The sequence below is a fragment of the Neovison vison genome, chromosome X (assembly GCF_020171115.1).
Source record: "Neovison vison isolate M4711 chromosome X, ASM_NN_V1, whole genome shotgun sequence".
Lineage (NCBI taxonomy): Eukaryota > Metazoa > Chordata > Mammalia > Carnivora > Mustelidae > Neogale > Neogale vison.
Genome location: NC_058105.1, coordinates 63,423,825 through 63,568,003, shown reverse-complemented (window position 1 = coordinate 63,568,003; position 144,179 = coordinate 63,423,825).

Genomic DNA, 144,179 nt, shown 5'->3' with positions numbered 1-144,179 from the left:
ATATAATAGTAATTCTCTATTCTGCCTATCACATAACATCCTTCCCTTTCTCTTCATCTAGGTCCCTCGTGCACTTGCCAAAAATGAGAGCTTTCTCTCTTCTTTGTCACAACTTTCCAATAGCAGCCCGAGATCAACTGCACTCTCAGAGGAGAATATGGGCTAAATTCAAATGTCAACAGAAGTGGGGCAGATTACTTTTTTAAAATTTTTTCAATTTATTTATTTTCAGAAAAACAGTATTCATTATTTTTTCACCACACCCAGTGCTCCATGCAATCCGTGCCCTCTATAATACCCACCACCTGGTACCCCAACCTCCCACACCCCCGCCACTTCAAACCCTTCAGATTGTTTTTCAGAGTCCATAGTCTCTCATGATTCCTTTTATCTGTTAAGCTTATATATATTCTAAAAGTCATTGGCCTAACCAAACAGAAAAAAAATGCATAGAGATGGAGAAGATAAAGAAAACAAAGTCCAGAGATGTTGGTGACTTGGTCAGACTACACAGTCACTACTGGGGATAGCTGAAGAGGGGAAATATCTGGACTCAGCATTCTTTGAACTACATAAGATTGACTTCTCTTGATGAAGACACTCAGGAATGGCAAAAAATAAGCCCAAGATTGTCACATACTATATTAAGCCAAGTCTACATAGATGCAATGGAAACAGATAATGAATATTGCCATTCTGAATCACAATAGAAAGCTGGAATAGGACATGAGTCTTTATTGTTTTGCAGAATATGTGGTAAAGAAATGTATGAACATAGTTTCTGGCAAAGTGAAATAACAAAACAATAAATTGCTTAATTACAGCTCAGTCTCGAGTCTGTTCAATACGATGACAATGGGTGGTCATTGTGTTAAAGTCCATGTCAACCGCTTTTGTTTCTCAAGGCAGCAACAGCCGTGGGGTTGTTTCTACCTATTTTACCATGGTTTTGTACATAAGCAACTCAATATTAAAATAAGCTGGTGAAAATCAAACATTTTTAGAGACCATGATAACTATTTGAGGTAGTGGTAATAGTATGCTCTAAGATATTTTTGTCACACTGTTCAATTTATTTCTGTTAGCCTTTAAGTTTTATTATATGGAAGTTATTCAGCAAAAACAGAGTGGTCCCATTAGTTTGTAGGAGATATATATCTGGTATTTTAAAAGCATGGTATCTGTTCAAACTCTCAGTCAGTCTCCACCCATGTGGAATTTCATCAAAAATGGCCACAACTTATGAGGCATTTTATTAATTTTAAGAGAGGTTATTTTACCAGCATGCTGCTAAATACATTACCTAGACATAATGACATATATTCTAGTTTGACTTGACGTTATCTGTCAATTAAAAATTAAAGTTAAATATTACTCATTAAGATAACTTATCAATCAAGACTTCTCCTCACTGGGTTTGTCTCTTTTTAAATACTCAGTATTGTTCATCATGGATTAATTCCCATAAACATGACTTGTATGTTGCAGCCTCTTCAAAAAATAGACCACTTATGTTAAGTAAAAGATAAATGATAATATAAAAAAATCACAAATTTAAAAAAAATATTGATCAACTTAAATGATAATGACATTTTGACAGAAACAGTATTATTTAGTAGTTATTAAAAAACTTGTCATTTGTCATTCGGCCAAATTTTAATCATCTATGAAATTGAAGCTATTGCACTAAATTAGATCATATCTAAAGTGATTTCCGATTATAGCATGATGTGATACTAAAAAATAAGTAGGTAAATTCAATCTTATACAAGATTGCATTTATTTTCTTAATACTAGTTAATAAGCCAAATTTGCCATGATTCTTTCTTTATGATTTAAATATAATATAGCACAGCTTTCCTCGCTGATCAGCAGTTTACACCTTGATACAGGACAGGATAAAATGTAATATATATTCCTAATACTGTTGAGCTTTTCCTCTTTAACTACTGTTAAAGGCTGTCATAAGAAATTACTATTCTCGAGTCAAACAACAATAACCATCCTTTGTATTTCCATATGACTTCAACTTTTCTTTTTTTTTTTTTTTCCCAATTTATTTATTTTCAGAAAAACAGTATTCATTATTTTTTCACCACACCCAGTGCTCCATGCAATCCGTGCCCTCTATAATACCCACCACCTGGTACCCTGACCTCCCACCCCCCCGCCACTTCAAACCCCTCAGACTGTTTTTCAGAGTCCATAGTCTCTCATGGTTCACCTCCCCTTCCAATTTACCCAAATTCCCTACTACTCTCTAACGCCCCTTGTCCTCCATGCTATTGGTTATGCTCCACAAATGAGTGAAACCATATGATAATTGACTCTCTCTGCTTGACTGATTTCACTCAGCATAATCTCTTCCAGTCCCGTCCATGTTGCTACAAAAGTTGGATATTCGTCCTTTCTGATGGAGGCATAATACTCCATAGTGTATATGGACCACATCTTCCTTATCCATTCATCCGTTGAAGGGCATCTTGGTTCTTTCCATAGTTTGGCGACTGTGGCCATTGCTGCTATAAACATTGGGGTACAGATGGCCCTTCTTTTCACGACATCTGTATCTTTGGGGTAAATACCCAGGAGTGCAATTGCAGGGTCGTAGGGAAGCTCTATTTTTAATTTCTTGAGGAATCTCCACACTGTTCTCCAAAGAGGCTGACTTCAACTTTTCAAAGGACCTTTATTTACCTATATGTTATCCTCACAACAATCAATCTTTAAGAAAGACTGATAATATTATCTCCATTTGTCAGATGTATGAATTGAAGCATAGAGAGAAGTTTAATGACCTTTCTCCAGCCATGTAGTTAATGAGAGAAACAAGTCTGGAGCCCAGCCTTGTTTATTTCCATCCTTTTGTACTTTTCACTGTATTATTAGCCAGCTGTGACCATTGATAATTCTGTTGCTGATAACTAAGCCAGTCAGGATAGGCTATGTTATGCTGCCCAGCAACTACCCCCAAATCCCAGTGGTTCATAATATGTTTACTTCTCACTCATGCTACATATCTAACATGGATCTTAAGAGAGCTTTGCTTCTTATTTGGTTCATTCATTGACCAAACTGGTGGAAGCTCTACCATATTGTAATGATATTTTCTAGAAAACATGGCCTGATCAATAGATCAACAGGGCAGAGAAGCAGAAGAGCATGAAAAATTCATCTCTACCTTTTTAGGTTTTTATCCAGAAGTTATATATATTACATTCACTCACAGTTCATAGGACAGAACATTTAATACAACACAACTTCAGCTTCACCTAACTACAATGGGAGTGGGAAATGTGGAACTGTACATAGGTATTTGGTAAAGAGTAAATGTCTCTGCCATGATAGCTAATAGTTACTGAGTCCTACATGAGTTCAACATACCAGGCACTGTGTTAAGCATGTTGCATCACTCTCTCATTTAATTCCCATTTAGTCTTGTACTCTAAATATAACCATTATACTGATGAAAGAACAGAGTTTGAGAATGATAATCTGTACAACGTTTCATAGACAGTAAATAACAGAGCCAAGATTCAAATACAGCTTGTTCAGACCCAACTGCAAGTTAATTTATTCAAGCCCAAATCTGTTTCATATGTCTTTCCTTTAACCATCTTGAGATCTTTTAAGGTGAAGTATAGTTTTTACCTACTTTACACTTCACTTTTATTTTCACTTTTATTTTCATTCTAAATATATAACATATGAGGAATGAGGTAAAATAGATGAATGATAAAGAGATCCATTTTGTTGTGTTTTTCAACCTTTCCTAAAATAGTACAATTTTTCTTTCTTTTTTATTAAAGATTTTATTTATTTGAGAGAAAGAGAGTGAGTGAGAGAGAGAGAGCACAAGAAAGGGGAGGGGCAGAGTGAGAAGACTCTCCACTGAGCAGGGAGTCCTTTTTTGTTTTTTGTTTTTGTTTTTGTTTTTGTTTTTGCAGGGAGTCCTTTGATGTGGGACTCAATCCCAGGACTTGGGGTTATGGCCTGAGCTGAAGGCAGATGCTTAACTATCTGAGCCACCCAGGAGCCCCAGTACATTTTTTTTTTCCTACAAGAGGCTGTAAAAACAAGCCAACAAGGCTATTTAATTGCTTGTACCTGCATATTGTTGCCCCAATACATACCAGTCATCCCTCTTTTTGACTATTCATTAAATATAAAACAATGCCTATTATCTGCCTTGTATCTTCCATAGAAAGGGCCCAATGATACTCTTAATAATGTAGAATATGCCTTTTAAAAGACACTTCCGGGGTACCTGAGTGGCTCAGTGGGTTAAAGCCTCTGCCTTAGGCTCAGGTCATGAACACAGGGTCTTGGGATTGAGTCCCACATCTGGCATTCTGCTTAGTGGGGACCCTGCTTCCCCCTCTCCCTCTGCCTGCCTTTCTGCCTACTTGTGATCTCTGTCTGTCAAATAAATACATTAATAAAATATTTATTAAAATACACTTCCTTTTGTAGATATTTACAATGAAAGTTACTAAATTATACTTGGAATTAAAAAAGAGGTCAACTCAGATATATATAAAATGATAATTTTCCACAAAAATAATTAAAATGAGAGTTTTTAGATAGTCCTCTTGTTCCAAAACTCAGTTATCCAGAAATTCACATAATCTTTCTATAAAATTCCAGACAAATTTGTGAATTGAAATTTAACAAACTTATGAGGGTCTAGCTAATGTGGAAAATATTGACTTAATAGATACGTTTTATTAAATAGTTTGATTAGTGTCTCATAGACTCATATAATTTGGAAACTGAAAGTGACCTTCCTCATTTTGCCAGTGAAGAAATAGGAGTCTGAGAGGTGTTATTTATTTACAACCAGGCAAATAGTTAGAAGCAACACAAATGTAAGAGTCTAGGCCTCCTCTGACTCTCAGTCTCAGATAATTTAAAATAATAGCCACAGTTATAAAATCTTGCTTCTGGAAAATTAAAATCACTCTTTTTATTGAATTATAGTTGACATACACTGTTATATTAGTTTTAGGTGTACAACATAGTGATTTGACAACTCTAGATGTTATGCTATGCTCACCACAAATGTAGTTACCATCTGTCACCATATGACACTATTATAATACTATTAACTATATCCCCTATACTGTACTTCTCATCCCTGTAAGTTATTAATTATGTAACTGGAAGTCTGTATCTCCTAATCCTCTTTACCCATTTTTCCCATCCCCATCTCCCCTACAACCATTAGTTTGTTCTCTATTTATGGGTCTGTTTCTTATTCACTCTTAGAATATCATAAATGTTTATATTAAGCAAGATAACTCATTTCTATAAAGTTATTTAAAACTTTTACCTTAGAAAATTACAGTAAAATTTTGTCATTGGTTACTAGGAAATACCTGAAGATTTTTCAAAATCAGTTTAGAAAGACAACAGGTACAGAAACTAAAATATCTGCTTATTAATTGGTAACGTATGTGTTTACTGGGGCTATCATAGCGATTTTTAAGTATATCTGTATCATGGACTTATATAATAAAGTTTTGTAATTAAAAATATAAATTATTTTGATTTGTTGTTATTTGGTATAGTTGACATAAAATGTTACATTCTTTTCAGGTGTACAACACAGTAATTCAACTTTATATGTTATGCTGTGCTCACTACCAATGTAGCTAATATCTGTTATGATACAATACTATTACAATATCACTATAAATTCTACAAATGAGCAATTTAACATTTTTTTAAAAATCTGAGTATGATTGACATGCAATGTTACAGTAGTTTCAGGTGTACAACATAGTGATTGAACAAGTTCATATGATATTCCATGCTCACCACAGCTATCATATGTCACTATACAATGCTATCACAATATCATTGACTATATTCCCTATGCTGTGCCTTTTATTTTTGTGACTTATTCTGTAAGTGGAAACCTGTGTCCCCCACTCCCTTTCACCCATTTTGCACATCACCCACCCCTTTCCCTCTGCCAATCATCAGCTTTTTCTTTGTATTCACAGGTGAAATTCTGCTTTTTATTATCTGTTTTCATTTCATTTGCAGCAATATGCATGGGATTTTCATTTCATTTGCAACAATATTATGCTGAGTGAAATAAATCAGACTGAAAAAGCAAATATCACATAATTCCACTCATATGTGGAATAAAACATTTTATAAGGTTTTAAAACACAATACTATTTTGTTTTTGTTTAAAATCTTTTACCAGGTAAACTCAAAGTACTTTCTTCACTTGGAAGGACAAAAAAAGTAATTTTTTGCAAAGCCAGAAAGAAATGCTGTGTGGAGTACTAAAAAAAAAAAAGAAAAAAAAATCACACATTTAAGATGTGTCACTTTGTTATAACAGAGCAGTAGATTAACTGAATTATTGTCCTAGTTGTATGAATTGGGGGAAACAGGAAGTAATCAATTCAATACTTTTTTCATTTATCAAATAGGAATAAAAATATCTGCCCTCAAAACACCACAGGTTTGTTGTGTGGAATACATAATTTAATGTTTCTGAAAGCTCTTGGGAAAATGAAAATTAATTTATAAATTTAAACTTCAATATTTTGTGTTAGTATACACAAACTAATATTCCCTTCATGTGCATCAGTATACTTATATCAATATTTACTCTAGTCCATAGATTGTTATTTTGATCACTTTCACAGAGGACAGACAAAGGCCAAGAAGTTTGATTATTTGTGTTAATACGAATAACAAAATTTAAGAGTCACTACACTTTGGGTGCCATTCATGTGCCTATGTGCCAGGCACCACAACATATATGTATATGTATATATATACATATGCATATATATATGTATATAAAGACCATGAAGCTTGAATAAACTGCTCAAGGTCACACAGCTGGTGAGTAGCAGAACCAGAATTTAATATCCAAGTTTGTCAGACTCAAAAATTCTTTCTTTTATTTTGTGTTCTCTTTCAGAGATAGCCACCTAACCCTCATAGTCATCTGCTGGGAAACACTTTTTTTTTTTTTTTTCCTTTTTTTAATTTTTTTTTCCAATTTATTTATTTTTAGAAAAACAGTATTCATTATTTTTTCACCACACCCAGTGCTCCATGCAATCCGTGCCCTCTATAATACCCACCAACTGGTACCCTAACCTCCCACCCCCCCCGCCACTTCAAACCCCTCAGATTGTTTATCAGAGTCCATAGTCTCTCGTGGTTCACCTCCCCATCCAATTTACCCCAACTCCCTTCTCCTCTCTAATACCCCTTGTCCTCCATGCTATTTGTTATGCTCCACAAATAAGTGAAACCATATGACAATTGACTCTCTCTGCTTGACTTATTTCACTCAGCATAATCTCTTCCAGTCCCGTCCATGTTGCTACAAAAGTTGGGTATTCATCCTTTCTGATGGAGGCATAACAGGAAACAGCATGTGTTGGAGAGGATGTGGAGAAAGGGGAACCCTCTTACACTGTTGGTGGGAATGCAAGTTGGTGCAGCCTCTTTGGAGAACTGTGTGGAGATTCCTCAAGAAATTAAAAATAGAGCTTCCCTATGACCCTGCAATTGCACTCCTGGGTATTTACCCCAAAGACACAGATGTCGTGAAAAGAAGGGCCATCTGTACCCCAATGTTTATAGCAGCAATGGCCACGGTCGCCAAACTATGGAAAGAACCAAGATGCCCTTCAACGGACGAATGGATAAGGAAGATGTGGTCCATATACACTATGGAGTATTATGCCTCCATCAGAAGGGAAACACTTTCTTTTGTCATGTTTCCAGACACCAAAGTTGTACAGAATAGCAGTTTCCTTTTTCTTCTTATAACTGACTTGCATTGCCTAACAAAATAAATTATTCCATTCTGACATCTGATCTATTGATTTTTGACTCTCTGCTGAAAATCTTTTTTATAACTTGTGCCTTCTGAAAGACTGAAATGTTTCTGATTGGATTTATCACATTCCAGAAACGTGGAGACTTTCTTAATTTAAAGTGTTTACAAGGATAGACTTTTCTCCTGGATTTGATTATATTATTGACAGCAGTTGATATCCTCATGCATAGGAATGTATTTACTTATAGGCACATAAGTAATTCATTTGTAAAATTGAATTATATAACTAGGAGATTGTGTGTTTTGATTATGTAACAGTCCTTCTAAACCCGACTTATAATTGATAAAAGCCAGATGGAAAGTGGAAATAGTCCATTTCATGACTCTTTAAATGTTTAAATTTGTTAACTCTTGAACTTCACATTTTTTGAAAGTTCAGTGGTAGGGTGGAAATAATTTGTTGGTGAGTTTTTAATGTGCAAAATGGCCAGTAAGTGCTTATAACATTCTGTATCAGGGCGAAGAATAATCCTTCTATTCCTCTGCGACTTCTGGGAAATATTGTTTGTCACCTGACTAAAATAGAATTAGTTCATTTTGAAACCCAGAGTAATTATATGACTCCAACAACAAAGCACTTGTTTTATCTTTCACCAAATGTGCAAGAGAAAAGGTGAAGTAGTTTCAGGTTTAGCAAAGTTTATGTCTGGTATAAGATTTGAAAGTTAGTCCATTCCACAACCAGAAGAGTCTATAGCTTATAAGTCCAAAGTGCAGTGAAATCTGATACAAAATTGAACACTCACTTAAGAACTGGTGTAATTATTTAAGAAGAACATTGATAATGGATTTTCGTTAAATTCATTTCTTGCTCCCTTTTATTTTTTGTATTTCTATTAAAATTATTTATTTTTCATATTTTTTGTCTGCTAGTCTCTCTTAGGTGAGAAAGAACTGATTCTTAGTATATCCAAAGTATCTGTAGTATTAAATATAATTATTTAAATGTTAGTTAATATCATAAGCAGTCTTACAGGTTATAACTTAATCCTTGCAGCAACATTCTGAGGTAGGCGCTATTGTTATTGACTCTCATTTTTCAGACTGAGGAAGCCAAAACTTGGAGAGTTTTCACAACTTTTCTATGATCACAAAACTAGGAAACAGTGGAACAAGATTTAAACCCAGACAATCTGACTACAGAGTCCATGCTATTAACCACTACCCTATATTGTTTCTTTATTTATTAAGAAACTAATCAAGCATGATGGTATAATAAGAACCATACAAAGAAAACAGGCCATACTTTTTTTTATTCTTAACAATAGCACCACCTTTCCTGCACCTTCTCTAGTACAAAATGAGAGTCATCATTCACTCACTCATTCCTCACATGGAATAACTTGTCAAGATCCACAAATTCTACATCTACAATTACTATGTTCATTACCTCTGCTACCATACTAGTTCAAGCTTTAATATTGTATCACCTCTAGACTATTACTTCTTCTTTCTGTGTCTAATTATCTCCTGGAGATATTTTATATATCATTACCAGAGATATATTCTTAGTGTAGTTATAAATTATGACACCATTTATAAACATTCTCATTATTTTCAATAATTAAGTCCTAAATATTCAGTTTGACATTCAGAGTGTTCAATAATCTGGACTCAGTGTTCCTTTCCATGCTCATTTCTTAACTTCTATACACATGCCTTATGTTCCAAGCTAAAGAAACTACTTCCAATTACCTAAGCACAGCATTTTTTTCTCTCTCCATGCTTTTGTTTAATATTGTCCCCTCTATCTACAGTTATCTTCCTTGTCATTTTTGCCTGTTGATATTCTACTCGATATTTAAAAGCCCATATTAAATTGTACTTCACCTATGATTTTATTCTCAGTCCCCAAATACACAATATTTACTTCCTTTGGGTGAATTGCTAATCAGATTGTTTTGTACCTTCCCTTGGCTCAAGGGAAGGTGTGATATGATACAGTTATTTCTGCCCTTGGTTTACTTTCCTTTTTAGATGGTATTCTTGAGGTCAAGAGATATGCCTATTTTATCTTCATATTCCCACAGACCTAATTAAATTCATGGGACTTAGTACATACATAATACTTACTGAGTGCATAGAGATGTCCCCAAAATCTCCTAATGATTTTTCATCTCTGAAACAAAATGATAATAATGGAATATTCTAAACTGGTACAGAATGCAGCAATGTAAGCTTAAAATGTGAGTATTTCTGAAAGTAGATCTTCAGGAAGTGAAAAATAAAATAGTATCTCAGTATACAACAATTCAAATGAGGAATAATCCTTCTATTCCTCTGGGACTTCTGGGAAATATTGTTTGTCACCTGACTAAAGTAGAATTAGTTCATTTTGAAACCCAGAGTAATTATATGACTCCAACAACAAAGCACTTGTTTTATCTTTCACCAATTGTGCAAGAGAAAAGGTGAAGTAGTTTCAGCTTTAGCAAAGTTTATGTCTGGTATAAGATTTGAAAGTTAGTCCATTCCACAACCGGAAGAGTCTATATCTTATAAGTCCAAAGTGCAGTGAAATCTGATACAAAATTGAACACTCACTTAAGAACTGGTCTAATTATTTAGAAAGAACATTGATATGACAATCAATAGACTTGTGTACTATACTTGGTTTATTACCAACTAGGTGCCTGGGATTGAGTCTCCTTATCTTCTAATGAACTAGGTGGTTAGACTAAACACATTTCTTTCTTAAATTAATCTTTTTGAGTCAAATTTTTTGTATTAATGCCTATCAGGAAGATGACAGACAGAAGCAATTATTGCTGGGAGGGGCATTTAAAATATTTGTAACAAGGGGGACCTGTATGGCTCAGACATTTAACCATTCAACTCTTGATTTAGGCTCAGATCATGATATCAGGGCATGAGATCAGGCCCCACTTGGGGCTCTGCACTGGGCATGGAGCCTGCTTCTAATTCTCTTTCTCCCTCTCCCTCTGTCCCTCCCTACCCCCACTCAAGCTCACTCTCTCTCACTCTGTCTCAAAAAAAATTAAAACTATTTATAATAATAGTTACTAATACTATGTGCCATGTATTTTCATAAGTGTTTTATGAAAAATACATTTACATAAGAGATCCTTACATACATTCCATGAGGTAATTGTTACAATCATCCTCATTTTACAGATCAGGAAACTGAAGTTCAGACAGGTTATGTGACTTGCCAGAAGTGCCACAGATAGTAAGTTTGGCAGAACTGAAATTTGACCCATGGAATTTGACTCCAGTCTGTGGTCTTAACCACAACTTTATACTGTTTCTTCTGCTATTCTTCTACTCTTTCTATATATTCTAAACACTCAAACATTTTCTCTCTTACTAATTTGTACTCAATTATCAACTCAGTATCTCTGGACATAATGTTTATTCTTCCTGGAATGATTTTCTCCTAAAGTTTTGACCATCTAACTCTACTTATTTTTCAGGTCTAAGCATATATATCACTTTTACAGAAAGGTCTTTTATCATATCTGTTTTGATTAGACATGCCTTTCATACAAATACAGTCAAAAGATTATTTAATTCCTTTCTAGCATATCTCACTCACGCTTATGATACAAATTATTATAATTAATTCTATATGTACATGTGCATATATGTATATGTTTATTTTCAGTCTCCTATTCCAGAATTTCAGCTTAATGAGCCTAAGAACTTTGATTTCATTACAACTATATCCATTGTGCATAAACTGGTTCCAGGTACAAAATAGGTGCTCATAACACTTGTTGAATAAATCAATAGATATAAAAATGCATGCTTGTAGACACTACATTTGTATGTAGAGAAAAAAATCACTACTTTTTTTGTTTGAGGAAAATATTTCTTGTAGTAATAATTATCTGGGTTCACAGACAGAACAGGCATATAGAAAGAGAAAGAGGGAAAGTGCAATTCTGGCCAGATAACATTACTAAAAACATTCCCCACATCTTCTACATTGGATTCAATACTTATACAAGGAAATTTCACTCCATTTTGTCTTGAAGGATTTTTAGCCCCCAGAGAGTTGTAACTGCTTGCTAAGAACAAGGTCTTTGAGGAAAGAGGTATAGGATGGATACATGACAGTGAGGCAGAAGAAGAAAATAGATGAGAGAAGAGCAAAAATGAAAATAATCATCCCAAAGGCAAACAGAACCATCCTCTGAAAAGCTACAGACATGGCACTTTTTATACTCCCCTTATTAGAGTAAATCCCACGATTTCCCATATAGCAGTTCCCAAAAAAGCAAACAACATAATTGTCTATAGCAAAAATGTAATCTCAAGGTAATAGCACCATTAGTTTGAATTTAATCATAAAATTGGTATGAAGTGAATAGTTATAATTATTTATAACACATTTAAGGTAGAAATTTTATCATTTGTTCTCATATTTATAATTATTTAAGAGTAAACTTCCTATTATATTTTCAGCAACTTTAAGTTTTTCTAAATGTCAGAATATGTATTTTTTTAAAGATTTTATTTATTTATTTGACAGGGAGAAAGAGGGGGAGCACAAGTAGGCAGAGAGGCAGGCAGAGAGAAGGGTGAAACAGGCTCCCTGCTGAGCACAGAGTCAGTGCAGTGATCAATCCCAAGACCCTGATATCATGACCCAAGCCAAAGGCAAAGGCTTAACCCACTGAGCCACCCAGGCACCTTCAGAATGTTTATAAGTGGGAAAGAATTAGAGTTGTTTTCCAAAGAAGTTCTTCTGAGGGTAAGTTACTGAATACAGTGACAAAAATAGATAACTGAATTACAGTAAAGTGGTCAAACATTTAATGATGTTGAAGAAAGCAGACATTGAAATCTGGCACACCTTTTAAATAACCTAAGGAAAATCTTCCTAAAATGATCCAATATTTAATTTTGACATGAGATGTCAAAATGTTTAATTAAAAAGCTATAAAAATGAAAAGGGAGATATCATGACTAACACCAAGGAAATAGAAAGAATCATTAGAAATTATTACCAGTAGTTATATGCCAATAATTTAAGCAACCTAGATGAAATGGATGCACTCCTGGAAACCTATAAACTTTCAAAACTGAATCAGGAAGAAATTAACAACCTGAATAGACGGATATCTAGTAACGAGATTGAAGCAGTGATCAAAAACGTCCCAAGAAACAAGAGCCCGGGACCTGACAGATTCTCTGGGGAATGCTACCAAACTTTCAAAGAAAAAATAATGCCTATTATCCTGAAGCTGTTAGAAAAAATTGAAGCAGCAGGAATACTTCCAGACTCTTTTTAGAAAGCCATCATTACCTTGATCCTTAAACCAGGCAAAAACACCACCAAAAAGGAGAATTTCAGACTAATATCACGGATGAATATGGATGTTAAGATTGACAACAATGTTCATAGCAGCAATGGCCCCAGTTGCCAAACTGTGGGAAGAACCAAGATGCCCTTCAATGGATGAATGGATAAAGAAGATGTGATCCATATATGCTATGGAGTACTATGCCTCCATCAGAAAGGATGAATACCCAACTTTCATATCAACATGGATGGGACTGGAAGAGATCATGCTAAGTGAGATAAATCAAGCAGAGAGAGTTAATTATCATATGGTTTTGTTTATTTGTGGAGCATAAGGAATAACACGGAGGACATAGGGAGATGGAGAGGAGAAGGGAGTTGGGAGAAATTGGAGGGGGAGATGAACCATGAGAGACTGTGGACTCTGAGGAGCTAACTGAGGGTTTTGGAGGGGAGGGCATTGGGAGGTTGGGTGAGCCTGGTGTTGGGTATTGTGGAGGGCACGTATTGCATAGAACACTGGGTGTGGTGCATAAAAAATGAATTATGGAACACTGAAAAGAAATTAAAAACTAAATAAAAATTTAGAAAAGCTTTATAGAAGTTATAGAGTGTTCTACAATTTATAAAGTGTTTTGATATACATGGACTAGTTTAATTTAATCTAAAAGGTCATTGGGTGCCACGAGCACCAAGAATATTCAACTTATATTTTCGTTTACTGATCTTCTTAATGACAACCATTTAGGGAAAGCATACTTGCAAAGTCCTCTGTTCAAAAGAAAAATATGGATTTTTAAAAATTATACACATATCTTATTAATGTCTCAAAGGAAATGGGGCAGTTTAATAGATGTGTGGGGAAAGCAGATACTTTTACACTGTGGAATTGTTAAGGAAAATGTAAATTCAAGCAAAATAGCCAAATTAAAAGAGGCACTGAAATAAATATCAAATCAGAGGGCATATCCAAAAGCAGAAGAGACTAAATTGATTAGATAATACGGAATTTATAAAAATTGAATGGAAGGTCCCAGCATAAACAGAATAAAAACAGAAAGGGAGACAAACTATGAGAGAGTCTTAACTATAACGAATAAACTGAGGGTTGCTGGAGGGTAGGTGTTTGGGGAAATGGGATAATTGGGTGGTGGGCATTGAGAAGGGCACTTGATGTAATGAGCACTAGATATTACACGCAGCTGATGAATCACTAAATTCTGCCCTTGAAAATAATAATACACTGTATGTTAATTAAGTTGAGATTAAATACTTTTTAAAAGCCAATACCAAGAAATGTCACAAACTCCAGAAAAATACATCCTAAGGGAAATATTCATATTGCATTAATTTATGAAAAGTTTTTTCAAATAAATATGAAATATTGAAAAATTTCAGGAAAATGGACAAACCAATGGAGGGGAAACTCGCAGAACAAAAGACAAGGTAGCTAATAAACATACAAAAATGCTCTTTCACTTATAAATAAATTACAATTTAAAACAGCTAAAGAAAAATATCCAATGTTTGTGAGGTTGTTAGGAAATGAGCTGCTTGAGTCACCCAAGGCCTTTATCCATTTTGCTCCCACAATGTTTGCTTTACTTGTGTTCTTTCAAAGTGATCTTTGTTTGCTATGACATAATTGAGGAAACAAAGAAGGTAAATATACAAATATGTAATTTTCCAACAAATTTTCCCATACTCCCTGAAAAACAGTTTCTGAAAACGTAGAACTAAAAAGGATATCTCTGGTACTATTCAAGTTTGTTCAATCCATGATAAGAATGTTATAGTGTGATCCCTGGAATGGGATCCCTTGGAATCACACTTACAGTGGCACAGTTTTTATTTTTTTAGATGGCCACAGTTAGAATACATCAAAAAGTGGAAAGTGGGGGCACCTGGGTGGCTCAGTGGGTTAAGCCGCTGCCTTCGGCTCAGGTCATGATCCCGAGGTCCTGGGATCGAGTCCCGCATCGGGCTCTCCGCTGAGCAGAGAGCCTGCTTTCCTCTCTCTCTCTCTCTCTCTCTCTCTCTGCCTGCCTCTCTGCCTACTTGTGATCTCTCTCTGTCAAATAAATAAATAAAATCTTTAAAAAAAAAGTGGAAAGTGGATTTAATATTTTTATCTCAATACTTTTTTATTCTATGATCAACACTTTCTTGAAATAAACAGAATGTGAAATAGAGTAGGAGAAGAAATCTGTAAACATTTGTTTACCTACTTTCTTCCCTCTCTTCTTCCATTTTTGCTTTCTTCCAAAATTCAAATCCTGATATAATTTACTTCAATGATTCCATGTCTTTTAGATTTTAAAGATTAGCAATGTTTTGGGACATCTGAGGGACTCAGTCAGTTAAGCATGCAACTTTTGATTTTAACCCAGGTCATGATCTCAGAGTTGTGAGATAGAGCCCCACATTGGTCTCTGCACTGGGTGTTGACCCTGCTTATGGTTCTCTCTGGGAATCTCAGGGAGACATCTGACCATCCCTCCCCACTCATGCTATATTTCTCAAAAAAAAAAAAAGTTCAGCAACATTTAGAGAATAACATTGTAGAGAATAACATAATGATGCCAACTTTTATTCTGTCAAGGAAATGGAATTTTAAAACACCAACTACCAAATACTATCCCCATAATTTCATAAAAGGAATGGCTTTTTTGTTGTCGGCACTAATTTTAAATGAACATATAATGTATTATTTGCTTCAGGGGTACAGGTCTGTGAATCATGTCTTACACAATTCCAAGCACTCACTGTAGCACATATCCAATTATAGATTTATAGAAAGGTTTTAAAGAATTAAAGAGATTCTATATATCTAACCAATTCCTCCTAGTGGTAAGATCTTGCAAAAATATAATAGTAAAACCATAAAACCAACATTGATAAAACCCACTGACCTTATTCAATTATCATTTGCTTTCTGTACTCTCATGTGCGTATGTGTGTGTGGGGGTGAGATTTTATCACAATTTTAATCACAACTTTATCACAATTATAAGTTTGTGTAACTAATACCACAATCGATATGTTGACATTATATATTACCTTTTTTTTCTTGTCTTTTTTTTTAAAGATTTTATTTATTTGAGAGAGAGAGAGAGAGATCACAAGTAGGCAGAGAGGCAGGCAGAGAGAGAGAGGGGAGGAAGCAGGATCCCTGCAGAGCAGAGAGCCTGATGTGGGGCTTGATCCCAGAATCCTGAAGGCAGAGGCTTTAACCCACTGAGCCACCTAGGCGCCCCGACATTATATATTACCTTAAGGATCCCTTGTGTTGCCCATTTTTAAACACAGCCAATCTTCTACTGCATCTGTAACCCGTGGCAACCATTAATCTGTACTCCACATCTATAATTTTGATACTTTGATACATTATATAAATTGAATGATCATATTATATAAATTGAATAGTAGGTGGCCTATAGTCTTTGGTTTTTTCATACAGCATAATGTCCTTAAGATCCATCCAAATTCTTGTGTGTAGCAATAATTTATTGTTTTCTATTGTCGAGTATGGATGAATGAGTTTATGTGACCATTCAGCTATTGAAGTATATTTTGGTAGTTTTCAGTTTGGGGGTACTACAAATAAAGCTTGTATGAACATTTGTGTAAGGTTTTTATGTGAACAGATTTTAATTTATCAAGGATAAATTTCCAAAAGTGCAATCCTTAGGTCATGTGGTAGCTGTAGATTTAGTTTTTCTGTTTGTTTGCTTGATTTAAAAAAATCCTTTTAATTCCTGAAGAATACTTTTACTGGATATAAATTTATAGTCGGCAATGCTTTTATTTCAGTATTTTAAAATGTTTTTATTTTTTGGCCTTTAGGGTTTTTTTTAAGATTTTATTTACTTATTTATTTGACAGAGAGAGACAGTGAGACAGAGAACACAGGCAGGGGGAGGTGGAGAGGGAGAAGCAGGTCCCTCCCTGAGGAGAGAGCCCAAATCAGGGCTCCATGGGGCTCAATCCCAGGATGCTGGGAACATGACCTGAGCCAAAGACAGACACTTAGCTGAGCCACACAGGTGCCCCAGCCTTCAGGGTTTTATATGAGAAATCTCCTGTTAGTAAAATTTGTGTTTCCAGATAAGTAATGTATTAATCCTTCCAGGCTGCTTACAAGATATTTCTTTATTTTGGATTTTCCAGAAGTTTAATTCTGATGTTTTTTGGCATATATTTATTTTGTCTTATCGTATTTAGGGTTTTCACAAATCTTTGAGTAAGTATGCTTAGATTTTTGCCAAATTAGAGGTGTTTTCAGCTATGGTTTAATTGAAAAATATTGTCCTTTTTTTCTTTCTTCTTCTGAGATCCAGATGATAATTTTTTTTACCTCTTTCATGGTATTCCCATTAGTCCACTAGACTCTGTTTTATTTTTCCCACTTTATTTTCTCTCTGTTGTTCACACTAGGTAAATTCTATTACTCTGTCCTAAAATTCACTGATTTTATCCTGTCATTTTCACTGTACTATTAGTCCCATTCAGTGATTAAAAACAATTCAGTTACCTTATTTCTACTTTTATAATGTATCTCTGGCATATTTACAGATTCTAATTCTTTGCTGAATTTTCCGTGTGGATTAAATTCCTTGTCAGATAATTTTAACATCTGCCATGTAAGTATTGGAATCCACTGACATTGTTTTTTTTTTTTTTTTCAAGATGCTATTGTCCCAGTTCCTAATAAGCCAAATAATTTCTATGGTATCCTGGGTGTTTAGGGCATTTTTTGCACACAGGTATGGAGAGGGTGGATAGTTGCCTTTTTCTCTTGGACTCCACTGATAACACAGCATAAAAAAAGTTTAGTGCTGACTCACACCATCTCATTGAAGATGTGTGGGTTATAAGCTCAGTTCACTTGACTAAACCAGGGACTAGAGTAGTGGAAGTATATCACCCAACCCACTTTCCACAACCTTTTCCACCTTGTTGGTGTTGGGTGATAATGAAAGTTCAGCTCACACCTGGTCTATGCTGACAGAATAGAGCCATGAAATGGAGTGCCTGTTACCAGTCCTTAATACCACTCCATTTACTTTCACTGTTGTTGAATGTGGCTGGAGAATCATCTCCTTTTAATACTCTGCTGACACTGGGGAGGTAAAGAAGCAGAATGCTAACTAGCCTGCCTTATCTTAAGTTTTATTGCAGGGTTGGTGTGAAGGCCAAGTTCCTTGTTAGATCCCATTGAGATTACTAAGATGAGGGAATTGACACACATCTTGCTACAATCATGTGGTGGATGAAAAATTAATTTCCACATTACTTTGGTGGGGGATTTGAGAAAATCATGGGTTGAGGGTGGAAATCAGATCCTTCCTTGGCCCTCTAACACCACCAGGCTGGGAAAATAAAACACCAGCATTTGTTTTGACAGGAAAGATGAGGCAGGCCAATAAGTTCATCATTTATCCTACATTTATTTGTGTGGGTGGGGGAATGATATTTTCTCTATTGCTGTTTGGCAAGAGTAAGTTGTACTGTAAACAAAGTTTTTCTGTTCTGTTAGGCCATGCTTTACCCAGTATTTTGGCTAAAGGGACCAGGTTTTTAATTTTTTTTTCAACTGTGCTAATTGGTGATTTTGGGATGAGGGTTTGTTTATCTTTCCATTAAGAATATGTAAAAAGCAAAAAGAAATCTACCACATCATTATTAAAGCCTTATCTCTACCCAGCTTAACCTCTTCTTCTCATCATTCAGTCTTCTTATAATTCTTGTTTGTTTGTTTGTTTGTTTTTTAAACCAGGGTATTTTAGTTATAAAGGGAGGACTTGGAGAAATAAGATTCCCATGTTGACAAAATTGGAAGTTAGAAAGGGAAAAAAAGGAAGAAGTAGAACATAATCACAAAATACAATATAGTCCTTCTGATGAAGATAGCAAGAAATCTTATGCTAAAATATAAAATAACATGTCCTACGTATTTTTACATCATCAAGGAATATCAAAATTCAAGTAGCTTACCAGCAAGTGGTCTTATGATAGACAAGATTGACACAAAATATACCACACGTGTTTATATAAGTTTGTCTTTTAAGCTGTTTAAATGGGTTGGGTAACTTGCAGATTGTAGCTAAAAAGAGTATCTATGTAAAAATGTTTCCTCCAATAACTTCAGAGTAGGAACCCAGAAGATAGCCAGAAATGTAGATAAATTATAAATATATATGCACCCAAAATGGGAGCACCTGAATACATAAAATAGTTAGTAACAAAAATAAATGTGAGAGTCAATTATCATATGGTTTCACTTATTTGTGGAGCATAACAAATATCATGGAGGACAAGGGGTGTTAGAGAGGAGAAGGGAGTTAGGGTAAATTGGAAGGGGAGGTGAATCATGAGAGACTATGGACTCTGAAAAACAATCTGAGGGGTTTGAAGTGGCAGGGGGGTGGGAGGTTGGGGTACCAGGTAGTGGGTATTATAGAGGGCACGGATTGCATGGAGCACTGGGTGTGGTGAAAAAATAATGAATACTGTTTTTCTGAAAATAAATAAATTGGAAGAAAAAAAAAGAAAGAAAGATAACATTATGAAAAATATATGCCAACAATTTGGACAAACTTTGAGAAATGGATAAATTCCTAGAAACATATAAACTATCAAAACTGAAAAATAAAGAAATAGAAAATTTGAATAGATCAATAATCAGCAAAGATCTTGAATCAGAAATTTAAAAAATAAATAAAAATTTTAAAAAATAATCTTACAAATGCTAAAAAGAAAAAGAGAGAAAGAGAGAGAGAGCATGATAGAATGTAAATGAATAAGACCAGAATCCTTATGCCAGTTTTCAGGACTATTCTAATTTCTTAATACAAAAAGGGGAATGATTCACAAATACTGACACTTTATTAATAACAATAAATTACTAACCACATACCACAAAAAAAAAAGTAATCAAAATTCTCCCAGCAAAACAAACTTTATGGCTAGATAACTTCCCAGGGGAATACTAAAAATCAGTTAAAGAAGAGTTAATATCTTTTCTTCTCAAAATCTTCCAAAAAATAGAAATGGAAGGAAAACTGTCAAACTCATTTTATGAGGCCAACATTACAGTGATTCCAAAACCAGAGAGTCCAATAAAAAGGAAAATTACAGGCCAGTATCCCTAACCAACATGGATGCAAATTTCTCAACAAGATATTACCAAATCAAATCCAATAGTACATTTAAAAATTATTCATTATGATCAAGTGAGATTTATTCCTGGGCTGCAAGTGTGATTCAGTATTCACAATTCAATGTGATACACCACATTAAAAAAGAACAGATAATAACCATATTACCCTCTCAATAGATGCAGAAAAACATTTCACAAAGTACAACATCCTTTCTTGGTAAAAAAAATCCTTAACAAAATACAGATAGAAGGAACATACATCAACATAATTGAAGCTGTATATGAAAAAGAAGCCACAGCTAGTATCATCCTCAATAGGGAAAAACTGATTTATTTTTCCTCTGTTTCCCTATGGTACTTTGTTATGTTTCTTAAATTCCACATATTAGTGATATCATATAAAAAATAATGCAAGATGGAAGCAGAGAGGGAGACAAATCACAAGAGACTCTTAATCATAGGAAATGAACTGAGGGATGCTGAAGGGCAGGGAGGTGGGGGGATGGAGTAACAGAGTGATAGATATTAAGGAGGGCATGTGAGGTAATGAGCACTGGGTATTATATAAGACAGATGAATCATGGAGCTCTAGCTCTGAAACCAATAATACAGTATATGTTAATTAATTGAATTTACATTAAAAATGTTAAAATATATTAAAATAAAATCTAAGTTCTGTTTCAAAAAAATTAAGAAAACAAAAAATAAAGAAAGAAAAAAATAAAAAGAATAGAGAAAAGCTGAGTTTTTCCTCTATGGTCAGGAATAAGACAGAGATGGCCACTCTCACTATTGTTGTTTAAGACAGTACAAAGAGGCAACCCACGGAATGGAAGAAGATATTTTCAAATGACAGTACAGACAAAAGGTTGATATCCAGGATCTATAATGAACTCCTCAAACTCAACACACTCAAAACAGGCAAACACATCCAAAAAATGGGCAGAAGATATGAACAGACACTTCTCCAATCAAGACATACAAATGGCTATCAGACACATGAAAAAATGTTCATCATCATTAGCCCTCAGGGAGATTCAAATTAAAACCACATTGAGATATCACCTTACACCAGTTAGAACGGCCAAAATTAACAAAACAGGAAACTACATGTGTTGGAGATGATGTGGAGAAAGGGGAACCCTCTTACACTGTTGGTGGGAATGCAAGTTGGTGCAGCCTCTTTGGAGAACAGTGTGGAGATTCCTCAAGAAATTAAAAATAGAGCTTCCCTATGACCCTGCAATTGCACTCCTGGGTATTTACCCCAAAGACACAGATGTCGTGAAAAGAAGGGCCATCTGTACCCCAATGTTTATAGCAGCAATGGCCACAGTCGCCAAACTATGGAAAGAACCAAGATGCCCTTCAACGGATGAATGGATAAGGAAGATGTGGTCCATATACACTATGGAGTATTATGGAGGCATAATACTCCATATACACTATGGAGTATCATCAGAAAGGATGAATACCCAACTTTTGTAGCAACATGGACGGGACTGGAAGAGATTATGCTGAGTGAAATCAGTCAAGCAGAGTCAATTATCATATGGTTTCACTTATTTGTGGAGCATAACAAATAGCATGGAGGACAAGGGGTGTTAGAGAGGATTAGGGAATTTGGGTAAATTGGAAGGGGAGGTGAACCATGAGAGACTATGGACTCTGAAAAACAATCTGAGGGGTTTGAAGTGGTGGGGGGGTGGGAGGTTGGGGTACCAGGTGGTGGGTATTATAGAGGGCACGGATTGCATGGAGCACTGGGTGTGGTGAAAAAATAATGAATAATGTTTTTCTGAAAATAAATAAATTGAAAAAAAAAAAGAAAAGAAAAAAAATAGACAGTACGGGAAGTGCTAGACTCAACAGTCAGACAACAACAACAACAACAATAACAACAAGAAAAACAAGAAAATAAAAGGCATCCAAATCAGCAAGGAAGAAGTCATACTTTCTGTATTTGCAGGTAGCATAATAGTCCATGTAGAAATCTCAAAAATCTTCACCAAAAAATTGGTAGAATAGAGACCTGAATTCAGGAAAGTCACAAGTTACAAAAATCAATGTACAGAAACCTATTCCATCTCTATACACAAATAATGAAACAAAAAAGAATAATCAAAAAATTGACCACATTTATAGTTGCACCAAAAAAAAAAGATACCTGGGAATAAACTTAATCAGAGAGTTAAAAGATTCATATTCTGAAAAATTTGCAACAATTCTGAAAGAAATTGAATAGGACAAAAAAAAAGTGGACAAACTTTCCATGCTCCTAATTTGGAAGAAAAATATTTCTCAAAATATCTATGCTCTCCAAAGAAATCTACACATTTAATGCAATTACTATCAAAATGCCAATGACATTTTTGACAGAACCAGAACAAAAAATCTTAAAATTCATATGAAACCACAGAAGTTCCTGAAGAGCCAACATTTCCTTGACAGGAAAAAAAAAAAAGTAAAACTAGAGGCATCACAATTGCAGACTTACAAGTTATATTACAAAACTATAGTCATCAGGAGATCATGGTACTGGCACAAATACAGACATGTAGATCAATGGAACAGAAGAGAAAACCCAGAAGTGGACCCACAACTATATAACCAAGAAATCAACAAAGGAAAAAATTATCTGATGAGAAAAAGATGTCTCTTCAACCAATGGTATTACGAAAACTGGACAGCGACATGCAGAAGAGTGAAACTTGACCTCTTTTTTACCCCATACACAAAAATAAATATGAAATGGATGAGATGTAAATGTGAAATAGGAAACTATCAAAATCCTAGATCAGAACATTGGCAGTAACCTCTTACACATCAGCTCTAGTAACTTCACTAGACACATCTTTTGAGGCAGGGACAACAAAATTAAAATGAACTATTGGAGCTTCATCAAGGTAAAACTGCAGAGTGAAGAAAATTTAAAAGCAATTTATCAAGTGGGAGGAGATATTTGCAAATGACATGCCTGTTAAAGGGTTAGTACCCAAAATTTATAAAGAACTTATTAAACTCAACACCCAAAAAAACAAATAATCCAGTTTAAAAACAAGGAGAAGACATGAATAGACATTTTCCCAAAGACATACATATAAAGAGCTAATAGACCCATGAAAAGTTGTTCAACATCTCTCATCATTAGAGAAATAGAAACCAGAGGGGGGAGGAGTCAAGATGGCGGAGAAGTAGCAGGCTGAGACTACCTCAGCTAGCAGGAGATCAGCTAGAGAGCTTATCTAAAGATTGCAAACACCTGCAAATCCATCGGCAGATCGAAGAGAAGAAGAACAGCAATTCTAGAAACAGAAAAACAACCACTTTCTGAAAGGTAGGACTGGCGGAGAAGTGAATCCAAAGCCACGGGAAGATAGACCGCAGGGGGAGGGGCTGGCTCCCGGCAAGCGGCGGAGCAGCGGAGCAAAAGTCTGCTCCGCTGAGGGACATCGCTCCGGAGGCTAAACCGGGGCGAAGCCCACACGGGGTCGGCGTGACCTCAGGTCCCGTGGGGTCACAGAAGGATCGGGGGTGTCTGAGTGTCGCAGAGCTTGCGGATATTGGAACGGGAAAGCCGGCTGCAGAGACAGAGCCGACAGTAAGCTCGCAGCTCGGAGTTGCCTTGAACCGGCCACAGGCTCGGTGAGCTCGGAGCGCAGCGGGAGGTTAGGCAGACGCGAGTTACTAGGAGCTGTTCGCTGAGGGCGCACAGGGGAGCGGGGCCCCGGGGTCTCGGCTCCTCCGGGCCGGAGACCAGGAGCCCCCATTTGTGTTCCCGTCCTCCGGAACTCTACGGAAAGCGCTCAGGGAACAAAAGCTCCTGAAAGCAAAGCCGAGCAGATCACTCAGCCCGGCCCCTGGTAATGGCGGTGTAATTCCGCCTGGGGCAAAGACACTTGAGAATCACTACACCAGGCCCCTCCCCCAGAAGATCAACAAGAAATCCAGGCAAGACCAAGTTCACCTACCAAGGAGTGCAGTTTCAATACCAAGGAGAGAGCAGCAGAATTCCAGAGGAGGAGAAAACAAACCACAGAACTCATGGCTTTCTGCCTGTGATTTTTTAGTCTTGCAGTTAATTTAATTTTTTTCTTTTTCATTTTTTTTTTCACTTCTTCTGCTAAAAATTTTTATAACTTTTACCCTTATCTTTTTTAACGTTTTTTAACTAGATTATCTAATATATATATATTTTTTTCTTTTTTATACTTTTCTTTATTCATTTTCTTTTTTTTTAATTCTTTTTTTTTCTTTCTTTCTTTTTGAACCTCTTTTTATCCCCAAATCAGAAGAGATCCTAATCTCTTCAATCTTTTTTTTTCTTAATTCTTTTTTAAATTCTTGATTGAATTTTTAATTCAATCTCTTTTTTTAATTCTTTTTAAATTTTTTTTCTTTCTTTCTTTTTGAACCTCTTTTTATCCCCAAATCAGAAGAGATCCCAATCAGAAGAGATTGGGAGATCCCAATCAAAGGAGATCCCAATCAGAGGAGATCCCCCACCCAATCGTGAGGGAGGAGAAATCCCCCCTCACGATTTGGGATCTCTTCTGATTTGGTTAAAGCATATTTTCCTGGGATTGTTGCCACCCTTTTAGTATTTGACTTGCTCCTTCATATACTCTTAGCTGGACAAAATGACAAGGCGGAAAAATTCACAACAAAAAAAAGAACAAGAGGCAGTACCAAAGGCTAGGGACCTAATCAATACAGACATTGGTAATATGTCAGATCTAGAGTTCAAAATGACAGTTCTCAAGGTTATAGCCGGGCTTGAAAAAGGCATGGAAGATATTAGAGAAACCCTCTCCAGAGATATAAAAGCCCTTTCTGGAGAAATAAAAGAACTAAAATCCAACCAAGTTGAAATCAAAAAAGCTATTAATGAAGTTCAATCAAAAATGGAGGCTCTCACTGCTAGGATAAATGAGGCAGAAGAAAGAATTAGCGATATAGAAGACCAAATGACAGAGAATAAAGAAGCTGAGCAAAAGAGGGACAAACAGCTACTGGACCATGAGGAGAGAATTCGAGAGATAAGTGACACCATAAGACGAAACAACATTAGAATAATCGGGATTCCAGAAGAAGAAGAAAGAGAGTGGGGAGCAGAAGGTATACTGGAGAGAATTATTGGGGAGAATTTCCCCAATATGGCAAAGGGAACGAGCATCAAAATTCAGGAGGTTCAGAGAACGCCCCTCAAAATCAATAAGAATAGGCCCACACCCCGTCACCTAATAGTAAAATTTACAAGCCTTAGTGACAAAGAGCAAATCCTGAAAGCAGCCCGGGAAAAGAAGTCTGTAACATACAATGGTAAAAGTATTAGATTGGCAGCTGACTTATCCACAGAGACCTGGCAGGCCAGAAAGAGCTGGCATGACATTTTCAGAGCACTAAACGAGAAAAACATGCAGCCAAGAATACTATATCCAGCTAGGCTATCATTGAAAATAGAAGGAGAGATTAAAAGCTTCCAGGACAAACAAAAACTGAAAGAATTTGCAAACACCAAACCAGCTCTACAGGAAATACTGAAAGGGGTCCTCTAATCAAAGAGAGAGCCTACAAGTGGTAGATCAGAAAGGAACAGAGACAATATACAGTAACAGTCACCTTACAGGCAATACAATGGCACTAAAATCATATCTCTCAATAGTTACCCTGAATGTTAATGGGCTAAATGCCCCAATCAAAAGACACAGGGTATCAGAATGGATAAAAAAACAAAACCCATCTATATGTTGCCTCCAAGAAACCCATTTTAAACCCAAAGACACCTCCAGACTTAAAGTGAGGGGGTGGAAAAGAATTTACCATGCTAATGGACATCAGAAAAAAGCAGGAGTGGCAATCCTTATATCAGATCACTTAGATTTTAAGCCAAAGACTATAATAAGAGATGAGGAAGGACACTATATCATACTCAAAGGGTCTGTCCAACAAGAAGATCTAACAATTTTAAATATCTATGCCCCCAATGTGGGAGCAGCCAACTATATAAACCAATTAATAACAAAATCAAAGAAACACATCAACAATAATACAATAATAGTAGGGGACTTTAACACTCCCCTCACTGAAATGGACAGATCATCCAAGCAAAAGATCAACAGGGAATTAAAGGCCTTAAATGATACACTGGATGAGATGGACATCACAGATATATTCAGAACATTTCATCCCAAAGCAACAGAATACACATTCTTCTCTAGTGCACATGGAACATTCTCCAGAATAGATCACATCCTCGGTCCTAAATCAGGACTCAACCAGTATCAAAAGATTGGGATCAACCCCTGCATATTTTCAGACCACAATGCTCTGAAGCTAGAACTCAACCACAAAAGGAAGTCTGGAAAGAACACAAATACATGGAGACTAAACAGCATCCTTCTAAAGAATGAATGGGTCAACCGGGAAATTAAAGAAGAATTGAAAAAAATCATGGAAACAAATGATAATGAAAATACAACGGTTCAAAATCTGTGGGACACAACAAAGGCAGTCCTGAGAGGAAAATATATAGCGGTACAAGCTTTTCTCAAGAAACAAGAAAGGTCTCAGGTACACAACCTAACCCTACACCTAAAGGAGCTGGAGAAAGAACAAGAAAGAAACCCTAAGCCCAGCAGGAGAAGAGAAATCATAAAGATCAGAGCAGAAATCAATGAAATAGAAACCAAAAAAACAATAGAACAAATCAACCAAACTAGGAGCTGGTTCTTTGAAAGAATTAATAAAATTGATAAACCCTTGGCCAGACTTATCAAAAAGAAAAGAGAAAGGACCCAAATAAATAAAATCATGAATGAAAAAGGAGAGATCACAACTAACCCCAAAGAAATACAAACTATTATAAGAACATACTATGAGCAACTCTACGCCAACAAATTTGACAATCTGGAAGAAATGGATGCATTCCTAGAAACATATAAACTACCAAAATTGAACCAGGAAGAAATAGAAAGCCTGAACAGACCCATAACCAGTAAGGAGATTGAAACAGTCATTAAAAATCTCCAAACAAACAAAAGCCCAGGGCCAGACGGCTTCCCGGGGGAATTCTACCAAACATTTAAAGAAGAACTAATTCCTATTCTCCTGAAACTGTTCCAAAAAATAGAAATGGAAGGAAAACTCCCAAACTCATTTTATGAGGCCAGCATCACCTTGATCCCAAAACCAGACAAGGATCCCATCAAAAAAGAGAGCTATAGACCAATATCCTTGATGAACACAGATGCAAAAATTCTCACCAAAGTACTAGCCAATAGGATTCAACAGTACATTAAAAGGATTATTCACCACGACCAAGTGGGATTTATCCCAGGGCTGCAAGGTTGGTTCAACATCCGCAAATCAGTCAATGTGATACAACACATCAATAAAAGAAAGAACAAGAACCATATGATACTCTCAATAGATGCTGAAAAAGCATTTGACAAAGTACAGCATCCCTTCCTGATCAAAACCCTTCAAAGTGTAGGGATAGAGGGCACATACCTCAATATCATCAAAGCCATCTATGAAAAACCAACTGCAAATATCATTCTCAATGGAGAAAAACTGAAAGCTTTTCCACTAAGGTAAGGACACGGCAGGGATGTCCATTATCACCACTGCTATTCAACATAGTACTAGAAGTCCTAGCCTCAGCAATCAGACACAAAAGGAAATTAAAGGCATCCAAATCGGCAAAGAAGAAGTCAAATTATCACTCTTCGCAGATGATATGATACTCTATGTGGAAAACCCAAAAGACTCCACTCCAAAACTGCTAGAACTTATACAGGAATTCAGTAAAGTGTCAGGACATAAGATCAATGCACAGAAATCAGTTGCATTTCTCTACACCAACAACAAGACAGAAGAAAGAGAAATTAAGGAGTCAATCCCATTTACAATTGCACCCCAAACCATAAGATACCTAGGAATAAACCTAACCAAAGAGGCTAAGAATCTATACTCAGAAAACTATAAAGTACTCATGAAAGAAATTGAGGAAGACACAAAGAAATGGAAAAATGTTCCATGCTCCTGGATTGGAAGAATAAATATTATGAAAATGTCTATGCTACCTAAAGCAATCTACACATTTAATGCAATTCCTATCAAAGTACCATCCATCTTTTTCAAAGAAATGGAACAAATAATTTTAAAATTTATATGGAACCAGAAAAGACCTCGAATAGCCAAAGGGATATTGAAAAAGAAAGCCAAAGTTGGTGGCATCACAATTCCAGACTTCAAGCTTTATTACAAAGCTGTCATCATCAAGACAGCATGGTACTGGCACAAAAACAGACACATAGACCAATGGAACAGAATAGAGAGCCCAGAAATAGACCCTCAACTCTATGGTCAACTAATCTTCGACAAAGCAGTAAAGAATGTCCAATGGAAAAAAGACAGCCTCTTCAATAAATGGTGTTGGGAAAATTGGACAGCCACGTGCAGAAAAATGAAATTGGACCATTTCCTTACACCACACACAAAAATAGATTCAAATTGGATTAAGGACCTCAATGTGAGAAAGGAATCCATCAAAATCCTTGAGGAGAACACAGGCAGCAACCTCTTCGACCTCAGCCGCAGCAACATCTTCCTAGGAACATCGCCAAAGGCAAGGGAAGCAAGGGCAAAAATGAACTTTTGGGATTTCATCAAAATCAAAAGCTTTTGCACAGCAAAGGAAACAGTTAACAAAACCAAAAGACAACTGACAGAATGGGAGAAGATATTTGCAAATGACATATCAGATAAAGGACTAGTGTCCAAAATCTATAAAGAACTTAACAAACTCAACACCCAAAGATCAAATAATCCAATCAAGAAATGGGCAGAGGACATGAACAGACGTTTCTGCAAAGAAGACATCCAGATGGCCAATAGACACATGAAAAAGTGCTCCATATCACTCGGCATCAGGGAAATACAAATCAAAACCACAATGAGATATCACCTCACACCAGTCAGAATGGCTAAAATCAACAAGTCAGGAAATGACAGATGCTGGCGAGGATGCGGAGAAAGGGGAACCCTCCTACACTGTTGGTGGGAATGCAAGCTGGTGCAACCCCTCTGGAAAACAGCATGGAGGTTCCTCAAAATGTTGAAAATAGAACTGCCCTATGACCCAGCAATTGCACTACTGGGAATTTACCCTAAAGATACAAACGTAGTGATCCAACGGGGCACGTGCACCCGAATGTTTATAGCAGCAATGTCCACAATAGCCAAACTATGGAAAGAGCCTAGATGTCCATCAACAGATGAATGGATCAAGAAGATGTGGTATATATACACAATGGAATACTATGCAGCCATCAAAAGAAACGAAATCTTGCCATTTGCGACAACATGGATGGAACTAGAGCGTATCATGCTTAGCGAAATAAGTCAAGCGGAGAAAGACAACTATCATATGATCTCCCTAATATGAGGGAGTGGTGATGCAACATGGGGGCTTAAGTGGGTAGGAGAAGAATCCATGAAACAAGATGGGATAGGGAGGGAGACAAACCATAAGTGACTCTTAATCTCATGAAACAAACTGTGGGTTGCTGGGGGGAGGGGTGTTGGGAGAAGGGGGGTAGGGTTATGGACATTGGGGAGGGTATGTGCTTTGGGGTAAATTGGAAGGGGAGATGAACCATGAGAGACTATGGACTCTGAAAAACAATCTGAGGGGTTTGAAGTGGTGGGGGGGTGGGAGGTTGGGGTACCAGGTGGTGGGTATTATAGAGGGCACAGCTTGCATGGAGCACTGGGTGTGGTGAAAAAATAATGAATACTGTTTTTCTGAAAATAAATAAATTGGAAAAAAAAAAAAAGAGAAATAGAAACCAAACCATGATGCGATATCATCTCACACCTGTCAGAATGGCTAAAACTCACAGAACAGGAAACAAAAAGTGTTGGCAAGGATGTAGAGGAAGGGGAACACCCCTTACACTGTTGCTGGGAATGCAAACTTGGGCAACCACTCTGGAAAACTGTATGCAAGTTCCTCAAATGTTAAAAATAGACCTACTCTACAATCCAGCAATTGCACTACTAGATATTTACCTAATGGAAACAAAAATACAGATTTTTTTTAAAGATTTTATGTATTTATTTGACAGAGAGAAATCACAAGTAGATGGAGAGGCAGGCAGAGAGAGAGAGGGAAGCAGGCTCCTTGATGAGCAAAGACCCCCCAATGCGGGACTCCATCCGAAGCCCTGAGATCATGACCCGAGCTGAAGGCAGCCGCTTAACCCACTGAGCCACCCAGGCACCCCCAAAAATACAGATTTGAAGGGGCACATGCTCCCAATGTTTATAACAGCATTATCAAAAATAGCCAAGTTATGTAAAATTCCAAATGATCCCTGACTGATGAATGGAACAAGAAGAGGTGATTGTGTGTGTGTGTATATATATATACACACACACACGCACGTGCACGCACGCGCACACACATACACACACACACGCACATATACACGATGGAATAATACTTAGCCATCAACAATAATAAACTTTTGTCACTTGCAATGGTATAGATGGAGCTAGAGTCAGTCTGAGAAAGACAAATACCATATGATTTCACTCACATATGGAATTTAAGAAACAAAACAGATGAACATAGTGGTGAGTAAGAAAAAAAGCAAGCAACCCATGAAAGACTCTTAATTATAGAGAACAAACTGAGGGTTGCTGGAACAGTGGTGGGTGAGTATTGTGCTAAATGGGTGATGGGTATTAAGGAGGACACTCACTGTGATGAGAAGTCGTATTATATATAAGTGATAAATCACTAAATTCTCCTGAATCCAATATTACACTGTATATTAACTAACTAGTATTAATTTTTTTTAAAAAAACTTGGCACATACAAAAATAGATAACCTAAAAGAAATGGATTAATTCCTAGAACTATATAACATACCAAAACTGCAGCAAGATGAAATAGAAAATTTGAACAGACCATTTGCCACAGAGGTGATCAAATGAGTAATCAAAAACTCCCAAGAAACAAAAGCCCAGAGCCAGGTGGCTTCACAGCAGAATCATTCCAAACATTTAAGGAGGAGTTAATTCTTTTCAAACTATTAAAAAATTTTTAATTAAGCAAAAAATAACAATTGGGACTTCATCAGAATAAAAATCTTCTGCACAATGAAGGAAACAACAAAATTAAAAGGTAACCTATGGAATAGGAGAAGGTATTTGCAAATGAAATATCCAAGAAAGCATTAGTATCCAAAAGATATAAAGAAATTATATCACTCAAAACCAAATACCAAATAAGTCAATATAAAAATGGGAAGTAAATGAAAAGACTTTTCTCTAATGAAGAAATTCAGATGGCCAATGATATATAAAAAGATGTGTAACATCACTCATCATCATGGAAATGCATATTAACACTAATCAAAGATATCAGCTCACACTTGTGAGAATGGCTAAAATCAACAACACAAGAAAGAACAGGTGTTGGCAAGGATGTGGAGAAAGGGGAACACTCCTGCGCTCTTATTTGATTTGCAAACTGATGTAGCCACTGTGGAAAACAGTATGGAGGTTCCTCATAAAACTAAAAAGAGAACTATCATATAATCTAGTAATTGTTCTATTGGGTATTTACCCAAATAATACAGAGCCACTAATTCAAAGGGACACAAAAACCCCTATGTTTACAACAGTATTACTTACAATAGCCCAATTATGGTAACAGTTCAAGCATCCAACAACTGACCAATGAATGGATACTATCTATTTATCTATCATCTATCTATCTATCTATCTATATGACATACACCCATAAAAAAGAATGAAATCTTGTCATTGACAATAATGTAGATGGAGCTAGAGAATATTATGTTATGCAAAATAAATCACTCAGAGAAAGACAAATACCATATACTTTCATTCATATGGGGAGTTAATGAAATAAAACAGTAAGTAGGGGGGAAAAAGAACAAAAGAAAGAGCGATATACCAAGAAAAAGAGTCTTAAATTTGGAAAACAATCTGATGATTAGCAGAGGTTAGGTGGGGAGGGATGTGTTAGATAGGTGATGGTGATTAAGAAGTGCACTTTTCATGATGAGCATTGGGTGATGTAGGAATTGCTGAATCACTATACTGTACACCTGAAACTAATATAACATTGTATGTTAACTGCATCAGAATTAAAAGTAAAACTCAATAAAAAGTTTAGTAAAGTTGAATGTGAGGTATAAATGTAAGGTATTCTCATATTTATGTTTGTAATATCATTAATACATACTATTTATATGAAAAAGCACACAGGTAAATGCATTAAATTGCAAGCTCTACCTGGGTAAACCCATGCAAAAAACTGTAAAAGTCAATTTTGTAGCTAAAGTGATTCCAGCTGTGCTTCCCTTTTTGCGTTTTAAAGACATGGTAAGTTACAACCTTTCGTTATTAGTATTACAACATTGTTTTGAGTATTTATGTTATTACAGTTTAATAATAAGCAATGGCTAAATTGCAAGTTGGTTGACCCCATCCATTTATATTAATGTCAGAAATAACCACATGTGATTCAGTTACTTCTTTCATAATGATAACCAAACTAGAGATGCCTAATTCCTAAAGCACAACCTAAATAATATCACTTCTGTGCTCAAAAACCTTTATTAATACTTAATTAACTAAAACAGAATGTCTAAACACCTAGGGTGGAACTCAAGTCCCCAAATATTTTCCCAATGTAATTTCTCCTTTGCATTTCTTCACATAGGCACATAATTTCCATTACTGCAAAGTCTGCACTATTTTTTTTCTGTGAATTCACTTGTGCTTCTCCTCCCAACTGGAATGTTGTTATTTTCCTAGCTTTGCCTCTCGATTCCAACAATCCTTCACATTCCTGTGCAAATACCACCTCTTCCATGTACTCTTCTGTGATCTCATATAAATCTAATCTTTATTTTCTGAACTCACATGAATGTTAGCACTTTTAACACTCTTCTTTATATCATAGATATTTTTTTAAAGATTTATATATTTATTTGACAGAGATCTCAAGTAGGTGGAGAGGCAGGCAGAGAGAGAGAGAGAGAGAGAGAGAGAGGAGGAAGCAGGCTCCCCGCTGAGCAGAGAGCCCAATGCAGGGCTAGATCCCAGGATCCTGGGACCATGACCCGAGCCGAAGGCAGAGATCTCAACCCACTGAACCACCCAGGCGACATGTTTTTGTAGAAATCTAATCTCTCCGACACTCAGTTCTTTCGTGAGTGTTATTTCGTCTCTTTTGCTATATTATGTTCTATAACCAGAGCAATGTATTGCATACACTGGGTGCCTACAAAATATTTATTGTTTCAAATTTTTAAGCAAACAACTGAAAAAATAATTTGGCAAATGCATAGGTTAGTCACAAAAGCACTGAGTTTATCCAGCCGTATAAAATGTAGAATAAGTAAACATTAATGTTCTCTTTGAGGAAATAGGAATTATAGCACATAGGAATGAGGTGACTGCCAAAATTTATGATTTTGCAAATTATCATATGCATGTTCTCTTGTACCTGCTCCCTGAACTATAAAATAACTTAAGATTTATTATGATTGAAGAGTAAAGAATGTATTTTCCAGGATGATAATTATATGAAAGACGTTAGCAAGGTAAATAATGTACCTAAGAATGAATAATTTTGGGAACCTGGGTGGCTCAGTTGGTTAAGCAACTGCCTTAAACTCAGGTCATAATCCTGGAGTCCTGACATCGAGTCCCACATCGAGCTCCCTGCTTGGTGGGGAGTTTGCTCCTCCCTTTGACCCTCCCCACCTCTTGCTCTCTCTCTCTCATTCTTTCTCAAATAAATAAATAAAATCTTTAAAAAAATGAATAATTTTTCTAACATAGTTGCTAAGTACAAGAGGTTAGTTTTATATCCTGATTTCAGCATTTATGAGCTATTTAAATTTGGAGATGTTTAATAACCTCTAAATCTTAGTACTTTCAATGATAAAATGAGGAGACTAGAAGTAACTAACTCATATTATTGTAGTAGGAGCAAATTAAAAACACTAAGAATTTTCCCATTGGGAAAACAAAGTACGAAATTTTCAGAATTCATTGTTAGATTATATATGAATTTGTGCACATAAAGACATGAATTCTAAAGGAGCTATGTAGAGTGGGTACTTGGGCAATGTCTGCATTCTTACAGCTAATGTTTAATGTCAAGGTTTTAATATACCAAAGCTGATTATTTTGTATCTTATTGTACAATCTTTTTTTCTATCAACTTTCCATGTTGGCAAAAAATAACCTGAATATTGTTTTCTTTTTTAATGTTTGAGGTTATATGATTAAAATTTAAACATATGATCAAACACTTACAATATGTTTACTTATTTATTTTATTTTCTTTCCATTTCAATTTGACCTTTGAATTTTTAATTTAATTAATTTTTTTGAGAGAGAGAGAATGAGAGGGAGAAGTTTAGAGGGAGAAGCAGGCTCCCTGCTGAGCAGGAAACCCGATGTGGGATTCAATCCTGGAACTCCAAGATCATAACCTGAACCAAAGGCAGTCATTTAACCAACTGAGCCACCCAAGTGCCCTGGCCTTTGAATTTTAAATAAATATTATAGGAGGTACCTGAAAATGTTGTTAATTATAGATATTACAAAAATATATTTGAAAAATAATCAGTCTGTAAAAGTGAAGTTTATATGTTTTTATTTAGACTTGACACTGCAAAACTTCAACATTTTGAGTTCCTAAAATAAGTCACCTATAAACCAAAATTATCATAATAATTACCATGACACTAAATTTAACAGTATCTCTTATTCCCCAAATTTAATTGGTCAGTATAGAATTTTAAGCATGAACGCAATACCAGTTGTTCTTTGAGAATTTGAAATCTGAGTGATAGGAATGATGCAGCAAAAGTGTGGCTCCTTTGCAAAGTGAGAAGCATAATTAAATTACAGCCCCCTAGTGTCTCTCCCTTCACATTGAATTTTAACCTTTTGTTATTAATTCTATTATCTGTGCCAAACAAAACGAAACAAAACTCCTCTCATTTACTCAATTGTTTGAGCATAGAGTACAATAAACCATATGGATCTCATTTGAAACTCTTTCAAATCACAGATACCTACATGCAACTGATAAAAGCCAATTTATTTGGTGGTAGGGTAATGGAAGGCTGCTTTCATGCCAAGTCTAAGAAGATCACCAAATGGTCTCTCTAAGTACTAATAAACTCAAGAGAAATTACTTCATTACAACCTGATCCAGACAACAGTAATGAATATCATGATATAGACAGTGTTCAACTAAGTTGACTTTACAGTAGTGAAATTAATCCATCTACATTGCAGCTCAGTGAAGTAATTTGTAGGCTATAGTGGTAATTGAGGCTGACTTCATCTTTGTAGGCCCAGATGCTAAATCACATAATCCTGACAATGGTATTACTAAAATATTATTAACTTTGTGATGATAATACCTATGTTGCATGAGATAAAACTGTTAAGTTTAGGTTTACATCATACTCCTATAACCTGAAGATATTTTCAGTGACATTTTGTAAGATTGCCTATCAGTATGTATTCTCTGTGCAGAACAGTGTAATATCTCTGTGGTTAGCCCATTTAGAATATGGACTCTGAAAAACAATCTGAGGGGTTTGAAGTGGCGGGGGGGTGGGAGGTTGGGGTACCAGGTGGTGGGTATTATAGAGGGCACAGCTTGCATGGAGCACTGGGTGTGGTGAAAAAATAATGAATACTGTTTTTCTGAAAATAAATAAATTGGAAAAAAAATAAAAATAAAAATAAAATAGAATAAGGCTAACCTGTGGGGTTATTTTAAATGTTCCATATAGCAGAAAAGAGAATTTTACATTATCTGTCATACTGAGTCTCAGAAATTTCTTACTTTGCATTCTATTTTGGTTGATTAGCTTAAATTGCAACTACAGTAAATACTGGAATTTGCCTCTATATTCTTGCAAGACCTGGTGGTTTTGCAATGGCGTAACCTATCTCACTGCTTCTACCCATCCTCCCGCAGCTTCAATGTATTCTCAAAGCAGCAGCTAGAGTAAACTAATTAAAACATGGCAGACCATGTTGCATCACTTCTGTGCTCAAAAACCTCAATGGTGTCACATTTCACTCCAAATAAAAGTTAAGATCCTTACAGTGGTCTATAGGCCTGACACGACCACCCATCTTCCTCAACCCACTAGACCTCTTACCTGATCTTCAGTTATCTCCCTCTATTTCACTCTGTTTTAGCCACACAAGCCTCTTTCCAATAATATGCCATGGCACGTTTTGACTCACAGTTTCTGCTTTTTTCTACTCTCTCTGCCCGGATTACTATTTTTTTTTTAACTTTTCTTTAGACAAAGCTCACTCCTTTATATCTTTTCAGTTTTTACTTAATATTAATCTCACTGAGATTTTTTTCTGATCATTCTCTTTAGATGTTTACTTCTATCCCAACACTCCCTATCACCTTTCCTTGTTTTAGTTATTTTCAGAGACTTTAAAATAGTCTAAAAATATTTAAAATCTGCATATATATTATACCTTTAATGTTTGTTGTTTTTATACTCCCACTGCAATGATTCTGTACAATGGTAAAGGTCTTTGTCTTTTTAATTCTTTGCTGTACACTTAACTCTAGAACTTTGGTGCATGACTGGCACTCAATAAGTATATTTTAAAAAGTGATGATTGACCCAACTGAGTGCTCAAACAATGAATTAATCAAGTTTTTCCTACAGTACATAATGAAAGGAAATATCTATTAGCATTCTGTAAGTATCCTTTCAATTAATTACAACAGAAAATACAAAAATTTTCAACAGAGATCTTCAAAATACTGTTGGAGGAGCATATATATGAGTTTTTTGTGATGTTTGTCAAAGATGCAAGATTCTTGGCCTCAAAGCTATTCATTAAAAACCTGCACATGAGACCCTAGAAAAATGCATTTTTTAAAAGACTCATTTATTTATTATTAGGGGAAAGGGGCATCAGGAGAGGAAAAGAGACTCCTAAGCAGACTCTATGCTGAGCATAGGGCCTATGTTGGGCTCAATCTCAGGACGCTGAAATCATGACATGAGCCAAAACCAAGAGTTTCATGTTCAATTGACTGCATCACTTAGGCATCCTGAAAACTGCATTTTTGACAAGCATGCCATATGACACTTTTGTGTACTAAGTTTGAAAATACGTTCTCTAGGGGCACCTGCATAGCTCAGTCAAACATGCTTTTGTCTTAGGACATAATGATATACATATACCAGATTTTTTTATCCTTTCATCAGTCCAGGGGTGCTTGGACTGTTTCCATAATTTAGTTATTATAGATACTGTTTCTATAAACATAGGGGTATATGCATCACTTGGTTTTAGTATTTTGGGGGTAAATACCTAGTAGTACAATTGCTGGTTCTTGGAGTAGTTCTATTTTTTAACCTTTTGAGGAACCTCCATACTGTTTTACACAGTGGTTGCACCAGTTTGAATTCCTACCAGGAGTGTAGGAGGCTTCCCTTTTCTCCACATCCAAGCAAACACCTATTGTTTCTTGCATTGACTTTAACCATTCTGACAGATATAAGGTGTTATTTCATTGTCATTTTCATTTGTACTTCCTTGATGTTGAGTGATGTCGAGCATCTTCCCATGTTTCTGTTGGCCATCTATATGTCTTATTTGGAGGAAATATCTCTTCACTTTTTCTGCCCATTTTATAATTGGATTATTTGTTATATTGGTGCTTAGTTTTATAAGCTCTTTATATGTTTTGGATGCCAGATACATCATTTGCAAATACATTCTCCCATTCTGAAGGTTGCCTTTTAGTTTTATTGATTGTTCCCTTTGTTGTGCAGAAGCATTTTATCTTGATGAAGTCTCAGTAGCTCATTTTTACTTTTGCTTCCCTTGCTTCAGGACATATATCTGGTAGGAAGTTGCTGGGGCCAATGTCAAAGAGGTTACTGCCTGTGTTCTTCTGTAGGACTGTGATGGCTTCCTGTCTCACATTTAGGTCTTTCATTCATTTTTAATTTATTTCTGTGTATGGTGTATGAAAGTGTTCCAGTTTCATTCTTTAGCATGTTGCTGTCCAGTTTTCTCAGCACTATTTGCTGAAGAGAATTTTTTCTATTGAATATTATTTACTGCTTTGTTATATATTAGCTGACTGTGTAGTTGTGGTTTCATTTCTGTTTTTCTATTAAACTATACATGTATTTTTGTGCCAATGTAATGTATACAACTTTTCTTTTCTTTTTCAATATTGCTTTGGCTATTTGGAGTCTTTTGTGATTCTAAACAAATGTTAGGATTGCTTTTTCTAGCACTATGAAAAATACTGTTGATATTTTGATATGGATTGCATTAAATCTGTAGACTGCTTTGGATTGTATGGATATTTTAATAATATCTGTTATTCTAATCCATGGGCATGGACTGCTTTTCCTTTTCTTTGTTTCACCTTGAATTTCCTTCATCAGTGTTTTATAGTTTTCAGAATACAGGTCTTTCACCTCTTTGGTTGGATTCATTCCTAAGTATCTTATTACATTTGGTCCAATTATTTTTTTTTCCAATTTATTTATTTTCGGAAAAAACAGTATTCATTATTTTTTCACCACACCCAGTGCTCCATGCAAGCTGTGCCCTCTATAATACCCACCACCTGGTACCCCAATCTCCCACCCCCCCGCCACTTCAAACCCCTCAGATTGTTTTTCAGAGTCCATAGTCTCTCATGGTTCATCTCCCCTTCCAATTTACCCAAAAGCTCATACCCTCCCCAATGTCCATAACCCTACCCCCCTTCTCCCAACCCCCTCCCCCCAGCAACCCACAGTTTGTTTCGTGAGATTAAGAGTCACTTATGGTTTGTCTCCCTCCCTATCCCATCTTGTTTCATGGATTCTTCTCCTACCCACTTAAGCCCCCATGTTGCATCACCACTCCCTCATATCAGGGAGATCATATGATAGTTGTCTTTCTCCGCTTGACTTATTTCGCTAAGCATGATACGCTCTAGTTCCATCCATGTTGTCGCAAATGGCAAGATTTTGTTTCTTTTGATGGCTGCATAGTATTCCATTGTGTATATATTTTCTTAATTTCTCTTACTGCTGCTTCATTATTAGTGTATAGAAATACAAAAGATTTCTGTACATTTATTTTGTATTCTGTGACTTTACTGAATTTGTTTATCACTTGTAGCTTTTTTTTGGTGGAATCTTTCTGGCTTTCTCTATATAGCATCATATCATCAGCAAATAATGACAGTTTTACTACTTCCTTGTTTATTTGGATATCTTTTATTTCTTTTTGTTGTCTGATTGCTGTAGCTAGGAATTTTAGTACTATATTGAATGAAAGTGGTAAGATTAGAAATCTTTATTTTCTTCCTGACCTTAGGGGAAAAGCTCTCAGTTTTTTCCCTTTAAGGATGATGCTAGGTATGGGTATTTCATATATGGCCTTTATTATATTAAGGTAAGCTCTCTCTAAACCTACTTTGTTGAGGGTTTTTATTATGAAAGGATGTTGGACTTTATCTAATACTACTACTGTGCTTATTGAAATGATAATATGGTTCTCATTATTTATTTTATTGATATGATGTATTACATTGTTCAATTTGCAACTATTGAACCATACTTTCAACCCAGAAATAAATCCCACTTGATCATGGTGAATGATTGTTTTAATGTATTGTTGGATTCAGTTTGCTAGTATTTTGTTTAGGATTTTACTATCTATGTTCATCAGATAGTTCTCTTTTTTCAGATAGTTCAGATAGTTCATCTGTAGTTCTCTTTTTTAGTGGTATCTTATCTGGTTTTGGTAACTGGCAATGTTTGCCCCCTAGAAAGAATTTGGAAGTTTTCTTTTCTTTTCTGTTTTTTTGGAATGGTTTAGGGAGAATAAGTATTAACTTCCTTAAATGTTTCATAGAATTCCCCTGTGAAGCCATCTGGCCCTGGACTTAAGTTTGATGGGAAATTTTTGATTACTGATCCAATTTCTTTGCTGGTTATCACTCTGTCCATTTTTTTCTTTCTTTCCATTTCAATTTTAGTATTTTATATGTTTCCAGAACTTTATCCACTTCTTGTAGGTTGTACAATTTGTTGGCATATAGTTTTTCATAATATAGTCTTATGACATACTTCTGGGATTACAGTTGTAAACTTTTCCTCCCTCATTTGTGATTTTATTTGCTTCAATCCTTTTTTTTCCCCCTTGCTAAGTCTGGCTGGAGATTTACCTATCTTATTGATTTTTTGAAATAACCAGATCCTGCTTTCATTGATCTATTTTCTTTTTTAGTTTTTATGTCATTTATTGCTGCTCTCATCTTTATTTTCTCCTTTCTCCTGTTTTTAGGATTTGTGTTTTGTTCTTCATCTGGCTTCTTTAATTGTAATGTTAGGCTGTTTATTTGAGATTGTTTTTCCTTCTTAAAGTAGACCTGTTTTGCTATTATCTTCCCTCTTAGAACTGCTTTTGCTGCATGACAACAGTTTTGAACTATTGTGTTTTTCTTTTCATTTGCTTCCATGTATTTTTTAAAATCTCTCCTTTGATTTTCTGTTAACCCATACAATATTTATGAGCATTTTTTTCAATCTTTATGTATTTGGGTTTTTTTCCAGATTATTTCCTGTGGTTGACTTCATAGTGTTGTGATCAGAAAAGATACATTGATATGTCTTCAATCTTCTTGTATTGTTGAAGCCTGTTTTGTGATCTTATATGTGATCTATTCTGAAGATGTTCTGTGCAACCTTAAAAGGAATGTGTGTTCTGCTGTTTAGGTTGCAATGTTCTGGATATATCTGTTAAGGTCAGCTGGCCCAGTTTGTCATTCAAAGCCATTGTTTCTTTGTTAATTCAGATGATTCATCCATTGATGTAAGCAAGTTTGAATGTCCCCTATTATTGTATTATTTTTTATTATTTCCTTTGTTATTAGCTGCTTAATGTATTTGAGTGCTTCCTTTTTGGGTACATAAGTATTTAAAAACAGTTACATCTTTGGGATGCCTGGGTGGCTCAGTTGGTTAAGCTACTGCCTTCAGCTCAGGTCATGATCCCAGCGTCCTGGGATCGAGTCCCACATCGGGCTCCTTGCTCAGCAGGGAGCCTGCTTCTCCCTCTGCTTCTGCCTACTACTCTGTCTGCCTGTGCTCACTCTCTCTGACAAATAAATAAATAAAATATTTAAAAACAAAAACAGTTACTTTTTCTTGTTGGATTGTCCCCTTATTACTCTATAGTACCTTTCTTTGTCTCTCGTTACATTCTTTGTATATATATATATATCTGTGTGTGTGTGTGTGTGTGTATTTTTTTTCTTTTTTTTTCCCTGAGAGGTGTGCCTGGGTGGCTCATTTAGTTTAGTGTCCAACTCTTTATTTTGGCTCAGGTCATGATCTCATGGGTTATGAGATCAAGCCCTGTATCAGGCTCCTTGCTCAATGGGAAATCTGTTTGAAGAATCTCTCCCTCTGCTCCTCCCCCTCAAATAAATAAATAAATCTTTAAAAAATACATTTTTCAAATATAACTATTTCTACTCTGGCTTCCTTTTCACACCCATTTGCACCATAGATGGTTCTCCATACCCTCACTTCAATGTGCCGGTGCATTTAGGTCTAAAATGAGTCTTTTGTGATCAGCATACTTTTTTTGTCCATTATGTCAACCTATTTCTTTTGATTGTAATGTTTTGTCCATTTACATTCAATGTTATTATTGATATATATGTTTATTATAATTTTATTTGCTTTGTGGCTTTTCATATAAGTTTCTTTGATCCTTTCTTGCCTTTCTCTCTTCCATTGTTTACTGATTTTCCTTTTATTTATTTTTATTTATTATGTTCAGTTAGCCACTGTGTAGTACATCATTAGTTTTTGATGCAGTGTTCAATGATGCATTAGTTATCTATAACACCCAGTGCTCTACATAATACATGCTCTCCTTAATACCCATCATCCTGTTACTGCCTCCCTCCATCAACCTCCCTTCTGAAACTCTCATTTTTTTTTCTGGGGTCCATAGTCTCAGTGAAAACATAAGATAATTGTCTTTCTCTATTTGACTTACTTCACTTAGCATAATCTACTTTAATTCCATCCATGTCAATACAAATGGTGGGTATTCATCCTTTGTGAGGGCTGAATATTCCATTATATATATGTACCACATCTCCTTTATCCATTCATCTGTTGAAGAGCATTTCAGCTCCTTCCACAGTTTGGCTATTGCAAACATTGCTGCTGTGAACATTAGGGTTCATGTGCCCCTTCTTTCACTACATCTATATCTTTGATGTAAATATGACCTGGGTCATGAGGTAGTTCTATTTTTAACTTTTTGAAGAACATCCATACTGTTTTCCAAAGTAGTTACCAGCTTGCATTCCCACCAACAGTGTAAGAAGTTTCCCTTTCTCCACATCCTCCCCAGCATTTGTCATTTCCTAATTTTCTTTAGTGAAATCCTTGAATTTCTTTCTCTTTTTTTTCTTTGCATAATATCCATGATTTTTATTGTCATTTAAGTTTGAACCCATTTCTTATTTCACTTTTCCACCTTATAAATATATATATACATATATATGCATATATATACACATATATGCATATAGATTCATGCATATGTACATATATATGTGTTTATTGTTGTGGCCGGCGTAACAAATCGACCAGGAATGTGAGGGTCAGAGGATGAAGAAAATAACTCGAGAAGCAAAGAGATGGGGGCAGGAGGAGCACTGAGGAGGATGTCCAACAGCGCTAAGTTTATTCAAAGCACTAAGGCCATATATATAGTGATAATAGGAGAAGCAATACACCTGTGTCTAGTTAAACAGCCACGCATTCCCATAATAAGTTTCACATTTAACTATAAGCAGACCTCATGACGACAAATGGCTGATGGCAGTACAATTGCTCTGTATTGATACAGCAAACCTGAAAGTAATTTATGGGCTGTACTAGGGCAGCAAGGACCAGCCACAAACTTATGACCCCAACTGAATTGTTTGCATTTGTTTAGCAAGCGTGTGGGAAGTCACGTAGGCGAGCGCACAACACATAGTACAGACACTTTCTCAGTGCTACTCAACTTTTCCCATCCTAAACCTTTTGTTAGGTTATTCAGACTTTAAAGGAGGCACAAGTCAGGGCCTGTTTTGGTCCTCGTCTCAAGACTTATTGCTGCCTCCCATAGTATATACACAAACATATATATACATCCTTTTATTTTGTGAGTTCCCTGAACTTTTTTACATAAATATTCATTTTTACTACTTTTGTATTTCCTACATTTATACTGTAAATATAGTTTTCCCACTTCCCATTCAAAGAATCCCCTTTAACATTTTTGCAGGGATGGTTTAGTGGTCATGAACACCTTTAGTGTTAGTTTGTCTGGGAAACTATTTATCTCTACTTCAATTTTGAATGATATCCTTCCTGGATAGAGCATTCCTGGCTCCAGATTTTTCCCCTCTCAGCACTTTGAATATATCACAGGAGGTTTCTACTGAAATTCCCCTGCTAACCATATGGGTTTTCCATTGTAAGTTACTGTCTTGGGTGGGTAGAGCATTTGTTTATTTATTTATTCATTCATTTTTGTCACTGGACAAATACTTTTATTTCTTTCTGGGATTAGAATAAATACTGTAAAGATGTCAATTCTTCCCAAATTTATACATACATTTAATAGAATTCTAATCAAATTCTTAGAAAATTTTTTGTAGACATAAATAAATTAATAACAAAAATTTTAAAGAAAAGCATTGAGCTAGAAAAGTTTTTTTATGATGAAATATTAATTATTTAATATGTAAATATTAAGCTATGCAGTAATCCACAAGCAATGGGCCAAATAAGAAATCAAAAGCAAGTGAAAGTATGTCTCAAAACACAGGAAAACTAAAGGCAATATTCCAAATCTTATGGGATACAGCAAAATCAGATGTTATAATCAAATGCATGCTATAAATTATTTTATTAAGAAAAAAAGTTCAAATAAACAACTTGATATTATACCATAAGGAACTAGAAAAAGAAGTACCAAAATTTAGTACAGGAAGGAAATAAAGATATTCAGAAATAGATAAAAATAGAGACCAGAATAAACAATATAACAGAGAAAGTAATGACCAGTGTATGAAGAAAAACTAAACAAATTTGACAATTCTTTAACTACATTAAGGGGAAAAAAAAGACAGGATATTAAAAAAACAAAATGAGAAATAGAAGAGAAAACAATACAACATAATGTGATACATAATGTGATACCAACTTCTATAAACAATTTTACAGTAAGTCAGATAACTTACAAAAAATGATAATTCCTAAAAACCCACAAGTTACCAATATCGAATCATTGATCTTGAATCCAAGAAGTAGGATATCTTCTTAAAACAGTAACAAGAAGGAAAGTTGAATTAGAAGTAAAAAAATTTACCTCAAGGAATAATCCCTAGACTACATGATTATTCAGTGAATTGTAACAAACATTTTATTTAAAATTGCTAATGCAATCATTATCAAAATCTTCCAAATAATGATATGGAGGAAACTCATTCAAAATAATACTATGAAGCCATTATTACCCTGGTTCCAACGAGATAAAACAATACAAAAACAAGATCTTATTTTGTCCAATATGAGTATACCTACTGCAGTTTTCTTTTGACATCTCTTTGCATGATAAATATTTCTCCACAAACTCACTTTCAATCTGCTGGTGACTTTGGGTCTCAAATGAGTCTCTTGTAGTCAACACATACATAAGTTTTCTTCTTTTTATTTTTCCTTTTTATATCCATTTTGACACTTTATGTCTTTTGATTGGAGAATTTACATTCAAAGTAATTATTGATAGATATGTATCTATTTTCTTTTATTACTTGTTTTGTAATAGCTTCAGGAGATTTTCTCTGATCCTTTCTTGTCTTTGTCACTTTTTTGGTCTTTTCTTTCCACTGAAAGAGTCCCTTTAATATTTCTCTTTTTTAAATTAAATTGATTTATTTATTTTCAGAAAAACAGTATTCACTATTTTTTTCACCACACCCAGTGCTCCATGCAATCTGTGCCCTCTATAATACCCACCACCTGATAACCCAACCTCCCACCCCCCCCGCCACTTCAAACCTCTCAGATTGTTTTCAGAGTCCATAGTCTCTCATAATTCACCTCCCTGTTAATATTTCTTGAAGTGCTGGTTTTGTGGTCATGAACTCTTTTAGTTTTGTTTGTCTGGGCAAATATTTGTCTCTCCTATACTTAATGATAGCCTTGCTGGATGGAGTATTCTTGACTATAGAGTTTTCCCATTCACAATCTTCTGCTGGGAAATCTGCAGCTAGCCTTATGGTTTTTCACTTGTATTTAAGGACTTCCTTTGTCTTGCAGCTTTTCTTTTTTTTTAAATTTATTTTTATATTTTCAGCATGACAGTATTCATTATTTTTTCACCACACCCAGTGCTACATGCAATCCATGCCCTCTATAATAGCCACCACCTAGTACCCCAACCTCCCACCCACCTGCCAATTCAAACCCCTCAGATTGTTTTTTAGAGTCCATAGTCTCTCATGGTTCACCTCCCCTTCCAATTTCCCCCAACTCCCTTCTCCTCTCTAACTCCCCATGTCTTACAGATTTTAAATGTTTTTTGTTTGTTTGTTTGTTTGTTTTGTTTGTTTTTCTTTATCACTATATTTTGAAAATTTCATTGCAATCAATCTTGGTGTTGCATGCTTTTGTTCATTTTTTTTAATGTTTTGTACATTTTACTACAAATTTTTTTTCTTCTCTTTCATGATTTTATTTTTTCTCTCCATTCTAGATGAATTTCTTTTTTTTCCAATTTATTTATTTTCAGAAAAACAGTATTCATTATTTTTTCACCACACCCAGTGCTCCATGCAAGCCGTGCCCTCTATAATACCCACCACCTGGTACCCCAACCTCCCACCCCCCACCACTTCAAACCCCTCAGATTGTTTTTCAGAGTCCATAGTCTTTCATGGTACACCTCCCCTTCCAATTTTCCCAAATTCCCTACTCCTCTCTAACACCCCTTGTCCTCCATGCTATTTGTTATGTTCCACAAATAAGTGAAACCATATGATAATTGACTCTCTCTGCTTGACTTATTTCACTCAGCATAATCTCTTCCAGTCCCGTCCATGTTGCTACAAAAGTTGGGTATTCGTCCTTTCTGATGGAGGCATAATACTCCATAGTGTATATGGACCACATCTACCTTATCCATTCACCTGTTGAAGGGCATCTTGGTTCTTTCCATAGTTTGGCGACTGTGGCCATTGCTGCTATAAACATTGGGGTACAGATGGCCCTTCTTTTCACGACATCTGTATCTTTGGGGTAAATACCCAGGAGTGCAATTGCAGGGTCATAGGGAAGCTCTATTTTTAATTTCTTGAGGAATCTCCACACTGTTCTCCAAAGAGGCTGCACCAACTTGCATTCCCACCAACAGTGTAAGAGGGTTCCCCTTTCTCCACATCCTCTCCAACACATGTTGTTTCCTGTTTTGTTAATTTTGGCCATTATAACTGGTGTAAGGTGATATCTCAATGTGGTTTTATTTTGAATCTCCCTGAGGGCTAATGATGATGAGCATTTTTTCATGTGTCTGATAGCCATTTGTATTTCTTGATTGGAGAAGTGTCTGTTCATATCTTCTGCCCATTTTTTGATGTGTTTGTCTGTTTCGTGTGGGTTGAGTTTGAGGAGTTCATTATAGATCCTGGATATCAACCTTTTGTCTGTACTGTCATTTGCAAATATCTTCTTCCATTCCGTGGGTTGCCTCTTTGTTTTTTTTGACTGTTTCCTTTGCTGTGCAGAAGCTTTTGATTTTGATGAAGTCCCAGAAGTTTATTTTCGCTTTTGTTTCCTTTGCCTTTGGAGACGTATCTTGAAAGATGTTGCTGTGGCTGATATCAAAGAGATTACTGCCTATGTTCTCCTCTAAGATTCTGATGGATTCCTGTCTCACGTTGAGGTCTTTTATCCATTTTGAGTTGATCTTTGTGTACGGTGTAAGAGAATGGTCGAGTTTCATTCTTCTACATATAGCTGTCCAGTTTTCCCAGCACCGTTTATTGAAGAGACTGTCTTTTTTCCACTGGATATTTTTTCCTGTTTTGTCAAAGATAAATTGACCATAGAGTTGAGGGTCCATATCTGGGCTCTCTACTCTGTTCCACTGGTCTATGTGTCTGTTTTTATGCCAGTACCATGCTGTCTTGGTGATCACAGCTTTGTAATAAAACTTGAAATCAGGTAAGGTGATGCCGCCAGCTTTATTTTTGTTTTTCAACATTTCCTTAGCGATTCGGGGTCTCTTCTGATTCCATACAAATTTTAGGATTATTTGCTCCAGCTCTTTGAAGAATGCCGGTGGAATTTTGATCGGAATGACATTAAAAGTATAGATCGCTCTAGGCAGTATAGACATTTAAACAATGTTTATTCTTCTGATCCATGAGCATGGAATGGTCTTCCATCTTTTTGTGTCTTCTTCAATTTCTTTCATGAGTGTTCTGTAGTTCCTCAAGTACAGATCCTTTACTTCTTTAGTTAGGTTTATTCCCAGGTATCCCTATGGTTCTTGGTGCTATAGTAAATGGAATCGATTCTCTAATTTCCCTTTCTGTATTTTCATTGTTAGTGTATAAGAAAGCCACTGATTTCTGCACATTGACTTTGTATCCTGCCACGTTGCTGAATTGCTGTATGAGTTCTAGTAGTTTGGGGGTGGAGTGTTTTCGGTTTTCCATATAAAGAATCATGTCATCTGCGAAGAGAGAGAGTTTGACTTCTTCATTACCAATTTGGATACCTTTTATTTCTCTCTGTTGTCTGATTGCTGTTGCTAGGTCTTCTAATACTATGTTGAACAAGAGTGGTGAAAGTGGGCATCCTTGTCTTGCTCCTGATCTCAATGGGAAGGCTACAAGCTTTTTCCCATTGAGGATGATATTTGCTGTGGGTCTTTCATAGATAGATTTGATGAGATTCAGGAATGTTCCCTCTATCCCTATACTTTGAAGCGTTTTAATCAGGAACGGATGCTGGATTTTCTCAAATGCTTTTTCTGCATCCATTGAGAGGACCATGTGGTTCTTCTCTCTTCTCATATTAATTTGTTGTATCACATTGATTGATTTGCGAATGTTGAACCATCCTTGTAACCCAGGGATGAATCCCACCTGATCATGGTGGATAATCTTTTTAATGTGCTGTTGGATCCTCTTTGCTAGGGTCTTGTTGAGAATCTTAGCATCCATATTCATCAGTGATATTGGTCTGAAATTCTCCATTTTGGTCGGGTCCTTGCCTGGTTTGGGGATCAGGGTAATGCTGGCTTCATAGAAAGAGTCTGGAAGTTTTCCTTCTGCTTCAATTTTTTTGAAACAGCTTCAGGAGAATAGGTGTTAATTCTTCTTTGAACGTTTGGTAGAATTCCCCAGGGAATCTGTCAGGTCCTGGGCTCTTGTTTTTTGGGAGGTTTTTGATCACTGATTCAATCTCGTTATTAGATATTCGTCTATTCAGGTTGTCGATTTCTTCCTGGTTCAATTTTGGTAGTTTATATTTTTCCAGGAATGCATCCATTTCATCTAGGTTGCTAAGCTTATTGGCATATAACTGTTCGTAATAACTTCTGATGATTGTTTCTACTTCCTTGGCGTTAGTTGTGATCTCTCCCTTTTCATTCATAATTTTATGAATTTGGGATTTCTCTCTTTTCTTTCGGATTAGTGTGGCCAGTGGCTTATAGATCTTATTGATTCTTTCAAAAAACCAGCATCTAGTTTCATTGATACGTTCTACTGTATCTCTGGTTTCTCCCTCATTGATCTCAGCTCTAATCTTGATGATTTCCCTTCTTATGTGTGGAGTTGGTTTGATTTGTTGTTGATCCTCCAGTTCTTTAAGGTGTAGAGACAGCTGGTGTGTTCTGGATTTTTCAGTTTTTTTGAGCAAGGCTTGGATGGCTATATATTTTCCCCTTAGGACCGCCTTTGCTGTATCCCATAGGTTTTGGACCAAAGTGTCTTCATTCTCATTGGTTTCCATGAATTGTTTCAGTTCTTCTTTGATCTCCTGGTTGATCCAAGCATTCTTAAGCAAGGTGGTCTTTAGCTTCCAGGTGTTTGAGTTCCTTCGGAACTTTTCCTTGTGATTGAGCTCCAGTTTCAAAGCATTGTGATCTGAGAATATGCAGGGAATAATCTCAGTCTTTTGGTATCGGTTGAGTCCTGATTTGTGACCCAGTATGTGGTCTCTTCTGGAGAATGTTCCGTGTGCACTTGAGAAGAATGAGTATTCTGCTGTTTTAGGGTGGAATGTTCTGTATATATCTATGAGGTCCATCTGGTCCAATGGGTCATTCAATGCTCTTGTTTCTTTATTGATTTTCTGCTTCGATGATCTGTCTAATTCTGAAAGAGGCGTGTTAAGATCTCCTACGATTAGTGTATTCATATCAATATGACTCTTTATCTTGATTAACAGTTTTCTTAAGTAATTGGCTGCTCCCATATTGGGAGCATAGATATTTACAATTGTTAGATCATCTTGGTGGATAGTCCCTTTAAGGATTATGTAGTGTCCTTCTGTATCTCTGACTACAGTCTTTAGTTTGAATTCTAATTTATCTGATATGAGAATCGCTACCCCAGCCTTCTTTTGAGTCCCATTGGCATGAAAGATGCTTCTCCACCCCTTCACTTTCAGTCTGCGTGTATTTTTAGGTTCAAAATGGGTCTCTTGTAGACAGCATATGGATGGGTCCTGTCGTTTTATCCAATCTGCAACCCTGTGCCGTTTATGGGTGCATTTAGGCCATTCACATTGAGAGTGATTATTGATAGACATGTTTTTATTAACATCGAGTTACCTTTGAAGTCTTTCTTTCTGTAGACTCTCTCTATATTTCTGTTCAATGCTATTCTTGGGATTTTTCCTCTTTTATAGAACCCCCCTTAATATTTCCTGCAGTGTCGGCTTGGTGGTTGCATAGTCTTTTAAGCCTTGCTGGTCTTGGAATCTCTTTATCTCTCCATCCATTTTGAATGTCAGTCTTGCTGGATAAAGTATTCTTGGCTGCATGTTCTTCTCATTTAGTGACCTGAATATATCTTGCCAGCCTCTTCTGGCTTGCCAGGTCTCTGTGGACAGGTCTGACGTTATTCTGATGGGCTTCCCTCTGTAAGTAAGGAGCCTCTTTGCCCTGGCGGCTTTCAAGAGATTATACCTACAATTATAATTCCTCAATTTGACTATCAGGTGCCGTGATGTTTTTTTGGAATGTATAATCTGGGGTGGAGACCTTTCAGCCTCTAGTACATGAACGCTGGTTTCATTCGTGAGATTCGGAAAATTTTCATGAAGGACTTGTTCCACGATATCTTCTAAACTTCTTTCTTTCTCCTCCCCTTCTGGGATTCCAATAATTCTGACGTTGGAACGCTTCATGGCATCATTTATTTCCCTGATTCTGCTTTCGCGGGATCTAAGCTGTTTGTTCCAGGCTTCCTCCTGATCCTTTCTCTCTATCTGTTTGTCTTCCAGATCACTAATTCTATCTTCTGTCTCAGTTACTCTAGCTTTGAGAGAGTTTAGACTGGATTGGAACTCATTGAGAGCATTGTGGACCTCCTCCCTGGTAGCTTTAAGCTCCGCCCTAACATTGTGAACATCCTGTCTGGTCGCTTTCTGTTCGGCCCTAATCAATTCTGTTTGCTCACCCATGGCTTTCTCCAACCTAGCTATTGCCTGGATAATTGTTAGCCTGAATTCTCTTTCCGACATATTGTCTATGTTGATAGCCGTTAGCTCTGTTGCAGAAGGTCCATCCTCTGTATTTTTCTTCTGTTGGGCATTCCTCCTCCTAGTCGTTTTGGTGGGAGAAGACTGAACAGATGTAGCTGGATGTATCAACTCTGGTGCAGTCAAGGTGCACCCTGGAACACTTCTGAGCAATCAGGATTCCCCACCCAAACGAGAGACAAAAGAAAAGAAAAAGAAAAAGAAAAAAAGGAAAAGAAGAAAAAGAAAAAGAAAAAGAAAAGAAAAAAAAGAGAGAGAGAGGGAGACAGGAAAGAAAGGGAGCTTGAAAGAGAAGGTTCAGCCCAGATGGGCCCCAAGGTAAGATTTATGAAGTAGACAAACAAAAAGAGATAAAAAGACTGATACAATTATGTGGCAAGAGAAAGAAAAAAAAAATATATATATATATATATATATATGCAAATAAAGAAAGAACCTCGTCAAAAAGAACCACAAGTGTAAAATTTATATGCTATCAGGACAAACACAAAAAACACAGAAACACTGGTGGAAGAAGTTGGGAGAGTTCTTATAAATTCTCAGTGTGTGCGAGGAAGGTTGTTTTGATTCTTCCTGGATGTATCTTGATATCTTTGTTAAAGGACTCCACTTTCCTAAGATAAAGGGGATTAAAAATTGGTTTACCTATAGGGGTAGTATTGATTGGGGAAAGGGGATTACTTTGAAGTTAACTCTATATGAATATTAGAGGATAAAAATAAAAAGGAATATACTAGACTAAACTAAACTAAAATTTAAAAAAAAGGAATTCAAAAAATAAAAATGCAAAAGAAAAACATAGGTGTTATATCAAAAAGTTCAGGTTAGAAAGGTATTATGGAATTTGATGTACTGTACAGCTTGCTGTGATGGTAAATAGGTTAAAAAAATTACCTATGTGTAAAAAAAAAAATATATGAACCGGAATAGTGGATATGAGTGAACAATACAAGTTTTCCTATGAAGTAGTGGTGGTTCTCTTGTAGTCCTTTTTTTTTTTTTTTTTTCTTTCTTGGTGTGTTTTCTGGGCGAGGGCCTGCCACGTGTGTTGTCAGTCAATTATGTTTCCTGAGTTGAGTCCCCCCGCCCCCCCTCAAGGGGGTGGGCTCTGGGGAAACTGGTTTTTTTCAGGCTTTTGTTTTCTGGCGGTTTTTTTGCTTTTTCACGTTTTTCCTTCTCACCTTGACCGCCTTTGATGGTTTTTGTAGTATTAGAAGAAATCAAACCGCACCCTGATCTCCGTCTCAGAGAGAAGCCTAAGTCTGGGTGCAGAAGCTGAATAAATTCCCCCTTGGACGCTGGCAGCTCAGGTTCCAAGTTGCAGACCCTGGGGGAGCAGGATCTTTTGCTCGTACCCAATGTCAAGGCAGTGGCAGCTGTCTGGGAGCTCCCGACCGCCAGAGAGGTTCCAAGCAGCGATCGCACGCTGAGATTTTGCCGCCGGCCCGGGTTGGGAGTACCCGGCTTGCGCGCACCTCTTTTCAGAGGCGGCTATGGGTCGGGCGCGCGTCTGGGGCACTGAGAACGGGGCGCTGGTCCGTAAGCCGCAGGCTGGGCTTTTGCGCGCCTCTGTCTGGGGAAGAGTTTCGCGCGCGCACGGCTTAGGCTTTGAAACAATGGCGCGGGTGAAGGAGCGCCGGCCGGGCCTCAGTAACTCAGGGGAGCTTGAGGGACGTGCGCGCGTATCTCGAGCTTTGTGGTAAGGGTAGCGCACGTTCTGCAGACCAGCGCGGCTCCCATCCCCTCACAGGAGCCGGAACCCACGCGCTCTGGGGCGCGCTGGCGGCTTAGGGACCAGGAGCTGGTTTCTCCGCCGCACTCTCTCTGCCTCCGAGCCGGGGAGGCCGTCTGGGACCGGGGACTTAAACCCCTGTCCCTAGCCGCCCCGATTCCCACAATTTTCCCCCGTGATCCTTTGCTCTTTTGGAGTGCTTTCAACCAGTCTCCAAGTTAATGCTGATCCCCAGACACAGGGCACTCTCGCTCGTATTGGGATATTACTTTCCCACCGGTCGCCACTGGTGGCTCCCTCCCCCTTTTGTTTATCTTCTGATATCAGTCTGCTGTTCCCATTCCGCTTTACCTGCTCACTGGCGTCTTCTGCCCCTGTAGAGATCCAGACGTGTATAATTCTGATCTCAGGCTGATTTCATGGGTGATCGGAGTTCTTTGGTAGGTAATCAGCTCACTTTGGGGTAACAGCTGAAAAGGCGCCTCTTCCTACTATCCCGCCATCTTGTCCCCCCTGTTCAGGCTTTCTATTTTTCCTGGTTCAATTTTGGTAGTTTATATGTTTCTAGGAATGCATCCATTTCTTCCAAATTGTCAAATTTGTTGCCGTAGAGTTGCTCATAGTATGCTCTTATAATAGTTTGTATTTCTTTGGTGTTAGTTCTGATCTCTCCTCTTTCATTCATGATTTTATTTATTTGGCTCCTTTCTCTTTTCTTTTTGATAAGTCTGGCCAGGGGGTTATCAATTTTATTAATTTGTTCAAAGAACCAGCTCCTAGTTTCGTTGATTTGTTCTATTGTTTTTTTGGTTTCTATTTCATTGATTTCTGCTCTGATCTTTATGATTTCTCTTCTCTTGCTTGGCTTAGGGTTTCTTTCTTGTTCTTTCTCCAGCTCCTTTAGGTGTAGGGTTATGTTGTGTACCTGAGACCTTTCTTGTTTCTTGAGAAAGGCTTGTACCGCCATATATTTTCCTCTCAGGGCTGCCTTTGTTGTGTCCCACAGATTTTGAACCATTGTATTTTCATTATCATTTGTTTCCATGATTTTTTTCAATTCTTCTTTAATTTCCCGGTTGACCCATTCATTCTTTAGAAGGATGCTGTTTAGTCTCCATGTATTTGGGTTCTTTCCAAACTTCCTCTTGTGGTTGAGTTCTAGCTTCAGAGCATTGTGGTCTGAAACTATGCAGGGAATGATCCCAATCTTTTGATACCGGTTGAGTCCTGATTTAGGACCGAGGATGTGATCTATTCTGGCGAATGTTCCCTCTGCACTAGAGAAGAATGTGTATTCTGTTGCTTTGGGATGAAATGTTCTGAATACATATGTGATGTCCATCTGGTCCAGTGTGTCATTTAAGGCCATTATTTCCCTGTTGATCTTTTGCTTGGATGATCTGTCCATTTCAGTGAGGGGAGTGTTCAAGTCCCCTACTATTATTGTATTATTGTTGATATGTTTCTTTGATTTTGTTATTAATTGGTTTATATAGTTGGCTGCTCCCACGTTGGGGGCATAGATATTTAAAATTGTTAGATCTTCTTGTTGGACAGACCCTTTGAGTATGATATAGTGTCCTTCCTCATCTCTTATTATAGTCTTTGGCTTAAAATCTAATTGATCTGATTTAAGGATTGCCACTCCTGCTTTCTTCTGCTGTCCATTAGCATGGCAAATTCTTTTCCACACCCTCACTTTAAATCTGGAGGTGTCTTCGGGCTTAAAATGAATTTCTTGGAGGCAACATATAGATGGGTTTTGTTTTTTTATCCATTCTGATACCCTGTGTCTTTTGATTGGGGCATTTAGCCCATTAACATTCAGGGTAACTATTGAGAGATATGAATTTAGTGCCATTGTATTGCCTGTAAGGTGACTGTTACTGTATATTGTTTCTGTTCCTTTCTGATCTACCACTTGTAGGCTCTCTCTTTGCTTAGAGGACCCCTTTCAATATTTCCTGTAGAGCTGGTTTGGTGTTTGCAAATTCTTTCAGTTTTTGTTTGTCCTGGAAGCTTTTAATCTCTCCTTCTATTTTCAATGATAGCCTAGCTGGATATAGTATTCTTGGCTGCATGTTTTTTTCATTTAGTGCTCTGAAAATATCATGCCAGCTCTTTCTGGTCTGCCAGGTCTCTGTGGATAAGTCAGCTGCCAATCTAATATTTTTACCATTGTATGTTACAGACTTCTTTTCCCAGGCTGCTTTCAGGATTTTCTCTTTGTCACTAAGACTTGTAAATTTTACTATTAGGTGATGGGGTGTGGTCCTATTCTTACTGATTTTGAGGGCCGTTCTCTGAACATCCTGAATTTTGATGCTCGTTCCCTTTGCCATATTGGAGAAATTCTCCCCAATAATTCTCTCCAGTATACCTTCTGCTCCCCTCTCTCTTTCTTCTTCTTCTGGAATCCCAATTATTCTAATGTTGTTTCATCTTACGGTGTCACTTATCTCTCGAATTCTCCCCTCGTGGTCCAGTAGCTGTTTGTCCCTCTTTTGCTCATCTTCTTTATTCTCTGTCATTTGGTCTTCTATATCACTAATTCTTTCTTCTGCCTCATTTGTCATAGCAGTGAGAGACTCCATTTTTTATTGCACCTCATTAATAGCTTTTTTTATTTCAATTTGGTTAGATTTTAGTTCTTTTATTTCTCCAGAAAGGGCTTTTATATCTCCTGAGAGGGTTTATCTAATTTCTTCCATGCTTTTTTCAAGCCTGGCTAGAACCTTGAGAATTGTCATTCTGAATTCTAGATCTGACATATTACCAATGTCTGTATTGATTAGGTCCCTAGCCTTCGGTACTGCCTCTTGTTCTTTTTTTTTGTGGTGAATTTTTCCACCTTTTCATTTTGTCCAGATAAGAGTATATGAAGGAGCAAGTAAAATACTAAAAGGGTGGCAACAACCCCAGGAAAATATGCTTTAACCAAATCAGAAGAGATCCCAAATCGTGAGAGGGGAGAAAGAGGATAAAAAGAGGTTCAAAAAAAAGAAAGGAAAAAAAAAATAAAAGGAATTAAAAAAAAGAAAATGAATAAAGAAAAGTATGAAAAAGAAAATATATATATATATTAGATAAACTAGTTAAAAATGAAAAGGGTTAAAGTTAAAAAAAATTTTAAAAAAATTAAAAAAAATTTAAAAATTTAGCAAAAGAAGAGAAAAAAATGAAAAAGAAAAAAATTACTTTAACTGCAAGACTAAAAAATCACAGGGAGACGCCATGAGTTCCGTACTTTGCTTTCTCCTCCTCTGGAATTCTGCTGCTCTCCTTGGTATTGAAACCGCACTCCTTGGTAGGTGAACTTGGTCTTGGCTGGATTTCTTGTTGATCTTCTGGGGGAGGGGCCTGTTGTAGTGATTCTCAAGTGTCTTTGCCCCAGGCGGAATTGCACCGCCCTTACCAGGGGCTGCGCTGATTAATCCACTCAGGTTTGCTTTCAGGAACTTTTGTTCCCTGAGCACTTTCTGTAGAGTTCCATAGGACGGGAATACAAATGGCGGCCTCCTGGTCTCTGGCCCGGAGGAGCTGAGAGCTTGGGGCCCCACTCCTCAGTGCGCCCTCAGAGAACCGCACCCAGTAACTCCCGTCTGCCTGACCTCCGGCCGAGCTCTGAGCTCACCTAGCTTGCGACCGGTTCAAGGTAATCCCAAACTGCGAGATTCCTGTCGGCTCTGTCTCTGCAGCCGGCTTTCTCGCTCCAATACCCGTAAGCTCTGCGACACTCAGACACCCCTGATCCTTCTGTGACCCTGCGGGACCTGAGGCCACGCCGACCCCGCGTGGGCTTTGCCCCGGTTTAGCCTCTGGAACGATGTCCCTCAGTGGAACAGACTTTTGAAAGTCCTGATTTTGTGCTCCGTTGCTCCGCCGCTTGCCGGGAGCTGGCCCCTCCCCCTGGGGTCTATCTTCCCGTCGCTTTGGATTCACTTCTCCGCCAGTCCTACCTTTCAGAAAATGGTTGTTTTTCTGTTTCTAGAATTGCTGTTCTTCTTCTCTTCGATCTGCCGATGGACTTGCAGGTGATTGCACTCTTTAGATAAGCTATCTAGCTGATCTCCTGCTAGCTGAAGTAGTCTCAGCCTGCTACTTCTCCGCCATCTTGACTCCTCCCCCCATATATATGTATATAAAAGGATATATATATGTATATATATATATATATAAAAGGATATTACTTAACAATAAACAAAGAATAAAATATTGCTCTTTGTAATGGCATGGATGGAGCTACAGAGTATAATGTTAAGCAAAATAAGTTAGAGAAATACAAATACCATATGATTTCACTCATATGTAGAATATTTTAAAAAATGAAAAAAACTAAACTCTTTTGTCTATTATGTTATGTTAGTCACCATTTGGTACACCATTAGATTTTGATGTAGTGCTCCATGATTCATTGTTTGCATAGAACACCCAGTGCTCCATGCAATACATGCCCTCCTTAATGCCCATCACTGGGGTAATCCATCCCCCTACAACCCTCACCTATAAAACCCTCAGTTTGTTTCCCAGAGTGCATAGTCTCTCATGGTTCATCTTCCCTTCTGATGTCCCCCCCCTTCATTTTTCCCTTCCTTCTAACATCCTCAATAGTATTCTTTACATTTCACAAATAAGTGAAACCATATGACAATTGACTTTCTCTGCTTGACTTATTCCACTTACCATAATATCCTCCAGTTCCATCCATGTTCATGTAAAAGCTGGGTATCCATCATTTCTGATTGTTGAATAATATTCCATTGTATATATGGGCCACATCTTCTTTATCCATTCATCTGTTGAAGGGCAACTTGGCTTTCCCACAGTTTGGCTATTGTATATATTGCTGCTATGAACATTGGCGTGCATGTGCCCCTTCTTTTCACTACATCTGTATCTTTGAGGTAAGTGTACAGTATGAAATTGCTGGGTCATCGGGTAGCTCTATTTTAACTTTTTGAGGAACCTCCCCACTGTTTTCCAAAGTGTCTGTATCACTTTGCATTCCCACAATCAGTGTAAGAGGGTTCCCCTTTCTCCACAACCTCTCCAACATCTCTTGTTTCTTTTTTCTTGCCTTGTCAATTTTTGCCATTCTAAATGGTGTAAGGTGGTATCTCAATGTGGTTTTGATTTTAATTTCCCTGATGGTTAACAATGATGAACATTTTTTCCATGTATCTGCTAGCCATTTGTATGTCTTCATTGGAGAAGTGTCTGTTCATGTCTCCCACCCATTTTTTTTACTGGATTACCTGTTTTTTTGGGTGTTGAGTTTGAGAAGATCTTTATAGATCTTGGATACCAGCCCTTTATCTGTAGTGTCATTTGCAAATGGCTTCTTCTATTTTGTGGGTTGCCTCTTTGTTTTGTTGACTATTTCCTTTGCTGTGCAGAAGCATTTTATCTTGATGAAGTCCCAAAAGTTCATGTTTGCTTTTGTTTCCCTTGTCTTCAGAGGCAAGTCTTGAAAGAAGTTGCTGTGACCAATGTCAAAGAGGTTACTGTCTATGTTCTCCTTTAGGACTTTGATGGGTTCCTGTCTCACACTGAGGTCTTTCATCCATTTGGAGTTTATCTTTGTGTATGGTGTAAGCAAATGGTTGAGTTTCATTCTTCTGTATATAGCTTTCCAATTTTCCCAGCACCATTTATTGAAGGTACTGTCTTCTTTCCACTGAATATTTTTTCCCACTTTGTGAAAGACTAGTTGACCACAGAACTGAGGGTCCATTTCTGGGCTCTCTATTCTATTCCATTGATCTATGTGTCTGTTTTTGTGCCAATTACTGTGCTGTCTTGGTGAACATAACTTTGTAACTTAGGCAATATGATGCCCCCAGCTTTGTTTTTCTTTCTCAACAATTTCTTTATGACTTGGGGGGTTCTTTTCTGGTTCTGTACAAATTTTAAGATTGTTTATTCCAGCAGTTCAAAAAATGCTAATGGTACTTTGATTGGGATGGTATTGAAAGTATATATTGCTCTGGGCAGCATAGATGTTTTCATAATATTTATTCTTCTGATCCATGAGCATGGAATGTTTGACATCTTTTTGTGTCTTCTTCAATTTCTTTCACAAGTGTTCTATAGTTTCTAGAGTATAGATCCTTCACCTCTTTGGTTACGTTTATTCCTAGATATGTTATGGTTTTTGGTGCTATTGTAAATGGAATTGATTCCCTAATTTCTTTTTCTACAGTTACATTGCTAGTGTTTAGGAAAGCAACATATTTCTGTGCATTGGTTTTGTATCCTGCCACATTACTGAATTGGTTGGTGTCTGAGTTCTAGTAATTTAGGGGTGGAGTGCTTTGGGTTTTCCACATGACATCATGAAGAGAGAATTTTACTTATTCTTTGCCAGTTTGAGTACATTTTATTTCTTTTTGTTGTCTGACTGCTGATGCTAGAACTTCTAGTACTATGTTGAACAATAATTGCAAGAATGAGCATCCAAAAACCACTATTAACCATAGTGATCAAGCTGATGGTTACCAGAGGGGAGGTGGGTGAGAGGAATGGGTGAAATAGGTGAAGAAGATTGAGATGAGCTTGTCATGATGAGCACTGAGTAATTCATACAATTGTTGATTCACTATATTGTACGCCTGAAAGTAATATAATATTGTATGTTAAGCACAATGGGTTTAATTTTTTTAAATGTATATGTAAAAGTAACTTTCCAGATTAAAAAAGGGTAAATAAATCAAAAAGTTAAAAGAAATATAAGCACCATTTGCTAAAAATGAAATAAAAACTGTTTGCAGAAAAATAAAAATAAAATAATAAAAAAAATGTAAGAAAACTTTCCAGAAATAAAAAGGAATCTTAATCTATACATTTTAAAGTTTCAGAGGGTATACAGAAAAGGAACCCAGAAACATAGTAGTAAAATTATTTAATTTCAAATATAAGACAACCTTCAGGCATCCAGCCCCTTCCCTAAATTAAGTTTAAAAAGGCAGAACAATTACACTTTAAATTAGCATTTTTATGGAGTAGCTGTTTTTAAATTAAACTTTTAAAATTAGGTAAATGTAGACTCACATGTAGTTGTAAGAAATAACACAGACAGAATCCATATATCCTTAACCTAGTTTTACCCAATGATATGATCTCACAAAACTGTAGGACAGTATCACAAGAAGGATATTGACATTGATAGAATCAAGGCACAAACCATTTCCATTGCTGAATGGATTCCTCATGTTATACCCAGATCTTCATCTTTATTCCCTCCTAAACTCCTGATAATCACTAATGTGTTCTCCCCATCTATAATTTTGTGAACTAAAGAATATTATATAAATGGAATTATACAAAATGTGATATTTAGGTTTTTTCATTCATCAAAGATCTTTGGAAATTCATCCCTGTTGTTGAGTTTCAATTGTTCTTTCCTTTTACTGATGAGGAAAATTTCACAGTATATATGTACCACAGTTTGTTTAAGCATTCATCCAAGGAGAAATAGTTGTGTTGTTTCCAATATTTTACAATCAGGAATAAAGCAGCTATAAATATTTAAGTATACATTTTTGTGTGCCTATATTTCTTAAAACTTTTTTTAAATTTTTATTTATTTATTTTATTATTTTCCTTTTTTATTAATTTCGGTTAGTCAATATATAGTGCATCACTAGTTTTTAATGTAGTGTTCAATAATTTATTAATTGTATATAACACCCAGTGCTAGTCAGATCATGTAACCTCCTTAATGCCCATCACCCAGTTACCTCATCCCCCCACTCCCCTGCCTTCTATAACCTTCAGTTTGTTTCCCAGAGCCCAGAGTCTCTCATGGTTTGTTTCCTTCTGTGATATCTTCCATTTAGGTTTCCCCCCCTTCCCCTATTATCCTCTGCACTATTCCTTATATTCCACATATTAGTGAAACCATATGATGATTATCTTTCTCTTCTTGAATTATTTCACTTAGAATCTCTTCCAGTTCCCTCCATGTCAATACAAATGGTATGAATTTATCATTTTTAATGCTGAGTAATATTCCTTTTTATATACAAACCACATCTTCTTTATTCATTCATCTGTTGAAGGGATAGCTTGGCTCCTTCCACAGTTCAGCTATTTTGGACATTGCTGCTATGAATATTAGGATGCATGTGCCCCTTCTTTTCACTACATCTGTATGTTTGTGGTAAATACCCAGTAGTGCAATTGCTGGGTCATAAGGTAGTTCTATTTTTAACTTCTTGTGGAACCTTCATACTGTTTTCCAGAATGGTTACACCAGCTTGCATTCCCACCAACAGTGTAGGAGGGTTGCCCTTTCCCCACATCCTCACCAACATTTGTCATTTCCTGACTTTTTAATTTTAATCATTCTGAACTGGTATGAGGTGGTATCTCATCTTGGTTTTGATTTGTATTTCCCTGACAATAAGTGATGTTGAGCATTTTTTCATGTGTCTGCTAGCCATTTTTATGTCTTCTTTGGAGAAGTGTCTCTTCATGTCTTCTGTCCATTTCTTGACTGGATTACTTGTTTTTTTTTTTTTTTTTTGAGTGTTGAGTTTGAAAAGTTCATTGTAGATCTTGGATATGAGCCCTTTATCTGAAATGTCATTTGTAAATATCTTCTCCCATTCTGTAAGTTGCCTTTTAGTTTTCTTGACTGTTTCATTTACTGTGCAAAAGCTTTTTACCTTGATGAAATCCCAATATTTCAGTTTTGCTTTTGTTTTACTTGCCTTTGAAGACATGTCTTGAAAGATGTTGCTGTGTCCAAAGTCGAAGAGGTTACTGCTTCTGTTCTTCTCTAGGATTTTAATGAATTCCTGTCTCACTCTGAGGTCTTCCATCCATTTTGAGTTTATCTTTATGTATGGCATATGATAATGGTCTAGTTTCCTTCTTTTGCATGTGGCTGTCCAGTTTTCCCAGCACCATTTATTGATGAGATTTTTTTTTTAATTCCCACTGGATTTTTTCCTGCGTATTTGAAGATAAGTTGACCATAGAGTTGAGGGGCAATTTCTGGGGTTTCTATTCTGTTCCATTGATATACATGTCTGATTTTTGCTAGTACCATACTGTCTTATTGATCACAGCTTTGTAATAAAGCATGAAGTCAGGCATTGTGATGCTCCCAGCCTTGGTTTTCTTTTTCAACATTCCCTTGGTAATTCAGGGTCTTTTCTTGTTCAGTACAAATTTTAGGATGGTTTGTTCTAGCTCAGTGAAAAATGTCAATGGTATTTTGATAAGGATTGCATTGAATATGTAGATTTCTTTGGGCAGCATAGGTATTTTCACAATGTTTATTCATCCAATCCATGAATACAAACTATTTTTCTATCTCTTCATGTCTTCCTCAATTTCTTTCATAAGTGTTCTGTAGTTTCCAGATTACAGATCCTTTATATCTTTGGTTTGGTTTATTCATATTCTTCAAAGTTTTTATTTAAATTCCAGTTAGCAGTTACTTATCAGAAAGGATGAATACCTACTATTTGCATCGATGTGGAGGGAACTGGAGGGGATTATGCTAAGTGAAAAAAGTCAAACATAGATAGACAATTATCATATATTTTCAGTCATATATAGAATGTAAGGAATAGCACAGAGGACCATAGTGGAAGGGAGGGAAAACTGAATGGGAAGAATTGAGAGGGAGACAAGCCATGAGAGACTTTGGACTCTGGGAAACAAACAGGGTTACAGAAGGGAGGGGTGTGGGGGGATGGGGTGACAGAGTGATAGGTATTAAGGAGCGCACGTGATGTGATGAGAAGCAGGTGTTGTCTGCAACTAATGAATCACTGAACACTTAATCAAAACTAATGTTGTACTATATGTTGGCTAATTGAGCATAATTAAAATTTCCATTACTTAACATACAATGTAATCTTAGTTTCAGGTGTACAATATAGTGGTTCAGTTCTTCCATACAACACCTGATGATCCTCACAACTGCAGTTCTTAATTCCCATCACTTGTTTAACCCATGCTCCCACCCACTTACCCTCTGGTAACCATCAGTTTGTTCTGCATAGTTAGTGCCTGTTTCATGGTTTGCCTCTCTCACTCTCTTTTACCCCCTTTATTTTTTTTAATTCCACATAAAAGTGAAATCATATGATATTTTTATTTTTCTGTGTGGTTTATTTCGCTTATAATACCCTCTAAGTCTACCCATGTTGCAAATGACAATATCTCATTTTTTTTAGCTGAGTAATATCCCAGTGTGTGTGTGTGTGTGTGTGTGTGTGTAATTTTCTTATCTTTATCCATTCATCAGTTGATGGACACTTGGGCTGCTTACCTATATTGGCTATTGTAGCTAATGCTTCTATAAACATTGATGTGCACGTACCCCTTTTAATTAGGTTTTTTTGGGTTTTGTTTGTTTGTTTTGTAAAAAACTAGGAGTTCAATGGCTAGATCATTGGGTAGTACTGTTTTTAACTTTTTGAGGAAACTTCATACTGTTTTATACAGTAGCTGCATCAGTTTGCATTCTTACCAGCAGTGCAAGAGTTTTCCCATTTCTTCACATCCTTGCCAATATGTTTCTTGTCTTGTTGATTTTAGCCAATCTGAGAGCTGTGAGGTAAAATCTCATTGCAGGATATTTTTTTTTTTTTGCCTTTAAGATTTAATTTACAGTGTAGTATTAGTTTCAGGTGTATACTATAGTGACTCAGCACTTCCATACAACACCAAGTATTCATCACAACAAATGCATTCCTTAATCCCCATCACCTCTTTAATCTATCCCCCCACCCACTTCCCCTATGGTACTTTTAATTTGTATTTCCTTGATGATCAGTGATGTTGGGGATTTTTTTCATGTATATGTTGACCATGTATATGTCTTCTTTGGAAAAATGTCTACTCATGTCTTCTGCCCATTTTTTATTTTTTTGTGAGTGTTACACTTTATAAGTTCCTTATATATACTTTTTAATGTATTTCCCCAGAATAAATTCATTGGAATGCAATTGCATTAACATGAGATTTACATGGTCTTTTTTTTTTTAAAGAAACTGAAAAACTGTATTCCAGAGTGGTATACTATTTTTACATATCCACCAGCAATGCATTTATGATCCAGTTTCTCACCATTCTCACCAGAATTTGATGTCATTATTTTGAATTTTAACCATTTTGAAAGACATGTAGAAATATCTCATTAGGCTTTTAATTTTCATTTACCTAATAAATAATAATGCCTGACATATTTTCTTGTGCTTATATATCATCTGTATATTCTCTATTGTAAAATGTCTCTTCAGGACTTTTTCCATTATTTAATTGGATGTTCCAGCTTTTGAGTTATATACATATATAATTGATTCAAATTTGTTTACAAATATACAGTTTGAAAATATTTTCTACCAGTTTGTAGTTTGTTTTTCAGTCTCTTAACAAGATATTTGGAATATCAGAATTTTTAATTTCTATGGAATCCAATTTATCAAATTTTTATTTTATCAATCGTACTTTTGGTTGCATATATAAGAACTCTATCCCTATCCCTAGACATTAGAAATGTTATTTACTTTTTTCTTCAAGTATTATAATTTTATGCTTTAATTTTTATTTTATTTTCAAGATTTATTTATTTTAGAGAGACATATAGAGAGAGCATTAGGAACAGAGTGAGAGGGGTAAAGAATCTCAGGCAGACTCCATGTTAAGTATGGAGTCCAACATGGGGCTTGATCCCACAGCCCTGAGATCATGACATGAGCCAAAGCCAATCATCAGATATTCAACCAATTGCACAACCCAGGCACCCATATGTTTTACATTTTAATCTGTGAACGATTTTGCCTTAATTTTGTATAGAATGTGAGACTTATGTTAATGTTTTGTGTTAATTTCTTTGTTTTTGGCTATAGATGTCCTGCTGCTCCAGAACTTGTTTTTGAAAAGGCTATCCTTCCTCCATTGAATTGCTTTTGAACCTATGTAAAAAAAAAAAAATGTGCATATATTTGAGGGGTCCATTAATGTTTTTATTTTTTCCCATTATTTTTTTCAAAAATATTTTATTTATTTATGTGACAGAGAGAGAGAGGGAGAGAGCACTAGCAGGGGGAGCTACAGAGAGAGAGAGAGAGAGAGAGATGGATAAACAGGCTCTCCGCTGAGCAGGGGGCCTGATGTGGGGCTCAATCCCAAGACTCTGGGATCATGACTTGAGCTGAAGGCAGACACTTAACCAACTGAGCCACCCAGGTGCCCCTATTTTGTTCCATTAAACTACATTTCCCTGCATATATTATAGTCATGCTTATTGTATTTAATGCATAGTCTTGAAATAAGGTAGGTTGTCTTTTTCTAGTTTCTTCCTTTCCAATTCCTTTACATTTCCATGTGAATTTTGGAAAAATAGTGCTTGTAACTACAAAAATTTTGGGGGGATTTTGATGGGAATTGCATACATTAAAATATCAATTTAGGTATGATTGTTATTTTTTTATGTTGAGTCTCCAACCCACGAAGGGGTGTGTGTCTCCATTTATTTAGACTATCTTTGGTTGCTGTTACCAGTGTTTTGTAGTTTTCAGAATAAAAGTATCATGTTCATCGTTCAGTGATTATATATGTTATTATATTTTTCATTTCTGTTTCCCTGTGTTAATTGCTAGTAGAAGTAAATACAATTAATGTTGCTGTTGTTATTGTTTCTCTTGTATCTTGGGACTGCTGAACTTAATTGTTATTTCTATATTTTTGGAGATGCCTTGGTGTCTTCAGCGTAGAAAATTATGCTATCCACTATAAGGATAAGTGTTATTTCTTATTGGTCTTCTTTTTTTCTCTTTTTACCCATTGTGCTAGCTAAACTCTCTAGAACTATGTTTAATAAGAATGATGTAAGCAGACATATTTGCCTTCCTGCAGATTATAAAGGGAAAGCATTCAGTCTTTCACCACTGAGTACAATGTTAGCTGTGGGTTTTATAGATGTTCCTCAGCGAATTGAGGAAGTTCCTCTTTATTATTATTTTTATGAGAGCCTTGATCATGAAGAGGTGTTCATTTTCAAATGCTTTTTCTGCACTGATTAATATAATCATTTGATATTTCTTATTAAGTGCATTAGAATGAATGCTTATATTATTTATTTATGTTTTATTAATATATAATTTACACAACACATAATTCACCCATTTAAAATGTACAGGTCAGGGATACCTGGGTGGCTCAGTGGGTTAAAACCTCTGCCTGTGGCTCAGGTCATGATCCCAGGGTTCTGGGATCGAGCCCCGCATTGGGCTCTTTGCTCAGTGGGGAGACACTGCTTCCCTTCCTCTCTCTCTGCCTGTCTGTCTGTCTACTTGTGATCTCTGTCTGTCAAATAAATAAATAAATAATAAATATTTTAAAAATAAAATAAAATAAAATAAAATAAAATGTACAGGTCAAAAAAAATGTACAGGTCAGTGGTTTCTAGTATGTTCACACTGGTGCAACCATTATCACAATCAATAAATATTTTCCTCACTCCAGCAAGAAACCCTGTACTCATTAGCAGCCATTCCCAATTCCATCCCAAACCCCCAGCCTTAGGCAACCACTAGTCTATGTATTTTAGTTTTACATAGATTTGCCTATTCTGAAATTTCATATAAATAGCATCATACAACTTATGGCCCTTTATGCAGTTTCTTTTACTTAGTATGTTTTAAAAGTTCATCCATGATTATAGCATGTTTCTGTCATCCATTTATTTCTTATTGTTAGATATTCCAATATGTGAATATGCTGCACCTTATGCATCAGTTTATAGGTATTTTGCTCATTTCCATTTTTTGACTATTATGAATCATGCTTCTATGAACATTATGTACAAGTTTTTGTGTAGATTATGCACTTATTTTAAATGGAAAGTTTTTTTTGCATAAAGCCATACTTCTTTACAATACTAGTTCTGTGAATCATATTTTGAGAATGATTAAAATGTATATTTGCCCACAGTATTATTTCATTAATGTCAAATTTAGTTTCTCTTTCAGAGGCCTTAATCCTGATATTTTAGGCAAACTTAAACCACCATTTTAATCCCAGAATTTTGAAAATGATAATATAGTAAACAACATGATTTGGTGTGTGATCAAAATAACCAGTGACAATGAGAAAGAAGATACAAAAATACAATAAGCAATCAATAATATAACATTTTAAAGTTATTTTCTTTGCAAGAATAAGACCCAGTAGCTTATTTCACTTATGTGTGTAGTAGAGATTTAATTTTTTTATTACTAGTTTAAACATTTAATAGGTTTTGCCTAGCAATCTTGCCATACAGGATTGCTACAGACAAGATTCAGTGAAATCAAAATAGGAAGACACATATTTATTCTCTCTTCAGTGTTTTTTTTTTTTTTTTCAAAATTGATTTGAGTGTGTATTTAAATTCTTATTTTTAGGTGTGGTCAAATGCACTTATAAAACCGACCATATTAATTAATTTGTATAATTTGACAGCATTAATTAAATTCATGTTGTTTTACAACCAATCTGCATATATTTCATCCTGCAAATCTATAATTCTGTGTGCATTAAACAACTCCTTTTGTCCTCTTTCCCTTAGCCACTTGCAGCTACCGTTCCACTTTCTGTTTCTATGAATTTGACTATGCTGCATACCTCATACAGGTGGAGCCATACAATATTACTGTTTTAATCACTGACTTATTTTACATATAATAATGTCCTCAAGGTTTAACCATGTTGTAGCATGTTTTGGAATTTACTTTTTTAAATACCATACCACTATTTGTGCATATCACATTTTGGTTGTACCTACATCCACCAATAAACATTCAGTTTATTTTGATCTTTTGAACATTGTGACTAACACTGCAATGAACATAGGTATGCAAACATCTCTTTAAGATCTTAGTTTCTGTTCTTTTGGACATATATACAAAAGCGTAATTACTGAATCAGATGATAATTCAGTCTATTTTTTAAACACTTTTTTGTCTTCCATGGCAGATGTACAAATTTATATTCTCAAGAACAATGCATGTGTTCCAATTTCTTTTTATCTTCATCAACAATTGATAGATTTTTAGACAATAGCCATCTTAATGGGGTAGAGGTTGCACCTAATTATGTTTTTTATGAACATTTCCTTAAGATTAGTGTTATTGTGCCAATATTGTATACTTCTTGGCCATTTTTATAAGGTGTTGGGAGAAATAACCACTTAAGTCATTTGTCCACTTTAAAATCAGATTTTCCATATGGGTTATAGAAAAATTAAAGTAATGATCATAAAGATACTCACTTGACTTGATGAAAGAGTGGAGGATATCAGTGAAATACTTAAGAAAGAGAAAACATAAAAAAGGACCAATCAGAGATGAAAAGCACAATAAATGAAATTAAATATACACTTGATGGAATAAATAGCAGACTGGAAAAAGAAGATAAATGAATTCATGAACTAGAAAACAAAGTAATGAAAATAAATAAGGCTGAGAAATGAAACAGAAAAAAAATATGCAAATGAGATTAGATTTAAGGAATTTGGTGACTCCATCAAGTGTAATAACATTTGCATTATAAGGATCCCAGTAAAAGAAGAGAGAGGAAAGGGGTAAGATAATTTATTTGAAGAAATAAAAGCTGAAAACATCCCAAATCTGGGGAAGGAAAAAAAATGGCCACATCCAGAAGGCACAGAGAAGTCAAACAAAATCAACCCAAAGAGGTACACACCAAGACACATAATGATTAAAATGGCAAAAAAAATAGTGATAAAGAAAAAAAAATAGAAGTAAAAAGAAGAAATAAGAGTTTCATATAAGGGAGACCACATAAGGTCATCATATTTTTCAACAGAAACTTTGTGGGCCAGAAGGGAATGACATAATATATTCAAAGTTCTTAAAGGGGAAAAAAATTCTAAACCTCAAAATATTTTATCCATCAAGTCTGCCATTTAGAATAGATAGTTTCTGAAATAAACAAAAACTAAATTAGTTCATGAACACTGAAGCAGACCTTCAAAAAAATATTAAAGGTGACTCTTTGAGAGGAAAGGAAAGAACTTGGGTGAGAGTATGCAAAGAAAGAAACACAAAAAACAGTAAAAATAAGTATTTCTGTAAAACGTCAGTCAAGGCATTCACAAAGTAAAATATTGTGCAAATTGACACCATATACCTAAAACATGGATGTGGCACAGAACTGAAGAATAGGTTCTAACTTAAGCAATGATTAACTTAATATAGACTTCCATATGCAGAAGGTGTCATATACAAACACAAAGGTAACTACAAATCAAAACCACTAAGAGATATGCAAAGAATAGTGAAAGGAGCCCAGATATCACACACACACACACACACACACACACACACACCCCACCACCATCAACAACAAAATATTAAAGAGAGGAAGAGAAGAAAGGGTCAGAGAAAAAACTACAAAAGAACAAAACAAGCAATAAATTGGCAATAAATATTCATTTATCAATAATTATGACAATAATACAATAATAGTAGGGGACTTTAACACCTCCCTCACTGAAATGAACAGATCTCCTAAGCAAAAGGTCAACAAGGAAATAAAGGCTTTGAATGACACACTGAACCAGGTGGACATCACAAGTATATTCAGAACATTCCATCCCAAAGTAACAGAATGAACATTCTTCTCTAGTGCACATGGAGCATTCTCCAGAACAGATCACATCCTGGGTCACAGATCAAGTCTCAACTGGTACCAAAAGATTGGAATCATTCCCTTCGTATTTTCAGACCACAGTGCTTTGAAATCAAAACTCAACCACAAGAGAAAATGTGGAAAGAACTCAAAACATGGAAGCTAAAGAACATCCTACTAAAGAATGAGTGGGTCAACCAGGAAATTAAAGAAGAATTGAAAAAATTCATGGAAATAAATGAAAATGAAAACACAGCTGTTCAGAATCTTTGGGACACAGCAAAAGCAGTCCTGAGAGGAAAGTATATAAAAATACAAGCCTTTCTCAGGAAACAGAAAAGGTCTCAAATACAGAATGTAACCCTACACCTAAAGGAGTTGGAGAAAGCACAGCAAAGAAAGCCTAAACCCAGCAGGAGAAGGGAAATAATAAAGATCAGAGCAGAAATAAAAGAAATAGAAACCAAAAGAACAATAGAACACATCAACAAAAATAGGAGCTGGGTCTTTGAAAGAATTTATAAGATTGATAACCACCTGACCAAACTTATCAAAAAGAAAAGAGAAATAACCCAAATTAATAAAATCATGAATGAAAGAGGAGGGATCACAACCATCACCAAAGAAATACAATTATAAGAACATATTATGAGCAACTATACACCAGCAAATTTGACAATCTGGAAGAAATGGATGCATTTCTAGAGACATATAAACTACCAAAACAGAGCCAGGAAGAATTAGAAAAGCTGAACAGACCCATAACCAAGGATATTAAAGTAAGTAATCAAAAGTAAGGTGATTGAAGCAATAATCAAAAATCTCCCAAAAAAACAGGAGCCTAGGGCCAGACGGCTTCCCAGGGGAGTTCTACCAAACATTTAAAAAAGAATTAATACCTATTCTCCTGAAACTGTTCCAAAAAATAGAAATGGAAGGAAAACTTCCAAACTCATTTTATGAGGCGAACATTACCTTGATCCCAAAACCAGACAAAGACCCCATCAAAAGGGAGAATTACAGACCAATATTCCTGATGAACATGGATGCCAAATTTCTCACTAAAATACTAGTCAATAGGATCCAACAGTACATTAAAAAGATTATTCACCATGGGGCACATGGGTCATTCATTAGTTGAGCATCTGTCTTTGGCTCAGGTCATGATCCTGGAGTCCTGGCATTGAGCCCCGCATCAGGCTCCCTGCTCAGTTGGGAGCCTGCTTCTCCCTATCTCTCTACCTGCAGCTCCCCCTGCTTTTGTGCTCTCTCTCTCTAGCTCTCTCTCTCTGTCAAATAAATTTTAAAAAATGGTCATGGTATTTTTTTAGCTTTATACAAATTTTAAGATTGCTCTATTTCTATGAAAAATGGCATTATAATTTGTTAAGGATTGCATTGAATCTGTAGATGGCTTTAAGTAACATGCACATTTTAACAATATTAATCCTTCCAATCCATCAGCACAGAATATTGGTCCATTTATTTTTGTCTTTTTCAATTTCCCTTATCAATGTTATATAATTTTCAGTGTACAGTTTTTTTTGTAGTGTTCCGATCTTTCACTCCTGTTAAAGTTATTCTTATGTATTTTATCCTTTTAAAGCAATTATAAATGGGAACTGTTTTCTTAATTTCTTTTTAATGACAGTTTTTAATTCATGTATAGAAACATAATGGTTTGCAATTATAATTTTGTATACTTCAATTTAACTGAGTCATTGATTAATTATAATATTTTTGGTAAAGTTTTTGAGTTTCTATGTATATTTTCATAACATCTGAAAATAGTCATGGTTTTATCTTTTTTTTTTCCAATTAGGATGACTTGTATTTACTTACTTTTTGTGCCTAATTACTCTACCTAGACCTTCCAATATTATGTATAATAAAAATGGGAAAAGTTGGAATTATTTTCTTGTACTTTATCTGACAGGAAAACTTTTCAGCTTTTCATCATTTAGCATGATGTTAACTGTAGTCTTATCATGTATTGCTTTTATTATGTTGAGGTATGTACCTTCTATAAATACCTTGTTGAAAGTTTTCCTTATGAATGAATGTTGAATTTTGTCAGATTGTTTTGCAGATGTTTGACTATCCTTGCTCTGTGGAATAAATCCCATTTTAACATGGTGTATGATTCTTTTAACATATTGTTGAATTTGGCTAGCTAATAGTTTGTTGAGGACTTTTGTATCTATGCACATATGTTACATATGTATACTTCGTATATATACTGCCACTTTCATCTCTCTTCCCAAGGTTCTCCTGAAAAATCATCTGACAGTATAATGGAAATGCCTTTTACATAATTGTTTTTCTCTTGATGCTTCTAAGATTCCCTCTTTTTCTTTAACTTTTGACATTTTATTATGTTTCTTGGTGTGTGTCTGTTTGGGTTGAATGTATTTGGAATTCTCTGGGATTCCTAGAACTGGATGTCTGTATCTCTCCCCAGGTAAAGAATGTTCTCAGTCATTATTTCTTCAAATAACTTTTCTGCCTATTTTTCTTCTCCTGGGAACCAGATAGTGCAATAGTTAGTCTGGTTGATGTTGTCCCAATAATCCTTTAAAATGTCATTTAAAAAATATTTTTTTATTCTTTTTCCTCCTCAGATTGAATGAGTTTCACTATCCTGTCTTCATGTTCAATGATGTGTGCTCTGTTTCACTTATTCTGTTGTTGACACTTTGTAGTGTTTTGTTTTGTTTTGTTTTGTTTTCAGTTCAGTTGTGTTCTTCAGGTCTATAACTTCTGTTTGGTATCTTTTTACTTATTTAAATTTTTTTTCTATTTTTTATTAATTAATTTATTTTCAGAAAAACAGATTCATTATTTTTTCACCACACCCAGTGCTCCATGCAATCTGTGCCCTCTATTATACCCACCACCTGGTACCCCGACCTCCCACAACCCCCGGAACTTCAAACCCCTCAGATTGTTTTTCACAGTCCATAGTCTCTCATGATTCACCTCCCCTTCCAATTTACCCCAACTCCCTTCTCCTCTCTAACACCCCTTGTCCTCCATGATATTTGTTATGTAAAAATACTTTATTTATTTATTTGACAGAGAAAAACACAGTGAGAGAGGGAACACAAGTGGAGGGAGTAGGAAAGAGAAAAGTAGACTTCCTGCTGAGGAGGGAGACAGATGCAGGACTCGGTCCCAGGATCTTGGGATCATGACCTGAGATGAAGGCAGACACTTAATGACTGAGCCATCAAGGCACCCCTGTTTGGTAACTTTTTTTTAAAGATTTTATTTATTTATTTTACAGAAAGAGAGAGAGAGATAGAGATCACAAGTAGGCAGAGAGGCAGGCAGAGAGAGAGGGAGAAGCAGGCTCCTCCCTGCGCAAAGAGCCTGATGCAAGGCTCAATCCCAGGACCCTGAGATCATGACCTGAGCTGAAGGCAGAGGCTTAAACCACTAAGCCACCCAGGTGCCCCTGTTTGGTAACTTTTTGATGTTCATCATCATTAGCCCTCAGAGAGATTCAAATTAAAACCACATTGAGATATCACCTTACACCAGTTAGAATGGCCAAAATTAACAAAACAGGAAACAACATGTGTTGGAGAGGATGTGGAGAAAGGGGAACCCTCTTACACTGTTGGTGGGAATGCAAGTTGGTGCAGCCTCTTTGGAGAACAGTGTGGAGATTCCTCAAGAAATTAAAAATAGAGCTTCCCTATGACCCTGCAACTGCACTCCTAGGTATTTACCCCAAAGATACAGATGTCGTGAAAAGAAGGGCCACCTATACCCCAATGTTTATAGCAGCAATGGCCACGGTCGCCAAACTATGGAAAGAACCAAGATGCCCTTCAATGGATGAATGGATAAGGAAGATGTGGTCCATATACACTATGGAGAATTATGCCTCCATCAGAAAGGATGAATACCCAACTTTTGTAGCAACATGGACGGGACTGGAAGAGATTATGCTGAGTGAAATAAGTCAAGCAGAGAGAGTCAATTATCATATGGTTTCACTTATTTGTGGAGCATAACAAATAGCATGGAGGACAAGGGGAGATAGAGAGGAGAAGGGAGTTGAGGGAAATTGGAAGGGGAGGTGTACCATGAGAGACTATGGACTCTGAAAAACAATCTGAGGGTTTTGAAGGGGCGGGGGTGTGGGAGGTTGGGGTACCAGGTGGTGGGTATTATAGAGGGCACGGGTTGCATGGAGCACTGGGTGTGGTGAAAAAATAATGAATACTGTTTTTCTGAAAACAAATAAATTGAAAAAAATTGGGCACCTGGGTGGCTCAGTGGGTTAGGCCGCTGCCTTCGGCTCAGGTCATGATCTCAGGGTCCTGGGATCGAGTCCTGCATCGGTCTTTCTGCTCAGCAGGTAGCCTGCTTCCCTCTCTCTCTCTCTCTGCCTACTTGTGATCTCTGTCTGTCAAATAAATAAATCAAATCTTTAATTTTTTTTTAATTTATTTGACACACAGAGATCACATTTAGGCAGAGAATCAGGCAGAGAGAGAGGACAGAAATCAGGCTTCCTGCTGAGCAGAGAGCCCGATGCAGGGCTCTATCCCAGGATCCTGGGATCATGACCTGAGCCAAAAGCAGAGGCTTTAACCCACTGAGCCACCCAGGTGCCCCATCTGTTTGGTAACTTTTTAATGATACGTTTTATCTCTTGAATTTCTCACTTTTAATCCATTCTTCTTCCAAGTTTAGTGAGCATCTTTATGACTGTTATTTTGATCTCTTTATCAAGTAAATTACTTATTTCTGTTTCATTAACACTTTCTTATGAAGTTTTATCTTGCTCTTCTATATTTCTCTTATGATATATTTTACTCGACTCTGTTGGTTTCCACACATTAGATGAAACAGACACCTCTCCCTGTCTTGAAGAAGTGACTTTGTATAGCAGATAAACTTTATTGTTCAACCTTTCCCTGGTGATGGAATATCAAACTTGTGATTGTCCAAGCAGCCTATCCTATTTTTAATAACTCACAATAGTGGAGAGTATGCCACGAGTTGCCAGCAATGGAAATTTGGGATCTCAGTCAGAAGCCAAGCCCTCAGCCAGTGGATTTTAAAGGATCTAAATATACACATTGTTGTGCAGCCACAAATGTGAGTCTCAGTGGCCACCAAAATTGGTCAATTTACAGGTGCTCCTTTGTGGAAATCACAAAAATCTGGGGTATAGACAAGTGTAAAAGTTTAGTTCTGGCAGATATTGGTGAACTCTACAGAGGCAGACAGACACAAAGATGACATCCAACTGGCCTACATTCACATAGAACTCCTCCACAGGATTCTAAATGTGTGCCAAACCTGAAGTCTGTCACTCAGGCTGAAGCTCCTGGAGAAGCAAATAAGCTTCTTTCACAAAAACTTGAAGTATGCTTTAGTTTATTGCCTATTCAGTGCCCCGGATGGTAGTCTGCCAAGAACTGTCTCTCCAATTGTTCCAGTCTTATGTGACCCAGGAACACAAGCCCCCTTGGCCACGAGCACTGAACAATCAAAGAGTTTCCCATCAGGGGCCAGACACAAGAACCAGAGCACCAGATGTGCATAAAAGCTCCTTTCTGAGTGATGCTAACATTCTGGAATGTGGCAGAAGGAAAACACAAAGTAGTGTTCACCCCTTAGGGTCTGGAAAGAATTACAGTCAACCTTAAGATGTGTGTTTAATTAAAAAACCTGCTCTGTAGCCTGCAGCTATTATTATGAGATACTAATAGACATCTTTTTTGGAAAGATTGCATTTGTGGATTTTTTTGGTCCTTTTTGTGCCCTGAAAGTGAGAATTGTTTAAAAATACCTTTCCTATTTGTTATAGTCTTGTGGAACCCATGAGCATAAGTCCTGACCACCAAAGCCATCTTATGTAGAGGTGTCCCCTGGAAGAAGCTTCAAAAATCATGGTACCTGACAAAGATATAGAACTGTCTTCTAGGAGTTACCAGCAAGCTGGCATGAGGCAGAGGGAGGAGACAAAGTTTGCATCTACTGCCCTCTACTCCCTGAGAGTTTCTTTGTAGGCCCCAGCTGTGTGCCAACCAAATACCTACTCCTCTGGACAAAGTTCGTAGACAAGAAAAAATGCCACTTTTTCAGAAAGACTTGGTGTGTCTTTTATTCTGTTGTCTGTGCAGTCCCCTGGGATGGTTGTCTGGTAAGAACTCTCCCTCCAACTGTTACATTCTCCTGGGACTCAAGAATGAAAACCTCCTTGACTTCCACAGCCATGGGATCAAGGGGTGTGACCCTAGCCAGCAGCCACAAACACTGGAGGCCCCAAATGTAAAAACCAGTTCAACAAACATGTAAAAGTTTTTTCTCTGAAATATACTGGCACTTTTATTCTTTCCACAGGGAGAGAGTGCACAGATAATTCCACCAAGTGTAAAAAGATGGAAGGAGAGCATGAAGATAACACCCACTGGAAAGAAAAAAAATGGAGCCCACTAGATGGAGAAAAGTAGAAGGAAAATGTAACATTTGCACCCACCAGGAGAGGGGAAAGTTTGGGGGTTTAAATTAAAAATATAAAAAAAAATCGGTCATGAAGATTAAACCCGAAGGTCTTAGATATGTATTAAATCATATGTCTGTCCTTTAAGCAGAACCTTTCAGATTAGCAAGTGATTCACTTTCATATAAAGTCTAGATGTAATCAGTTGCTTCTGTGCCAGGCCCTCATATGTTTCATATACCCATTGGCCATCTGTATAGATAGATAGATAGGTAGATAGATAGATTGATAGATAGATAGATGATAGATAAATGTCTATCCAGGATCTTTGACCACTTTAAAATCTGGTGGTGGGTATTAAGGAGGACACATATTGTATGGAGCACTGACTGTGGTGAATGAACAATGAATCTTGGAATACTGAAAAAATAAAATAAATAATAAAATAAATAAAACCAGATTTTTTTGCTATTGAGTTGTAGGTACCTTTTATAAATTTTGTGTATTAGTTCTTTTTATACATATGGCTTACAAATATTTTCTCCCATTCTATATGTTGTCTGTTCACTCTGTTGTTCCCTATAGTGTGCTATGTTGTCCCCTTAGAGTCTCTCATTAGTGGATGTGACTGCAGACAAATCAGACACCTGTCTCAATCCATCTGCCAGACTGAAGTGACAGGAACTAGAGTACTCTTCCTCTGCTATTCGCTGAGTGGTTTTGTTGTTGGGTGGAGCCAGTAGTTAAGTCAGATGCCTGCCCCCAGTGCAAATGCACTGACTGACAGGATATTTTTTCTACACTTCCAGTGATAAGGTTTGCTGCCAGGGCTGCAGTTTAACTAGTGTGCATGGTTATCTTCCCTTCTCCCCAGTAGAGGAATCACTTTGGAGAGGTGCCAATACTTGCTGGGCTGCTTGCACAAAGCACCACGAGCTTCTTTGGAGGGACAACTGCCCAGTGGGTTGACCTGAATGAGACAAATTCACAGGACATTGTGGGGGTTGGCCACTTTGGGTTAGCAAGTTAGGTGGAGGGTATGCATGCTGGTTTCCTCAGGGGTCTGACTCTCTAGGCTAAAGAAGGTAGAGAGTAATGGCACCTGCCAGTACTTTTGTTCTTGGAGATGTCTCCTAAAGATTTCTGCACCTTCACCATACATTCTGAGATTAGTAAATATATCTTCATGTATACTGCAGGCACTTTTCAAACTGCTGCTTCTACAGTACATCTTGGCAGGGTTGTTTTTTTGTTTGTTTGTTTGTTTGTTTGTTATGTTGTGTACTTTGGAGTGAGAACTCAATTTTCTACCACTCTCTGGGTCTTTCAGAGCCAAACTAACTAATTGAAAGTACCCATAGTTAAAACCTGTGGGAAATTAAACACAAAACAAAACAAAACAAAACAAAACAAAAAAAAAAAACAATTTGTGTAGGTAAGCCCCACTAGTTTTCAAAACCAAATATTGAGGAGACTTGTCTACACAGTGCAGATCTCTCATGTCTGGTGTGCTTGGTATAGAGTTTGCTTCTCTCCCTTCTCCATGTTTGTGGTGCCCTTCACATTTGTGCTTTGTATCACTAGGAGTTTGGTTCCCTACCTCATAGTCACCCCTTCCACTGTTTTTGATGTGACATCATCTCTATGATCAACTACGGAAAGTTCGTTTTGCCAGTCTCTGGGTAATTTTCTGGACTGGGTGCACTGATGTCCCTACTATCTGGCTGTGTTCCTGGGAAATGGCAAAATTAGAATCCTTGAAATTTGCCATTTTCCCAACAAAACTAAAATACAACCTATGGAATGGTAGAAAATATTTGCAAATCACATATCCAATAAAGGGTTAGTAGCCAAAAGATATAAGGATGATTTGGTGGCTCAGTCAGTTAAGTGTCTGCCTGCAGCTCAAGTCATGATCTCAGGGTCCTAGACTCAAGTACCTCATCCAGCTCCTTGTTCAGAGGGGATCCTGCTTTTCCCTTTCCCTGCCATGCTCCCTAAATGTGCTCTGGTGCTCTCTTTCTCTCTCTGTCGCTGACAAATAAATAAATTATATATACATATATAATTTATAATATAAATATTTGTAATATATATTCTATTATAATAAATAATATAATGATATATATGTGTGTATATGTGTGTGTTTATATATATATATATATATATATATATATATATATATATATATAAAATACTGATACAGCTCAACACCCAAAATATAATCCAATTTAAAATGGTCAGAAGACATGAGAACAGGCATTGCAAATCAAAACTACAATGCGATACCTCATCACACCTGTCAAATGGCTCAAATCAAAACAAAAGGAACATGGAGAGAAAAACAAAACAAAACAAAACAAAAGAACTTGTGTACTATCGGCAGGAATGCAAACTGGTACAGCCACTCTGGAAAAAATAATATGGAGGTTTCTCAAAAAATTAAAAACACATCTCTGTGATCCAGTAATTATACTCCTGGGTATTTACCCAAAGAATAAAAAAACACTAACTCTAATGGATAGATGCACCTCCATGTTTATTTCAGCATTATTTCTAATAGCCAAATTATGAAAGCAACCTAAGTGCCAATTGATAGATGAATGGATAAAAATATATAGCACACACACACACACACATTATTTATCCATAAAAAAGAATGAAAATCTTGCCATTTGCAATGACATGGATGGAGCCACAGAGTATCATGGTAAGAGAAGAGTCAGTCAGAGAAGGACAAATACTATATGCTTTCATTCATATGTAGGATTTAAGAAACAAACAAACAAACAAAATGAACAAAAGAAAAGAGACCAAGAAAGAGATTCCTAACTATAGACAAGAAACTGATGATCAGTAGAAGGTAGGTGGATGGGGGAATAGGTGAAATAGATGAAAGGAATTAAGAGTACATTTATCTTGATGGGCACTGAGCAATGTATAGAAATAGATCGCTACATTGCACATCTGAAATTAATATAACACTGTATGTTAACTATACTGGATTTATAAACAAATAAAAAAGGTTCCTGATCTTTTCTATTTTTTCTGCTCTCTTAATGCAAATATAACCTAAAGTTTTAATTGTCCTAATTGTCTTTTATACTTTTTTTACTATTTTTTCTTTTTTCCCTTTTGCTTCTCTAATTTCATTTTTTAATCTTGTGCTTAAATTCCACTAAATAACATGTAGTATTAATATTAGTTTCAGGTCTACCATTTAGTGATTCAAAACATATACAGCACCTGGTGCTCATCACAAGTGCATTCTTTAATCTGCATCGCCTATTTAATATCCCCCCCCACTGCCTCTTCTCTGATACTCACCAGTTTATTCTCTAGAGTTGTCTGTTTTTTGGTTCACTTCTATCTTTTTTCCCCTATTGTCACTCATTTTGTTTCTTAAATTCCACAGTTGAGTGAAATTATATATCTGTATATCTCAGATTGACTTATTTTGCTTACCAGAATACTCTCTAGCTCCACCCACATTGTTGCAAATGGTGAGATTTCACTCTGTTATATGGCTGAGTAATATTCTTCTGTGTGTGTGTGTGTGTGTGTGTGTGTGTACCTTTTCTTCTTTTCTATTCATCAGTTGACGGGTATTTGGGCTTGTTCTGTAATTTGGCTATAGTTGATAATGCTGCTATAAACATTGGGGTGCATGTATCCTTCAAATTGGTATTTTTTTATATCATGAGTAAATGCCTAGTAGTACAACTGATGGACTCCAGAATAGCTCTATTTTTTAATTAACATAAAATGCATAGTTTCAAGTGTAGACATCCCTGATTCATCATCATACCCAATTCACAGCACTAACCACAACATATAACCTCTCCAATGTCCATCACCCAGTCACCCCATCCTTCCCACACCTTTCCCCACCAGCAAACCTCAGTTTGTTTCCTGAGATTAACAGTCTTTTATGGTTTGTCTATCTCTCTGGTTTCCTCTTGTTTCATTTTTCATCTCTTCCCCTATGATCTTCTGCCTTTTTTCTCAAATTCCAAATATCAATGCAATTATATGATAATTATTTCTTTCTGAATTGTTTCATTTAGAATAACAAACTCTACTTCCATCCATGTTGCTGCAAATAGAAAGATTTCATTTTTTGATAGTTGCATAATATTCCATTGAATATATATACACCATACTTCTTTATTCATTCATCTGTCAGTGGACATCTAGGCCTTCCCATAGTTTAGCTGTTGTGAAAATTTCTGGTATAAACATTAGGGTGCACATGTCCCTTTGGATCACTACCTTTATACCTTTGGGGTAAATACCCCATAGTGTAATTGCTGGATCCTAGGGTAGTTCTATTTTCAACTTTTTGAGGGAACTTCATACTCTTTTTCAGATGGCTGCACCAGCTTGCATTCCCACCAACAGCTCAGGAGAGTTCTCCTTTCCCTGCATCCTTACCAACATTTGTCATTTCCTGACTTGTTATTTTTAGCCATTCTGACTAGTGTGAGTTAGCATCTCACTGTGGTTTTTACTTGTACTTCCTTGATGCTGAGTGATGCTGAACACCTTTTCATGTGTCTGTTGGCCATTGGGATGTCTTTTTGGCAGAAATGTCTGTTCATGTCTTATGCCCATTTCTTGATTGGATTATTTGTTCTTTGGGTGTTGAGTTTGGTAAGTTCTTTATAGATTTTGGTACTAGCCCTTTGTCTGATATGTCAATTGCAAATATCTTCTCCCATTCTGTCAGTTGTCTTTTGTTGACTATAAAGAGCAAAAGCTCTTTATCTTGAAGTCCCAATATTCATTTTTTCCCTTGATTCCCTTGCCTTTGGAGATGTTTGTAGGAAGAAGTTTTTTTGCAACTGAGGTCAAGGAGGTTGCTGCCTGTGTTCTTCTCAAGGATTTTGATGGATTCCTGTCTGACATTGAGGTCTTTTAACCACTTTGAGTCTATTTTCATGAGTAGTGTAAGGAAATGGTCCAGTTTCATTTTTCTGTGTGTGGCTGTCCAATTTTCTCAACACCATTTGTTGAAGAGACTGTCCTTTTTCCACTGGACATTCTTTCCTCCTTTGTTGAAGATTAGTTGGCCATAGAGTTGAGGGGCCATTTCTGGTCTCTCTATTCTGTTCCATTGTTCTATGGGTTTGTTTTTGTGCCTGTACCATACTGTCTTGATGATTACTGCTTTGTAGCAGAGCTTGAAGTCCGAAATTTTGATGCCATCAGCTTTGGTTTTCTTTTTGACATTCTTCTGGCTCTTTGAGGTCTTTTCTGGTTCCATACAAATTTTAGGATTATTTGTTCCATTTCTTCAAAAAAAAACAGTTGATGGCAATTGAATAGAGATTGCATTAAGTGTGTAGATTGCTTGAGGTAGCATAGACATTTTCACAATATTTGTTCTTCCATCCCATGAGTATGGAATTTTTTTTCATTTCTTTGTGTCTTCTTCAATTTTTTTCATCAGTATTTTATAGTTTTCTGAGTACAGATTCACTGCCTCTTTGGTTAGTTTTATTCCTAGGTATCTGATGGTTATGGGTACAATTGTAAATTGGATCGACTCCTTAATTTTTCTTTCTTCTGTCTAGTTGTTGGTGTATAGAAATGCAACTGATTTATGAGAATTGATTTTAAATCCTGACCCTTTACTGAATTCCTGTATGAGTTCTAGCAGTTTTGGGTTGGAGTATTTTGGGTTTCCCACATAAAGTACATATATTATCTGCAAAGAGTGAGAGTTTGACTTCTTTGCCAATTCAGATGTCTTTTATTTATTTCTATTTTCTGATTGCTTAGGCTAGGACTTCTAGTACTATGCTGAATGGCAGTCGTGATAGTGGACATCCCTGTGGTGTTCCTGGCCCTAGGGGGAAAGCTTTCAGTTTTTCCCCACTGAGAATGATATTCAACGTGAGGTTTTCATAGATGGCTTTTTTTTTAAAGATTATTATTTATTTGTTCGTTTATTTGACACAAGAGAGAGAGCACAAGCAGGGGGAGTGGCAGGCAGATGGAGAGGGAAAAGCAAGCTCCCTGCTGAGCAGAAAGTCCAACATGGAGTTTGATCCCAGGACCCTGGCATCATGACCTGAGCTGAAGTCAGCTGCTTAACCAACTGAGCCACCCAGGTGCCCCATTATAAATGGCTTTTATGATACTGAGGTATGCAACTTCTATTCCTATGCTGTGAAGAGTTTTACTTAAGAAAAGATGCTGTAATTTGTCAAATCTTTTTTCTGCATCTATTGGAAGTATCATATGGTTCTTGTCCTTTCTTTAATTAATGTAGTTTATCACATTGATTGACTTGTGGATGTTGAACCAATCTTGCAGCCCAGGAATAAATGCCACTTGGTCATGGCGAATAATCCTTTTCATGTACTGTTGGATCCCACTGGCTAGTATTTTGGTGATAATTTTTGCATCCATATTCATCAGTGATATTGGTTTGTAATTCTCTTTTTTTGGTGGGGTCTTTGTCTAGTTTTGGAATCAAGGTAATGCTGGTGTTATAGAATGAGTTTGGAGGTTTTCCTTCCTTTTCTATTTTGGGAACAGTTTCAGAAGAATAGGCATCAATTCTTCTTGAAATATTTGGTGGAATTAACCAGGAAACCCATGTAGCCCTGGGCTCTTTTGTTGGGAGATTTTTAATTATTTCTTCAATTTCCTTGCTGGTTATGGGTGGATCGTTCTATTTCTAACTTTTAAAAAAGATATTATTTAGTTATTTGAGAGAAAGATTGAGCAAGCAAGAGAGAGCATGAGTTGGGGAGGGAGGGGCAGAAAGAGACAGAGAAGCAGTCTCCCCGCTGAGCCTGGAACCCATAGTAGTGCACAATCCCAGAACCCTGGAATCATGACTTGAGCCAACGGCAGACACTTACCTGATTGAGCCACCCAAGTGTCCCATATTTTTAACTTTTTAAGGAACCTCCATACAGTTTTCCAGAGTGGGTGCACAGGTTTGTATTCCCACTAACAGTGTGAGAGTGCTTCCCTTTCCCCACTTCTTTATCAAGATTTGTTTTTTCCTGTGTTGTTCATTTTAGCCATTCTGACTTGTGTGAAGTGATATTTCATTGTAGTTTTGATTTGTTTTTCCCTGATGATGAGTGATGTTCAGGAACTTTTCACGTGTCTAAGCCATCTGTATGTCTTTTTTGGGAAAATGTCACTTCGTGTTTTCTGCCCATTTTTACATTGGATTATTTGTTTTTTTGGAGGAGTTGAGTTCTATGAGTCCTTTATATATTTTGGATTCTAACCCTTTATCAAGTATGTAATTTGCAAATATCCCTTTCCATTTTGTAGTTACCTTTTAGTTTTGTTGATTGTTTCCTAAACTGTGAAAAAACTTTTAATTTTGATGAAATCCTAATAGTTTAATTTTGCTTCTCTCCCCTTGCCTCAGGAAATATATCTAATAAGAAGTTGCTAAGGTCAATGCCAAATAATTTACTGCCTGTGTTCTTCTCTAGGATTTTAAGGGTTTCCTGTTTCACATTTGGGTCTTCAATGCATTGGGGATTTGTTTCATGTATGGTGTAAGAATGTGGTCCAATTTCATTCTTCTCCATGTTGCTGTCCAGTTTTTCCAGAACCATTGTTGAAGAGACTGTCTTCATTCCATTGGATATTTTTTCCTGCTTTGTCAAAAATTAATTGAACATATATTTGTAAGTTGATTGTTGGCTTTTCTACTATGTTACATTGATCTATGAGTCTATATTTTTGGTAGTAACATACTGTTTTGATTACTACAGCTTTGTAATATAACATGAAGCCCAGAATTGTAATTCCTCCAGTGTTGCTTTTCTTTTTCAAGGATGTTTTGGCTATTCTGAATCTTTTATGGTTCCAATCAAAATTTAAGATTGTTTGTTCTAGCTCTATGAAAAATTCTGCTTGTATTTTGATAGAGATTGCATTAAATATGTATATTACTTTGGGAAATATAAACATTTTAACAATATCTGTTCTAATCCATGAGCATGGACTGTTTTTCCATATCGCTGTGTCATCTTCAATTTCTTTCATCAATACTCTATACTTTTCAGAGTTCACATCTTCTACTTCTATGGTTAGGTTTATTCCTAGGTATCTTATGGTTTTGGATGTAATTTTTAATGGGATTGATTCCTTAATTTCTCTTTCTACAGCTTCGTCATTGGTGTATAAAAATGGAGCAGAATTGTGTACATTTATTTTGCATCCTGGGACTTTACTGAACTCATTTATAAGTTGTAGCACTTTCTGGTGGATTCTTTGAGGTTTTCTACATAGAGAATCATGCAAATAGTGAACATTTGAATTTTTCCTTGCCAATTTCAATGTTTGTGTGTGTGTGTTTTTTTTTTTCTTTTTGTTGTCCTATTGCTGTGGCTAGGACTGCCACCACTATATTAAACAACAGTGGTGAGAGTTGATATTCCTTTCTTCTTTGTGACCATAGAGGATAAGGTCTCAGTTTTTCCCCACTGAGGATATATTATCTGTGACTTTTTTATATATGACCTTTATTATGTTGAGGTATGTTCTTCCTAACCCTACTTTGTTGAGGGTTTTTATAATGAATGGCTTTTTTTAAAAGATTTTATTTATTTGACACAAAGAGAGAGACAGTGAGAGAGGGAACACAAGCAGGGGGAGTGTGAGAGGGAGAAACAGGCTTCTTGCCCAGCAGAGAGCCTGATGTTGGACTTGATTCCAGGACCCTGGGATCATGACCTGAGCTGAAGGCAGACAATGAATAAGCCACACAGGCACTCAAAGAATGAATGTTGTAATCTATCAGATGATCTTTCTGCATCTATTGAAAGGATCATAGGGTTCTTTACCTTTCCTTTATTAATATGATATATCACATTGATTGATTTGCAAATATTGAACCATGCTTTCAGTACAGGAATAAATCCCACTGTTGGAATAAAATCCAACAGTATATCAAAAGAATAATTCAGGTTCTGCTACTCCTCCTGCTTGTGCTCCCTCTCTGTCTCTCTCTCTGTGTCAAATAAATGAATTTTAAAAATAATTAAATAAGGAGAGACAACATGGCGAGGAAGTAGGAGGAGGCGCCGTTTCAACCTGTATCCTAAAGTGAGCTGATTACCTACCAAAGAACTCTGATGGCCCATGAAATCAGCCTGAGATCAGAATTATACATGTCTGGATCTCTACAGGGGCAGAAGACGCCAGTGGGCAGGTAAAGCAGAGTGAGAACGTTGGACTGATATTGGAAGATAAACAAAAGGGGGAGGGATCCACCAGAGGCGACCGATTGGAAAGTAATACCCCAATACTAGAGTGCCCTGCATCTGGGGACCAGCATTTACTTGGAGACTGGTTGAAAGCACTCAGAAAGAGCAAAGGATCATGGGAGGGGGAATTGTGGGAATCGGGGTGTCCAGGGACAGGGGCTTAAGTCCCTGGACCCAGTGTCTCAGCGCTGAGCCAGAGAGAGTGTGGCAGAGAAACCAGGTCTTGGTTCCCGATCCGCCAGCGCACCTGAGAACACTTGGGGTCTGGCTCCTGTGAGGGGCTGGGAGCCTCGCCAGATGGCAGAATGCTGAGCCATGCTAACAGAGACTGAGATGCACGCGCCGCTCACCCTCCCCTGAGGGAGGTGCGAGAAGGCCCAGCCTGGCACTCTTAGACCCGTGCCATTCTATCAGAGCCTGAGATGTGCGAGCGCCCCAATCCCTCCCCTGAGAGAGGTCCGCGAGGGCCCAGCCTGGTGCTCTCAGACCCGCGCCCTGCTTTCAGAGCCTGAGACACATGCGTGACCCACAGCCTCCCTTGAGAGAGGTGAGTGCAAGCCCGGCTCTCTTAGACCCAGAAAGACCAGGCACTCCCAAGCTTGGGCCAGCAGGAAAATCTCAGTGTGCAATCGCTGCTTGGAAGCTCTCTGGCAGTCTGGAGCTGCCCAGACAGTTGCTGCTGCCGTGGTTTTGGGTACAAGCAGAAGATCCTGCATCCCCATGGACCGCAACTCAGAACCTGCTCTGCCAGTGGCCAAGGGGGAATTTATATGGGCTCTACAGCACCCACAGGGGACCAGGCTGAGGCATCTCTCTGAGAGGGAGGTCAGGGTGCATTTTGCTTTCCTCTAAACATACAAAAACCATCAAAAGCATTCAAGGCGAGGAAAAAAAAAAGTGAACAAACATAAAAACCTCCAGAGAACAAAAGCCTGAAAAAAACCGGGTTCCTCAGAGCACACCCCCTTGAGGGGGGCGGGAGGACTTAACTCAGGGAACATCATTGACTGAAAACCCACGTGGCAGGCCCCTCCCCCAGAAAACCAACCAGGAAAGGAAAAAAAAAAAAAGATTACAAGAGAACAACCACCACTACTTCATAGGACAACTTTTATTTTTAACTCGTTCCCACTATTCTTGTTCATTTTATTTTTATATAGATAATTTTTTAACATATTGACCATCACAGTGATTTGTCCAGTACATCAAATTCCATAAGAATCTTCTAACCTGAACTTTTTGATACATACACCTGTGTTTCCCTTTTGCATTTCTACTTTTTAAATTTCTTTTTTTTAATTTTAGTTTAGTTTAGTCTAGTTTATTCCTTTTTGATTTTTATTTTCTAATATTCATATAGAGTTAAACTTCAAGGTAATCCCCTTTCCCCCAATCAATGCTACCCCTATAGGTAAACCAATTTTTAATCCCCCTTTATCTTAGGAAAGTTGAGTACTTTAACAAAGATATCAAGATACATCCAGGAAGAATCAAAGCAACCTTCCTCACCCACACTGAGAATTTATAACCACTCTCCCATCTTTTTCTTCTGCCAGTGTTTCTGTGTTTTTGTGTTTGTCCTGATAGTATATAAATCTTACACATGGGTTTTTATTTTTTTAACGAGGTTCTTCCTTTATTTGCATATATATATATATATATATATATATATATATATATTCTCTTGTCATAAACTTTTATCAGTCATTTTATTTGTCTGTTTTTGTTTGTATACTTCATCAATCTTACCTTGGGGCCCATTTGGGCTGAAACTTCTCTTCTATCTTCCCTTTTTTTCCTGTCTCTATCTCTCTCTTTTTCTTTATCTTTTCTTTTTTCTCTCATTTGAGAGGGAACCCTGATTGCTCAAAAGCGTTTCAGGGTGCACCTTGACTACACCACACGCAACACACCCAGCTACATCTGCTCAGTCATCTCTCACCAAAATGACTAGGAGGAGAAATGTAAAAGAGAAGAAAAATACAGTGGATGGGCCTTCTGCAACAGAGCTAACAGCTATCAACATAGAAAATATGTCGGAAAGAGAATTCAAACTAACAATTATCCAGGCAATAGCTAGGTTGGAGAAAACCATGGATGACCAAATGGAATTGATTAGGGCAGAACTGAAAGCGACCAGGAATGATGTTCACAATGTTAGGGCAGAGGTTCACAATGCTCTTAATGAGTTCCAATCTAATCTAAATTCTCTCAAAGCTAGGGTAACTGAGACAGAAGATAGAATTAGTGATCTGGAGGACAAACAGATAGAGAGAAAGGATCAGGAGGAAGCCTGGAACAAACAGCTTAGAAGCCATGAAAACAGAATCAGGGAAATAAATGATGCCATGAACCGTTCCAGTGTCAGAATAATTGGAATCCCTGAAGGGGAGGAGAAAGAAAGAAGTCTAGAAGATAGAATGGAAGAAATTCTTCATGAAATTTTTCCCAATCTCGTGAATAGAACCAGCTCTCATGTACTAGAGGTTGGACGGTCTCCACCTAAGATTATAGATACCAGAAAAACATCAAGGCATGTGAGAGTCAAATTGAGGAATCATAATTATAGATATAATCTCTTGAAAGCTGCTAGGAGAAAGAAGCGTATTACTTACAGAGGAAAGCCCATCAGAATAATGTCAGACCTGTCCAGAGAGACTTGGCAAGCCAGAAAGGGCTGGCAAGATATATTCAGGGCACTAAATTAGAAGAACATGCAGCCAAGAATACTTTATCTAGCAAGACTGACATTCAAAATGGATGTAGAGGTAAAGAGTTTGCAAGATTAGCAAGGCTTAAAAGACTATGCAAACACCAAGCTGACACTCCAGGAAATATTAAGGGGGGTTCTATAAAAGAGGAAAAATCCTAAGAATAGTATTTAATAGAAATATAGAGACAATCTACAGAAAGAAAAACTTCAAAGGTAACACGATGTCAATAAAAATGTATCTATCAATAATCACTTTCAACGTGAATGGCCTAAATGTGCCCATAAAACGGCACAGGGTTGCAGATTGGATAAAACGACAGGACCCATCCATATGCTGTCTACAAGAGACCCATTTTGAACCTAAAGATATACCCAGACTGAAAGTGAAGGGATGGAGAAGCATCTTCTATGCCAATGGGCCTCAAAAGAAGGCCGGGGTAGCGATTCTCATATCAGATAAATTAGATTTTAAACTAAAGACTGTAGTCAGAGATACACAAGGACACTACATCATTCTTAAAGGTACTATCCACCAAGATGACCTAACAATTGTAACTATCTATGCCCCCAATATGGGAGCAGCCAGTTACATAAGAAAACTGTTAATAAAGAGTCATCTTGATATGAATACATTAATAGCAGGAGATTGTAACACACCTTCTTCAGAAATAGACAGATCATCAAAGTGAAAAATCAATAAAGAAACAAGAGCATTGAATGACACATTGGACCAGATGGACCTCATAGATACATACAGAACATTCCACCCTAAAACAACAGAACACTCATTCTTCTCAAGTGCACATGGAGCCTTCTCAAGAATAGACCACATACTGGGTCACAAATCAGGACTCAACCGATACCAAAAGACTGAGATAATTCCCTGCATATTCTCAGATCACAGCTTTGAAACTGGAGCTCAATCACAAGGAATAGTTCGGAAGGAACTCATACACTTGGAAGCTGAAGACCACCTTCTTAAGAATGCTTGGATCAAACAGGAGATCAAAAAAGAACTGAAACAATTCAGGGAAACCAATGCTAATGAAGACATTTCGGTCCAAAACCTATGGGATACAGCAAAGGCAGTCTTAAGGGAGAAATACGTAGCCATCCAAGCCTCCCTCCAAAAAAATTGAAAAATCCAGAATACACTAGCTGTCTCTACATCTTAAAGAACTGGAGAATCAACAAGTCAAACCAACTCCACAGATAAGAAGGGAAATAATCAAAATTAGAGCTGAGATCAATGAGGTAGAAACTAGAGATACTGTAGAACATAACAAAAAAATGGAAGTTGGTTTTTTGAAAGAATCAATAAGATCTATATACCATTGGCCACACTAATCCCAAAGAAAAGTGGGAAAGCCCAAATTAATAAAATTATGAATGAAAAGGGAGAGATCACAACAAACACCAAGGAAGTAGAAACAATCATGAGAAGTTATTATCAACAGTTATATGCCTATAAGCTAAGCAACCTAGATGAAATAGATGCATTCCTGGAAAACTATAAACTTCCAAAATTGAACCAGGAAGAAATTGACAACCTGAAAAGACCGATATCTAGTAACGAGATTGAAGCAGTGACCAAAAATCTCCCAAAAAACAAGAGCCCAGGACCTTATGGATTCCCTGGGGAATTCTACCAAAATTTCAAAGAAGAAATAACACCTATTCTCCTGAAGCTGCTACAAAAAATTGAAGAAGAAGGTAAATTTCCAGATGCTTTCTATGAAGCCACCATTACCCTGATCCTCAAACCAGGCAAAGACCCCACCAAAAAGAATTTCAGACCAATATCTCTGATGAATATGGATGGTAAGATTCTCAACAAGATCCTAGCAAACAGGTTCCAAGAGCACAGTACAAAGATTATCCAAAATGACCAGGTGGGATTCATCCCTGGGCTACAAGAATGGTTCAACATTCGCAAATCAATCAATGTGATAGAACAAATTAATAAGAGAAGAGAGAAGAACCACGTGGTCCTCTCAATCCAGGCAGAAAAAGCATTTGACAAAATCCAACATCCGTTCCTGATTAAAACGCTTCCAAGTATAGGGATAGAGGGAACATTCCTGAACTTCATCAAATCTATCTATGAAAGACCCACAGCAAATATCATCCTCAATGGGAAAAAGCTTGAAGCCTTCCCATTGAGATCAGGAACATGACAAGGATGCCCACTCTCACCACTCTTCTGCAACATATTATTAGAAGTCCTAGCAACAGCAATCAGAAAACAGAGAGAAATAAAAGGTATCCAAATTGGCAATGAAGAAGTCAAACTCTCTCTCTTTGCAGATGACATGATTCTTTAGATGGAAAACCCAAAAGACTCCACCCCCAAACTACTAGAACTCATACAGCAATTCAGCAACATGGCAGGATACAAAGTCAATGTGCACAATTCAGTGGCTTTCTTATACACTAACAATGAAAATACAGAAAGGGAAATTAGAGAATCGATTCCATTTACTATAGCCCCAAGAACCATAAGATACCTGGGAATAAACCTAACCAAAGAGGTAAAGGATCTGTACTCGAGAAACTACGGAACACTCATTAAAGAAATTGAAGAAGACACAAAAAGATGGAAGACCATTCCATGCTCTTGGATCAGAAGAATAAACATTTTTAAAATGTCTATACTGCCTAGAGAAATCTATACTTTTAATGCCATTCTGACCCAAATTCCACTGATACTCTTCAAGGAGCTGGAGCAAACAATCCAAAAATTTGTATGGAATCAGAAGAGACCCCATATCTCTAAGGAAATGTTGAAAAACAAAAATAAAGCTGGCGGCATCACCTTACCTGATTTCAAGCTTTATTACAAAGCTGTGATCACCAAGACAGCATGGTACTGGCATAAAAACAGACACATAGACCAGTGGAACAGAGTAGAGAGCCCTGATATGGACCCTCAACTCTATTGTCAATTAATCTTCGACAAAACAGGGAAAAAATATCCAGTGGAAAAAGACAGTCTCTTCAATAAATGGTGCTGGGAAAACTGGACAGCTATATGTAGAAGAATGAAACTCGACCATTCTCTTACACCGTACACAAAGATCAACTCAAAATGGATAAAAGACCTCAACGTGAGACAGGAATCTATCAGAATCTTAGAGGAGAACATAGGCAGTAATCTCTTTGATATCAGCCACAGCAACTTCTTTCAAGATATGTCTCCAAAGGCAAAGGAAACAAAAGCGAAAATAAACTTCTGGGACCTCATCAAAATCAAAAGCTTCTTCACAGCAAAGGAAACAGTCAAAAAAACAAAGAGGCTACCCACGGAATGGGAGAAGATATTTGCAAATGACAGTACAGACAAAAGGTTGATATCCAGGATCTATAATGAACTCCTCAAACTCAACCCATACGAAACAGACAAACACATCAAAAAATGGGCAAAAGATATGAACAGACACTTCTCTGATGAACACATACAAATGGCTATCAGACACATGAGAAAATGGTCATCATCACTAGCCCTCAGGGAGATTCAAATTAAAACTACATTGAGATATCACCTTACACCAGTTAGAATGGCCAAAATTAACAAAACGGGAAACAGCATGTGTTGGAGAGGATGTGGAGAAAGGGGTACCCTCTTACACTGTTGGTGGGAATGCAAGTTGGTGCAGCCTCTTTGGAGAACTGTCTGGAGATTCCTCAAGAAATTAACAATAGAGCTTCCCTACGACCCTGCAATTGCACTCCTGGGTATTTACCCCAAAGATACAGATGTCGTGAAAAGAAGGGCCACCTATACCCCAATGTTTATAGCAGCAATGGCCACGGTCGCCAAACTATGGAAAGAACCAAGATGCCCTTCAACGGATGAATGGATAAGGAAGATGTGGTCCATATACACTATGGAGTATTATGCCTCCATCAGAAAGGACGAATATCCAACTTTTGTAGCAACATGTGGTCCATATACACTATGGAGTATTATGCCTCCATCAGAAAGGACGAATATCCAACTTTTGTAGCAACATGGACGGGACTGGAAGAGATTATGCTGAGTGAAATCAGTCAAGCAGAGAGAGTCAATTATCATATGGTTTCACTCATTTGTGGAGCATAACCAATAGCATGGAGACAAGGGGCATTAGATAGGAGTAGGGAATCTGGGTAAATTGGAAGGGGAGCTGAACCATGAGAGACTATGGACTCTGAAAAACAATCTGAGGGGTTTGAAGTGTCGGGGGGGGGTGGGAGGTTGGGGTACCAGGTGGTGGGTATTATAGAGGGCACAATTTGCATGGAGCACTGGGTGTGGTGAAAAAATAATGAATAGTGAATACTGTTTTTCTGAAAATAAATAAATTGGGAAAAAAATAGAGGGCATGGATTGCATGGAGCACTGGTTGTGGTGCAAAAATAATGAATACTGGTATGCTGAAAATAAATTTAAAAAATCAAAAAAAATTTATAAAAGAAAAAAAAGAAATAAAAGAGAAGGAATTATAAATGATACCACAAAAATATGAAAGGTCATAAGAAACTACTATGAACTATGAACAACTCTAAGCAAACAAATTGGATGACCTAGAGGAAATGGATAAATTCCTAGATACACACCCTTTCAATATTGAATCAGGAAGAAATAGAAAATCTGAATAGACAAATACTACTAAGAAGATAGAATCAGTAATCAAAAACTTCCCAATAAACCACTTACAACTTATCTGGTGAATTCTCTCCAAGATTCAAAGAATATTTAATACCAATTCTTCTCAAACTCTCCCAACAACATGAAGGAGATGAAATGTTTCCAAATTCATTTTATGAGGCCAGTTTTATCCTGAAACAAAACCATAAGGAACCCAAAAAAAAAGTTACAGGTCAATACCCTTGATAAAGATAAATGCAAAAATCCTAAACAAAATATTAGGAAATCAAAAATAACAATACATTAAAAAGATTATACACCATGACCATGTGGGATTTAGTCCAATCAATGTGATACACCATGTTAACAAAATGAAGGATTAGTTTATATAATTCCCTCAATAAATGGAGCAAAAGCATTTGACAAACTCAACGTCCATTTATGATTAAAACTTTCAATAAAATGGGTATTGATTGAATGTACTTTAATATAATAATGGCCAAATATGACAAAACCACTACAAACATAATACTCAATGCCAAAAAAAAAGGTATTTTTTTTCTTTAAGATCAGAATAAAGATAAAAATGTCCACTCTCACCACTTTAATTCAACATATAATGGAAATTTTGGCCACTGCAATTAGTCAAAAAAGGAAATAAATGTCATCCAAATCAGAAAGGAAAAATTAAAACTATTATTATTTCAAGATGGCATGATAATATGTTTTCTCCTAGGACTTTTATGGTTTCAGGTCTTATATCTAAGTCTTCAATCAATTTTCAGTTTATTTTATTTTTTCAAGTGTTATGATCTACTTTTTTTTTTCTTTTTAAAAAAGTTTTTGTTTAAATTCCATTTAGTTATCATGTAGTGTAATATTAGTTTCAGGTGTACAGTTTAGTAATTCACTACTTACATATAATACCTGGTGTTTATCACAACATTGCAACAAGTGCACCTACCTCTCCTCTGGTAAACATTAGTTTGTTTGCTATAGTTAGGAATTTGTTTTCTGGTTTGCATCTGTCTCCTTTTATTCCCTCTATGCTCTATTTCCCCTATGGTCATTTGTTTTGCTTTTTAAATTCCACATAAGAGTGAAATGATATAGTATTTTTCTCTCTGTGACTGACTTACTTCACTTAACATTATATACTCTACCTCCACCTATGTCATTGCAGATGGACTATTTCCATAATTTGGCTATTGTAGATAATGCTTTTATAATCATCCAGGTGCATGAATCCCTTTGAATTAGTATTTTTATATTATTTGAGTAAATACCTAGTAATGCAATTTCTGGATCATAGGTTAGTTCTATTTTTAATTTCTTGAGGAAGCTCTATACTGTTTTCCAGAGTGGTTACCCCAGTTTTCATTCCTACCACCAGTGTAAGAAGGTTCCATATCCCTGCCAACGCCTGTTGTTTCCTGACTTATTGAATTTAGCCATTCTGACGAGTGTGAGGTGATATCTCATTGTAGTTGTGATTTGTATTTCCCACATGTTGAGAGTCTTTTTATGTGTCTGCACCTCCCAAACAACATATCCACTTCAACACTAAAAACTAAATAATTTGAATATAATAATTGGGAAAGGACATGAATAGGTATTTATCCAAAGGAGACATACAGATAGCTAACAGACACACAAAAAGATGTTCAGCATCATTAATCACCAGGGACATGCAAATCAAAACCATAATATCAACCTCACAGTTGTCTGAATACATAAAATTTTAAAAAAAATTAAAAACAAAGAATAACAAATGTTGGCAAAGATGTGGTGAAAAAGGAAGGAACCTTCATGCATTTTTGGTAGAAATGGAAATTGGTAAAGCCACTGTGGAAAACAGTATTGAGGTACTTCAAAAAACTAGAAGATAGTAATATCACATGATCCAATAATTCCACTGCTGGAGTTTTACCCAAAGAACAGAAAAACCGTAATTTAAGAGGATATAATCTTTTATCTTTTAACAAAAAGATATATTTACCCTTATGTTTATGGCAGCATTATTTACAATGGCAAAGATATGGAAGAAAATTAAATGTCCTTCCATAGATGAATGGATAAAGAGAGATCTCAGTCATAAAAAAAATGAGATCTTGCCATTTTTAACATTGAAGCACCCAGAGGATATAATGCTAAGTGAAGTAAGTCAGACAGGGAAAGAAACTCCAAAATAATAGCAATAGTAATAATAATAATAATAATAATAATAATAAATAAGAAGAAAAGAAAAAGATAATTCTGGCCAATAACTCTCGTAGATATAGATGGAAAAATCCTCAACAAAATATTAGCAAATTTAATCCAACAACATAGTTAAAAATATCATATACCACAATCAAGTGGGATTTATTTCTGGGATGCAAGTGTGGTTCAATAGTCACAAAACAATCAATGTGATATGTTACATCAATCAGAGAAAGGATAAACAGCATAGGATCATTTCCATAGATGAAGAAAAAAAATTGGAAAAGTATAACATCCATTATAAAAATACTCAGAAAAATAGATCTAAAGGGAACGCTTCTCAAAATTATTAAAGGCCTTATATGAAAAACGTACAGCCCAAATAATTTTCAATGGTGAAAAACTGAAAGCTATTCCTCTAGTGTCAGAAAGAAGACACGGATGCCCACTCACATCACTTTTATTCAACATAGTACTGGAAGTCCTAGCCAGAGCAATTAGACAACACAAAGAAATAAAATGTATCCGGATTGGTAAGGAAGAAGTAATACTCTCACTATTTGCAGATGGCATGATACCATATATAGAAAACCCTAAACATTCTACCAAAAACTATTAGAACTAATAAATAAATTCAGTAAAGTTGCAGGATACAAAATCAATGTACAGAAATCTGTTGCACACCTATGTACTTAATAAAGTAGCAGCAGAAAGAGAAATAAGAAAACAATCCCATTTACAATTGCACCAAAACAATAAAATATCTAGAGCTAAACTTAACCAGAGTTGGAAAACCAGTCCTTTGAAATGTATCTAACACTTAGAAAACAAATTCAAGAGAATTCAAAAAAATGGAAAGTCATTCCATGCTCATGTGTTGGAAGAACAAATACTGTTAAACTTCTATATTATCCAAATAAATCTACAGGTTCAAAGAAATACCCATAAAATATCAACAGAACTTTTCATGGAACTAGAGCAAACAATCCTAAAATCTGTATGGAAGCATAAAAGGCCTTGACTAGTCTAAGCAATCTTGAAAAAGAAAAGCAACACTGGAGGTATCACAATCCCAGTTTTCAAATAATACTACAAAGCTGTAGTAATCAAAACAGTATGGTGGCACTGGCACAAAAATAGACACATAGTTACATAGAACAGAATAGAAAACTCAAAAATGAACCCATGGCCCTAAAGTCAATTAATCTGTGACAGAGGAGGAAATAATAGCCAATGAGAAAAAGACAGTCTCTTGTACAAGTGGTGTTGGGAAAGATGGGCAGCCACATGCGAAAAAAAAAAAAAAAAAAAAGAAAAGCAAAGGAAGGAAGGTAGGAAGAAAAAAAGAAAGAAAGGAAAAAAGAAAGAAAGAAAGAAAGAAACTGGATCACTTTCTTACAGCATACATAAAAATAAATTCAAAATGGTTTAAACACCTAAATGTGAAATCTGAAATCATAAAAGTCTTGAAGAATACACAGGCAGTAACTTCTTTGACATCAGCCTTAGCAAATTCTTTCTAAAAATGTCTCCTGAGGCAAGAGAAACAAAAGTAAAAATAAAGAATTTGGACTACATCAAAATAAACAGCTTCTGAAAAATGAAGGAAACAATCAACAAAACTAAAAGGCAACCCACAGGATGGGAGAAGATATTTGCAAATGACATACAATAAAGTGTTCATAATAAAAATATACAAAGAACTTACAAAAATGAATGCTCAATGCACAAGTGTTGGCTACAATGTAAAGAAAAGGGAGTTTTTGTGCACTGTTGCTGGGAGTGTAAATTGGTATAGTTTCCATGGAAGACAGGACGGGGGTTCCTCAACAAATCGTAAATATCTGGCATATCATCCAGTAATCCCATTTATGGGCTTATGGGTATATATAGAGGGAAACTGAAATCACTGTCTCATAAATATTCTGTACATCCATGTTCATACACACACACACATACATACTATATATGTATATATAGAGAGTTAGTTATATCATCTATATATATAGATATATATAAAATATATAATTATTTATATATAAACATATAATTAAATAAATAATTAATATATATTAATTTTAGCCATGTAATAGAAATCGTTTCACTTGTGACAACATGGTTGTACATTGAGAATGTTATGCAAGGTGAAATAATTCAGAAACACAAATAATATATGGTATCACTTATATTGGGAAAAGGACCCATAAAATAAGAAGAGGATGGTGGTTGAAAGGGACTTGTGTTGGGGTTCTGAGGTGAGGAGATCTTGGTCATAGTGTACAAATTAGTTATAATGTGTGTAAGTTCTGGTTATCTAATGTACAGAATGTTGGCTATAGTTAATGATATTGTATTATATGCTTGAAAATTGAGAAGACAAAGTATCTTAAATGTTCTCACAATTTAAAAAAAAAGTGGTAATTATGTGAGGTCTTGGAGGTCATGACCAACCTTACTGTGCTAATCATTGCATTATATATAGATGCTATTATCACATTATACACCTTAAACTTCCACAATATTATATGTCAATTATATATCAATAAAGTTGGTTAAAAAAAAAAGAATTATCAGGAGTGGGAAAAGTGCCCCGAAAACAGCCCAGATAGCCTGGGAAAATGGCAAAGTAAGAGAACGCTGACCCCACCTCCTCCAATGGATATAACTAGATAACACTCACATCAGTGTAAATACCCAAGAAAATGACCCAAAGACTAGCAGAACAAACTCCACAACTTAGGGTACAGAAGAGGCCTCACTGAAGAAAATGAAGAGAGAGACAGTTGGAAGTGAAATGGTCCATGGCAGGTACCTGATGGTTTTGGGAAGGGCAAGTAACAGACTATACACCAGGCAGCAAACATTAGGAAGACAAATCTCCATATAATTTGCCTTTGAAACCAAAAGGGAGTAATTTTGTGAGCTCTTACAAAAAGTGTACTTTAAGCCTGGAATTATAAACATCAACAGTCTCAGCTCTGGGAGAGCCTGGAGGACAATAGGACACTGAGGTTATTCCCTAAAAGAGACAATGTGAGAAACAGCCCAAGAAGACACAACATAGAAGCAACAGTTTGAAAAATATCTGGGGCAGACAAGAGGGTGAGTTGTTCAATCATTTCAGAAAATCTTCTGGAGAGGCAGGGATTAAAGGGAGAGACCTACAGGAACAAAGAAGCTGGCAGGTGCCATCTCCTTCCCCAGCCCACCAGCATAAACATACTGCCACCTATAGAAACTAGGGCAAAGCCAACACTCACCACCCAAATTGCTTAGAGCAACCTTTGCCCACATGTGTTTTAGCAGATCTGCACTTTCCAGTCACTCTTGCCTCGTCTCTATGCTATGAGCCCCCATCCTCAGGAATATGGCACAAACCCTAAAAACACAAACTCCAGTCAACTCATTTTGTGGGGCCTCAATTCTGGTAGTGGCAGCATCAGGCCTCACTTCACAAGCAGACCAGTGCCGACCTTTTTAAAACACATCCTACCCTGACTGGGACCAAACACTGCCCACAACAGGCAAAGAAAACCTCTGCAGACAGTTGGACTGAAAGAAAAAGTGACTCAGACATAACAGCAGGGCAGAGGCAACATGCATGAGAAACTCCCTGAAGCACTAGATTCTGGGAAAGAAACACAGCATTGCAAAGCACTACTGGATTTCTTCTTCATAAGGCCATTACCTTCTAGAGCAAGAGATGTATATGACTTTCCTAACACACAGAAACAGACACAGAGACTTGGAAAAAAAAGACAGAGGAATAAATCCCAAATTAAAGAACAGAAACAAAGCACAGCAAAAGACCTAAGTGAAATGAATAACACAATATGATTGATAGAGAATTTAAAGTCATAACCATAAAGATACTCACTGGCCTGGAGAACAGTTTGAGATATCAAAGAGATCAAAAAGAAACAATCAGAGCTAAAGAACACAATAAGTAAAATTTTAAAAAAATATGTATATAAAATAAATAACAGGATAGAGGAAACACAGAAATGAATTAATAATCTGGAAGACAATAATGGAAAGCAATCAAGCTAAGCAAGTGAAACCAAAAAGGATTATGCAAGTTGAGAATAGACTTAGGGTATTCAATGACTCCATCCAGCATGATAACGTTCATATTATAGAGATGCCAGAAGAAGAAGGAGCGGAAAAGTACAGAAAAGTTATTTGAAGAAATAATAGCTGAAAATTTCCCAAATCTGGGGAAGGAAACAGGTATTAAGATCCAGAAAACACAGAGATCCCCAAACAAAATCAGCACAAGGAGGTCCACAACAGGACACATAATAATTAAAATGGCAAAATTGGTAGTAAACAAAAAGACATTTAAAAGCATCAAGAGGAATAAATAAATAAAAGCACCAAGAGAAAAAAGAACTGTTGCATACAAGGGAAACCCCATAAGGTTAGTTTTTTGTTTGTTTGTTTGTTTTCTTATGTTTTGTTTTGTTTTGTTTTTCTTCCCCAGCATAAACTTTGCAGATCAGTAGAAAATGTCATGATAAACTCAAAGTCTTGAAAGGGAAAAAATTTGCAGCCAATAATATACTCTCCAGCAAGGCTATCAATCAGAATAGAAGGAGATATAAAGAGTTTCACAAGCAAACAAGAAAAAAAAAAGAAAAAAGAAACAGGAAAGGAAGGAAAGAAGGAGCTCAAGACCACTAAATAAACCCTCAAAAATATTTAAAGGAGACTCTTTGAATGGAAAGGAAAGAACATAATTGAGAGTATGAAAAATAAAAAATACAAAAGCTGTAAAAATAGGTAAATCTGTATAAGTCGTAAAAGGATAAAAATCAAGTCAGTAAAAGAATAAAGTCAGTAAAAGAATAAAAATCTGATGCAATATACCTAAATATGGGAAGAAAAGAATGGCTTCAAACTTAAGCACCATCAACTTCACATAAACTGCTATATTCAGAAGAAGTTTTGTACAAACCTAAGTGTATCAACAAATTGAAAACCAGTAATGGGGCATCTGAGTGGCTCAGTCACTCAAGTGTCTGCCTTCAGCTTAGGTTATGATCCCAGGGTCCTGGGATTCAGCCCTGCATCTGGCTCCCTGCTCAGTGAAGAGGCTCCTTCTCCCTCTCCCTCTACCCCTCCCCTGCTCATGCTCTCTCTCTCACTTGCTCTCTTTCCTGATTTCAAATAAATAAATAAAATCTTTAAATAAATAAACAAATGAAATCCAGTAAGAGATAAAGACTAAAGAGAAAGGAATCCAAGTATATCACCCAAGAAATCCAGAAAACAATGAAAGAACACAAGGGAAGAATGGATCAGAGAAAAACTACAAAAAAACAAAAACAAAACAAAACAAAAACAAAATGAAACAAAAAAACCTCCCACAAAACTAGTAACAAAATGCAATAAATACATCTATATCAGTAATTACTTTAAATGCAAATGGACTAAACACTCCAATCAAAAGACACAGGGTGGCTGAGTTGAACAAAAGGCAAGACCAATCTATATGTTTCCTACAAGAGATTCATTTTAGACCAAAATACCACTGCAGATTGAAAGTGAGAGGATGGAGAAGCATCTGTCTTGCAAATGGATGTTACAAGAAAACCAGAGTAGCAATACTTAGTTTGGAGAAAATAGACTTTGAAACAAAGACTGTAAAAGAGACAAAAAAGAACACTATATAATAATAAATAGGACAATGAACCAAAAAAATAAAATAATTTTAAATATTTATATACCCAGCGTGGGAGAACCCAAATATATAAAACAGGACAATCTTAGTATGGGATTTTACTCCACTTACATTAATGGACAGATCATGCAAACAGAAAATAAACAAAGAAAGAGTGGCTTTGAATGACACACTGGAACAGATGGACTTAACAAATATATTTATAACATTTCATCATAAAACAGCATAACACACGTGCTTTTCAAGTGAGCATGAAATATTCTCCAGAAAAGATCATGTATAGATCATTCAATAATAATCAACAAATTCAAAGGGTTGAAGTCATATGCATCTTTTCTAGCCACAGTGCTATCAAACTAGAAGTTAACAACCAGAAAAAATCTGGAAATACCACAAATAGATGGAGGTTAAGTTGCACGTTACTAAACAATGAATTGGTCAACCAAGAAATAAAAGAAGACGTTTTTAAAAATACGTGGAAGCAAATGAAAATGCAAACACAAATGGTCCAAACTTGTGGATGCAGCGAAAGTGGTTCTAAGAGAAAGCTAATAGCAGTGCAGGTCTACTTGTCAAATAAATGACATAACACACCTAAAATAGCTACAGAAAGAAAAAAGAAACCCAAAGGCAGGATCAGGGAAGAAATAATATGAATTAGAGAATAAATAAATGTATAGAAAACAACAACAAACCAGTTTAATGAAACGTGAAACTGGTTCTTTGAACAGATTGACAAAATTCATATACCTCTAGCTGGCTAATCAGCAAATGGAAAAATCAAAGAAACAAAATCATTGATGAAAAAGGAGAAAGAACATCTGATACCACAGAAATGCCAATGATTATAAGGAATATTACAAAAAATCACATGCCAATAAATTGTACAGCTTAGAAGAAATGGATAAATTCCTAGAAATATGTAACCTACCAAAACTGAATCAGGGAGAAATAAAAAATAAGATAATGCCAATTATAGCAAGGAAATTGAATCAGTAATCAAAAAACTCCCATCAAAAAAAAAAGTCTAGAACAAGACAACTTCACAGGGTGTTTCTACCAAACATTTAGAGAAGAGCTAACACCTACTCTCAAAATATTCCAAAAAATACAAAAGAAAGTAAAACACCCAAACTCATTCTATGAAACCAACATTACTCTGATAACAAAATTAGATAAAGGAACAACTAAAAAAGAACTACAGGCCATTAACTCTGGTGAACATTGACACAAAAATCCTCAACAAAATACTAGCAAACTGAATCCAACAATGAATTTTTAAAATATTCATCATGATCAAGTAGGATTAATTATCAGAAGCAAGGGTGGTTCAATATTCATAAATCAATGTGATAAATAACATCAATAAGAAAAAGTTAACTTCTAGTTTGATAGCATTGTGGTTAGAAAAGAAGCATGGTATGACTTCAACCCTTTGAATTTGTTGAATATTATATCATTTCAATAGTTACAGATAAAGCATCTGACAAATTACAATGTTCATGTGTAACAAAAACCCTCAAAGAAATATGCTTAGAGGTTATATATTTCAGCATAATAAAGTTTTTATATGAAAAAACAACAGCAAACATCATTGTCCTTGGGGAGGAAAAAAAAAAGCAGTGCTTTTCCCCTAAGGTTAGGAACAATACAAAAATGTCCACTCTCACCAATTTTACTGAATATAATACTGGAAGTCCTAGCCACAACAGTCGGAAAACAAAAAGAAATAAAAGGCATCCAAATTGGTCAGGAAGAAGTAACACTCTCCTTATTTACAGATGACATGATACTCTACAGATAAGATCTAAAAAACTTTACCAAAAAGCACTAAAACAGATAAGTGACTTCAGAAAAGTCATAGGGTACATAATCAATATACAGAATTCTGTTAAATTCCTATATACTAACAATGAAACAGCAGAAAGAGAAATTAAGGAAGCAATCCCATTTATAACTGCACCAATAAAATTAATAATAAAATAAAATAAAATAAAATAAAATATGTAGGAATAAACTTAACCAAAGAAGTGAAAGACCTACTCTGAAAATTGTAACACACTGTTGAAAGAAATTGGAGATGACAGAAAGAAACAGACACTCCATGCTCATGGATTGGAAGAATAAATACTGTTAAATTGTCTATATTGCCCCAAATAATGTACATATTCACTGCAATCTAGAGAACTAGAACAAAAATCCTAAAATTTGTAAGAAACCACAAAAAGCCCCAAATAACCTAATCAATCTTGAAAAAGAAAAACAAAACTAGAGTCACAGTTCCAAACTCCAAATAATATTACAAAGCTGTAGTAACCAAAACAATATGGCACTGGAACAAAAACAGATAAATCAATGGAACAGATTAGAAAACCCAAGAATAAACAACAATTATATATATACACATATAGTATTTATTATATACACATATACACAAATATATATTATTTAAATATATCCATACACAATATTTATTTCAATATATTTAATATCTAATACATGTTTATTAAATATAAAATTATACATAAGTATATCATTATATATAAATATATATTTACTGTATTTAATATTTGACATTTATTTAACTATAAACACATATATATTATTTAAAAGCAAGTTAGTTAACATATAGTGTATTATATATTATTTTATATATATTATATAAAAATAAAATTTATATAGATATAAATACAAATAAAAATATAAATATTTTATATATTCAATATTTAATATATATTTAAATATATATAATTATATTATTTAAAATCAAGTTAGTTAACATATAATACAGTATTGGTTTCAGAAGTAAAATTAGTAATTCATCACTTGCATATAACACCAGTGCTCATTCCAACAAATACTCTCTTTAATACCCAAGGGCCATTCAGCCCATCACTCCACCCACCTCCCCTCCAGCATCCCTCAGTTTATTTGCTTAACCATTGAGTGTCTTATGGTTTTCCTCATTCACTCACTTTACCTCTTTATTTTTTCCTTCCCTTTCCCTAAGGCCATCTGTTTTGTTTCTTAAATTCCACATGAGTGAAATCATATATTTGTCTTTCTCTAACTGACTTATTTCACTTAGCATAATACCCTCTAGTTCCATACATGTTGTTCCAAATGGCAAGATTTCACTCGTTTTAATGGCTAAGTAATATTTCATATTTTATATATATGTACATATATAATACATTATATATAATAAACACATAATATTCCATTTTATATATCCCATCGCATGTATATTATATCCCATTATATATTATATACATATAATAGTCTGTTATATATACATATTATATCTAAATATATAATGTTTATAATTATATATAACATTTTATATAATATAAATATATATACATTACCTGTTCCATTCCATTACACACACATACACACAGACACCACCTGTCCTTTATCCATTCATCAGTTGTATAAACTTTGGGGTACATGTGCACATTTGGATCACCTTTTCTGAATCCTTTGGGTAAATATCTCATAGTGTAATTTCTGTGTCATAGGGTAATTCTATTTTTGACTTTTTGAGGGACCTCCATACTGTTTTCCAGAGTGACTATAACAGTTTGTATTTACATCAACAGTGTAAAATTTTTCACCTTTCCTCCACATACTCACCAATATCTGTTGCTTCCTGATTTGTTGATTTTAGCTATTCTGACAAGTGTTAGGTGGTATCTCATTATATTTGATTTGTTATTTCCCTGATGATGAGTTATCCTGAGCGTTTTTTGATTTATTGTTAGACATTTGAGTGTCTTCTTTGGAGAAATGTCTTTTCATGTCTTCTGTCCATTTTCTAACTGGATTATTTATATTCTGGATGTTGGTTTTGATGTTATTTTTCAAAAATATTTATTTATTTATTTATCTGAAAGAAAGAAATAGAGTGGGGACATGGACAGAGGGAAAGAATCTTCCAGAGAATCCCTGCTGAGAAGGGAGGCTAATGCAGGGCTCAATTCCACAATCCATGAGATCATGATCTGAGCTGAAACCAAGAGTCAGACATGCAACTGACTGAGACATTCAGTTGCCCTGGTTTTGATTAGTTCTTTATACATTTTGAATACTAGCCTTTTATCTCATATGTCATTTGCAAATAACTTCTCCCATTCCAAAGGTTACCTTTTAGTTTTGGTGATTGTTTAGTGTGTTCTGTGGAAGTTTTTTTGTTTTTGTTTTTCTTTTTGTTTTATCTTGATAGTGTCCTAATAGTTTATTTTTCCTTCTTTTCCCTTGCCTCGGAAGCATACCTAGTAAGAAGTTTCATTGGTCAAAGTCAAAGAGGTTGCTGTCTGTGTTCTCCACCAGGGTTTTTATGGTTTCCTATCTTACATTTACATCTTTTATCCATTTCGAAGTTATTTTTGTGTATGGTGTAAAAAAGTGGTTCAGTTTCAGTCTTCTGCATGTGGCTGTCCAGTTTCCCCAAAAACACTTATTGAAGAGACTGTCTTTTTTCCATTTCATATTTTTCCTGCTTTGTCAAAGATTAGTTGACCATGTAGTTGTGGATACATTCCTGGCTTCTCTACTCTGTTCCATTGATATATGTGTCTGTTTTGTGCTAGTACCATGCTGTCTTGATGATTACAGCTTTGTAATATAGCTTGAAGTCTGGAACTGTGATGCCATCAGCTTTGGTTTTCTTTTTCAGCATTACTTTGGATATTCGAGTTCTTTGCTGATTCCATACAAATTTTTGGAATGTTTGTTCTAGCTATGGGAAAAATGCTGTTGGTATTTTGATAGGTATTGCACTGAATGTGTAGAATGGTTTGTGTACTATAGGTATTTGAATAATATTTGTTTTTCTAATCTATGAGCATGGGCTATTTTTCCATTTTTTCATGTATTATTCAATTTCTTTCATAAATCTTTTATAGTTTTAATATACAGATCTTTTATCTCTTTGGTTGGGTTTATTCCTAGGTATCTTATGGTTTTAGGTGCATTTGTAAATGGGATTGATTCCTTGATTTCTCTTTCTGCTGTTTTATTATTGGCGTATAGAAATGCAACAGATTTCTGTACATTGATTCTATAGCCTGTGAGTTCACTGAATTCATGAATCAGTCCTAACAACTTTTTGGTGGAGTTTTTTGAGTTTTCTACATAGAGTATTAGAATATTGTGAGCAATGATATGCCCAAAAATTGGGCAATCTGGAAGAAATGGATAAATTTCTAGAAAAATATGAATTAACAAAATTGAAACAGGAAGAAATAGAAAATCTGAACAGACTCATAACCAGCAAATAAATTGAGTCAGTAACCAAAAATCCCTCGACAAACAAGACTCCGGTGCCAGATGGCTTTCCAGGGGAATTCTGCCACACGTGTAAAGATGAATGGATACCTATTCTTCTGAAACTCTTCCAAAAAAAATTAGAAATGGAAGGAAAATTTCTGAACTTCTTCTATGAGACCAGGATCATCTTGATTCCAAAACCAAAGGTTCCACTAAAAAGAATTACATTTGGTAGGGTCCTTGCCTGGTTTGGGGATCAGGGTAATGCTGGCTTCATAGAAAGAGTCTGGAAGTTTTCCTTCTGCTTCAATTTTTTGAAACAGCTTCAGGAGAATAGGTGTTATTTCTTCTTTGAACGTTTGGTAGAATTCCCCATGGAATCCGTCAGGTCCTGGGCTCTTGTTTTTTGGGAGGTTTTTGATCACTGATTCAATCTCGTTATTAGATATCGGTCTATTCAGGTTGTCGATTTCTTCCTGGTTCAATTTTGGTAGTTTATATTTTTCCAGGAATGCATCCATTTTGTCTAGGTTGCTAAGCTTATTGGCATGTAACTGTTGATAATAACTTCTGATGATTGTTTCTACTTCCTTGGTGTTAGTTGTGATCTCTCCCTTTCCATTCATAATTTTATGAATTTGGGCTTTCTCTCTTTTCTTTTGGATTAGTGTGGCCAGTGGTTTATCGATCTTATTGATTCTTTCAAAAAACCAGCTTCTAGTTTCATTGATACGTTCTACTGTATCTCTGGTTTCTACCTCATTGATCTCAGTTCTAATCTTGATGATTTCCCTTCTTATGTGTGGAGTTCTTTTGATTTGTTGTTGATTCTCCAGTACTTTAAGGTGTAGAGAGAGCTGAAGATACGTCTCCAAAGGCAAAGGAAACAAAAGCGAAAATAAACTTTTGGGACGTCATCAAAATCAAAAGCTTCTGCACAGCAAAGGAAACAGTCAAAAAAGCAAAGAGGCAACCCACGGAATGGGAGAAGATATTTGCAAATGACAGTACAGACAAAAGGTTGATATCCAGGATCTATAATGAACTCCTCAAACTCAACACACACGAAACAGGCAAACACATCAAAAAATGGGCAGAAGATATGAACAGACACTTCTCCAATCAAGACATACAAATGGCTATCAGACACATGAAAAATGTTCATCATCATTAGTCCTCATGGAGATTCAAATTAAAACCACTTTGAGATATCACCTTACACCAGTTAGAATGGCCAAAATTAACAAAACAGGAAAGAACATGTGTTGGAGAGGATGTGGAGAAAAGGGAACCCTCTTACACTGTTGGTGGGAATGCAAATTGGTGCAGCCTCTTTGGAGAACAGTGTGGAGATTCCTCAAGAAATTAAAAATAGAGCTTCCCTATGACCCTGCAATTGCACTCCTGGGTATTTACCCCAAAGACACAGATGTCATGAAAAGAAGGGCCATCTGTACCCCAATGTTTATAGCAGCAATGGCCACGGTCGCCAAACTATGGAAAGAACCAAGATGCCCTTCAACGGATGAATGGATAAGGAAGATGTGGTCCATATACACTATGGAGTATTATGCCTCCATCAGAAAGGATGAATACCCAACTTTTGTAGCAACATGGATGGGACTGGAAGAGATTATGCTGAGTGAAATAAGTCAAGCAGAGAGAGTCAATTATCATATGGTTTCACTTATTTATGGAGCATAACAAATAGCATGGAGGACAAGGGGCGTTAGAGAGGAGTAGGGAATTTGGATAAATTGGAAGGGGGAGGTGAACCATGAGGGACTATGGACTCTGAAAAACAATCTGAGGGGTTTGAAGTGGCGGGGGGGTGGGAGGTTGGGGTACCAGGTGGTGGGTATTATAGAGGGCATGGCTTGCATGGAGCACTGGGTGCGGTGAAAAAAATAATGAATAATGTTTTTCTGAATATAAATAAATTAAAAAAAAAAAGAATTACATTTAAAATGGGTAAAAACTATAGTATCCTCTCAATAGCTGCATTAAAAGGTTTTGGCAAAATTCAGCATCCTTTCTTGTGTCAAGAAAGTAAGGATAGAAGGAACATACCTCAACATCACAAAGAGTATATGAAAGCTAATGCCACAGCTGATATCATCCTCAATGGAGAAAAACTGAGATCATTCCCCTTAAAGCAGGAACATGACTGGAATACTCACTCTCACCATGGTTGTTCAACATAGTACAGGAAGTCTCAGCTTCAGCAATCAGAAAACAAAAATAAATAAAAGACAAGCATCCAAGTCAGCAAGGAAGGAGTCAAACTTCCACTCTTCTACTTTTCACAGATAACATGATATTTTTATTATGTATTTTATTGACCATATCTATTATATATTTGGTTAATTTTGACAAAAAAGATACAAAATCTCTTTAGTTTTTAACTTATTTTATTTTTTTTAATTTGGGTGTATTTTACATACAATGTTATGTTAGATTCAAGCATACAGTACAATGATTCTATGTTTCATTAATGTTATGCTATGCTCACCACAAGTGTAGCTATCATTCATCACCATATAATCCTATTACAATATTGTTTAATATATTCCCTATGTTGTACATTTTATTTCCATGACTATTCATCCATAATTGGAAGCCTGTATCTCTTACTCCCCTTCACCTATTTTGCTCATGCCCTACCCTTCTTCCTTTTGGCTACTATATTTGTTCTCTGTATCATAGGTCTGATTCTGATTTCTGTGTCTCCGTTTGTTCATGTCTTTTTTATAGGCACTGCGAGAAAGAGTATGAAAGTTCTTTTAAAAATTAAAAACAGAAATATCTTATGATCCAATCATTTTGCTATTGGATATTTACCCAAGTTAAGTGAAAACATTAATTTGAAAAGATATATGCACCCCTATGTTTATGCAATAATATCTACAATAGCTAAGATATGGAAGCAACTTATGTGTCTATCAATACATGAATAAAGAAAATGTGATGTATGTATAAAAAAAGGTAAGATCCTGCCATTTGTGACAACAGGAATGGGCCCACATCGTATTATGTTAAGTAAAGTAAGTCATACTGAGAAAGTAAAAAAATATTTTTAAAATGTAACTTTTAATATGAACTAATTAGAAAGACTTGAAACCTTATATTTTAAGTTTAGACAAAATGCCTTTAATAACTAAATAATAAGATACAAAAATTAAATTAATCAATTACCAATATTGGCACAAATTTAAACCACCGAAATTTATGTTTTATATGATAGTTTGAGGAGTTTCCTTATTAACCAGGCAGTGAAGTATGGTCAACAAATTAATTGGTTTGTGCTCAGGAACACTGAGGTTTAGAATACATAGTTTTGTCTTTAGGAAGAAAGTATATTAATTTGCAATATTTGCTATTCGTGCCATCTCTAACCTCTTGTTTAAACCAGATCCCCGTTTTACTCTCTTATTGCATCCAATCCTTTTTTCTTTTTCTTTTTTCCTTTTTCTTTCTTCCTGTCCTTTTTCTTCCTAACACTTAAAGTGTTATGAAAGTAGTTCTTATTGATTTATTCTGTGCTTTTTAATTCTCTTTCTCCTCCTAATGGCAAGGACCTTATTAGTTTTGCTTAATGCTATATCTTCAGTAGCTAATATATAGCGACACTCAATAAATATTTGGAAGAATCAATTATTCACTTATTAAATCATCATCTGATGTAACTTCTTTTAAAACAATTTCAAAGGGAATGAAAGTTATTGTAAAAATGGAAATGGACACATTAAATATGTACCAAGTGTGGTAGCACAGTGAAAAATGTAATGTAAGTAGCTGGAGAGAAAAAATTTCACAAATTATATATATCCCAAAAATAGGGGATTGAAGTTTGGAAATGTCACTTCTTAGAACTAAAATTATTCAGAATCATACAGAAATTTTGACAACTATAGATTATCACATATTCTCATTTCTAAACACTTGTTCTATTAACGTGGTAAGAAGCAACTACCTTATAGCTCAATTAAATGTGAGATATAGGGTAATATTGGATATTTACAATGTGCTAATGAGACATGGGGACAGGTAGAATTTCTCATGGAATCTAGAAAAATGAAAGTTAAAAGATGAGAATTGTCAATATTTTGTAACAATGGAAACATTTTTGTGTATCTGGTTGATACAAGTATTTCAGTCATTAGAAAGAGAGACTGTTATAGTGAGAAAACACTACTGCAGATTGGAAAAAATAACCCCAAATCAATTGGAATTTCTTTATCTGTATTCACCAAGAGAATTTTGAGATTTAATTCATTTTCCTTATAACATGGATAGGTTGCTTCAAGGATCCAAAGCAAGTATTATTTCCCATGTAAATTAATGAACAGAAATGTTATATTATCAATTCATATGATTAAAAAGTTAGGCATCAATCAATTCACCACAGCTTGGTCACCTCTTTGATTGTTTAAACTAAACATTTATTGTAGAAATTCTTTGGACTGGGTCACCTGGTTGGCTCAGTTGGTTAAGCTACTGTCTTCAACTCAGGTCATGATTCCAGTGTCCTGGGATGGAGGCCCATATCAGGCTCTCCCTGCTCTATGGGGAGCCCTCTTCTCCCTCTCCCTCTCCCTCTACTGCTCCTCCTGCTTGTGCTATCTCTCTCTTTCTAAGAAATACATACAATCTTTTTTTTTTTTAAGAAAAAATTTGTGGAATAGCTTCTCATGACTTTCCCATTGTTTTCCCATGAAACCCAGCTTTAATCAGTCAACTTCAATTTACAGGTAACAATACAATAGGATACTCCTGAATAGATTAAAGAATCTTAGCTATCTTAGTCACATAGGAATGATATATAATATAATAATAAAAATTTCAAATATCAGACCTTGGGGAATTGCAGCAATAAAATATGTAAAATACACTGATAATGAGCGTCAGATACCTAGAAATAGGTGAAAAGAAGGATCAGTGCCAAGGAATTAAAAGAAGAGTATTATATCAGGTAGTGGGTGGTCAGTTGGACTGAATGCTTCTGAAAGGGCAAATAAGATAAAAATAATAAAGTGCCCTTTAGATTTCCCTTAACAAGAGATTTTTTTCTTGCTTAACAAGTGCAGGTTTAAAATTAATAGGAAGGATTGAATGAGTGGGAAGTGAGAAAAATAACAAGAACAGACTACACTTTCTTGTCTTTCACTTGTTTTTTTTCTTTGTTAGTTTGATTTTAATTATTCAAGTGATATATAACTATATTTTCCATTGCTTAATAGAATACCTCTACTTCCTTATAAAGTATTCCTTATAAATAAGTAAAGTTTATTTATCTTTATGGTTGAATATATTATCTAGGGATTTGTTTTTCAGAGAGGATTTGTAAATGGTGAATATTTTAATCCCTTCTATTACTAAAAATGTCTTTAGTTTGTCTTCATTCTTTGATTTTTTTTTTTTTGGATGATGCACTATTTTGTTGAAGGACTAATTTTAGAGTAAACTTGATTATTTTCCTTTGAGGTAAGTGGACCTTTACATGGAGATACAGACTTCTTCGGTTAAAAACCCAAGTAAACTTTAGTACTGTGTCCCATTCTCTCAAGATCAAAGGAGAAGAAAAGTGAGAAGCACTAGGTAGAGAATATAAGAGAGTTCATAATTTCTCATCACACTGAGAAGACTACAAAATAAGCTGACAGAGGAGATGAATAACAAGATGTCTATCCGGCAAATTGGTTTCAGCAGAAGCAGCACAGTCTGGGTGAGTGCTGTTGACTTAGGCTATCTCAGATCATAAGTCATCAGGCCCTCCTTTTTAAAAGGCTCTCTGGGTATAGTTCTTAATTCCACTCTAAGTAGTGAGGCACAACAATCTAATAAAAATGGGGAAGAGACACGTGAGAATACAGAAAAAGGAATTCAAAAGTAATTCAATATAAATGCATAAAGATGCCCTCAACCATAATCACAAAGAAATGAAAGTTAAAATTACTTTAAGAGATGGGTAAGAGAAATGAACATAAATTTTTCCAAAGAAATCCTGATGGCTGATAGAAACATAAAACGAGGCTCAACACCACTCATCACCAGGGAGATGCAAGTCAAAACTACATTGAGATATCACCTCCCACATATTACAATGGCTAAAATAAAAAAAAAAATTCAAGAAAGAGCAAGTGTTGGCAAGGAGTTGAGAAAAAGGAACTTCTGTGCACTCTTGGTGGGAATGCAAACTGCTGCAGCCACTCTGGAAAAAAATATGGAGGTTCCTTAAAAAAGTTAAAAATAGAGCTACCCTACAATCTCGTATTGCACTACTGGGTATTTACACACACACACACACACACACACACACACACACACACAACTAATTTGAAGGGAAACAAGCTCCCCTATGTTTATGGCAACATTAATTACAATAGTCAAATCATGGAAACAGCCCAGGTGTCCATCAACAGATAAATGCATAAAAAAGAAGTGGTATATATAAACAATGGAATATTATTCATCCATAAAAAAGAATGAAATCTTGCTATTTGCAACAACATGGATGGAGCTAGAGAGTATAATGGTAAGTGAAATAAGTCAGTCAGAGAAAGACAAATACTGTATAATTTCACTCATATGCAGAATTTAAGAAACAATAAAAATGAGCAAAGGATAAAGAAGGTAGGAAACAGACTATTAGCTATAGAGAACAGACTTTACATATTTATTTATTTTTTATAAAAAAAATTAGGGTATTTCCTTTTTTTGAATTAACTTGTAAAGTATTGTTTTGTTTCAGGGGGTACAGGTCTGTGATTCATCAGTTCTACACAATTCACCGCACTCATCCATAGCACATACCCTCCCCAATGTCCATCACTCCACCGCCCCATCCCTCACACCCCTTTCCACTCCAGCAAACAAACTTTATATCTTTTAAAGTTCACTCATTTAGTATGACTTCTTATATGGAAATCCACATGTTCATATTTAGAGAACTAGTTTAAAAAAACTCCAGCACATCCATACAATGGAGTGTTATGCAGATATGAATATAAAAGAATGAGTGAATTCTCTATATATTGATATGTAAAGATCTCCAAAATACATTAAGTGGGGAAAAAAAGCAAGGTGTGGAATAGTGTATATTGAATACTTACTTTTGTGTAATAAAGGGCATATATATATATATATATATATATTGCCCAAGAAACACTGAAAGGAGATATTAGAAACTAACAATAGGATTTACCAACTATGAGATGGATGGCAGATTGTGGAAATTGATAGATAGGAATATACGGTGAAATGTAATAAGACAAAGCAAAGGCCATGCATCCAAATCACCTGGGCATTTAGGTATTGGGCAACATGTATACATTCAGGATTTGGAGCATCCTGGACAAAAGTAACTAGTCAAACTTTTCAAATACATCCATAAAAACCAATTACAAATTTCAAATAATATTGGCATCTATATTCAAACAGTTTTATCCCAATAGATACAGTTTTTACTTTATGAGCCAGTTTGATTTAAAAAAAAATAACATTTTAGTTTAAAAAAATTTTTTTTAGATTTTATTTATTTATTTGACAGACAGAGATCACAAGTAGGTAGAGAGGCAGGCAGAGAGAGAGGGTGAAGCAGGCTTCCTGCAGAGCAGAGAGCCCGATGCGGTGCTCGATCCCAGGACCCTGGGATCATGACCTGAGCTGAAGGCAGAGGCTTTAACCCACTGAGCCACCCAGGTGCCCCTAGTTTAAAATTTTTTTACTTGGAAGGAATTATTTCCCTAAAAAGTGTTACAAGAACCTATTACCAAGACAAGAAGTTAATGTGAAGAAGAAAGAAAATACAATGGGTTAGAGGAAAAGAATAATTACAGAGAACCCACCATCATTTTTGTCTATAAGAGGTCACTTTTGATTTTATAATTTTAGAAAATATTTTTATATGTACATATATATTTATATAAAATTTTATAAAATAATTTTGATTTTATAATTTTAAGAATAATTTTAACATCCATTAAAAACATAAAATGGATAATATTTTATCCATAGCTCTTGGCATCTAAACATTACTGAGATCTCATTTTACAGATAAGCCAAATCAGAGGCTCATACTGTGTATACCCTGGATATTAGATCAAGACTTATCACTTCATATGACTGTCACATTTTACCTTGCTGAGGAATCAGGTTTCATTTGTGACTGTAAACAGAACAGGCATTGGGACTTGGATTTATGGACCTGTACTTTGCCACTAAAGTGATGTGTCAGGTCATTTGTTGTTCTTATTCAGGTTAAAATGTATGCAAAATGCCATAAAGTCTCTTGGTATCAAGTGAGTGCTTGTCCTTGGAACATCTAGGAAATTATTTCGCATGATTCTTTTTTTTTAAAGATTTTATTTATTTATTTGACAGAGAGAGATCACAAGTAGGCAGAGAGGCAGGCAGAGAGAGAGAGAGGAGGAAGCAGGCTCCCTGCTGAGCAGAGAGCCCGATGTGGGACTCGATTCTAGGACCCTGAGATCATGACCTGAGCCGAAGGCAGTGGTTTAACCCACTGAGCCACCCAGGTGCCCATTTCGCATGATTCTTAACTGTATTTTCAATTTACTGCCTTGGAGTTGATTTGGGTGATGTCAGTCCTATTAGTAGAAGTAATTCTAACTTCATTATATAGCTAGAAGATTAAAGTGATGATGCATTATAATTTTTTAATTGAAGGAAATAAAAGGTTTGGGTCAATTTGAAATTATTTAATTGTAGAGAAAGAACATGTTCTCTTTGATGGTTCCCAATGCCTTTCATTGATAATTAATTTCAGGATGAGATGATGCATTTGGATCTTTAGTGCAAAAAAATTTTGGCCTACCATTTAACCTGAAAGAGGTGCTTGTACTACTCTTGGTTTCTTATAATCTTCACACTTCTTAGTTGGTTGTCTTTTTCTTACCAAGCACTATACAAATATGCCTTATTCTATCAAAATACTGATTAAATAAAACAGGACTATTATCTATTCAATATATATTTATTAAATTCATCTGAGTTGCTTCAAACTATGATTTCCATATCCAGTAGAAAAAATCTAAACTGTGATTATATTTGTTGTACTAATAGGCTTATTAGCTAATAGACTATTAGCAGCAAAGATTTACTTCATTCACTTTCCCGAATCTTATGATCATAAGGACATTGCAGTAACTATTAAAAATAGGTCCCTATTAAAAAACTATAAATCTGGAACAAAACAAAAGAAAAAATAGGTAAATCATTTTCCAAGAGATGGGAATGAAGAAGGTAAAAACAATTTTTTAAATCTTTTTTTATTTAATTTCTTTTCAGTGTAACAGATTTCATTTTTTATGCATCACACCCAGTGCTCCATGCAGTATGTGGCCTCCATAATACCCACCACCAGGCTCCCCCAACTTCCAACCCCCCCTTCAAAACCCTCAGATTGCTTTTCAGAGTCCATAGTCTCTCATGGGTCATCTCCCCCCTCCAATTTCCCTCAACTCCCTTCTCTTCTCCATCTCCCCGTGTCCTCTGTGTTATCCCTTATGCTCCACAAATAAGTGAAACCATATGATAATTGGTTCTCTCTGCTTGACTTATTTCACAAAGCATAATCTATTCCAGTCCTGTCCATGTTAATTCAAAAGTTGGGTATTCATCCTTTCTGATGGAGGCATAATACTCCGTAGTGTATGTGGACCACATCTTCCTTATCCATTCATCCATTGAAGGGCATCTTGGCTCTTTCCACAGTTTGGTGACTGTGGCCATTGCTGCTATGAACATTGGGGTACAGATGACCCTTCTTTTCACTACATCTGTATCTTTGGGGCAAATACCTAGTAGTGCAATTGGTAGCAACAATTTTATGTTATTTTAAAAATTCTAGTTAGTGAACATATAGTGTTATATTTGCTTCAGTTGTAGAATACAGTGATTCAATACTTCCATACAACATAAGGTCCTCATCTCCGCAAGTACACTTCTTAATTATCATCTACTATTTATCCATCACTCGACTCACCTCCTCCCTGGTAATTACTGATTGATTCTCTATAGTTAAGAGTCTTTCCTGGTTTGCCTCCCTCTGTATATTTCCCATTTCTTTGTTTCTTTTGTTTCTTAAATTTCAAATATGAATAAAATCATATTTGAGTCAGTTGTTCTCTGACTGATGTATTTCACTTACCATTATACTCTACAGCTCCATCCATTTTGTTGCAAATGAAAGGATTTTATTCTTTTTTTAAAAAAGATTTATTTAGTTATTTTAGAGAAAGAGAGCACACACAGAGGTAGAGGGAAAGAGAGATAAACGGACTTTTGCTGAGCAGGGAGCCCCACTCTGGGCTTGATCCCAGGATGCTGAGATCATGACCTGAGCGAAATCAAGAGTCATCTGATTCTTAACCAACTGAGCCACCCAGGTGCCCCAATTTCATTCTTTTGTGGCTGAGGAATATTCCATTGTGTATAAATACTACATCTTCTTCATCCATTCATCAATCAGTGGACACCTGGGCTGTTACCATAATTTTGCCATGTAGATAATTCTCCTATAAACATTGGGGCACAGGTATCACTTTCAATTAGTGTTTTTGTATTTTGTGGGTAAATACATAATAGTGCAATTGCTGGGTCATATGGTAGTACTATTCTTAACTTTTTGAAAAACCTTCAAAGTGTTTTCCAGAGTGGCTACCCCAGATTGCATTCCCACCAAAAATGTAAGAGCATTCCCCTTTCTGCACATTCATGCCAGCGATTGTTTCTTGTATTGTCGATTAAACCATTCTGACAGGTAAGAGGTGATATCTCATTATTGTTTTAATTGTATTTTCCTAATGATCAGTGATTTTGAGAATCCTTTCATATGTCTGTTGGCCATCTGCATGTCTTCTTTGGAAAAATATCTATTCTTCTGCCCATTTTTAGTTAGAATATTCACTTTGGGGTGCTGAATTTATATATTTGGGATATTAATCTTTTATCAGTCATGTCCTTTACAAATATCTTCTCCCATTCCATAGCTTACCTCTTAGTTCTGTTTATTGTTTCCTTTGCTGTGCAGAAGTTTTTCATTTTGAAGACTTCCTAATAGTTCATTTTTTCAAAATTTCCCTTGCCTCAGGAGACATATCTAGAACAAAGTTGCTATGGCTGTTTTCATAGAAGTTATTGCCTGTGATCTTCTCTAGAATTTTTATGGTTTCAGGTTCTCACATTTAGGTTTTTAATCCATTTTGAATTTATTTTTGTGTATGGTATAATAAATTAGTCCACTTTCATTATTTGCCTGTTGCTGTCTAGTTTTCCCAGCACCCTTTTTTAAGACTTTTTACCTTTGTATATTCTTTCTGCTTTGTGGAAAATTAATTGACCATAGAGTTGTGGGTTCATTTCTGGGGTTTCCAATCTGTTCTACTGATCTATAAGTCTATTTTTGTGCCAGTACAATACTCTTTTGATTACTACAGCTTTATAATATAACTTGAATCCAGAATTGGGATGCTCCAGCTTTGCTTTTCTTTTTCAAGATTGCTTTGGCTAACTCTGAAAAACCATAAGGTTGTTCCTCAAGACATGCTATGGGAAGAGCAGAGATATATATAGAGAGATATATATATAGAGAGATATATATAGAGACATATATATACATATATATTAGAGTATTAGAATTAGAATATATATGTATTATATATATATGTATTAGAATATATGTATTCTACATATATATTCTATATATGAATATATGTATTTATATATATATGTATGTATTAGAATATTACTCAGCCATCAGAAAGGATGAAATCTTACCATTTACCTCAATGTGGATGGATCTGAAGGGTATTGTGCTGAGCTAAGTCAATCAGAGAAAGACAATTATCATATGATTTCACTCATATGAGGAATATAAGAAACAGCACAGAGGATCATAGGAGAAGGGAAGGAAAATGGAATGGGAAGAAATCAGAAAGGGAAACAAACCATGAAAGACTCTAAACAATGGGGAAGAAACTGAGGGTTTCTGGGGGGGGATGGGGGGGATGGGTAATTCGGTGATGGGCATTAAGGAAGTCATGTGATGTGATGAACACTGGGAGTTATATGCAACTGATGAATTACTGAATTCTATAGTTGAAACTGATGATATACTATATTTTGGGTAATTTAAATTAAAAATCGCTTTGGCTCTTCCAGCTCATTTATAGTTCAATACAATTTTTTAAAATTTATTTTTTTATTTTCAACGTAAAAGTATTCATTATTTTTGCACCACACCCAGTGCTCCATGCAATCCGTGCCCTCTATAATACCCACCACCTGGTACCCCAACCTCCCAACCCCACGCCACTTCAAACCCCTCAGATTGTTTTTCAGAGTCCATAGTCTCTCATGGTTCACCTCCCCCTTCCAATTCCCCTCAACTCCCTTCTCCTCTCTAACTCCCCATGTCCTCCATGCTATTTGTTATGCTCCATAAATAAGTGAAACCATAAGATAATTGACTCTCTCTGCTTGACTTATTTCACTCAGCATAATCTCTTCCAGTCCCGTCCATGTTGCTACAAAAGTTGGGTATTCATCCTTTCTGATGGAGGCATAATACTCCATAGTGTATATGGACCACATCTTCCTTATCCATTCGTCCATTGAAGGGCAAATTTGTTCTTTCCACAGTTTGGTGACCGTGGCCATTGCTGCTATAAACAATGGGGTACAGATGGCCCTTCTTTTCACAACATCTGTATTGTTGTGGTAAATACCCAGTAGTGCAATGGCAGGGTCATAGGGAAGTTCTATTTTTAATTTCTTGAGGAATCTCCACACTGTTCTTCAAAGAGGCTGCACCAACTTGCATTCCCACCAACAGTGGAAGAGGGTTCCCTTTCTCCACATCCCCTCCAACACATGTTGTTTCCTGTCTTGCTAATTTTGGCCATTTTAACTGGTGTAAGGTGATATCTCAATGTGGTTTTAATTTGAATCTCCCTGAGGGCTAGTGCTGATGTACATTTTTTCATGTGTCTGATAGCCATTTGTATGTCTTGATTGGAGAAGTGTCTGTTCATATCTTCTGCCCATTTTTTGATATGATTGCCTGTTTTGTGTGTGTTGAGTTTGAGGAGTTCTTTATAGATCCTGGATATCAACCTTTTGTCTGTACTGTCATTTGCAAATATCTTCTCCCATTCCGTGGGTTGCCTCTTTGTTTTCTTGACTGTTTCCTTTGCTGTGCAGAAGCTTTTGATTTTGATGAAGTCCCAAAAGTTCATCTTCGCTTTTATTTCCTTTGTCTTTGGAGACCTATCTTGAAAGAAGTTGCTGTGGCTGATATCGAAGAGATTACTGCCTATGTTCTCCTCTAAGATTCTGATGGATTGCTGTCTCACATTGAGGTCTTTTATCCATTTTGAGTTGATCTTTGTGTACGGTGTAAGAGAATGGTCGAGTTTCATTCTTCTACATACAGCTTCCCAGTTTTCCCAGCACCATTTATTGAAGAGACTGTCTTTTTTCCATTGTATATTTTTTCCTGTTTTGTTGAAGTTCAATATAATTTTAAGATTGTTCTAGCTCTGTGAAAAAATCCTATTGGTATTTTGACAGGGATTCCATTAATTAGATTTCTTTGGATAGTATAGGCATTTTAACAATATTTGTTTTTCCAATCCATGAATATGGAATGTCTTCTATTTCTTTGTGTTCTCTTCAATTTCTTTCATTATGGTTTTATACTGTTCAGAGAATAGGACTTTCACCTCCTTGGTCAGGTTTATTCCAGGTTTATCTTATGGTTTTTGGTGCAAGTCTACATGGGACTGATTTCCTGATTTCCACTTCTAGTTTTTCATTAATGGTGTATAGACATGAAACAGATTACTGTATATTTATTTTTATTCATGTGTCTTTACTGAATTTGTGTATCACTTCTAGCAGTGTTTTGATGGAGTCTTTTGGGTTTTCTACACAGAGTATCATGTTATCTATAAATACTGACAGTTTACTTCCACCTTGCCAATTAAGATACATTTTATTTCTTTTTGTTGTCTGATTGCTGAAGCTAGGACTTCCAGTACTATGTTGTTGTTGTTTTAATTTAAATTCAATTAATTAACATATAATATATTATTCATTTCAGGGGAACAGGTCTGTGATTCATCAGTCTTATATATCCAGGACTCATTACAAAACATACCCTCCCCAAAGTCCATCACCCAGTGCCCCCAAATCCCCACTCCAATCCCCTCCAGCAACCCTCAGTCTGTTTCCCAAGGTTAAGAGTCTCTTGTGGTTTGTCTCTCTCTCTGGTTTCATCTTGTTTCATTTTTTTCTCTCTTTCCCTATGACCCTATGCCTTGTTTCTTAAATTTCACATATCAATGAGATCATATGGTAATTGTCTTTTTCTGATTGATTTATTTTGCCTAGCATAATACCCTCTGGTTCCATCCATGTCATTGTAAATGGCAATATTTCATTTTTTGATGGCTGTGTGATATTCTGTTGTGTATATATACACCACATCTTTATCCATTCATCTGTTGGTGGATATCTGGTCTCTTTCCATAGTTTGGCTATTGTAGACATTGCTGCTACTATGTTAGAGCACAGTGGTGGTAGTGAACTTCCCAGTCTTATTATTGACCATAGATGGGAAGTTCTCCATTTTTTCCCATTGAGGATAGTATTAGCTGTGTGTTTTTGCTATATGGTCTCTATGATATTGAGGTATGTTCCCTCTAAACCTACTTGTTGAGTGTTGTTATTATGAATGAATGCTGTATTTTGTTAAATGTTTATTCTGCAGCTATGATAATGATTATATAGTTCTTATCCTTTCTTTTATTAATGTGGTATTACACTGATTGATTTGTGAATATTGAACCACCCTTGCAACTGAGGAATTAATTTCACATTGTTGTGGCAAATGATTTGGTTTGCCAGTATTTTATTGAGAATTTTTGCTTCCATGTTCATCAGGGATGTTGATCTCTGATTCTCCTTTTTATTGGAGTCATTATCTGGTTTTGGCTTCAGGGTAATTCTGGCCTTGCTTTTCTACTTTTCTGCAGTAGACTGAGAAGGATAGGTATTAATTGTTGATTCAGTATTTAGTAGAATTTGCCTGTGATGGGGCACTTTGGTGGCTCAGTCATTTTTTCTGCTCTAATTTGTATTACATTCTTTCTGCTGGCTTCAGTTTCATTGCTTTTTTACTGGCTCCTCTAGGTGTTAATTTAGGTTCTTTGAGATTTTTCTTGCTTATTGAGGTAAGCCTATATACCATATATTTCCTTCTGAAAACTGATTTTGGTACACCTCAAAGGCTTTGTGTTTTTATTTGCATTTGTTTCCATGTATGTTGTTATTTTTTCTTTGATTTCCTGGTTGGTCCACTCATTGTTTAGTAGCATGTTGTTTTACCTCCGTATATTTGTTGTCTTTCCAGTTTTTTTTTTTCTTCTCACTATCTTATAGTTTCATAGCATTGTGGTCAGAAAAAATGAATAGTATAATTTCAAACTTTTGTATTTTTGAGGTCTGTTTTATGATCTAATATGCAATCCCTTCTAGAGAATGTTCCATGTGCACTTGAAAAGAATGTGTATTCTGCGCTTTTAAGATGAAATGCTCTGAATATATCCATTAAGTCAATTTGATCTAGTTCTTAATTCAATGCCATTATTTCCGTGTCAATTTTCTGCTTAGACAATCTGTCTGCTGATGTAAGTGGGATGTTAAAGTCCCCTACTATTATTTTGTTATCAATTAATTCCTTATGTTTGTTAATAATTATTTCATATGTTTACATTCTCCCATGTTGACTCCATAAATGTTTATAATTGTTATATATTCTCAGGACCCCTGGGTGGCTCAGTCAGTTAAGTATCTGCCTTCAGTTCAGTTCATGATTCCAGGGTCCTGGGTTCAAGTCCCTCGTTAGGGTCCTTGGTCAGTGTGAAGCCTGCTGAAGTCTAGTGTTTATTATATAAGTATTGTTATTCAGACTTTCTTTCGACATCCATTTGCATCATATATATATCTATAAACATATATTTACATATATATTTATATACTCAAATGTAAATATATACATAATTATATGTAAGTATATAATATATTTATATAAACATATATTTATATAATGTTTATATAAATGAATATATTTATGTTCATTTATATATTTATATAAACATATTTATATAAATGTGTTCATGTTTATATATAAATATAATATTTATTATGTTTATATATTTCTATATAAATATATAGTGTTTAATTTATATTATGCTATAAATTATAAATATAAATTTTAAATATATTTAATATACAAATAAATATAAATATAAATATATCTCTATATAAATAGTGACAGTTCTACTTCCTCCTTGCGAATTATGGTGCCTTTTATATGCCTTATATATTTATATTTTTATGCATTTATATTTATTTATATATTTATATATTAAATGATATAAATTTATAAATTTATATATTTATATATTTATAAAATAAAGAAGAGGTGATATATATATATATATATATATATATATATATATATTTATCCATTCTTCTTTTATCCATCCATCTTTAGATCCTTTCCATGTTTTGGTTATTGTGGATAGTCTTGCGATAAATATTGGGGTGGATGTGCCCCCTTTGAATCAGCATTTTTTTATCCTTTGGATAAAAACCTAAAAGTACAATTATTAGGTTTTAGGGTAGGTCTATTTTTAACTTTTTGAGGAACTTGCATATCATTTTCCAGAATGGCTTCACCAGTTTCCATAACCACGAAGACTGCAAGAGGGCTCTCTTTTCTCTGCATCCTAAACAACATCTGAAATTTCCTGAGTGGTTAGTTTTAGCCATTCTGATAGGTGTGGGATGATATCTTATTGTTGTTCTGATTTGTATTCTCTGATTATGCGTGATGCTCAGCATTTTTTTTCATGTATCTTTTAGCCATTTGTATGTCTTCTTTGAAGAAATATCTGTTCATGTCTTTTTCTCGTTTCTTAACTGGATTATTTACTTTTGGTGTGTTGAGTTTGATAAATTCTTTGTACAGTTTGGATACAAGCCCTTTATCTGATACGTCACTTACAAATATTTTCTCCCATTCCAAAGGTTGCCTTTTAGTTTTCTTGATTGTTTACTTTGCTGTGGAGAAGATTTTTATCTTAATGGAGTCCCCAAAGTTCATTTTTGATTTGTTTCCCTTGCCTACAGAGAAGTGCCTGGTAAGAAATTGCTGTGGTTGAAATCAAAGAGGTTACCATTTGTATTCTCCTCTAGGATTTTGATGGATTCCTGTACCACATTTAGATCTTTCTTCCATTTTGAAGTTTTTGTGTGTGTGGTGTGAGAATATAGTCCAGCTTCATTCTTCTCCATATTTCTGTCCAGTATTCCCAAAATCATTTTTTGAAAAGACTGACATATCCTTTCTGAATATGTCAAAAATTAGTTGACTATATAATTGTGCATGATTTCTGTTCTTTATTCAATTATATTGATCTGTATATCTGTTTTGCTAGTACCACACTGTCTTGATGATCATACCTTTGTAATACAGCTGATGTCTTGAATTGTGATACCTCCAGCTTTGGTTTTCTTTTTCAACATTACTTTATCTATCCAGTGTCTTTCCCAGTTCCATTCAAATTTTAGAATTTTCACTCTAGCTCTGTGAAAATTCTGATATTATTTTGATAAGGATTGCATTGAATATGAATATTTCTTTGAGTAGTATAGACATTTTAACATTATCTGTTATTCTGATCCATAAGCATGGTACATTTTTCCATTTCTTTGTGTCTTCCTCAATTTCTTTCATAAATATTTTATAGTGTTCAGTATAGAGATCCTTTACCTCTTTGGTTAGGTTTATTCCTAGGTATCTTAGGGTTTTTGGTGCTATTGTAAACGGAATCAATTCCTTGATTTCTCTTTCTGCTGCTTCATTATTAGTGTATATAAATGCAGTAAATTTCTGTACTTAGATTTTATATCCTGTGATTTTTATGAATTCCTGTATCAGTTGTAGCAAATTTTCTGGCAGAATCTTTCAGGTTTTTTTTTTTTTAACAGAGTATCATGTTGTGTTTGAAGAGTGAAAGTTTGACCTCTTCCTTGCTGATTTAGATGCTTTTTCTTTTTGTTGTCTGATTGCTAAGGCTAGGAATTCCAATACTATGTGTTGAACAACAGTGGTGAGAGCAGACATCACTGCCATGTTCCTAACCTTAGGGGAAAAGCGCTCAATTTTTCCCCACTGAGGATGATATTAGCTGTGGGTCTTTTGTATACAGTCTTTATGATGTTAAGGTACCTTCCTTCTATCCCTACTTTCCTTAAGGTTTTGATAAAGAAAGGATTCTCTATTATGTCCAATGATTTTTCTGCATTTGCTGAAAGGATTATATGGTTATTATTCTTTCCTTTATTAACACTTATTCCTTTCCTTTATTAATATTTATTTGTGATATAATGTTGATTGATATAATGTTGATTTATTTGTGGATATTGAACAAAACCTGCAGCCCAGGAGCAAATCCCACTTAATCGTGGTGAATAGTCCTTTTAATATAATGTTGGAATCAGTTATCTAGTATCTTGTTGAAAATTTTTGCATCCATGTTCATCAGGGATATTGGCATATAATTCTTTTTTTTATGGGGTCTTTATCTGGTTTCAGAATCAAGGAAATGCTGGCCTGGAGTTTGCAAGCTTCCTTTCATTTCTTTTTCTTGGAACAGAAAGAATAGGTATTAATTCCTCTTTAAATATTTGGTAGGAGTCCCCTGAGAAGTCATCCAGCCCTGGTCTCTTGCTTACTGAAAAGTTACTTGATAACTGATTTAATTTCCTTGCTGGTTATGGTTCTATTCAATTTTTCTATTTCTTCCTGTTTTGGTTTTCATAGTTTATTGGTTTCTAAGAATTTATCCATTTCTTCCAGATTGCTAAATTTTTTTGGTGTATAATTGCTGATATTATTCTAATTCTTTTTATTTCTGCTGTATTTAGATCTCTTTCATTTGGAATTTTATTAATTTTGGTTCTTTCTCTTTTCATTTAACTAAGTCTAGCTAGAAGGTTATCAATTTTGTTTACTGTTTCAAAGAACCAACTCCTAGTTTATTCATCTATTTTACCTTATTTTATTTCTAGATCATTTATCTGCTTAATCTTAATTATTTCCCTTCCATTGCTGGCTTATGCTTTGTTTGCCATTTCTTTTCCAGCTCCTCTAGGTGTAAGGTTAGAGTGCGTGTTTGAGACGTTTCTTGCTTCTTTAAATAGGCGTGCATTGCTATATACTTTCCTCTTAGGACAACTTCTGCTGTATCTGAAAGTTTTTGGACTGTTGTTTTTAATTTCATTTACCTCCATGCATTTTTTTAACTTCTTCTTTAATTTCATGTTTAAACCATTCATTATTTAATAAGATGTTCTTTAACCTCCATGTATTTGTGGCCTTTCCTAATTTTTTTTTTTCTTATGGTTGACTTCAAGTTTCATAGGATTGTGGTCTGAACATTTGCATGGTATGATCTCAGTCTTTCTGTACTTGTTGAGGTCTGATTTGTGAAACAGTATGTAATCTATTTTGGAGAATGTTACAGGTGAACTCAAAAAGAATGTATATTCTGCTGCTTTAGGATGAAATGCTCTGAATAGAACTGTTAAGTCCATCTGATCCAGTGTGTCATTCAAAACCCTTGTTTCCTTGTTGATCTTCTGCTTTGATGATCTGTCCATTGTTGTGAATGGGTTGTTAAAGTCCCTTATTATTATTATTGTATTGTTAGCAATGATTTTTTTTATGTTTGCTATTAATTGATTTATATATTTGTGTGTTCCCAATTTGGAGCATAATTGCCTACAGTTGTTAGATCTTCTTGTTGGATAGACCCCTTTATTATCATATAGTGCCCTTCTTCATTTCTTGTTATAGTTTATGGTTTAAAATCGAATTTTTCTAATGTAGGTATGGCTACTCCAGCTTTCTTTTGATGTCTCTTAGCATGATAATTAATAAAGTTGTTGTTCCTGTAGATTGCTTCTGTTTCCAGTCTCTGTTACTTTTGGTCTCTATTTCCTGCTCAAAGTGTCTCCTTTCATATTTCTTGCAAAGCTGTTTTAGTTTTCATGAACTCCCTTACTCTTTGCTTATCTTGGAAACTATTATTGGACTGTTTTGTCCATTTTGTTAACTGTTTTGTTATTGTTTCTGGATATTTTCTCGCTTCCTTTCTAGTCTTTGCCACTTTTGGTCTTTCTTTCCAATCAGAGTCCCCACTAATATTTCTTGGAGGCCTAGTGTAGTCATGAACTCCTTTCATTTTTGACTTCTGGGAAAGTGTTCATCTTTTGTATTATTCTGAATGATAGCCTTGCTGGATAAAGTTTTCTTGGTTGTATATATTTTTTTCCATTCATTGCTTGAATATATCATGCCACTTTCTTATGACCAGTCATGTCTCTGGAGAATTCTGCTTTTAACTTTATTTGGCTTCCCATGTAAATTAGATATTTCTTTTCCCTGCATGCTTTCAGGATTCTTTCCTTTTAGCTGTATTTTGCAGACTTTTCTATGATATGTCTTGGTTTAAGCCTGTTTTTGTTGATTTTGATGGGCATACTCTTGTTTTCTGGATTTGGATGTCTGAATGTTTCCCCAGATTAGGAAGGTTTTTAGGTATGGTTTCTTAAAATAAACCTCTTTCTCTTTTTCCATATCTTCATCTGGACTCCTATGATACAGATGCTATTACACTTTACAGAAATGCTGAATTCACTCCATCTACATTCATGAGCTAATAATTTTCCTTACCTCTTCTTTTCAGCATCAGTATTTTTTAATAATTTTATCCTCTATATCACTTATTCATGCCACTGCTTCTTCAGTCTCTGTGATCACTACATCTTCTTAGCTTTGCTTCTCGGTATGGCTTATTCTTTTTGGCCTGACTAGTTTCTAGTTCTTTATCACTATAGTAAGTTAGTACCTGGTATCTTCTATGCTTTTCTCAAGCCCAACTAGTATCTTCATGATTGTTGCTTTAAATTTTGGTTCAGGCATATAACTTATGTCTCTTTTTATTAGATCCCTGGCCATGATATTATCTTGTTCTTTCTTTTGGGATGAATTATTCCATCTTGGAATTTTTGTCTAGGTCTCTGTGTTCTGTGTATTAGGAAAGCCTGTTATGTTTTCTGCTCCTCAGAGTAATGGCTATGTTAAGAAGAGGTCATAGACTCTCCAGGGCCTGAGGTTTCTGGAATTGTTTCTGGTGTATGCAGTGTGAACTTTGTTGTTGTGTTTTAGCTGCTTTTTCCCTCAGCTCAGTCTTCTTTATTTAGAGTTTCCTCTTGGCTACAGTAGCAAGTCTCTGGTCATTGTCCACTGCATGGCAAGTGTTAACTAGGTGTGTCTTGGCTCCTTGTTAATATAGATTAGAGCCATTTCCTCTAGAGCTGAAGCTTTGCAGCATTCTATGGTCAGTAGACTTGGGCTACTGATTAGGGGTGTTTCCTGACTTCTGGGGGAATAACCCATTGCTGTTCTCTCAAGCATACTTTTCCTAGTGAAAAAGCACCTGCAGAGTGAAGGGGGCAGGCCTTGGTGTAAATGGGTCAAGTGTCCACTATTGGTACTGTGTTACTCAGTTAAGTCTGTCCACACCGATGGGTAGGGATAAAAAGGGGCATCATCCTACTCTTCCATCCCCGGAGAGGGCACCTCATGCCTGCCACTGTTCATAATGCCCTCACAGAAAAGCGTACGATCTCCTTTCATTTGTCTTGTGCTTCCATCAGATCCTCACCTTCACTTATTTCTGTGTCCAGGCCACCTGCGTACCCATTGGCAGAGTACTCCTGGATCTTATCTCAGCTATACGACTGGGTTTCAGAGCTCCAAGTTTTAGGGACCTAGCATGGCACAGAACTACACTGATCCTCTTGGGGAGGGTCTTGCCACACTATGGTTGATGCTGCGTTGTCCCACAAGTGCAGTCACACAACCGCATGGGGGCTTGGAGTGTATGGCAAAGTGCAACGAAAAGCCTGCATCCATCCAGGTTAGCTGCAGCCAGCAGCTGCCTCTTTTCCTATATTAACAAACCGGGCAGCTGAAAGGTATCCACTAGCTCTTTTATCACCTGAAAGGTAGTTCCATCTCTCCTTAATGCACTCCAAAAGGGGAACTGTCTCTCCCATTGTGATCCAGGAAATACTCAAACCATGTTACCCCTTCCAGGCCTCTGCCCTCCATCTCCACAGAAGCACCTCTATGCTTGTCATGCTTTATACCCTAAGAGCAGCATGGACTTCTAAAATTTCAGACATTGAGCTCTCTGCAGATTGTGAAAACTTGTGATTATCAGCTTTCATTTTCCCCATAAATGGTTTTGGGAAAGTGTTTTTATTTTGCAATGCCTTGTGCCCTACTCCCTCTTTCCCTTCTTCTCTCTCTCTTTTTCTTTCTCTCTCTCTTTCTCCCCTTTCTCTTTGATCAGGGCCTCCTCTCCTCTGAAGTACTGGTGAGCCTTTTCTCCCTCAAATCACATCTCCACACCTCCTAACACTCCATGGTATGTCATTTCTTTTTTCCCTCTGATTGTTCAGTTTGTTCTTTCAGTCCTCAGATCGACGTATTCAGAGTGATTTGATATTAATCTCTGTGTTTGAGGGATGAGGTGAACATACTTTTATATTCATGGGGAGATAAAGAGGAGAAAGGAGTTGGGGGAAATTGGAAGGGGAGGTGAACCATGAGAGACTATGGACTCTGAAAAACAATCTGAGGGTTTTGAAGGGGCGGACGGTGGGAGGTCAGGGTACCAGGTGGTGGGTATTATAGAGGGCACTGGGTGTGGTACAAAAAACAATGAATACTGTTATGCTGAAAATAAATTTTTAAAAAAGTATAAATAATAAATGTTACTTAATTTTTGCTGTTGTTAAATTTCTACTTTTTCCTGTTATTTATTTTAAGTTTTATTCCATTATTGTCAGAAAATATTGCATACTATATAATTTCAATAATAAAATTTTATGAAGTTTTGTTTAGTAGACTATAATATTGTTTATCTTTGAGAATTTTCTATTAGTACTTGAGAAAATGTTTACTCTTGGTATGATATCAATGTTCCGTATTTCTTAGATTAATAGGCCTATTATCTTGCTTATGTGTTCTATTAACTTACTGATCTTTTGCCTAGTTACTCTATTCATTACTAAAAGTGATGTAATAACATCCCCACCTATTATTGAAGCAGTCTGTTTGTACTTTCAATTATATTGTTATCTGCTTTATGGGGGTTATGATGCTTGGTGCATGTATTTTTATAATTGCTGTATCTTCTTAGTGAATTAACCCTTTTTTCAATATATATTATCTTTGTATCTTGTAAGTTTGGGGCTTAAAGTCTATTTCTCTGATATTAGTATAAGCACTCCAACTCCTTTTCATTACTATTTACATGGAATATATTTGTCCATATATTTTGCTTTCAACCCATTTATGTCATTAGATCCAATGTGAGTCTCTTGTAGACAGAATATAGGTAAAGCATATGTTTTTATAAACTGTACAAGTTGATACATTTCAATTTAAGCATGTAAATTATTTAAATTATTTACATTTAATGTGATTCATGACAATGAAGGAGTTACTTTTGCCATTTGTTACTATTTTCTGTATTCGTAATTTTTGTCTCTCATTCCCTTTATTCCTTCTTTTGTGTTTAACTGAGTCTTTTTAGTGACAGGTGTGAAGTTATTCTTAAAATATGTATTGTACACCCTCCAGAGTGATTGCTGAAGCAGCTGAAATGGCACCATTCCTGTTCTCAGGCTGTTGAATATAATGGCTTGGTATGAATAGGATCCCATGGTTTCCTGGGTTATTCCTAGAAAGCGTATTATAAGCCATAAGGGGTGACTGTGGAAGCAGCTGAAATGTAAGCAGAATTCCTGTTCTTGGGCTATGGAATGCAATAGCCTAGTAGGAGCAGGACCCTATGATCCCCAGGGGCAGGACATAGGTTAGGAGCTATGAAGGAATGTAACCCTCAGTTCCCCCTTTATGCGCCTGGTGATTGCTAGCCCAAACATATGGCTCCTCCTTTATTCCCATGACTGCCTCCCTGTGTGCCCGAGCATAGGAGAGAATGCAGGCCTGCTTTATGGCTTCAAGATATTTGCCATCCCTTTGTACTCCTTTCCCATGTTTTGAGGCATCTGTCCTTGCTTTTCTTATTAAAAATAAATAAATAAAAATAAAAGCTATGTGCAGTATTCAGCTGCTGCTGTTCTCCTTTGCAGAGGCAGCCCTGCAGGGCTATTCAGAATGGTGTCTGAGAGCTTTATTTCAGTGAGTGATGACAACAGGCTTTGATTCCTTTCTCATTTCCATTTGTATATGTTCAATAGCTACTTTCTTTGTGATTACCATGGAGAGTACATATATTATCCTAAATTTATAACAATCTATTTTGAGTTGATACCAACACTTTAGTCTGTATCCATTGGTGTATGTGTTATTCTTTTGTTAATACCATGCTATCGTTACTGACAAAGGTTTACAGTTATTCTTTTTTTTTAATTTATTTATTTTCAGAAAAACATTATTCATTTTTTTTTCACCACACCCAGTGCTCCATGCAAGCCGTGCCCTCTATAATATGCACCACCTGGTACCCCAACCTCCCACCCCCCCGCCACTTCAAACCCTTCAGATTGTTTTTCAGAGTCCATAGTCTCTCATGGTTCACCTCCCCTTCCAATTTACCCAAATTCCCTTCTCCTCTCCATCTCCCCATGTCCTCCATGCTATTTGTTATGCTCCACAAATAAGTGAAACCATATGATAACACATGTTGTTTCCTGTTTTGTTAATTTTGGCCATTCTAACTGGTGTAAGGTGATATCTCAATGTGGTTTTAATTTGAATCTCCCTGAGGGCTAATGATGATGAACATTTGTTCATGTGTCTGATAGCCATTTGTATGTCTTGATTGGAGAAGTGTCTGTTCATATCTTCTGCCCATTTTTTGATGTGTTTGCCTGTTTTGTGTGTGTTGAGTTTGAGGAGTTCATTATAGATCCTGGATATCAACCTTTTGTCTGTACTGTCATTTGCAGCCTTCCCATTGAGATCAGGAACAAGACAAGGATGCCCACTTTCACCACTCTTGTTCAACATTGTATTAGAAGTCCTAGCAATAGCAATCAGACAACAGAGAGAAATAAAAGGTATCCAAATTGGTAATGAAGAAGTCAAACTCTCTCTCTTTGCAGATGACATGATTCTTTATATGGAAAACCCAAAAGACTCCTCCCCCAAACTACTAGAACTCATACTACAATTCAGCAATGTGGCAGGATACAAAGTCAATATACAGAAAGGATAGTGGCTTTCTTATACAGTAATAATGAAAATACAGAAAGGGAAATTAGAGAATTGATTCCATTTACTATAGCACCAAGAACCATAAGATACCTGGGAATGAACCTAACCAAAGAGGTAAAGGATCTGTACTCGAGGAACTACAGAAAACTCATGAAAGAAATTGAAGAAGACACAAAAAGATGGAAGACCATTCCATGCTCTTGGATCAGAAGAATAAACATTGTTAAAATGTCTATACTGGGGGGGACAAGATGGCGGGGTAGTAGGAAGAGGCGTCTTTTCAACCAGTACCACAAAGTGAGCTGATTACCTACCAAAGAACTCCGATCACCCATGAAATCAGCCTGAGATCAGAATTATACAGGTCTGGATCTCTAAAGGGGCAGAAGATGCCAGTGAGCAGGTAAAGTGGAATGGGAACTGCGGACTGATATCGGAAGATAAACAAAAGGGGGAGGGAGCCACCAGAGGCGACCGGTGGGAAAGTAATACCACAATCCGAGCGAGAGCGCCCTGCGTCTGGGGACCACCAGTAACTCGGAGACTGGTTGAAAGCACTCCAAAAGAGCAAAGGATCGCGGGGGCAAATTGTGGGAATTGGGGCGGCTAGGGAGAGGGGCTTAAGTCCCCGGTCCCAGACGGCCTCCCCGGCGTGGAGGCAGTGAGAGTGCGGCGGAGAAACCGCTCCTGGTCCCTAAGCCGCCAGCGCACCCCAGAGCGCGTGGGTTCCGGCTCCTGTGAGGGGATGGGAGCCGCGCAGGTCTGCGGAACGCGCACTAGCCCTACCACAAAGCTTGAGATGCGCGCGCACATCCCTCACTCGCCCCTGAGTTACTGAGGCCCGGCGGGCGCTCCTTCACCCGCGCCATTGTTTCAAAGCCTAAGCCGCGCGCGCACCGGCGTGCGAAACTCTTCCCCGGACAGAGGCGCGCAAAAGCCCAGCCTGGGGCTCAGGGACCCGCGCCCCGTTCTCAGTGCCCCAGACGCGCGCCCGACCCATAGCCGCCTCTGAAAAGAGGTGCGTGCAAGCCGGGCACTCCCAGCCCGGGCCGGCGGCAAAATCTCAGTGTGCGATCTCGGCTTGGAACCTTTCTGGCGGTCGGGAGCTCCCAGACAGCCGCCACTGCCTTGGCTTTGGGGATGAGCAAAAAATCCTGCTCCCCCAGGGTCTGCACCTTGGAACCTGCGCTGCCAGAGGCCAAGGGGGAATTTATTCAGCTTCTGCACCCAGACTTAGGCTTCTCTCTGAGACGGAGATCAGGGTGCGATTTGATTTCTTCTAATACTACAAAAACCATCAAAGGCGGTCAAGGTGAGAGGGAAAAAAGTGAACAAGCAAAAAAACCGCCAGAGAACAAAAGCCTGAAAAAAAACAGTTTCCCCAGAGCCCACCCCCTTGAGGGGGGCAGGGGGACTCAACTCAGGAAACATCATTGACTGACAACCCACGTGGCAGGCCCCTCCCCCAGAAAACAAACCAAGAAAGAAAAAAAAAAAGGACTACAAGAGAACCACCACTACTTCACAGGAAAACTTGTATTGTTCACTCCTTTCCACTATTCCGGTTCATATTTTTTATTTTATTTTTTTTTTTACACATAGGTAATTTTTTTAACCTAGCTACCATCACAGCGAGCTGTACAGTACATCAAATTCCATAATACCTTTCTAACCTGAACTTTTTGATAAATACACCTATGTTGTTCTTTTGCATTTTTTATTTTTTGAATTCCCTTTTTAAAAAAAATTTTAGTTTAGTTTAGTCTAGTATATTCCTTTTTATTTTTATCCTCTAATATTCATATAGAGTTAACTTCAAAGTAATCCCGTTTTCCCAATCAATACTACCCCTATTGGTAAACCAATTTTTAATCCCCTTTATCTTAGGAAAGTTGAGTCCTTTAACAAAGACATCAAGATACATCCAGGAAGAATCAAAACAACCTTCCTCGCACACACTGAGAATTTATAAGAACTCTCCAATCTTCTTCCACCAGTGTTTCTGTGTTTTTTGTGTTTGTCCTGATAGCATATAAATTTTACACTTGTGGTTCTTTTCGACGAGGTTCTTTCTTTATTTGCATATATATATATTTTTTCTTTTTTTCTCTTGCCATATAATTGTATCAGTCTTTTTATCTCTTTTTGTTTGTCTACTTCATAAATCTTACCTTGGGGCCCATCTGGGCTGAACCTTCTCTTTCATCTTCCCTTTCTTTCCTGTCTCTCTCTCTCTCTTTTTTCTTTTTTGTTTTTCTTTTTCTTCTTTTCCTCTTTTTCTTTTCTTTTGTCTCTCGTTTGGGTGGGGAATCCTGATTGCTCAGAAGTGTTCCAGAGTGCACCTTGACTGCACCAGAGTTGATACATGCAGCTACATCTGTTCAGTCTTCTCCCACCAAAATGACTAGGAGGAGGAATGCCCAACAGAAGAAAAATACAGAGGATGGACCTTCTGCAACAGAGCTAACGGCTATCAACATAGACAATATGTCGGAAAGAGAATTCAGGCTAACAATTATCCAGGCAATAGCTAGGTTGGAGAAAGCCATGGATGACCAAACAGAATTGATTAGGGCCGAACTGAAAGCGACCAGACAGGATGTTCACAATGTTAGGGCAGAGCTTAAAGCTACCAGGGAGGAGGTCCACAATGCTCTCAATGAGTTCCAATCCAGTCTAAACTCTCTCAAAGCTAGGGTAACTGAGACAGAAGATAGAATTAGTGATCTGGAAGACAAACAGATAGAGAGAAAGGATCAGGAGGAAGCCTGGAACAAAAAGCTAAGATCCCACGAAAGCAGAATCAGAGAAATAAATGATGCCATGAAGCGTTCCAACGTCAGAATTATTGGAATCCCTGAAGGGGAGGAGAAAGAAAGAAGTCTAGAAGATATCGTGGAACAAGTCCTTCATGAAAACTTTTCGAATCTCGCGAATGAAACCAGCGTTCATGTACTAGAGGCTGAACGGTCTCCACCCAAGATTATACACTCCAAAAAAACATCACGACACCTGATAGTCAAATTGAGGAATTATAATTGTAGGTATAATCTCTTGAAAGCCGCCAGGGCAAAGAGGCTCCTTACTTACAGAGGGAAGCCCACCAGAATAACGTCAGACCTGTCCATAGAGACCTGGCAAGACAGAAGAGGCTGGCAAGATATATTCAGGGCACTAAATGAGAAGAACATGCAGCCAAGAATACTTTATCCAGCAAGACTGACATTCAAAATGGATGGAGAGATAAAGAGTTTCCAAGACGGGCAAGGCTTAAAAGACTATGCAACCACCAAGCCGACACTGCAGGAAATATTAAGGGGGGTTCTATAAAAGAGGAAAAATCCCAAGAATAGCATTGAACAGAATATAGAGACAGTCTACAGAAAGAAAGACTTCAAAGGTAACTCGATGTCAATAAAAACGTATCTATCAATAATCACTCTCAATGTGAATGGCCTAAATGCACCCATAAAATGGCACAGGGTTGCAGATTAGATAAAACGACAGGACCCATCCATATGCTGTCTACAAGAGACCCATTTTGAACCTAAAGATACACGCAGACTGAAAGTGAAGGGGTGGAGAAGCATCTTTCATGCCAATGGGACTCAAAAGAAGGCTGGGGTAGCGATTCTCATATCAGATAAATTAGACTTCAAACTAAAGACTGTAGTCAGAGATACAGAAGGACAATACATAATCCTTAAAGGACTATCCACCAAGAAGATCTAACAATTGTAAATATCTATGTTCCCAATATGGGAGCAGCCAATTACTTAAGAAAACTGTTAATCAAGATAAAGAGTCATATTGATATGAATACACTAATCGTAGGAGATCTTAACACGCCTCTTTCAGAATTAGACAGATCATCGAAGCAGAAAATCAATAAAGAAACAAGAGCATTGAATGACACATTGGACCAGATGGACCTCATAGATATATACAGAACATTCCACTCTAAAACAGAAGAATATTCATTCTTCTCAAGTGCACATGGAACCTTCTCCAGAATAGACCACATACTGGGTCACAAATCAGGACTCAACCGATACCAAAAGACTGAGATTATTCCCTGCATATTCTCAGATCACAATGCCTTGAATCTGGAGCTCAATCACAAGGAAAAGTTCCGAAGGAACTCAAACACCTGGAAGCTAAAGACCACCTTGTTTAAGAATTCTTGGATCAACCAGGAGATCAAAGAAGAACTGAAACAATTCATGGAAACCAATGAGAATGAAGACACTTCGGTCCAAAACCTATGGGAAACAGCAAAGGCGGTCCTAAGGAGAAAATATATAGTCATCCAAGCCTCGCTCAAAAGAATTGAAAAGCTTTTGATTTTGATGAAGTCCCAGAAGTTTATTTTCGCTTTTGTTTCCTTTGCCTTTGGAGACGTGTCTTGAAAGAAGTTGCTGTGGCTGATATCAAAGAGATTACTGCCTATGTTCTCCTCTAAGATTCTGATGGATTCCTGTCTCACGTTGAGGTCTTTTATCCATTTTGAGTTGATCTTTGTGTACGGTGTAAGAAAATGGTCGAGTTTCATTCTTCTACATATAGCTGTCCAGTTTTCCCAGCACCATTTATTGAAGAGACTGCCTTTTTTCCACTCTATATTTTTTCCTGTTTGGTCGAAGATTAATTGACCATAGAGTTGAGGGTCCATATCTGGGCTCTCTACTCTGTTCCACTGGTCTATGTGTCTGTTTTTATGCCAGTACCATGCCTTCTTGGTGAACATAGCTTTGTAATAAAGCTTGAAATCAGGTAACGTGATGCCGCCAGCTTTATTTTTGTTTTTCAACACTTCCTTAGCGATTCGGGGTCTCTTCTGATTCCATACAAATTTTAGGATTATTTGCTCCAGCTCTTTGAAGAATGCCGGTGGAATTTTGATCGGAATGGCATTAAAAGTATAGATTGCTCTAGGCAGTATAGACATTTTAACAATGTTTATTCTTCCGATCCAAGAGCATAGAATTGTCTTCCATCTTTTTGTGTCTGTTTATCTGAAAATAAATAAATTTGGAAAAAAAATTAAGGAAACAACTGTAACTTGTTTTTAATGTAAAAAATTAAATGTAGTAATTCTACCTCTAAAAAAAAAAAGCTGACTGGAAAATTTTTACAGTAGAATAAAGAATAGCAACATGTTAAAAAAAAAAAGAATTGAAAAATCCAGAACACACCAGCTGTAGCTACACCTTAAAGAACTGGAGGATCAACAACAAATCAAACCAACTCCACACATAAGAAGGGAAATCATCAAGATTAGAGCTGAGATCAATGAGGGAGAAACCAGAGATACAGTAGAACGTATCAATGAAACTAGAAACTGGTTTTTTGAAAGAATCAATAAGATCGATAAGCCACTGGCCACACTAATCCAAAAGAAAAGAGAGAAATCCCAAATTCATAAAATTATGAATGAAAAGGGAGAGATCACAACTAACACCAAGGAAGTAGAAACAATCACCAGAAGTTATTACGAACAGTTATATGCCAATAAGCTTGAAATGGATGCATTCCTGGAACAATATAAACTACCAAAATTGAACCAGGAAGAAATCGACAACCTGAATAGACTGATATCTAATAACGAGATTGAAACAGTGATCAAACCTCCAAAAATAGAGCCCAGGACCTGACGGATTCCCTGAGGAATTCTACCAAACCTTCAAGGAAGAAATAACACCTATTCTCCTGAAGCTGTTTCAAAAAATTGAAGCAGAAGGAAAACTTCCAGACTCTTTCTATGAAGCCAGCATTACCCTGATCGCCAAACTAGGCAAGGACCATACCAAAAAGGAGAATTTCAGACCAATATCACTGATGAATATGGATGCTAAGATTCTCAACAAGATCCTAGCCAACAGGATCCAACATCACATTAAAAAGATTATTCACCATGATCAGGTGGGATTCATCCCTGGGCTACAAGGATGATTCAACATTCGCAAATCAATCAATGTGATACAACAAATTAATATGAGAAGAGAGAAGAACCACATGGTCCTCTCAATTGATGCAGAAAAAGCCTTTGACAAAATCCAGCATCCGTTCCTGATTAAAACGCTTCAAAGTATAGGGATAGGGATAGAGGGAAAATTCCTGAACCTCATTAAATCTATCTATGAAAGACCCACAGCAAATATCATCCTCAATGGGAAAAAGCTTGCAGCCTTCCCATTGAGATCAGGAACAAGACAAGGATGCCCACTTTCACCACTCTTGTTCAACATAGTATTAGAAGTCCTAGCAACAGCAATCAGACAACAGAGAGAAATAAAAGGTATCCAAATTGGTAATGAAGAAGTCAAACTCTCTCTCTTTGCAGATGACATGATTCTTTATATGGAAAACCCAAAAGACTCCACCCCAAACTACTAGAACTCATACAGCAATTCAGCAATGTGGCAGGATGCAAAGTCAATGTGCAGAAATCAGTGGCTTTCTTATACACTAACAATGAAAATACAGAAAGGAAAATTAGAGAATCGATTCCATTCACTATAGCACCAAGAACCATAAGAACCTGGGAATAAACCTAACTAAAGAGGTAAAGGATCTGTACTTGAGGAACTACAGAACACTCATGAAAAAATTGAAGAAGACACAAATAGATGGAAGACCATTCCATGCTCTTGGATCGGAAGAATAAACATTGTTAAAATGTCTATACTGCCTAGAACAATCTATATTTTTAATGCCATTCTGATCAAAATTCTACTGGCATTCTTCAAAGAGCTGGAGCAAATAATCCTAAAATTTGTATGGAATCAGAAGAGACCCCGAATCGCTAAGGAAATGTTGAAAAACAAAAATAAAGCTGGCGACATCACGTTACCTGATTTCAAGCTTTATTACAAAGCTGTGATCACCAAGACAGCATGGTACTGGCATAAAAACAGACACATAGACCAGTGGAACAGAGTAGAGAGCCCAGATATGGACCCTCTACTCTATGGTCAATTAATCTTTGACAAAACAGGAAAAAATATAGAGTGGAAAAAAGACAGTCTCTTCAATAAATGGTGCTGGGAAAGCTGGACAGTTATATGTAGAAGAATGAAACTCGACCATTCTCTTACATCCTACACAAAGATAAACTCAAAATGGATAAAAGACCTCAACGTGAGACAGGAATCCATCAGTATCCTCGAGGAGAACATAGGCAGTAATCTCTTCGATATCAGCCACAGCAACTTCTTTCAAGATACGTCTCCAAAGGCAAAGGAAACAAAAGCGAAAATAAACTTTTGGGACTTCATTAAAATCAAAAGCTTCTGCACAGCAAAGGAAACAGTCAAAAAAACAAAGAGGCAACCCACGGAATGGGAGAAGATATTTGCAAATGACAGTACAGTTATTCTTAAAATCAGGTACTGTCAGTCCACAGAAATTATATTTCTTCAGTGTTAGGTGTGCTTTTTTTCCCCAATTTATTTATTTTCAGAAAAACAGTATTCATTATTTTTTCACCACACCCAGTGCTTCATGCAAGCCGTGCCCTCTATAATTCCCCTTCACCTGGTACCCCAACCTCCCACCCCCCGCCACTTCAAGCCCCTCAGACTGTTTTTCAGAGTCCATAATTAGGTGTGCTTTTTGATATATCGTGCTTTCCACATAGTCTTTGTAATCTGTTCATTGATATTTTCATTTTATTTTTCTGGAATGTTAATTGAGTTTAATCTAATCTATAAATAAAGATGGGAATAATGATATTTTCACAATAGTGATCTTCTTAATTGCTGAAATTGAATTGCTCTATATTAAGAGTAGTAGCTCTTCACAAATTGATTCTATCTATCCATATTTTCTAAATCTACACATTAATATTCATTTTTGCTACTAGTTTAAATGTCATCAGTCAAGTTGCAATTGTTCCTTGTTAATTTATATAAAAGCCATTGAATTTGTACATCAACCTTGTTTACTGTGGCATTGCATAAACTCCAAGAACTTCTAGGAGACATTTTTTCAGTGTTTTACTATTTCCTACATAGACAATTATGTCATTTATCAACAATGAGCATTTTAATTATCAATTTCTAATATGAAAAAATATATTTTATTTTTTCCTTTACTATACAATCTAAGGACTCCAGTATAAATTTGGGTGGGAGTAGTGAGAGGGAATATGCTTGTTTTTTCCTGATATCTTGTTAAGTTTATTCATTTTAAGAACTGGTGTAACTGCTTGAAGAATGGACTTCTCTATCATTATATAATCCCCTCTTTGTCTTGACAACATATAGTTTCTGATGTCTGATTTTTCCAAAATTGGTAAAGGTACTACAGATTTCTTTTGATTATTTTTGGCATGGTATATCTTTCTCTATTCCTTTATATTTTAAAACTTATTTTTTAGAATAGTCTTTTTACAGTAGAAGAGTTTTTTTTTATAACAAACTAAGAGGAAGGAACAGAAATTTCTTATATACTCCCTGCCCTCAGATTTATATCCTCCTTTATCAGGATACTATGACAGAGTAATATATTTGCTGTAATTGATGAGGCTACATTCACACATCATAATCACCTAAAGCCCATAGTTTACACTAAGGTTCACTATTCCTATTGTACATTAAATGGGTTTGAGAAAATATGTAATGAAATTAATTCATTATTATAATATCATAAATATGTTGCATTGCCCTAAAAATCCTCTTGTTCCACCTGTTCTTCTTCATCCCTCTTAACCCACAGTAACTACTGATCTTTACAATCTCTCCATATTTTCACCAGAATATCATATACAATTGAATTAAAATCATACAGTACATAGCCATTTCATATTTACTTCTTTCACTTAGTAATAGGTATTTAAGTTTCCTCCATATTTTTTCACTGATTGATAACTCCTTTCTTTTTGACACGAATATTCCATTTTTTACATATACCACAGTTTTGGTATCTATTTATCTACTGAAGGACATCTTATTTCTTTCTAAGTTTGGGTAATTATCAATAAAGTTGCTACCAATGTTTATGTGCAGATTTTTATATCAACATAAACTTTCAACTCCTTTGGGTAAATACTAGGGAGTATTATTGCTGGGTCCTACGGTAAGGAAATATTTGGTTTTGTAAGAAACAAACTTTCTTTCAAAGTGGCTGTAATATTTTGCATTCTTACCAGCAGTGGATAAGAGTTCCTGTTGTTACACATTTTTGCCAATATTTCATATGTCAGTATTCAGATTCGACAATTCTAATTGTGAGTAGTGAGTTTCCGTTGTTCTTTTATTTGATCAAATATGATGTGGACATCTTTTTATATGGTTATTTGCCATCTCTATTTTTTTATTTAACTGTCTGTTAATGTTCATTTTTTAATCAGGTTAGTAATTAATTTGTCAAAATTTTTAAGGATTTTTTTTGTATATTTTGGATTAACAGCCTTTTGCCAGATATGCCTTTTGCAAATGTTTTCTCCCATTTTGTGGCTTTTCTCATTTGGTTTTCATCACTTTTAATAAGAGGTTTTTTAACTAAATTAAGTATAGCTTATCAATAATTTATTTTATGGATTGCTCATTTGGTGCTTATCTAAAAAGTCACCACCATACACAAAATCATCTGAGTTTTCTCCCGTTTTATCTTCTAGGAGTTTTATAGTTTTTAAATTTGTATTTAGGCCTATGATCCACCTTGAATTAATTCGGGGGAAGATGTAAGGTTTGTGTTTGGATTCTTATTAATTTTTATGTATGTGGATTTCCAATTATTCCAACACCAACTATCTATATGACTATCACCCCATTGTACTTCCTTTGCCCCTTTGTCACAAATGAGTTCACTATAGTGGTGCCTGAGTGGCTCTGTCAGTTAACTGTCTGGCTCTTGATAAGGACTCAGGTCATGATCTCAAGGTTGTGAGATTGAGCCCTGCATTGGGCTCTGCACTCAGCAGGGGTTCTGCTTGAGATTCTCCCTCTCCTTCTGCTCCTTCCCCCACTCTCTCTCTCTCTCTCTTTCTCTCTCTAAAAATAAATAAGGAAATCTTAAAAAAAAACTCAAAATGAGTGCACAATAATTATGTGGGTCTATTTCTGGGCTCCCTATTCTGTTCTAGAGTTGTATTTATCTCTTCTTTAGATAATACCACACTGTCTTAATTACTGTATCTTTATGGTAAGCTTGAAATAATGTGGTGCCAGTCTTCCTACTTTGTTCTTTTCTTCAATATTATGTTGAATATTTTGATTCTTTTACATCTTCAAATTAATCTTAGAATCAGTTTGTCAATACCCATGAAATAACTTTTTGGTATTTTGATTGGAATTTTGTTGAAACTATAGATTAAGTTGAACATACCTGACATCAACACTGTCTCCCTATCCATGAAAATGAAATAGTTCCTAATTCAGTTTTTTTTTATTATTTGCCAAAGTACTGTAATTTTTTAGATAGATTTTGTACACTTTTTATTATATTTTTGCATAATAATTTCATTTTGAGGGGGTGTGTTAATGTATATGGTCTTATGTATTTAATTTCAAATTCTGCTGGTCATCGTCATCATATAAAAGTGATTGTCTTTTGTATATCAACCTTGAATCTTGCAACCTCGAAGTAACTGCTTGTTAGTTCTTTTTTTTTTTTCCACATGGTTGGCTGTCATCATCAAACAAAGGCAGCTTTATTTCCCCTTTCCCAGCCTGTATAACTTTAATTTCTTTCTCTTCTCCAGTTGCATTTGCTAGAATGTACAGTATGATTTTGAAAATTATTACTAAAAAGAAGTAAAACATGATAACATATAACATAAAACATAAAGAAAGGAGTAATAAAGGAAGACAAGAAGAAACAGGAAAAGAAAAAATATTCTTCTTTTTCTGTTTTTTTAAAATGTGTTTGAACGTAAATAACTATTGGATTAATATAGATCACTAAGTTAATTTGGATATCATATAGGAACCTCTTGGTAACCACAAACTCAAAATCTATGATAGATGCACAAAAAAAAAGTCAATCATGATGCTATAGAAACTCATCAATCACAAAGAAGGATAGCAGGAGGATGAGAAATGAACTGAGCAGAACTACAATAACAACCAAAAAACAATTAATAAAGTAATGTAAGTATACACCCATTGATAATTACTTTAAATGTAAATGGCTTAAATGCTCCAATCAACAGGAAGATGGTGATAAATGGATAATAAAGAAGTCCCATCTATATGCTATCTATAAGAAACTCATCTCAGAACTAAAAACACATTCAGTCTGAAAGTAAAGGAATAGAAAAATATTCACTATGCATGGAAGCAGGAAAAAAAAAGCTGGGTTAACAATACTTATATAAGATAAAATAGACTTTAAAGCAAAGACTGAAAAAAATAAAACAATAACTATAACAAGGAACAGATGAGCATTACATAATGATAAATGGATCAATATTTTTAAAAATATAAACAGTTTATTTATTCTAAACAGCAACATAAGCAAAATGACATATAAACACAAAGGAAGTGAAGTAGAAAAGAGAGGTTGGCTGACTTTGGATCTGACACTCATAAGTAATAAAACCCAAATTTGGAGGAGAATGAGGAGAGAGAGAGGCCATCTAGGGGCTAAATGTAGCTCTAAATAGTGGGAAACATGTGAAAAGAAAAAGGAGAGAGGGAGAGAGGAATTGAGAGTTTGGCATGGGATTCACACAAGAAAACCTCTTGGATCACGGACATGCACAACTTTTGCCATAGCATGGAAGCAGCATGCCCTTCTGGAGAGAAGGAGGGATCTGGCCCTCAAAGGCACACAGAAAGATGTAGGGATCTCCAGGGTCTCACTGGAAGTAAATTCTCGCCTTCCTGGAGTACATTTAGAAGAGGATATATTGCCTTTCCAAGGACTAAATACCCTGCAGATACCAGCAAATGGCCTTGCATTGACAGGGGATAAAGGTACATGCAGAGGGTGGATAACTTGTTCACTGCTTTACATAGTGACACAGCTTATATTCTATGTACTTTGCAGGCTTGGGACTCTTTTGCTGGGACAAAGAAAACTAATCAGAGCTCAGCAAGCCTCTAATCTGGAGGAGGAATTAAATCCCAGTACTACCAGCTCCTTTAAGATTTAGAGATTGAATCCCCACCATGCCAAAGATAAAGTGCAGGAGAGCTTGGTGCTAGATGTACTGATGACCACCGCTTTACTGTCAAAGCTTCCTGAACAGTAGATGGTGTGGTAACCCCTGTCCAGGGACAAGAGAGTAGGGCTTCACCTACTTTTACTTCCACCAACCACAAATTCAGACAACAGAGACCAACACAGTGGCCCACAGTGGAGATGGGAGACACATACATCACACCTCAACACCTTGTGCTTGGCAAGTGTTGCTTTTTACTAGGGCAGGATTGACTCTGAATAGGCACAGTGGGCTTCTTCCCCAGAAGAGCAGAACAGGCATCACACCACAAGAAGAAGGTCTACTGATAGAGTCAATTATCATATCATTTTGCTTATTTGTGGAGCATAAGGAATATGGAGGACATGGGGAGATGGAGAGGAGAAGTGAGATGGGGGAAATCAGAGGGGGAGATGAGCTATGAGACACTGTGGACTCTGAGAAACAAACTGAGGGTTTTGGAGGGGAGGGGAGTGGGAGGCTGGGTGAGCCTGGTGGTAGGTATTATGGATGGCATGTATTGCATGGAGCACTGGGTGTGGTGCATAAACAATGAATTCTGGAACAATGAAAATAAATTTTAAAAAATAAATAAAATATTTAAATAAGGAAGACCTACTGATTACACTGTGATTCAAAGCATCCGCATTAGTTCTGGTACAAATAGGAATAGGCTGTATTTTTTTTTCTTTTCTTTTCTTTTTTTCTTTTATCTTTGTAGTCAGACTAATAGATTTCTATTTGTATGTGTGTGTGTGGTTGTGT